Here is a 136,332-nt window from a genome sequence, read left to right on the forward strand (position 1 = left end):
TCACATTTTGCCATGTTAATGATATCTGAGTGAAAGTGACTAACAAAAGCAATGGGCCCCTGGGCATGCATCCTGCGTGACCTGTCAGTATTCTACCATGATTACTAGTTTAGCTGGCAAGAATAATTTACCAATCTAAAATAGTTAGCTGACATGGTTAATTGAGTGACTGTCAGTGACTGACATACCAAGAGAAAAATTGCTAATGCACAACCACATAATTTTTTTTGGGGGGGGGGGGGGGGGGGGGGCTAGTGGCTTGGAACCATACAGCTGGCCCTGTCCTCCAAGTTTGTGGTGTGTGTGTCTGTCTGTGTTGGAGCCACTTCTCTCTGGTCATGTCCCTACTCTCTTCACTCCACCCTCCATCCTCCCCCTCTCCTCTCACCCACTTAGAGGGTGCAGGTCCACCCTGACATTTTCCCCGGTGCTCATCATGCCGATGGTAGGATAGAACCCCCCTGCTGGCACTGCCACCTCCTTGCGGCCCACCACCTTCCCATTCCGTGTGAAGAACACCTAGCACAACACAAGGGGGCGACAGTGAGCTACTATTCACACTAGGGTTGGGGTTGATTCCATTTAAATGAATTTAGGATATGAACAAAAGTGACAAATTAGTTAGGGTTTTATATGTGATGTGTTCTGATTGGATATAGGAGTGGTAAAACAGTAGGCACAGAATTTTAAGAATAATTTAACATAACCCCTCTCCTGCCTCTCACAGAGCTGACGCTCTGGCCCTGTTTGAAGGTTTGCTGATGTAGACAAAAGTCTCTCACCACGACCTTCCTCCCCTCCAGTTCCTCCCCATCCTCCTCCTCGTCTTCATCGTTCATATAGAGGTCATTCTGGACACGCTGCTGCTTAGGCCGCAACTCTGAGTCCCCGTCGTCACGGTCATCTGAGGGAGCCACACTGAAATGCTCAGAAAGACAGACACGTGGCGAGACAGACAGATTGATAGACAGGGAGGACGAGGATAAAGTTAACTAAGTTTACCATTCAAAATACCTCCTCACATTTGCTGCTTTATAACATTTTTTATAATCTAATGACATTGTTTGTCTCATGGTTGTCTGTCTCAGATGGCAGCAGCCTAATGGTGCACTCACCTCCACTGTCCAGGATGTAGTCCTGTGGGAACATGATGCCACAGACCATGACGTCCCCCTCAAAACAGCGAGGGCCAAAGGCGTCCCCCACCCCACTACCCTGGAAGAGCTTCCCATCATCTGAGAGAGAGGGAAGGAGAAAAGAGAGTGCGTGTGTGTATATGAGAGCATGTATGCAAGTTTGAATCATTCTGTATTTCAAATCCATGCAAATTCAATCAGTTCAAGGTAAACAGAAAATTCCTATTTCAATGAATCTCCTAAATTAACTGAATTGAAAATGAGCCCAACCCAGAACTTCCAAATGAGTGAGATGACTGCTGTGTTCCCGAGCTAGAACATTAACTTAAAACTCCATTTGTCCTCAGCTCAACCTCCCTCGGCAGTGGAATAGTCAACTAGAGGTCAGGGGGAATGCGAGAGGAAAGAGCTACTTTCTCATCTTTAGGGTGGATTTTAGGAAGAAAGAAACAATGACATGGAACAGATGAAACATGAAGAGATCACTAGGTGGGGCTTCACCTAATCACCACTTTGGCAGATAAGCAGCGATAAACACACAGGCTTATGATAACAGTAACACACTGATAATGGTGTCCCACCATTCATGGGGACTTGGACAACTCTCTGCTTATCTCGCAATCTCTTGCTGAGCCCTACATGGCACCCTATTCCCTACATAGTGCACTACTTTTGACTAGAGCCCTATGGGCAGGAAGGGTGCCACAGGAGTCAGTCTGACCAATAATTAGAATCATGCATGACAAGCAGGTACAGAGATATAAACATTCAAGCAACAAAACAAACCATCTTACAGAAACACTTGCAGACGGACAGTTACATGACTCAGGACACTCACCTGCATGATAGGCTATGGAGCCCCTGCTCCAGCCAGGGTGTCTGTTTTTGGGATATCCCTGTGAAATTAAGTGATAATATGTCAATGAGGTCTCATTTGACTCATACGAGGTGTGTGTGTATCTAATGACACCTTCCTGATAATGATTAATTGTGTGTGCGCACATACAGTGGGGAGAACAAGTATTTGATACACTGCCGATTTTGAAGGTTTTCCTACTTACAAAGCATGTAGAGGTCTGTCATTTTTATCATAGGTACACTTAAACTGTGAGAGACGGAATCTAAAACAAAAATCCAGAAAATCACATTGTATGATTTTTAAGTAATTAATTTGCATTTTATTGCATGACATTAGTATTTGATCACCTACCAACCAGTAAGAATTCCGGCTCTCACAGACTGTTAGTTTTTCTTTAAGAAGCCCTCCTGTTCTCCACTCATTACCTGCATTAACTGCACCTGTTTGAACTCGTTACCTGTATAAAATAAACCTGTCCACATACTCAATCAAACAGACTCCAACCTCTCCACAATGGCCAAGACCAGAGAGCTTGTAAGGACATCAGGGTTAAATTGTAGACCTGCACAAGGCTGGGATGGGCTACAGGACAATAGGCAAGCAGCTTGGTGAGAAGGCAACAACTGTTGGCGCAATTATTAGAAAATGGAAGAAGTTCAAGATGACTGTCAATCACCCTCGGTCTGGGGCTCCATGCAAGATCTCACCTCGTGGGGCATCAATGATCATGAGGAAGGTGAGGGATCAGCCCAGAACTACACGGCAGGACATGGTCAATGACCTGAAGAGAGCTGGGACCACAGTCTCAAAGAAAACCATTAGTAACACACTACGCCATCATGGATTTAAATCCTGCAGCTCACGCAAGGTCCCCCTGCTCAAGCCAGCCCATGTCCAGGCCCGTCTGAAGTTTGCCAATGACCATCTGGATAATCCAGAGGAGGAATGGGAGAAGATCATGTGGTCTGATGAGACAAAAATAGAGGTTTTGTCTAAACTCCACTCGCTGTGTTTGGAGGAAGAACAAGGATGAGTACAACCCCAAGAACACCATCCCAACCGTGAAGCATGGAGGTGGAAACATCATTCTTTGGGGATGCTTTTCTGCAAAGGGGACAGGACGACTGCACCATATTGAGGGGAGGATGGATGGGGCCATGTATCGCGAGATCTTGGCCAACAACCTCCTTCCCTCAGTAAGAGCATTGAAGATGGGTCGTGGCTGGGTCTTCCAGCATGACAACGACCCAAAACACACAGCCAGGGCAACTAAGGAGTGGCTCCGTAAGAAGCATCTCAAGGTCCTGGAGTGGCCTAACCAGTCTCCAGACCTGAACCCAACAGAAAATCTTTGGAGAGAGCTGAAAGTCCGTATTGCCCAGCGACAGCCCTGAAACCTGAAGGATCTGGAGAAGGTCTGTAAGGAGGAGTGGGCCAAAATCCCTGCTGCAGTGTGTGCAAACCTGGTCAAGAACTACAGGAAACGTATGATCTCTGTAATTGCAAACAAAGGATTCTGTACCAAATATTAAGTTATGCTTTTCTGATGTATCAAATACTTAGGTCATGCAATAAAATGCAAATAAATTACTTAAAAATCATACAATGTGATTTTCTGGATTTTTGTTTTAGATCCTCTCTCACAGTTGAAGTGTACCTATGATAAAAACAATTACAGACCTCTACATGCTTTAAGTATGAAAACCTGAAAAATCAACAGTGTATCAAATACTTGTTATCCCCACTGTATAAACTCTAAAAACTATAAAAAATAAAAGTTCCCTTTTTGGGACCCTGTCTTTCAAAGATAATTTGTAAAATTCCAAATAACTTCCCAGATCTTCATTGTAAAGGGTTTAAACACTGTTTCCCATGCTTGTTCAATGAACCATAAACAATTAATGAACATGCACCTGTGGAACGGTCATTAAGACACTAACAGCTTACAAACGGTAGGCAATCAAGGTCACAATTATGAAAACTTAGGACACAAAAGAGGCCTTTCTACTGACTTTGAAAAACACCAAAAGAAAGATGCCCAGGGTCCCTGCTCATCTGCGTGAACGTGCCTTAGGCATGCTGCAAGGAGGCATGAGGACTGCAGATATGGGCAGGGCAATAAATTGCAATGTCCTTACTGTAAGACGCCTAAGACTGCGCTACAGGGAGACAGGACGGACAGCTGATCGTCCTCGCAGTATCAGACCACATGTAACAACTCCTGCACAGGATCGGTACATCCGAACATCACACCTGCAGGACAGGTACAGGATGGAAACAACAACTGCCCGAGTTACACCAGGAACGCACAATCCCTCCATCAGTGCTCAGACTGTCCGCAATAAGCTGAGAGAAGCTGGACTGAAGGCTTGTAGGCCTTACCAGACATCACCGGCAACAACGTCACCTACGGGCACAAACCCACCATCGCTGGACCAGACAGGACTGGCAAAAAGTGCTCTTCACTGACGAGTCGCGCTTTTGTCTCACCAGGGGTGATGGTCGGATTCGTGTTTATCGCCAAAGGAATGAGCGTTACACCAAGGCCTGTACTCTGGAGCGGGATCGATATGCAGGTGGAAGGTCCGTCATGGTCTGGGGCGGTGTGTCACAGCATCATCGGACTGAGCTAGTTGTCATTGCAGGCAATGTCAACGCTGTGCGTTACAGGGAAGACATCCTCCTTCCTCATGTGGTACCCTTCCGGCAGGCTCATCCTGACATGACCCTCCAGCATGACAATGCCACCAGCCATACGGCTCGTTCTGTGTGTGATTTCCTGCTGGTCAGGAATGTCAGTGTTCTGCCATGTCCAGCGAAGAGCTCGGATCTTAATCCCATTGAGCACGTCTGGGACATGTTGGATCGGAGGGTGAGGGCTAGGGCCATTCCCCCCCATGTCTGGGAACTTGCAGGTGCCTTGGTGGAAGAGTGGGGTAACATCTCACAGCAAGAACTGGCAAATCTGGTGCAGTCCATGAGGAGGAGATGCACTGCAGTACTTAATGCAGCTGGTGCACCAGATACTGACTGTTACTTTTGATTTTGACTCCCCCCCCCCCCCCCCCCCCCCCCCCTTAGTCTAGGGACACATGTCTGTGGAACTTGTTCAGTTTATCTCAGCTGTTGAATCTTGTTATGTTCATACAAATATTTACACATGTTAAGTTTGCTGAACATAAACGCAGTTGACAGTGAGAGGACGTTTCTATTTTTGCTGAGTTTGTTTCATTGATTTAGTTTCCTGCCAATGTGCCATTGAGCCCCCAGGTGATCCAACAGAAACCCCAACAAAGGCCCAGTGTTGTAGCTGATAAGATCTGAAGATGAGTCACATTTAATGGGGGTGCACCCTGTCCATCAGCCCATACAATGGAAGTCCTCATGAAGGAACAATAAGAGCATTTATTTTCTAGTTTTTCAGCCAGCCTCCTCTACTCCATCTCTGCAATACATTTTGACACATAAGGGTCATTAAAAGGATCTGGATTTGCAGCCATAAAACACTATGATGAGTCACTGCTACTCTGAAGACACCATTTGTTATAGGCTTTACCCACAGCAACCGCTATCCATTAATGAAACAGCTTTCCCAAAACACTCAGATGCTAATCTTTAACACACCGTGGGTAACATCAGCTGGGGATGGCATCACCGGAGCTAATAGCCCTAGCTTCTTTGCTGGTATAGAAGCTAGGGTGGCTAGGGTGGCTGTAGCGCCAACAGGTCACGACTAATGCTAACTGGTTTAGAGAAGAATGAAAAGAGAGCTGCCTTTGTGCCAATGGAAGCCCCTATGGCCACAGTGGCAAGGGCTTTATTGGTACAGATATGAAGAGATAGAGACGCAGGGAGGAGAGGACAGTGGATAAAGAGAGGGTCAGATAGTGGGAGAGGTATGGAGATGGACAGGTGAGGCAATGGAGAGATGGGAAGATGAGATTAAATGTGAGTATGTTTAGGGGATGAAAAAGTGAAGATGAAGATCATGATAGATGAGAAAGAGATGGAGAGGTAGGAGAACGAGAGATAGAGTGGCACAGGAATGTGTATCACACCATCCCACTGTTTTCCAATAAAAAAGAGGAGTCAAAGTTGTCACTGATCTGCTTTCACAAGTGGTTTTTCAACGGGGATGACGCCCGCCTTTGATTTTTCCTGTGAGAGGTAATGGTTCACAATCAACACATTAATGACAGGATGGCTCATTGGGCCTGCTAGGAGGTGAAGGGGAGCAGTGGAAGTCTGAAACCTCAGGAATGGCAGATTGCTGGATTTATGATGCCCCACCAGAACCGACGACTGCTTCAGAAAACAATTCCCGGAAAACAAATCAGTGAAATCACAGAGCTCTATTCTCTCGCCCTCATCCAGCCTTTAGTGCCAAGCAACACACACAGACAAGAGTGCAAAGGTTTAGGAGGTAGGGAGAGTGACTGTGTGTGATATGACATTAGGCAACCCCAGAGATTAACAAGGGTGTGGACTTGATCAAAGGTAGATGAATTGGGCAAACGTAACTAACTGACATCAGGATGGTTTCGCTTCAACACCCAATGGAGGACTTTCATTCATTGTCTGGGTACAACACATCCTTACAACAGCCATGGGACCACAGTGGTTAGCTATCAGGAGGTACAGGCCAAATATAGAAGACACCTATGATACCTATTAAAACCTCAATAATAGGGCTTACCCAGGAAAAACTTCCAAAAGCACAATTCATGGTAAACAGGAATTGGAGCACTAAAAAAACAGGCAGAGATCTACTTCTTACGCTCAGGCTTTGCTCCATACTCTGATGAAGCACAGGTATCCTGACGTTTCTCCTCTGAATAAGTCATTTTGGAGAGTTTTGTCCTGCCATTTGTTGTTGAGAAAACCTACTCCCCTTTGTTTGCTGAAACCGGGAGGCCTACCTGAACTGTGATTTACTTGAAACTCTCCATGATGTCACAAGAGTGGGAGCTCCAGATGCAGTCAAAAAGATCAAGAAGGATCCAGCAGTATCGAGGGGCTCTTATTTCCAGGTTCTCTTATCTGATCAAATAACTGACATATCTGAAGGAGCAGCTCTTTGATTTATATTAAACAGGATGTGCAGATTCCATGTTGATTAAATTTCTGCTGTCATAATGAGTTCAGGTGTCTCTGTATTGAGCAAACAGTCATTAGACAAGCCCTCCCACAATATGGAGATAATCACCATCATGAATTATACAGAGAGAGACACCATTGGAAGGGGTCCAAATTAATTACTTTAGGATATCAACTTGATCTTTCTAACCCAGAGAATACAAGCACTTGCTGCATACCTTTCTTTTTATGTAGTTTCTTTCTGTGTATGGTGCTACTCAGTGGTAAGCAACTCATCAGACAAAAATGCCCAGCTACCTAGCGGCTAAATAGCCATGCTTGGAAAACTGCCACACTGTGAAAGTTGTCATTCACCTGGAAATAGTGAAATAAACCATGCTTGCCATGAATAACAGAAGAAAAATAGCAGCGATAGGTGGATAATTTGAGATATAGATAGAGAGAGAGATATATATATATATATATATAAAAGTGGCTGTAATCTTGTGAGGTGGAGACCGGGTTTGATACAGCACATTTTCCACACTCCACTTCAGTCAGAGTTGCTATCATGTTAGCACGATTGGCTAGCATGTAAATGGAACAGCCTGTGTTTTCTACGGAAAACCAAATGAGGGGTTCGCTTTTCCCCTCTCCATCATTCATCACTCTGAATGGGGTGGAAATAGTGAGAGATGTGGAGGAGAAGTAGTTGAAGGAGGATAGGATAGTCATGGCTGAGCTAGCGAGATAAGTGACAGCAACATTTGACCAAAGACACTGACTGGTTAAACAACTGCCTCAGTTTCTTTTTCATTTGACCTCCTTTGTACCCCAAAATTAAGGTTTGATTGGCATCTAGACTAATTCCACCTTTTTAGATGGTGCCCATCTTTCCCAATCATTTGGCATTGAGGCCTGCATATACAGTTGAAGTTGGAAGTTTACATACACCTCAGCCAAATACATTTAGTCAGCTTTTCACAATTCCTGACATTTAATCCTAGTAACAATTCCCTGTCTTAGGTCAATTAGGATCACCACTTTATTTGAAGAATGTGAAATGTCAGAATAATAGTACAGAGAATGATTTATTTAAGCTTTTATTACTTTCATCACATTCCCAGTGGGTCAGAAGTTTACATACACTCAATTAGTATTTGGTAGCATTGCCTTTAAATTGTTTAACTTGGGTCAAACGTTTTGGGTAGCCTTCCACAAGCTTCCCACAATAAGTTGGGAGAGCTGGTGTAACTGAGTCAGGTTTGTAGGCCTCCTTGCTTGCACACGCTTTTTCCGTTTTTCCCACACGTTTTTTATTGGATTGAGGTCAGGGCTTTGTGATGGCCACTCCAATACCTTGACTTTGTTGTCCTTAAGCCATTTTGCCACAACTTTGGAAGTATGCTTGGGGTCATTGTCCATTTGGAAGACCCATTTGCGACCAAGCTTTAACTTCGTGACTGATGTCTTGAGATGTTGCTTCAATATAGCCACAAAACTTTCCATCCTCATGAAGCTATCTATTTTGTGAAGTGCACCAGTCCCTCCTGCAGCAAAGCACCCTCACAGCATGATGCTGTCAGCCCTGTGCTTCACGGTTGGGTTTGGTGTTCTTCGGCTTGAAAGCCTCTCCCTTTTTCCTCCAAACATAAACATGGTCATTACGGCCAAACAGTTCTATTTTTGTTTCATCAGATCAGAGGACATTTCTCCAAAAAGTACGATCTTTGTCCCCATGTGCAGTTGCAAACCGTAGTCTGGCTTTTTTATGGCGGTTTTGGAGCAGTGGCTTCTTCCTTGCTGAGCGGCCTTTCAGGTTATGTTAGTATAGGACTTGTTTTACTATGGTTATAGATACTTTGTACCTTGTAAATCCCAGAACCACACTGGGGGACCTAGTGAATGACCTGCAGAGAGATGGGACTAAAGTAACAAAGCCTACCATCAGTAACACACTACGCCGCCAGGGACTCAAATCCTGCAGTGCCAGACGTGTCCCCCTGCTTAAGCCAGTACATGTCTGAAGTTTGCTAAAGAGCATTTGGATGATCCAGAAGAAGATTGGGAGAATGTCATATGGTCAGATGAAACCAAAATATAACTTTTTGGTAAAAACTCAACTCGTCGTGTTTGGAGGACAAAGAATGCTGAGTTGCATCCAAAGAACACCATACCTACTGAGAAGCATGGGAAGCAAACATCATGCTTTGGGGCTGTTTTTCTGCAAAGGGACCAGGACGACTGATCCGTGTAAAGGAAAGAATGAATGGGGCCATGTATCGTGAGATTTTGAGTGAAAACCTCCTTCCATCAGCAAGGGCATTGAAGATTAAACGTGGCTGGGTCTTTCAGCATGACAATGATCCCAAACACACCGCCCGGGCAACGAAGGAGTGGCTTCGTAAGAAGCATTTCAAGGTCCTGGAGTGGCCTAGCCAGTCTCCAGATCTCAACCCCAAAGAAAATCTTTGGAGGGAGTTGAAAGTCCGTGTTGCCCAGCAACAGCCCCAAAACATCACTGCTCTAGAGGAGATCTGCATGGAGGAATGGGCCAAAATACCAGCAACAGTGTGTGAAAACCTTGTGAAGACTTACAAAAAATGAATGAAAACATTTGATGTGACAGAGTGAATTAAGAACCGTAGAATGTTATGGAAGTATAGCATGTTTCAGATGGACTCATTCTAGCCTGGATAATGAGAATGTAGAGTGATGATGAAAATCATAATAGTGACATTGATGTTCATTGTGCTGGAGATAATGACAATATTGACAATAGCAATGAATGATGATAATGATCAAGTTGATGATAATAATGTAGGAGGACATGGCATGATGTGATGTAGCGGTTAGTGCCGCTGTCTTTGGAGCACACATATACTGTATGGGGTCAGAGAAGGTGGCTGAAGGTGTCCCCAACCGATTGTGTTTTTTGTTTGTATATTTGCGTTGTTTGTAACTTATTTTTTACTTATTTTGTACATAATGTTGCAGCTACCGTCTCTTATGACCAAAAATAACTTCTGGACATCAGGACTACAATTACTCACCACGGATTGGCAGAATCGTTTTCCCCCTTTTAACAAGTCTTACCAGCCCCATGCGGATGATATACTGCTTTCTCGGGAACAGGCCCAGATCCCTGGGATTTGTGTGAAGAGGAGGCAGAGAAAAAGGGGCCAGAGGGCGGTCTGCCTTCTGAGAATTCGTAGGCAATCGAATAAACCTCCACTTCCTTCCATTCTGCTCGCAAACGTGCGATCTTTGGAGAAAGAAATCGATGACCTACGCGGAAGATTAAACTACCAATGGGACATTCAAAACTGTAATATTTTATGCTTCACGGAGTCATGGCTGAACGACGACACTATCAACATACAGCTGGCTGGTTATACACTGTACTGGCAGGATAGAACAACAGCGTCTGGTAAGACAAGGGGCGGCGGACTATGTACTTTTGTAAATAACAGCTGGTGCACGATATCCAAGGAAGTCTCATGATAAGCTGTAGACCACATTATCTACCTAGAGAGTTATCTGTACTTTTTGTAGCTGTTTTACATACCACCACAGTCAGAGGCTGGCACTAAGACAGCATTGAATGAGCTGTATTCTGATCAACCAGAGGAGGCGCTCTTAGTAGCCGGGGACTTTAATGCAGGGAAACTTAAATCTGTTTAACCAAATTTCTATCAGCATGTTAAAATGTGCAACCAGAGGGGGTGTGGGAAACTCTGGACCACCATTACTCACACACAGAGACGCATACAAAGCTCTCCCTTGTCCTCCATTTGGCAAGTCTGACCATAATTCCATCCTCCTGATTCCGACTTACAAGCAAAAATTAAAGCAGGAAGCAACATTTACTAGATAAATAAAAAAAATGGTCAGATGAAGCAGATGCTAAGCTACAGGACTGTTTTGCTAGCAGACTGGAATATGTTCCAGGATTCCTCCGATGTCATTGAGGAGTACACCACATCAGTAACTGACTTCATCAATAACTGCACCGAGGACGTCGTCCCCACAGTGACTGTACGTACATACTAGAGGTCGACCGATTAATCGGCATGGCAGATTAATTAGGGACGATTTCAAGTTTTCATAACAACCGGTAATCGGCATTTTTGGATGCCGATTATGGCCGATTACATTGCAATCCACGAGGAGACTGCATGGCAGGCTGACCACCTGTGTTACGAGAGTGCAGCAAGGAGCCAAGATAAGTTGCTAGCTAGCATAAAACTTATCTTATCTTATCAATCTTAACATAATCACTAGTTAACTACACATGGTTGATGATATTACTAGTTTAACTAGCTTGTCCTGCGTTGCATATAATCAATGCGTTTTCTGTTAATTTATCATCGAATCACAGCCTACTTCGCCAAACAGGTGCTGATTTAACAATAACATCAATGCCTTTCTTAAAATCAATTTTCAAATCAACATTTTTTTAAACCTGCATATTTAGTTAAAATAAATTCATTTTAGCAGGCAATATTAACTAGGGAAATTGTGTCACTTCTCTTGCGCTCAGTGTAAGCAGAGTCAGGGTATATGCAGCAGTTTGGGCCGCCTGGCTCGTTGCGAACTGTGTGAAGACCATTTCTTCCTAACAAAGACCGTAATTAATTTGCCAGAATTTAACAAAATGATGACATAACATTGAAGGTTGTGCAATGTAACATATTTAGACTTAGGGTTGCCACCCGTTCGATAAAATACGGGATGGTTCCGTTTTGTTTTCGAAATTATAGTTTCTGGATTTGACATATTAATGACCTAAGGCGCGTATTTCTGTGTGTTTATTATATTATAATTAAGTCTATGATTTGATATTTGATAGAGCAGTCTGACTTGAGCGGTGGTAGGAAGCAGCAGGCTCGTAAGCATTCATTCAAACAGCACTTTCCCACGTTTGCCAGCAGGACTTCGCAATGCTTGAAGCACAGCGTAGTTTATGACTTCAACCCTATAGTGCCTATAAGAACATCCAATAGTCAAAGGTATATGAAAAACAAATGGTAAAGAGAGAAACAGTCCTATGAATTCCTATAATAACTACAACCTAGCACTTCTTACCTGGGAATATTGAAGACTCATGTTAAAAGGAAACACCAGCTTTCATATGTTTTCATGTTCTGAGCAAGGAACTTAAACATTCGTTCTTTTACATTGCACATATTGCACTTTTACTTTCTTCTCCAACAATGTTTTGTATTATTTAAACCAAATTGGACATGTTTCATTACTTATTTGAGACTAAAATAAAATCTACGTATTAAGTTAAAATAAAAAAGTGTTAATTCAGAATTTTTGTAATTGTCATTACTACACAAATATATATATATACACACACACACACACACATATATATATATGTAAATATCGTCCCATTAATCGGTATCTGCTTTTTTGGTCCTCCAATAATTGGTATCGGTGTTGAAAAATCATAATCGGTCGACCTCTAGTATATACCCCAACCAGAAGCCATGGATTACAGGCAACATCCGCACTGAGCTAAAGTCTAGAGCTACCGCTTTCAAGGAGCAGGACTCGAACCCGGAAGCATATAAGAAATGCCGCTATGCCCTTCGACGAACCATCAAACAGGCAAAGCGTCAATACAGGACTAAGATCGAATCATACTACACCAGCTCAGACACTCATTGGATTTGGCAGGGCCTGAAAACCATTGCAGACTACAAAGTGAAGCACAGCCGAGAGCTGTCCAGTAACACGAGCCTACCATACGAGCTAAACTACTTCTATGCTCGCTTCGAAGCAAATAACACTGAAAGATGCATGAGAGCACCAGCTGTTCCGGACAACTGTGTGATCACAGCCTGGGACTAAACACCTCCCTCTGCAACTGGATCCTGGACTTCCTGACAGGCCGAACCCAGGTGGTAAGGGTAGGTAACAACACACCCGCCACGCTGATCCTCAACACAGGGGTACCTCAGGGGTACGTGCTCAGTCACCTCCTGTACTCCCTGTTCACTCATGACTGCACGGCCAGGCACGACTCCAACGCCATCATTAAGTTTGCCGACCACAAGACAGCCTATAGGGAGGAGGTCAGAGACCTGGCCGTGTGGTGACAGGACAACAACCTCTCCCTCAACGTGATCAAGACAAAGGAGATGATTGAGGACTACAGGAAAAAGAGGACCGAGCACGCCCCCATTCTCATCGACAGGGCTGCAGTGGAGCAGGTTCAGCGCTTCAAGTTCCTTGGTGTCCACATCACCAACAAACTAACATCGTCCAAGCACACCAAGACAGTCACGAAGAGGGCACGACAAAACCTATTCCCCCTCAAGGGACTGAGAAGATTTGGCATGGGTCCTCAGATCCTCAAAAGGTTATACAGCTGCACCATCGAGAGCATCCTGACTGGTTGCATCACTGCCTGGTATGGCAACTGCTCAGCCTCCGACCGCAAGGCACTGCAGAGGGTAGTGCGAATGGCCCAGTACATCACTGGGGCCAAGCTTCCTGCCATTCAGGACCTCTATACCAGGCGGTGTCAGAGGAAGGCCCTAAAAATTGTCAAAGACTCCAGACACCCTAGTCATAGACTGTTCTCTCTGCTCCTGCACGGCAAGCGGCACCGGAGCGCCAAGTCTAGGTCCAAGAGGCTTCAAAACAGCTTCTACCCCCAAGCCATAAGACTCCTAATCAAATGGCTACCCAGACTATTTTCATTTGCCCCCCCCCCACACACACTTTTACACTGCTGCTACTCTCTGTTATCATCTATGCATAGTCACTTTAATAACTCTACCTACATATTTAATAACGCTACCTCTACATATTACCTCAACTAACCGGTGCCCCCGCCCATTGATTCTGTACCGGTATCCCCCGTATATAGTCTCGCTATTGTTATTTAAGCTGCTCTTTAATTACTTGTTACTTTAATTCTTATCCGTATTTTTTTAAACTGCATTGCATTGCTCCAATCTTGCCCCTGCATGCCCTGCTAGCACAGCATTTCTGCTGCTTACTTTCCTATATGATAAGGACACGTACCCTGCGTGCCAGTCCCAGGGCGATGTAGCACTTCTCTCCTGCATCAGTGATCTCCAGCTCATAGTAGTGGCAGCGTGTGTTGAGGGGTAGACGGGCCTGGGCCAAACCCACATCCACGATGCTTTTCCCTTTACCCATGTACTCCAACACCTGAGGGGCAGAAGGGTGGTATCACACAACACAATAAGGCAACTATCTATAAATAAATAAATATAAATTAAACTCAATGAAAACCCAATCTTGCACTTTCAGTACAATTTAACAGCATTAAGGATACAGGGCCAGGGACGTAGAGAAGAAGCACATTCTTCTCAGCACACAACTCCCCTCAGGACAAGAACAACAGACCATTTATGATATGATTATGTCATATATTGACGATAACAACACACTGTTGGCTCAGCACAACAAAAGAAAACACGTACATTTTGGCCTGCAGTCTATTTTCATTTAACCTGAGGAAGAAAGAAAAAATAACAAGGCATAGAACTGTGCTAATTACCTTCAACTAATGAAGGCAAACCCTCAAAACTGTTTTCAGTGTGAATGTATTCAGGGGTTGGGCGGTATCCAGATTTTCATACCGTTCCTGTTCTATAATGGGTTATACATATTACCGGCAGTGCACACAAGGGCGCTATTTATTTCCAACGTTTTTTGTTGTTGACGATATTTAAAAAATGCTTACAAAAGCTAACAAATGACTAGTTAATTCCCATAGTGGATGCTAGCTAACAAGTGCAATCAAACAAAGTAATTGCAAGGACAGACAACCCAGCCCCTATCTTAAAAGGCTACTCACAGTTGCGCTGCACACACAAAACTAATTTAGGCAGCAGGGATCCTGAAATCAGGATTGATTGTCTCTGCTGTAACCAAGAAGCTTGATCATTCAAGCTAGCAACTTAGCTAGCAAGTTAGGGACAGTAAGACATTTACTGTAAGGGGGTTAGGGGGTGGCCTAAAAAAGGGGAGGGTTGTCTAACTTTGTTTTGTTGCATAGGGGAGGGTAGAGTCCACCCCCCCCCCCCCCCCCCTCCCTGGTTTGCACTCGCTCTTTTGTAGGTTTTACCATATAATTTCTTCCATAGTAGCCAAATGTTCTTACCTGTTTGCATGGCCTCTTCTATATTAAGATGCTTTGGTACTTCCCTTATGCACTATGCTTTTCCACATGCTAACTTTGACTATACCACAGGTCAATATAGTCTACCAATCTAACTGTCTATCCTGCCCTCTATCCACCATTCACAGTGACAATATCGGTAGGTGGATGTCAAGATCTGCAATAGGCTAACTACCAATCACACCACACATAAAAGCATTCAAAGCTGCATAAAAGTTCAATATAATATAAAAAAGAACAAATAGAAATAGCTGACAGGCAGTGGTGAGGCCAGGTGTATCATTGCGCATGAAAGAACTCAAAAAGCTCCTCTATTGATCTTGTCTAGGGACAATACAATTATCCTTCCTAGACTCGTCTATAACAAACACCACAATGCAATGAATAATTGAATTATTGTTTTCAAGTGAGTACAACATTCTCCTCTAGGCTGCAGTGAAAATGTCATTTGAATAACGCCACAAAAATGTTTCATTCCATTTGGATCAGTTGTGGTTCTACTCTCCACAGTTTATAAGGTCTAGAAAGTCACAGTAGCAGATCAGACTGGCTATATTCTCACTTCTGATAGTGAGATGCCTGTTGCATATTTTCATTCTCCCAAATCGTCCTATAATAATGTGGCCATATGCTCCAGGCAGGCCAGTTATTTAGGAAAGCTTAACAACAACACAGAGTTGCACATGGGATAAACAATCGTACAGTCAATAACACAATATAAAATATGTATACAGTGTGTGCAAATGAAGTAAGGAGGTAAGGCAATAAATAAGCCATAGTGGTGAAGTAATTACAATTTAACAATCAACACTGGAGTGATAGATGTGCAGATGAGGATGTGCAAGTAGAAATACCGTTGTGCAAAAGAGCAGAAAAAAAACAAAAAACAAATATGGGGATGAGGTAGGTAGTTGGTTGGATGGGCTATTTACAGATGGGTTGTGTACAGGTGCAGCGATCGGTAAGCTGCTCTGACAGCCGATGCTTGAAGTTAGTGAGGGAGATATGAGTCTCCAACTTCAGTGATTTTTGCAATTCGTTCCAGTCATTGGCAGCAGAGAAGGAAAGGCAACCAAAGGAGGTGTTGGCTTTGGGGATGACCAGTGAAATATACCTGCTGGAGCACGTGCTACGGGTGGGTGTTGCTATGGTGACCAGTGAGCTGAGATAAGGCGGAGCTTTATCTAGCAAAGACTTATAGATGACCTGGAGCCAGTGGGTTTGGCTATGAATATGTAGCGAGGACCAGGTCGCAATGGTGTATAATATATGGGGCTTTGGTGACAAAGTGATAACTGTGATAGACTGCATCCCATTTGCTGAGTAGTATGTTGGAGGCTATTTTGTAAATGACATCGCCAAAGTCAATGATCGGTAGGAGAGTCAGTTTTACGAGGGTATGTTTGGCAGCATGAGTAAAGGAGGCTTTGTTGCGAAATAGGAAGCCGATTCTAGATTTAATTTGGGATTGGAGATGCTTAATTTGAGTCTAGAAGGAGAGTTTACAGTCTAGCCAGACACCTAGGTATTTATAGTTGTCCACATATTCTAAGTCAGAACCGTCCAGAGTAGTGATGCTAGTCGGGCAGGCAGGTGTGGGCAGCGATCGGTTTAAGAGCATGCATTTAGTTTTACTAGCGTTTAAGAGCAGTCGGAGGCCACGGAAGGAGTATTGTATGGCATTGAAGCTCGTTTGGAGGTTTGTTAACACAGTGTCCAAAGAAGGGCCAGAGGTATACAGAATGGTGCCGTGACTATCCCAGTGCACATAGAACCTAACACTTTAATATAGCCTAAATATTAATAATGAAACTTTATTATGTGTCATAAACACAACCAGTCACAATGTTGTAATCTGATTAGGCTACTTCAAGTCTCCTGTAGGCATGCGCACATTCATCCAAAATTTAATTCCAGTATCCTCAAAATGGCATGACATTAACCAGGTTCCATCCAACATTTTTATGGGGGTAAAGTAAGTTGGATAAAAAATGTCACGACAAGCCTAATGGAAACAGCAAATTTGTTGGTAAACTTTCCAAATGTCGACAAATCAAAATACGCTGGACAAGGTGGGATCTTTTTGTGTCTGTAAAATAAATTGTGTGAAAAATGTGGTGGAAATGCTTTTATGCACAAATATTAATATAATAACCATCATATCGAAGTAAACTTGGAGTCACGTGATAATATGTTGTGTGGTCCTCCCACTACAACTGTTAATTAGGCTACAGATGAAATGAATGATGATGAACTGCATAGGGTGGTAAAAGTGCCAGGAGATGAGTTTGATGCTCCTTTCAATAAGTAAATAGTCTTATTCTGGTTATATGATGATAGATGCTTGGCTGCCGTTTGACAAATTCAAATAATTTTACCCCTTTGTCCATAATAATCTCATCATGTAGGCTATACATTTTCTGTAGCCTATGTGGCCAATGCAGGCACACATAATAAAGCCATGAATAGTGGTAGAATTAATCTCACCATTTGAAGCTCACCATCTCTGTTATTAACATGAAAAAGCGACCAAAAACATTTCATTTTGTGATGGAAGGATTTGTATGGAAAGCCATGTTGAAGCCAGAATTAGATGATGTTGTCACCCTCATAATTAGCGAAAATAGTTTTACCACAACAGAATAGCACAACACCCTTTAATTGAAGCTGAGGGAAAAAAACAAGTGGCCACGTCTCTCACAAAAACTGATTCAACAATATTATCACCGATATTTATTATGGAGCAGGAGAACTTATAAATTGCCTACAATAATTACAAGGACTTTTCAAGCATCAAATTGAGGAAATGTCTAATTTTCAAGGTAGGCCTATTCGAGTACTTTATTCGAGTTCAAGTAGGCTACCTCAAGGCCTTTGTGTTGTTTAAAATTGCAGGTGTAACATGGAAACCCAAATGTATTTGTCGTCATTTCATTAGTAGATCATATGGTGAAGAAGCCCACTAGGCTGTAATTTGTTGTCATAATATCCAGAATAATTCATAGGAATAGCGTTGGGTGTTGCATAATAGTCTATCCTACACGATTGCGCACAGTAGACTCTGTGTCCAATCCGAGGCATAAAAACAGGAACTCATTACCTTGACGCTTTCTCAGTTAGACCTAACGAGACTCTGCTGTAAATCAAGCAGACAACAACAGATGATCAACATCAATTCGCTAGGGACATTATAAAAAACGTGGTTCCAAGCATAACTCGCTTGCGTAACAAATGAAACACAAACATTATGGACATTCCTCGCGAACAACTTTTTTCCAGCACTTTGGCAGTTGTTGCATCGCATGCGGTATAACAGCTGTTTGTCACATGGCTGTCATTCAGAAAAGTCCTTTCTGTATCAGATGATGTGTGAAAATATCATGGCGTAATTAAACAGCTCAACACCAAATGCACATCCAACAAGTATTATGCATAATTATTGAAGAACCAAGGTAAGGTGCCTCTCAGTTTGAAGCATTCGATTTTGCAAGTTAAGAAGCATTCGATTTTTCAATCACATACATTTCGGGGGATTTGTGTGCGCATGAAAACTGTTTTCACCCCGTAACATAAGGGAGACACGAAATGTTACGTTACAGTGCATTTCTGAGTTCTTTATACAGAAAACGGTCCGACAGCTAGATCCAGGACTCTTACAGTGTTCAAGTTAAATGTCTAATTTAACTGATTAATGCTTAATATATCATATAACGAAAACTTACACTGACATAAATGCAGGGACAGAAAATTCATATTTTATGTCACACGATTTTGGACAAATCCATCAAGATACCAACCATGAGGGTTTAAACATAGATTTAAAATCAATTCGTGAATTTTATTGAATAACTATGTTCCCCCCTGATATCTTAACGTATTTATATATATTTTTAAATGGCAGATTATTATCAACAGCTGTAACAAGTTGTCCAGCGTAGGAAATCCTCACTGGTACCCTAGTTTATAGAAAGACCAATATGCATCTTCCTTTCGACCAAAACCCACCACTGGAGTGCGCAGCAAAATAGCTATATTTTCATGTCATTAGACCATAGCACCGGTTACAATCCAAGCATTTACATTTGTTCGATGACATAAAAATAAAGCTCTTTGGCCATGCACACCAGTGGTGGGTTTTGCATCGAAACAAGGATGCATATGCAGAAAATAACCCCATATCAACTGAAAAATATGGTGGTGGATCTTTGATGTTATGGGGCTATTTTGCTTCCACTGGTCCTGGGGCCCTTGTTAAGGTCAACGGCATCAGGAATTTTAGCCAGTACCAGGACATTTTAGCCAAAAACCTATTTTGCCTCTGCCAGGAGGCTGAAACTTGGCAGTAACAAGTTGATCCTCCAGCAAGAAAATAACCCCAAGCACACATCAAAATCCACAAAGAAGGTTCATTGACCATAAAATCAACATTTTGCAAGGCCATCTCAGTCTCCGGACTTGAACTCCAATTGAAAACCTGTGGTTTGAATTGATGAGGGCAGTCCATAAGTGCAGACACGGTTATCAAGTAACTGGAAAAATTCTGTATGGATGAATGGTCTAAGATCCCTTGTTCTCCAATCTCAGAAAACATTTCAGAAAAAGGCTCAGTGCCATTATCCTCGCACGGCGAGCTATTGAAAGGTGTTGAAAACAGGGATGCCAATCATTTTGACCCCCATCTTTTTGTGAAAAAAATATGACTTGTGCAACAAAATCTATTTATCTGAGCAATTGTATTAATATAAAATAACAATTTCCCCAAAACGTTGGAGCATACAATAGAGATCAAAACAGTATTTTTAATCTTTATCAAGGTTGTCAATAATTTTGGAAGTTACTTTTTTGGGGGGGATGGTATTGAAAATCATAGTGTGGGTATTTCAAAGTACCCCTGTATACGGTATATACGGTGCACCACCCAAGCCTAGAATGTACCATTTGTACCATGGACAAATTTAGGTTACAACAGATATCTCTGTGGTGCTTGTGAAACTATAGAATCAGGCAGACATGTACAGACACACACACACCCTCAGATAGGAATATTATACCAGTGGAGGTCGATGGGGCCATGGGCTCTTGAAGGCTTTTAGAGGCCAGGTCATGAGAGCGACAGACATGAGAATCGATTTGACTGTCTATTCAATTGAACAATTCCACTTGACTCCTCCTGTAGTGCTTTTTATACCCATTTATCATTGAGCCAATCCAACTGAAACAGGCCTAAGGCTACTGTGGCTCGCCAGGTAAAACTCTCTCAAACATAACAAAATCTCTCTGATTGCAACCAGACTGGTGGGCCAGGAACAATCTGGCATGACTTGATCAGAATCTGTAGAGCTGACAGGAGCACATGTTCCTGTACCATGTTCCTGTACACATGTTCCTGTACACATGTTCCTGTACACATGTTCCTGCACACATGTTCCTGTACACATGTTCCTGTACTCTCCTCTAATTATAGAGTAGAGTACTATAATTGTCAATTGAGGAAAGTGTTCTCAGGTTGGAGCTAATGTGACAAATGAAATGGTCGACAAGCAAATGTGGTGGCCAATTAGGATGTCCATAATGAACAATAACAGCTTACCAGTCCAGATGAGAAAACAGAGAAGCTAAGAGGTCAAAGGGGACTGAGGTACTCCTCTCTGCCATCTCATTGATAGAGTATAAATCAAGCAAAAAAAACATTGATGGCCCGGTCATATCAATACAACTCAATGAGGTAGTCTATCTGATTCATGACCTCATTCCTCTCATAGCTTCGTTTCCCTGGTCGTTTGCTAACTACATTCAGCATTAATAACTGATCATTAATCCAACGTGACCTTGATCTGACTCTAGACATGCTTCATCTGCCAGAGAACCATGGTTCCCATCTTAAACAAATACAAAAACAGCCGTGACATGTTCTGCTTGTCTGTTGTGAAAGGATTAACGTACATGGTGTATGTGTCAGACTGCACTGTGTGTGACCCTTTCCCTCTGCCTTGATTAGCAAAGAGAATAGACAAGTACTGTAAATAAAGCGCATGGAAAAAATTATTATTACTTTACCACAATCTGTCAATGCCACTCTATTCCTTTTCCTTTCTGTAGAGCAATTACCGGCTTACCAACCAACTCTATCAACCTTTCTATTTTGTCTTCCTATTCTTCCCTCCTTCACCTTGTCCTTCTGAACTTTGAAGAAAAAATAAAAATATAATATTGATGGATGTGAACTTGATCGTGATATTTCTTCCATGTAAATGTATTTCCTATATATCATGTCTGTGTTAGTGTTGCTTTCCGTCCCTCTCCTCACCCCAACCTGAGCTTGAACCAGGGACTCTCTGAACACATCGACACCCTCAAAGCATCGTTACCTATCGCTCCACAAAAGCCGCAGCCATTGTAGCGCAAGGGAAACAACTACTTCAAGGTCTTCGAGCAAGTGAGATCACCGATTGAAACGCTACTAGCGCACACCGCTAACTAGCTAGCCATTTCACACAGGCTACTTCTTTGACGAACAAGTAGGGCTCATAGGTCTAATGACACCTTCCTAATGCAGAGTAATGGACTGTTTGTGTCTGTGGTCACGTTTAAAGGTGCTGGCCCTCCCTGTAGCATTCAGAAGGATCCGGTGGGTGTGATGACAGATCGCTAAATCTCACTCTCTCTGATCCTCAAGGTGTGTGTGTGTGTGTGTGTGTGTGTGAGTGTAGAGGAATGTTGGCAAGGTAAAGCACTTATTTTGTTGAACCGCTCGCTGCCTCAGCAACAGGTACAGTGAGAAGGCCGTGTTAATTTATCGATCTGTGTCGTTTTGTCAGCAGAGGCAGCAGGGCTGACCTTGGTGAACTTTATGACATCGGACTCACCGCTAATAGCTGGTCTAACATTTAAGTATAATTTAAATAGTTATTCCAATGCATATTTAAATTGCACCAACCACATATATAATAAAATGAAGAAGACTATGACCCTGATGAACCATCTGTCTTGCAGGGCACGTGCACATGCATCTGACTTTCTTCTGGTAGACATTTGATAGATTACATTTCTTGAGGGAAAACAACATTCCTGTTTAAACAACGACCAAAGATAACAGCAGTTTACAATCCTTTAGATGCCCCTGAGGTCATAGGCATCATGTCAGGTAGAATCATCTCTAGCGTTATAGATTGACTAAAAGATGCTGCAAGAGTTAATGGGAAAATTGTGCAAGGCCCAGTTCAAAATTGTGACATACATGTGTTAGACAAAGTTTCAAATAGAGTCTGAGTTTACCTATGGCAATGCAGAGTGGAATCTCATTTTGCTCATCTTCCATGTTCTCATAAATATGTGAGTTCCCATAAATACTGTCTTTTAGCACGTCGTCTTGACAGATCACTCCGGTCTGTATTGAACAACCAGTCATTACCAGAGCAAATAAGGTCATTTTGAGGGCAGATGTGGGGTTGGAGGTAGGGCTGAGTCGGTGACCGTATTACTGCCACACCAGTAGTCATGACCGCAGTTAAATTAAACGTGACTGTTGAGTCACGGTTATCTCCTCTTATGCACTCTGGACATGCGTTGGCAGTATCCAACTCGCTAATGATCATCAGGTTGCTCATGGCTTGCTACTCAGGGCTCTACTGTCCCTCTAACCACACTGACATCAATGCAAATGCAATCTAAAATCACAACAAACATTTATCATCAAAACAGTCTCAAGACTTTCAATCTCACCTCACTGTAATAAATCAATTGAAGAAGGGTTGAAACTGAGTGGAAAACATGGTCGTTCTGGATGTTGTTTTAAAGCCAAACACAAGCAAATGGACAGTGCTTTGAAGGTGACGATTAATTCAAAACCCTTCACTGTCAGGACACAACTCGCCCAAGGTTCCGTTCACCCGGTCTCCAGCTGCTGACCCGGGACCTCAAACATCGCTTCACCACAGCTCCCATCCTGATTCATCCTGACCCATCTTGTCAGTTCGTGGTGGAGGCCGATGCTTCAGATGTCGGAGTGGGGGCTGTCTGGTCCCAGCGTTCTGCCCTTGACCTCAAGCTACATCCCTGCGCCTTCTCCCATCGCCTCAATGCCACGGAAAGGAACTACGACGTGGGGGAATCGTGGCTGGCTGGAGGGGGCAGAACATCCGTTCATCGTGTGGACTGACCACAAGTACCTGGAGTAAGCCAAATGGGCCCTGCTGTTCAAACGGTTCAACTTCTCCCTCTCATACCAGCCGGGATCTAAGAGTGTCAAGCCGGATGCACTGTCCCACTGCTATAGCCCCACGATTACTACCCCGGAACCCGAGACCATCCTTCCCATCCTTCCCACTTCATGGCAACGGCACTCAGCTGTGGAATCGGGAAGCAGGTCCGTGAGGCGCAGCGTTCCCAGCCGATGCAAGCCGAAGAACACCATCACAACCGCGAAGCACGGGGGTGGCAGCATCATGCTGTGGGGGTGCTTTGCTGCGGGAGGGAAAATGATGTGGCTTTATCGAAGCAACATCTCAAGACATTAGTCAGGAAATTAAAGCTTGGTCGCAAATGGGTCTTCCAAATTGACCATTTTTAATTTAAAAAAATATTTAACCTTTATTTAACCAGGTAAGCTAGTTGAGAACAAGTTCTTATTTGCAACTGCGACCTGGCCAAGATAAAGCATAGCAGTTCGACACATACAACAACACAGAGTTATACATGGAATGAACAAAACATACAATCAGTAATACAGTAGAAAAAAAGTCTATATACAGTTAGTGCAAATTAGGTCAAATAAGGGAGAACCGCTAACCTCATCCTGTGCTAACCTCAACTGGTTACCCAGAGATGGTAAACCTCAGCCCAATGGGTATCCTTCCTACACCATGGGCAAGTCAAGGCCGTGTCCATAACCATTTCTAGCAACCATCTAGCCTACCTTTTCTGGATGCCACACAGCAGCAATGTTATGTGGGAGACTGTTTCATCATCTGAGCAAAACATAACCATGCAGTTCTGTGTCGACACCTTCTTCATTCCTTGGGTATGTCACCACCTCTTAATACAATAATTGTTTTAAAACGCTCCAGGCAGGTTTTAGCCCTGACCCCAGTACTATGCTACGCTGGAACCAACACGTACACACACATATACGCAATACATATAACACATAGGCTTGATGCAAAATAGGCATCCATCCAGCCACATACCCACAGGCAAGCACTGCGCGCACACACACACACACACACACACACACACACTTTCCACATATTCCGTATGAGGAGTTCCCACCCTGGCATGAACATGGCTAGAATATTTTCCGAATTATCTAAATCATGTTCTCCACTATATTTCACGAGGTGTGACACATCAGGACATGACATTCCGCTTTAAGATCAGATGCCAGAATATATTTTTTCCTTTCCTGGCTTTGGAGTTAGCCTACCAAAAATGTAATTGGGTGCTGTCTCCACATTGTGTAAGTGGTGTGGTTGGGATTACCCCTTGTCAGGGTCAATGTGGAGTGGACACAGAGTTTGGACAGCGGTTGGACGGACGGAAAGTGGTTTTGTAATTAAAAGTAAAGGAGGTATGCAGGTTCTCCTTACCTGCCCCAGGGTCATTCAGCTGCACTCCCTAACCCTGCACTTGTCATGTTTTGTGTTTTTCGTGGACCCCAGGAAGAGTTGCTGCTGCTTCTGCAAAAGCTAATGGGGATCCTAATAAACAGTCACTATGAACCTGCTGGCCTCTGTGAATTTTACCTATAAGATAGGTCATTTGACCTATTTTTCCTACAGTGCCTTCAGAAAGTATTCAAACCCCTCGACTTATTCCACATTTTGTTGTGTTACTGCCGGAATTTTAAATGGATTCAATTTAGATTTTGTCATCACATAACACCTCAATGTCAAAGTGGAGTTGTTTTTCATATTTTTTAACATATTAATTAAAAATTAAAATCTGAAATGTCTTGGGTTAATAAGAATTCAACCCCTTTGTTATGGCAAGCCTAAATAAGTTCCGGAATAAACATGTGCTTAACAAGTCACATAATAAGTTGCATGGACTCACTCTGTGCAATAATAGTGTTTAACATGATTTTTGAATGACGACATCATCTCTGTACCCCACACATACAGATAATGGTAAGGTCCCTCAGTCGAGCAGTGAATATCAAACACAGATTCAACCACAAAGCCAGGGAGGTTTTCCAATGCCTCGAAAAGAAAGGCACCTATTGGCAGACATTGAATATCCCTTTCAGCATGGTGAAGTTATTAATTACACTTTGGATAGTGTATCAATACACTCAGTCACTACAAAGATACAGGCATCCATCCTAACACAGTTGCAGAAGAGGAAGGAAATCGCTCAGGGATATCACCATGAGGCCAATGGTGACTTTAAAACAAGAGTTTAATGGCTGTGATAAGAGAAAACTGAGGACAGATTAACAACATTGTAGTTACTCCACAATACTAACCTTATTGATGGATTAAAAAGAAGAAAGCCTGTACAGTATACAAATATTCCAAAATATGCATCCTGTTTGCAATAAGGCACTCAAGTAATACTGCAAAAAATGTGGATAAACTATTTATCCTGAATACAAAGTGTTATGTTTGTGGCAAATCCAATAGAACATTGCTTAAAAATATGGAGAGTGGTACTCAGTATAGTGGTGGCAGTATAATCTATGGCAAGACTTGAAAATGGTTGTCAGCAGGGTTGGAAATTAACACCCGCCAAATGCGGGTACATTTAGTCATTGGCGGGTAAGAATGTATATTTCTCTAGCCACGTTGGCAGGTGGTCACACAGAGCATTTGGGAACCGTAAAAAAAAAAAATCCAAAGCCAATATGTAGCGTTTGGTCAAATTGACAAGGCTACTAAAGTGTGACTTTGTCCTCATGTTTCTTGGCAAGTTACATCGTTTTGTTCACGTGCTATGTTGTTTGGCATGTGGACCAAAAAGTTAATTTCCCACTCTGATAGCTCTAAGACTTAAAGGTGCTGCATGGTCAATTCGACGTCTGCATTGGCCGTGCAGCATTTACGGTGAAGTCAGGTCAGTCATTCTTATTGTGCTTCCGGGAACAGTGCAGAGCTGTTATGAAGGAAGTTGTCAACCAATCATGCCAATGTGGGGCTATACGGAGCCCTCCGCATTGTTACAAAATTTGGGAGGCTTACGGCGATGCAGTACCGAGCTGAAATTTGGCCTCTGCATGCCTCCGGAGGCTCCGCAATTGCAGCACACCCTCCATACGGAGCCTCAGACCACATTTTCGGATCAAGCATAAATGAACACTTAGCCAGAAAGGCTCATAGCTGTAAGATACTTCTACAAAGTATTGACTTAGAAATGAAGTACATAAATATCTAATTTACATAAATATTAATTCCCCTAATACATTTACAAAAACATCACTTTTTTACTTTGTCATTATGGGGTATTGTGTGTAGAACTAAAACAGAGATGGTAATCCTCAGCCCAATGGTTATCCTTCCTACACCATGGGCAAGTCAGGGCTGTGCCCACAATCATGTCTAGCCACCATCTAGCCAACCTTTGCAGGATGCCACACAGCAGCAATGTTATGTGGGAGACGGTTTCATCATCTGAGCAAAATACAACTATGCAGTTCTGTCAACATAGCCATGCAGTTCTGTCAAAACATAACCATACAGTTCTGTCAAAACATAACCATGCAGTTCTGTCAAAACATAACCATGCAGTTCTGTCAAAACATAACCATGCAGTTCTGTCAAAACATAACCATGCAGTTCTGTCAAAACATAACCATGCAGTTCTGTCAAAACATAACCATGCAGTTCTGTCAAAACATAACCATGCAGTTCTGTCAAAACATAGCCATGCAGTTCTGTCAAAACATAGCCATGCAGTTCTGTCAAAACATAGCCATGCAGTTTTGTGTCAACACCTTCATTCCTTGGGTATGTCACCACCTCTTAATACAATAATTGTTTTAAAACGCTCCAGGCAGGTTTTAGTCCTAATGCCAGGACTATGCTAGGCTGGAACCAACACGTACACACACAATACACATAGGCTTGATGCACAATAGTTATCCATCCAGCCACAGATCCACATTCACACAGGCAAGCACTGCAGACAGACACACAGACTTTCCACATATCCCGCATGAGGAGTTCCCACCCTGGCATAAATATGGCTAGAATATTTTCAGAATAATCTAATCATGTTCTCCACTATATTTCACGAGGTGTGACATCAGGACACGACATCCTGCTTTAAGATCAGATGCCAGAATCTATTTTCCTTTCCTGGCTTTGGATTTAGCCTACCAAAAAAAGTAATGGGCTGCTGTCTCCACATTTGGGAAGCGTGTGAGTGGTGTGGCTGGGATTGCCACTTGCCAGGGTCAATGTGGAGTGGACACAAGGTTTCGGACAGCAGTTGAATGGACAGACAGTGTTTTTTGGCAGTTTTTTATTTATTTATATATATATTTTATCTTTATTTAACTAGGCAAGTCAGTTAAGAACAAATTCTTATTTTCAATGACGGCCTAGGAACAGTGGGTTAACTGCCTGTTCAGGGGCAGAACGGCAGATTCCGGTTACTAGTCCAACGCTCTAACCACTAGGCTACCCTGTTGTGGTGACGCGGTATGGGGTTGTAATTAAAAAGTGAAGGAGGTATGCAGGTTTACCTTGCCTGCCCCAGGGCCATTCAGCTGCACTCCCTAACCCTGCACAACTCTTCTACCCCCCCATGCTAACGCAGGTATGGTGTGTCTCCCCACTGAGTCAGACACCAGCCCAACAGCCTGCCTCATGACGGATACAGCCAGACAGACAACCCCCCCATCATAAATCTACATCAGAACGACAGAAAGAGAGACAGGGTGAGAGACCAAGACAGGAAAAAGAGAGCGGGACAGAGGGAGAGACAGACAGTCAGACAGGGAGATGGACACAGTGGGAGACAGACAGACAATCAAACAGACAGAAAAGGGAAAGACACACAGCTGCTGAGAGAGGTAGCCTAACAATTGGTGTGTCTGAGTGAGACATGGAAAATTACCCCAAGCAAAGTCAATATCCTGCCCCCATGGCATCCCTTCCTTCTTATACCAACAACATCCAACCACAATTGATATTCACGCCATTAATCATTGGCGCTTTTACAGTATTTCTGATACAGTCATGCATCTACTTCATTCATACCCTCCTATGCACTCAAGTACTGTACAGAGGCTGGCTACATTCTCCAACTGATACAGGAGTGTCTGTCCTTGCTATGTGACTCCTGCCATGTCTGTCTCATAGTCTACATTTCCTGCCCCATTTATTTTACCATCATTCTCACTCAGTGTGAATCGTAGCAATAAAAACAACAGCAAATCCCTATTGTTTGTCAAAAGTTAATCTCCAGATCTTTAGTCTATTAATATCTTGTGTAGAGCGAGGGCAGCTTTTCTAGCCCTGCGTTGTACCAACACACTGAATCTGCAGGGAATGGCCAATTGCCCCCCCTGTACTTACTGTACTGTATCCTTGCATGCCCTGCTCTATTGGCCGCTACACCACTACACTTCTTTAAGTGTGTCTGTGCATTTCAACACCCATCTAAAGACACACAAACAGAGCTGGGCACCACCTGTCCTACAATGGGTCTCAGATGTACTGTTCCAGGAGAAACGTCCGACACAGCAGGAAAAGAGTAAGGGAGCGAGAGTGAACGAGAGAGAGAAAAGGCTAGGGAAAGCTAATATGAAGAAACCAACCAACTGAAATACGTCAAAAAAATCTAAAAAAATGTATTGGTCACATACACATGGTTAGCAGATGTTACTGCGAGTGTAACGAAATGCTTGTGCTTCTAGTTCTGACAGTGCAACAATATCAAACAATTCCACAACAAATACCTAATACACACAAATCTAAGTAAATTAATGGAATAAAAATATTTAAATATATGGATGAGCAATGTCAGAACGCATAGGGTAAGATGCAATAGATAGTATAGAATAGAGTATATACATATGAGATGAGTAATGCAAGATACAGTGCCTTGCGAAAGTATTCGGCCCCCTTGAACTTTGCGACCTTTTGCCACATTTCAGGCTTCAAACATAAAGATATAAAACTGTATTTTTTTGTGAAGAATCAACAACAAGTGGGACACAATCATGAAGTGGAACGACATTTATTGGATATTTCAAACTTTTTTAACAAATCAAAAACTGAAAAATTGGGCGTGCAAAATTATTCAGCCCCCTTAAGTTAATACTTTGTAGCGACACCTTTTGCTGCCATTACAGCTGTAAGTCGCTTGGGGTATGTCTCTATATGTCTCTAAGCCTGAAATGTGGCAAAAGGTCGCAAAGTTCAAGGGGGCCGAATACTTTCGCAAGGCACTGTATGTAAACATTATTATAGTGACTAGTGTTCCATTTATACGTTTCACCAAATTAGAGTGGGTTACCTTAAACAAGTGATTTTCTTAACCACATTCTTTTAAAGGACTTTTTTTACATACTTATTTTGGTCACTGAACTTAATGTTAATTTTCAGACATTTTCAAATATTAAAATGTGGAGTCCACGCTGATTTTGTAGTGACCTATCACTTTACATGAGCTAAGGGAAAATACCTACGGGCAGGCACTCTGCTTTTTCTCAACAAAAAAAAGTAACCATCCCAAAAGAATCATCCCAATGATATGACAAAGTTCTAATGAGGAAATGCTGTGGTTTTACACTGCTTAAAAAAAACTTAAATCTCTAACTGTCAACCTAACCAAATATGGTTTCGTATGACGATACACTACATGCTCGTTGAACATCTCATTCCAAAATCCCGTTCTGTGAGCTCATGTGGCCTACCACTTCGCGTCTGAGCCGTTGTTGCTCCTAGTTGTTTCCACTTCACAATAACAGCACTTACAGTTGACCGGGGCAGCTCTACCATGGCAGAAATATGACAAACTGACTTGTTGGACGGTGCCACGTTGAAAGTCACTGAGCTCTTCAGTACGGGCCATTCTACTGACAATGTTTGTCTATGGAGATTGCATGGCTGTGTGCTCGATTTTATACCAGTCAGCAACGGGGGTGGCTGAAATAGCCTAATTCACTAATTTAAAGGGATGTCCACATAGTGTATGTAGTAATTGCTCCAATAGAAATCCCCGATCACGCTTGTAGGCGATGTGATGGCGACGTTGGCTAGCTAAGCTCATGCACAGAAACGCGTCACCGAGTCTAACGGTCGTCTCGCGCCGAACTGGGCATGTGCAGGTCGTCAAATCAAAGGCGCTCCTTCGATATAACGTTGTTTTTGATGAAAATGAAAACGTGTCAGTTTGTCACGATCAAGATGTTGGCGTAATAACATGTACAGCTACTTAAGACATTGGGGCGAATCTAGGTTGTGGCTGGTCTGCCAAATCTGCATCGCAAGCATTCCAGGAAGTCTCGCGATGTTGGGCCACTGGGTTTAGAAACCTAACTGCAAAACGTCTAGCCCTGCTGTTGCCAGGCAACCAAAATGAAAGGTTTATTTATTTATATTGTTTTATTTAACCTTTATTTAACTAGGGAAGTCAGTTAAGAACAAATTCCTTGTTCAGGGGCAGAACGACAGATTTTTACCTTGTCAGCTCGGGGATTCGATCTAACAACCTTCAGTTACTGGCCCAACACTCTAACCACTAGGCTACCTGCCTTCACAGGTTAACAACACTAAACACCATGAATCACTGATTAGTGATATCAATAAGAAAACTATTATGAAACAATGTGAATGATTAGGTCACACCTTGACAACCCATGACATTTTTCTTGGATCTGAAGTACATGGTAGGGGGTTCAGTCAACAAAGGAAGACTCCATGCTCTCATATCAAAATTCCTTCTGAAGCAGCAAGCATTCCAGGCCTCCCCTTCAGTTTTCCACCTTAAACAGACTTTGGTAATCTATAGGTGTGTAGAGATAATCCCAGGTGTAGCTAAAGTATGAAGGCTGTTTTCACAGAGCAAGAGTAACTGCTGCCTTCAGCAAGCATGCCATTGCCAAACACAGGCAGGTATCCACTCAGCAGTTACCAACAGACACCAACATTCAAACACACACAGACTGAAACACAGATACAAACATATAAAGACTATTTCCGATATCCACACTGGCATACTACTTGAATGAAGCAATATATTGGGCATGCATTCTAAGTGGTATGCTAGTATGGACATTGGAACTTAACCATACCCTCTCTCTTCATACAAAGGATGTTATTCATATTCATATTCTTCACTTGAAGAAGACTATGTGAATAACATTAATTATGTATGAAGTAGCCTAAAAGACAACAGGCAAAGCCAGGACCTTACTGAGCCAGTGAATCTGACGTCATGGAGACGCCCCCACTCGTCCTCGTGGCTGTCCACTATCATCAGTCCGTCTTCCTTCTCCATCCCCCACTCCACTTGCAGGTCCAGCTGCACCTCCTCCCCCAGGGAGTGCATCCCCACGGCCGGGTAGAGTGCCTCTGGAGACGCTGGGACCACCACCATGCCCACCTAAACGCAAACACAATGTTACTAATATGTCATATGGGTGACAGAGATTGAGTCTGGACCAGTCCAGGACCATTGACTAAGACCAGACCCTTGACCCTGACTACATGTACAGTATGTGGTCTCGAGAGTAAGACTACAAAATTGAGACTCCATCTCTGATATGTGGCGCAATCTGCATTCATTGTTACATATCAGAGATGGAGTCTCAATTTTGTAGTCTTACTCTCGAGAACACATACTGTACATGTAGTCAGGGTCAAGGGTCTGGTCTTAGTCTGGGTCTAGTACTCAATGGTCCTGGACTGGTCCAGACTCAATCTCTGTCACCCATATGACATATTAGTATACAACTATGCAGTTCTGTCAAAACATAGCCATGCAGTTCTGTCAAAACATAACCATGCAGTTCTGTCAAAACATAACCATGCAGTTCTGTCAAAACATAACCATGCAGTTCTGTCAAAACATAGCCATGCAGTTCTGTCAAAACATAACCATGCAGTTCTGTCAAAACATAACCATGCAGTTCTGTCAAAACATAACCATGCAGTTCTGTCAAAACATAACCATGCATATCCATTCATATCATAGAACATATGAATACCAGAGGGAGGTGCAGTAATCTTTTTCAAATGACAGCAAGAGCTTGGTTGTATGTAGTAGGCATACGTGTGTGAAAGAGACTAAAATCTTAGCTTACTTCTTTTCCATTTTTGGTGAAGAAGACCGTCGTTTGTCTGTCCTCGAATGCCTCTAGGTAGATCCCACAGCCAATACGATCGCCACAATTACACTTGGGACCAAACTGCTGTCCAATAGTGTTCCCATTGTACAGCCTGTGGATTGCCAGAGGTGAGAAGTGAGGGTGCTGGCTGAGCCACAGCTCGGGCAGCTATATACAGTCAGGTCCATAATTATTGGCACACTTGATACAAAATTAGCAAAACAGACTGTCTGAAATAAATAATACAAATACTGAGCTATGTTGCATGCGCCAGAAATATTGAAAATGATATTATTTTATACTAACACAATTGCTCAGAGAGAGATTTTGTTTAACAAGTAATAAAGAATTATTGGAAACCCTCTTTTCAGTACTCAAGCACCTTACACTTTGTATTTGTTAAGGATCCCCATTAGTTGCTGCCTTGGCAGTAGCTACTCTTCCTGCCATCCAGCAACATTAAGAAAGGTATATACAGTTTAAAATATTACATGACATTACATTTCATAACACTTTACCCAATACATTTAGTGTGTTCCCTTAGGCCACTACTCTACTATCACATATTTACAATACAACATCCATCTGTACGTGTTTGTAGAGTGCGCGTCTTATCATGTATATGTGCGTCTCTTCACAGTCCCCGGTGTTCCATAAGGTGTATTTTTATATCAGTTAGCTGATGGCTCTATGTAGTACTGTGCACCTCCTATAGTCTTATGTTGACTTGGGGATTCTGAAGAGACCTTTGGTGGCATGTCTTGTGTTGTATGCATGGGTATCCACGCTGTATTCTAGTAGTTTAAAAACAGACATTTCGATGCATTCAGCATGTCAACACTTCTTACAAAAACAAGTACTAATGAAGTCAATCTCCTATACTTTGAGCCATGAGAGACTTACATGCATATTATTAATGTTAGCTCCCCATTTACATTTAAGGGGCAGTTGTGCTGCTTTGTTCTGAGACAATTGTAATTTTCAGAGGTCCCTCTTTGTGGCACCTGACCACACAACTGGACAGTAGTCAAAAGTGGTTTGTCCTTTAAAATTTGCAACGTACTGCAGCACAGCTTGCATGGTGCCACATAATTCTATGGCACGTTATCCTCTGACACCGCCTGGTATAGAGGTCCTGGATGGCAGGAAGCAAGGCCACAGTGATGTACTGGGCCGATTGCACTACCCTCTGTAGTGCCTGGAAGTCGGAGGCTGAGCAGTTGCCATACCAGGCAGTGATGCAACTCTCGATGGTGCAGCTGTAAAACATTTTGAGGATCTGAGGACCCATGCCAAATCTTTTCAGTCTCCTGAGGGGGAATAGGTTTTGTCGTGCCCTCTTCACGACTGTCTTGGTGTGCTTGGACCATGTTAGTTTGTTGGTGATGTGGACACCAAGGAACTTGAAGCTCTCAACCTGCTCACTGCAGCCCCGTTGATGAGAATGGGGGTGTGCTCTGTCCTCTTTTTCCTGTAGTCCACAATCATCTTCTTTGCCTTCATCACATTGAGGGAGAGTTTGTTGTCCTGGCACCACATGGCCAGGTCTCTGACCTCCTCCCTATAGGCTGTCTCGTCGTTGTCGGTGATCAGGCTTACCACTGTTGTGTCATCGGCAAACTTAATGATGGTGTTGGCGTCGTGCCTGGCCGTGCAGTCATGAGTGAACTGAGCACACACCCATGAGGGGCCCCTGTGTTGAGGATCAGCGAGGCGGATGTGTAGTTACCTACCCTTACCACCTGGGGGTAGCCCGTCAGGAAGTCCAGGATCCAGTTGCAGAGGGAGGTGTTTAGTCCCAGGTTCTAGGGTTTCTGGGATAATAGGTGTTGATGTGAGCCATGACCAGCCTTTCAAAGTACTTCATGGCTACAGACATAAGTGCTACGGGTTGGTAGTCATTTAGGCAGGTTACCTTAGTGTTCTTGGGCACCGGCACTATGGTGGTCTGCTTAAAACATGTTGGTATTACAGACTCGGACAGGGAGAGGTTGAAAATGTCAGTTTAGACACTTGCGTAAAGGCACTTGGTCCCAGTGATGTACTGGGCAGTACTCACAACCCTCTGTAGCGCCTTACGGTCAGATGCCAAGCAGTTGCCAAACCAGGCGGTGATGCAACCGGCCAGGATGCTCTCGATTGTGCAGCTGTAGAATTTTGAGGATCTGGGGACCCATGGGTCTAGGATTTCTGTTTTTTTCCCCTCTGGTTTCACATGTGACATGCTGGTAGAAATTAGGTACAACGGATTTAAGTTTGTCTGCATTGAAGTCCCCGGCCACTAGGAGCGCAGCTTCTGGATAAGCATTTTCTTGTTTGCTTGTAAAGCTTGTTGAGTGTGGTCTTAGTGCCAGAATTGGTAGTAAATAAACAGCTACAAATAATATAGATGAGAACTCTCTTGGTAGATAGCAGAGTTGGTTAGGTGCATGTAAAACAGCAGCCATCCCCTCCGGCGCCATTATAGTGGAGTCATATGCATACATAGCCACACTGGCTTTACTCAAGGCCAGTGGCATGTCATTGGTAAAGATTACTTTTTTCAAAGGGCCGAGACAGCTGCCCTGGGGAATTCCTGATTCTACCTGGATTATGTTGGAGAGGCTTCCATTAAATAACACCCTCTGTGTTTTGTTAGACTGTTAACTCCTTATCCACAATATAGCAGGGGGTGTAAAGCCAGAACACATACGTTTTTCCCATCAGCAGACTATGTCAAAAGCTGCACTGAAGTCCAACAAAACAGCTCCCACAATCTTTTTATTATCAATTTCAATTTCTCTATGCATCAGTCATTTTTTTACCTTTATTTAACTAGGCAAGTCAGTTAAGAACAAATTCTTATTTTCAATGACGGCCTAGGAACAGTGGGTTAACTAGCTGTTCAGGGGCAGAACGACAGATTTGTACCTTGTCAGCTCGGGGATTTGAACTTGCAACCTTCCGGTTACTAGTCCAACGCTCTAACCACTAACTAGGCTACCCTGCCGCCCCAAGTCCTGTGCTTGTTGAATGTCCTTCCCTATTAGCGTGCTGAAAGTCTGTTGTCAATTTGTTTATTGTAAAATAACATTGTATCTGGTCAAATAAAACAAACTATTTTTTCCAAAAGGGTTGGTAACAGGCCGATTGGTTGGCTATTTGAGTTTCCTTCCAGGCCTGAGGACACACACTTCCTAGCAGGCTTAGATTGAAGAGATGGCACATAGGAGTGGCAATATCGTCTGCTATTATCCTCAGTCATTTTCCATCAAAGTTGTCAGACACCGGTGGCTTGTCATTGTTGATAGACAAAAAAAAGTAACTTCTTCCACACTCACTTTACGGAATTCAAAATGTACCTTTTTTTTGCCATTTACCTTTTTCATAGTGTAGTTTCTTCTTATTTTTATTCAGTTTAGTCTATTTGCAGTACGTTTGCTAATTGGTTATGTAGCCAGACTTATTTACCATTCCTTTTGCTTCATCCCTCTCAACAATACAATGTTTAATGACACGGAGGCCTTTTTCTAAAATGTTTTATGGAGATTGGAGAACACATTGGGAGGGATCTTAGATTCTGTATAAAGGAATGGTCTTTCTAGATCCTTGATATGCTTCGTCTGCGCTTATGGATTGCCCTTTTCAATTTAAACCACAGGTTTTCAATGGGGTTCAAGTCCGGAGACAGATGGCCATTGCAAAATGTTGATTTTGTGGTCAATTAACCATTTCTTTGTGGATTTTCATGTGTGCTTGGTGTTATTGCCTTGCTGGAAGATCCACGGCATTGGCACTTGGATTGGAACCGGTGCTATGGTCAGATGACATGAAAATAGAGCTCTTTGGCCAGACACACCAGTAGTGGGTTTGGTGTTGAAAAACAGAAGCATATGGAGAAAAGTACCTCATACCAACAGTACCTCATACCTCAAGTGGAAAATGGCGCCGACAGAGATGGTTGCCTTGTTTCGAGTCCTTAGGAAACTATGCAGTATTTAGTTTTTTTAATGTATTATTTCTTACATTGTTACACCAGGAAATCTTAAGTCTTATTACATACAGCCAGGAAGAACCATTGGATATAAGAGCGACGTCAATTTACCAACATTACGACCAGGAATACAACTTTCCCGAAGCGGGTCCTCTGTTTGGCCCACCACCCAGGACAATGGATCTAATCCCAGAAGCTGACCCAAAACAACGACGCAGCAGGAGGGGCAGACGGTGCGGCCTCCTGGTCAGGCTGCGTAGATGTGCACATCGCCCACTGCTCCCGAGTATACTACGCGCCACTGTCCAGTCTCTTGACAACAAGGTAGATGAAATTCGAGCAAGGGTTGCCTTCCAGAGAGACATCAGAGATTGTAACATTCTCTGTTTCATAGAAACATGTCTCTCTCGCGGGATATGTTGTTGGAATCCGTTCAGCCACCAGGCTTCTCCATAAACACCTCTGGGAAGAGGAAGGACGGGGGTGTATGCTTCATGATTAACGACTCATGGTGTAATCATAACAACATACAGGAACTCAAATCCTTCTGCTCACCCGTCCTAGAATTCCTTACAATCAAATTCCGGTCATAAGACAATTCTCGTCAGTTATCGTCATAGCCGTGAACATTCCCCCTCAAGCAGACACCATTACGGCCCTCAAAGAATTTCACTGGACTATGTGCAAACTGGAAATCATACATCCGGAGGCTGCATTTATTGGAGCTGGGGATTTTAACAAAGCAAATTTAAGAACAAGGCTACCTAAAATCTATCAGCATATTAATTGCAGTACTCGCGGGGGTAATACGCTCAATCACTGCTACTCTAACTTCCGCGATGCATACAAAGCCCTCCCCCGCACTCCCTTCGGCAAATCCCACCACAACGCCATCTTGCTCCTACCGTCTTATTAGGCAGAAACTCAAACAGGATGTACCAGTGACTAGAACCATTCAACGCTGGTGTGGCCAATCGGAATCCACGCTTCAGGATTGTTTTGATCATGCGTACTGGGATATGTTCCGGTCAGCCCCAACAGGTCCACATACGATGCAAACGCCATCACACTGCCCTATCACATCTGGACAATACCTATGTAAGAATGCTGTTCATTGACTACAGCTCAGCATTCAACACCATAGTGCCCTCCAAGCTCATCATCATTTGAAGGGCACCCCCCAAGTAGTGAATGTAGGAAACAACATCTCCACTTTGCTGACCCTCAACACTGGGGCCCCACAAGGGTGCGTGCTCAGCCCCCTCCTGTACTCCCTGTTCACCCACGACTGAGTGGCCATGCACGCCTCCAACTCAATCAGTTTGTAGACGACACAACAGTAGTTGATTACCAACAATGACGGGGCAGCCTACAGGGAGGAGGTGAAGGCACTCGGAGTGTGGTGTCAGGAAATCAACCTCTCACTCAACGTCAACAAAACAAAGGAGATGATCGTGGACTTCAGGAAACAGCAGAGGGAGAATCCCCCTATCCACATCGAGGGGACAGCAGTAGAGGTGAAAGGTTCCTTGGCGTAAACATCACACAAACTGAAAAGTCCACCCACACAGACAGTGTGGTGAAGGCGCAAAAACCCTGACAAACTTCTACAGATGCACAATCGAGAGCATCCTGTCGGGCTGTATCACCGCCTGGTACAGCAACTGCTCCGCCCATAACCGTAAGGCTCTCCAGAGGGTAGTGAGGTCTGCACAACGCATCACCGGGGGCAAACTACCTGCCCTCCAGGACACCTACACCACCCGATGTCACAGGAAGGCCAAAAAGATCATCAAGGACAACAACCACCCGAGCCACTGCCTGTTCACCCCGCTATCATCCAGAAGGCGAGGTCAGTACAGGTGCATCAAAGCAGGGACCAAGAGACTGAAAAACAGCTTCTATCTCAAGGCCATCAGACTGTTAAACAGCCATCACTAACATTGAGTGGCTGCTGTCAACATACGGACTCAACTCCAGCCACTTTAATAATGGAAAAATTGATGTAATAAATGTATCACTAGCCACTTTAAACAATGCCACTTCATATGTTTACATATCCTACATTACTCATCTCATATGTATATACTGTACTCTATACCATCTACTGCATCTTACCTATTCCGTTCAATACCATCACTCATTCATATATATATTTTTTTAATGTACATATTCTTATACATTCATTTACACTTGTGTGTATAAGGTAGTTGTTGTGAAATTGTTAGGTTAGATTACTCGTTGGATATTACTGCATTGTCGGAACTAGAAGCACAAGCATTTCGCAACACTCGCATTAACATCTGCTAACCATGTGTACGCGACAAATCAAATTTGATGATTTGATTTGGGCCATTGAGGGTTCTCTTCCCCCTCGCTTCTATCCTAAAAAATATCCACTACCAAAGGAATCATAGCTGTAATCCAGATCTGCATCAAGAGAAGATGCACTCGAGTGAGGAGGTGGGGTAGCCTGTCGTTGGTTGTCTCTGACGCCACTGCTCGTTTGTCTACGGCCTTGCCGGGGATTCCCTCCCCAGCTACACCTCGTTCTGTTTATAGTCATTGGAGTGTCGATCGAACTCCTTTATCTTCCTCGCTCTGATGTCCTACTCCAGGTCAGTCTTGAATTTCAGAAGTGTGCTTTCCATACTTGTGAGTTTCTCTGGGTCAGTTATTGAGGCGTGCAGTTGTAATCTCACCGCTTGTATCTTCTCACATATTCCATCCATGAATAATGAGAACCATGAACACAAATGAGCATTTGTTTGTTATTTAGCACACACCGGTCACAAAGTCTCATTGTCTCTGCAGATTGTGGGTGCCTTCTGGAATCTAAGGCCTCATGGAATCAGTTTCTTGCCCAAATAGTCATTCAAAGTGACAGAGTGGATGGAGATGCAGATGAATCCCTCTGTCATATAGGTGTTTCAGTCTCTTTTGTAGTGAATCCGTTGTTTTAACTGGATCAACATGATTGTCAAACAAAGTGTCATAATGTGGGCATAATCTTCCATTGTGAATTCAAATGTCTTATGGAGGTTAAAATCCTCTTCATTTCGATTTGTCATCTCAGATTGACACACAAATGGAGGTGCGTAATGGAGTCTTGCAGCTTGGAGTGTGAAAAGGAAATACCATCTACAGAAAAGTTTGTGGTCATACGCACTTCGTAAAAAACTTCAGTGCTGGGCTAATACAGAATACTTGTAAAGAACAGAACCGGCAACTGTAAAAACAAAAAAAAAGATTACATTGGAAACAGTTGGAATACCCGCCGATATGACCATTACGCGCAGTGGCGGTAGATAAAATGACAGTGACGTATTTCAAAAACGACTTGTGTACCTCTAATAATTTGATATCAATGAGATGGGCACATGTAGTAGCTACAGAATAACTAATATATATATATATATATATATATATATATATATATATATATATATATATATATATCACACACACACACAGATTTTCTATTGGGTTCAGGTCTGGAGACTGGCTAGGCCACTCCAGGACCTTGAGATGCTTCTTACGGAGCCACTCCTTAGTTGCCCTGGCTGTGTGTTTCGGGTCGTTGTCATGCTGGAAGACCCAGCCACGACCCATCTTCAATGCTCTTACTAAGGGAAGGAGGTTGTTGGCCAAGATCTCGCAATACATGGCCCCATCCATCCTCCCCTCAATACGGTGCAGTCGTCCTGTCCCCTTTGCAGAAAAGCATCCCATAAGAATGATGTTTCCACCTCCATGCTTCACGGTTGGGATGATATTCTTGGGGTTATACTCATCCTTCTTCTTCTTCCTCCAAACACGGCAAGTGGAGTTTAAACCAAAAAGCTCTATTTTTGTCTCATCAGACCACATGACCTTCTCCCATTCATCCTCTGGATTATCCAGATGGTCATTGGCAAACTTCAGACGGGCCTGGACATGCGCTGGCTTGAGCAGGGGGACCTTGCGTGCGCTGCAGGATTTTAACCCATGACGGCGTAGTGTGTTACTAATGGTTTCCTTTGAGACTGTGGTCCCAGGGATTTGAACTTGCAACCTTTTGGTTACTAGTCCAACACTCTAAACACTAGGCTACTTATTCCACAACTAAGTCAAATGTCAGATCTGACTTCCCCTTTCCCTCCTGAGTAACCAGTAAACATTTGCCTGCTTCAACTTTCTTTGTCACGTCCTCCGCATTCATTTAGCTGTCGACATTACTGTGTTTGGAATTTGTTATAACCAATTTATTGAGGTGATTATTAGGGATGCACGATATATCGGTGAAGATATCGGAATCTGACGATATTAGCTAAAAATGCCAACATCGCCAATGGCCCAATGTCTAGTTTAACGCCAATGTGCAAAACCGATGTCAAAGCTGACGTGCATACCTATATGACGTGCATACTAACATGACGTAATGACACCACGTAAAATGTAAAATGTCTCAGCGAGACAACTCAAAAAGGTGAAATCCAATAATGCCAAGATAATAGAATTCATTGCCCCTTCTCTGTCGTGTGTGATGTTGGCTTTCAATGAATGGTCGAGCACCAGTACACACTAAGTTACTAAGTGCGCTATTTTTCAGATGTTTCCCTACCGGAGTTACACAGTATAGCGTCACTGCTATTAGCTTCACGACTGACATTTGGACCAGCGATATCAGCCCCATGAGCATGCTGAGTCTGACAGCACAGTGGGTCGTCGGGGATATTGTACTGAGGAAGTCGTATTTCATGGTTGTCATACCGCTGCTGCCATTTCAATGGCATTTGAGAATATGTTCAAAACTTGGAAACATAAAACACACTAGCTAGCTCCATTCAAACAACTGACTTGAGAAATAAGCTCTGTTATGGCATTGAAACGCTTGCTCAACAAAACTGGCGACACAGGCTGTGAACAAGCAATTCGGTGGAATTCTCTCTTTACTGTGTCAACACCATGCTCGATGTTCCAGTTGAAGTCGGAAGTTTACATACAACTTAGCCAAATATATTTAAACTCAGTTTTTCACAATTCCTGACATTTAATCCAATTAACAATTCCCTGTTTTAGGTCAGTTAGGATTACCACTTTATTTTAAGAATGTGAAATGTCAGAATAATAGTAGAGAGAATTATTTATTTCAGCTTTTATTTCTTTCATCACATTCCCAGTGGGTCAGAAGTTTACATACACTCAATTAGTATTTGGTAGCATTGCCTTTAAATTGTTTAACTTGGGTCAAACGTTTTGGGTAGCCTTCCACAAGCTTCCCACAATAAGTTGGGTGAAGTTTGGCCCATTCCTCCTGACAGAGCTGGTGTAACTGAGTCAGGTTTGTAGGCCTCCTTACTCACACATGCTTTTTCAGTTCTGCCCACAAATTTTCTATAGGATTGAGGTTAGGGGTTTGTGATGGCCACTCCAATACCTTGACTTTGTTGTCCTTAAGCCATTTTGCCACAACTTTGGAAGTATGCTTGGGGTCATTGTCCATTCGGAAGACCCATTTGCGACCAAGCTTGAACTTGACTGATGTCTTGAGATGTTTCTTCAATATAGCCGCATCATTTTCCTCCCTCATGTTTGCTCTATTTTGTGAAGTGCACCAGTCCCTCCTGCAGCAAAGCACCCCCACAACATGATGCTGCCACCCTCGTGCTTCACGGTTGGGATGCTGTTCTTCGGCCTGCAAGCTCCCCCCTTTGTCCTCCAAACATAACAATGGTCATTATGGCCAAACAGTTCTATTTTTGTTTCATCAGGCCAGAGGACATTTCTCAAAAAAGTATGATCTTTGTCCCCATGTGCAGTTGCAAACTGTAGTCTGGCTTTTTTATGGCGGTTTTGGAGCAGTGGCTTCTTCCTTGCTGAGCGGCCTTTCAGGTTATGTCGATGTAGGACTCGTTTTACTGTGGATATAGATACTTTTGTATCTGCTGAGGAAGAGGCCACGGACAGATAGAGGAGAAACTTCACTGCTTGACATGTGTGATGAAATCCTGGTAGAGAATGAAACGACTGAACAAATGAACAATGAAACAGCACAGCAAGTAAGTGAATGAAATAGGTTTTGATTATGTTTTACTGGTAATGGAGTATACGTAAATGGCAACAAAATAACTTTTTGGTGAGTGTGTGTGTGTGTGTGTAACCTTAATTTAACTAGGAAAGTCAATTAAGAACCAATTCTTATTTACAATGACTATACACTCTTAACACTAGGCTACCAGAGTGGTTGGGTTCAATGCGGAAGACACATTTCAGTTGTACAACTGACTATGTATCCCCCTTTCCCCATATGGAAAAATTATTTTAAACATGTAGACCAAGCGATTGGTCGAAAGAACAATACAACTCTAGGTCGACCAAGATTTTTTTTAGTCAGGGACAGCCATAAAAGCAACATTTTGCAATGGCCATCTTGGTCTCCAAACCCCACTGAAAACCTGTGGATTGAATTGAAGAGGGCAGTCAATAAGAGCAGACGAATGATATCAAGGACCTGAAAAGATCATAAAACATTTTGGAAAAAGGCTCAGTGTCGTTATCCTTGCAAGGGGAGGGTGCTTGAGTATTGAAACCAGGTGTGCTCATAATTTGGACCCCTATCTTTAAAAAAAAGGAGAATTGTATTTCTTGTTATACAAAAGGTCTTTCTTTGAGCAATTGTATTATAAAATAATTGACCCATTTTTTTGGAGCATACAATATAGCGCTGTATTTGCATTATTTATTTTATTCAGTATTTCAAGGGTACCAATAATTATAGACCTGATTGTTAAGTCTTGCATGCTTCACAACACAAGGCCAAGTAGTGATCTCAACGTTGGTCAAATGTTCATAAAGTGGTGATGTGGAACGTTCAAAACAAATCTCTTATTCTTTAATGTTGAGGAACATTGGGCCTATTTCTATATTCCCTTTTAGACGATGTCATTGAAATTATCCCAAACTGATGCTGCAATGTTGAGGTATATTCAAAACTTTGTTTGAAAGAGGAGATTTTAGAATGTGGAGAAACATATTTTTAAGCTAAGAAGGGGCCCGACACATACTTGCCATCATCAGCGTGGTAGGCCACTGAGTGCGGGAGCCAGCCAGGCTGATGGTCCAGCTTGTAGTACTGAGGCACCAGGCCAACAGCAATCATCCCCCTCACCCCTGTGTCAATGATGGTCACCTGGAGGAGTATATGGAGAAGAATCCAGATGCAGCAGAGTATTTGTAAAATTATTCTTCTCAATTGTTGACAAACATGCACCTGTTAATAAACTTACCGTGAGCCCCCTGGATCAACGATTATATATACAATTATATTACTAAAACAAGATCATTGACAAACTATGGTAAAAGACTTGAGCATCTTAAATGACTTCATGGGCAGAAAACCCAATTCATCTTCATCATACATTGACTTGATGGGTCATTTATAACAAAACCTTTTGACTTAGCCAAATCATTTAAAATACTATTTCAGCTTTAAAGTGAACAAACTGAGAAAATTTAACAGTGAACCATTATATTTGTGTTTTGAAGATCTAATAAGGAAAGAGAAGTATTGCCGTTTTGAATTCTGTCAAGTTTTTGTGTAAGAGTTGGAAAAACAGTTGTTATCCATCAATAATGATAAGCCGCCAGGTATTTAAAACTTATATCGGGAACTATTGAGGATGGAAGCAGACTGTATTACCACACCTATTTGCCATGTCTGTTACTTGTGCTCACTCTCCGGCCTCTAGGTCACCAGGCTGCTCGTTATGGCGCACACCTGTCACCATCGTTACGTGCACCTGCGCGTCAGACTCAGACTCACCATTTGGTTCCTTCCCCTGGCGTCATTGTTTCTGTGTCATGTCTGTGCGTTGTTTGTGTTTCTTGTTTTGTTCATTTGTTTAATAAATTATGCACTCCCTGAACTTGCTTCCCGGCCCCCAGCGCACACATTACAATGTCTTTAACCAAAGCCTAAAGGAGTTTGTGTGTCCACAGGCATGGAAGGAAGCTAAAGTAGTTCCACTACCTAAAAATAGTAAAGAACTATTTACTAGCTCTTACAGCCAGCCAATCAGTTTTCCTTTTTTTGTAAACTGATGGGGAGAATTGCGATTGAACAAATTATGGTTGACCCAATTTAGCCGAATGGTCGATTGTTTGGCCGATAGGCTGTTGGTCGACCAAGATCTCTTTAGTCGAGCAATAGTAAAAACATATATACAGTTGAAGTCGGAAGTTTACTTACACCTTAGCCAAATACATTTAAACTCAGTTTTTCACAGCAAAGCACCCCTACAACATGATGCTGCCATCCCCATGCTTCACAGTTGGGATGGTGTTCTTCGGCTTGCAAGCATCCCCCTTTTTCCTCCAGATTTTGAAATTATGCTTTACAGCGAAAGCAATCCAAGCGTTCGTGTGAGTTTATCGATCGCATGACAAAACATTAAGTACACTTAGCATCAGGTAGCTTGGTCACGAATATCAGAAAAGCAATCAAATTAATTGTTTACCTTTGATGATCTTCGGATGTTTTCACTCACGAGACTCCCAGTTACACAACAAATGTTCCTTTTGTTCCATAAAGATTATTTTTATATCCAAAATACCTCCATTTGTTTGGCACATTATGTTCAGAAATCCACAGGAAAGAGCGGTCACGATAACGCAGACAAATTCCAAATAATATCCGTAATGTCCACAGAAACATGTTTTTATAATCAATCCTCAGGTTGTTTTTAAAATATATAATCGATAATATCAACCGCAAATGTCTTTCACAGTAGGAGAGGGAAAAGCATTACCTATCCAAACTCTGTTGCGTGAGCAAAACTCATGTGATCACTTGACGCAATGTTATCGTTCTGGCTCATTTTTTTTTTGTTTTAAGCCTGAAAATATGTCTGAAGACTGTTGACACCTTGAGGAAGCGTTATGAAGAGGAATCTGGTTGATATCCCTTTAAATGGAGCAATGGGAGGCTATGGAACATTGAGTTTTCAAAATAGAAGCCACTTCCTGGTTTGATTTTTCTCAGGGTTTCGCCTGCAATATCAGTTCTGTTATACTCACAGACAATATTTTGACAGTTTTGGAAACTTTAGAGTGTTTTCTATCCTAATCTGTCATATATGCATATTCTAGTATCTGGTCCTGAGAAATATGGCGTTTACTTTGGGAATGTTATTTTTCCAAACATAAAAATAGTGCCCCCTAGCTTCAAGAAGTTAAAACATGTTGGTATTACAGACTCGGACAGGGAGAGGTTGAAAATGTCAGTGAAGACACTTGCTAGTTGGTCAGCGCTTGCTCGCAGTACATGTCCTGGTAATCCATCTGGCCCTGCGGCCTTGTGAATGTTGACCTGTCTAAAGGTCTTACTCACATCAGCTGTAGAGTGTGTGATCACGCAGTCTTCTAGAACAGCTGGTGCTCTCATCCATGTTTCAGTGTTATTTTCCTCGAAGCGAGCATAGAAGTTTAGGTCGTCCAGAAGGCTCGTGTCACTGGGCAGCTCTCGGCTGTGCTTCCCTTTGTAGTCTGTAATGGTTTGCAGGCCCTGCCACATCCGATGAGCGTCAGAGCCGGTGTAGTACGATTCAATCCTAGTCCTGTATTGACGCTTTGCCTGTTTGATGGTATGTTGGAGGGCATAGCGGCGTTTCTTATAAGCTTCTGGGTTAGAGTCTCGCTCCTTGAATGCAGCAGCTCTAGCCTTTAGCTCAGTGTGGATGCTGCCTGTAATCCATGGCTTCTGGTTGGGGTATGTACGTATGGTCACTGTGGGGACGACGTCGTCGATGCACTTATTGATGAAGCCAATGACAGATGTGGTGTACTCCTCAATGCCATCGAGGAATCCCGGAACATATTCCAGTCTGTGCTAGCAAAACAGTCATGTATTTTATTTATTTAACCTTTATTTATCTAGGCAAGTCAGTTAATAACAAATTCTTATTTACAATAACGGCCTACCAAAAGCTAAAAGGCCTCCTGTGGGGACGGGGGCCTGTAGCCTAGCATCTGCTTCATCTGACCACTTTTTTATTGATCTAGGTCACTGGTGTTTCCTGCTTACATTTTTGCTTGTAAACATGAATCAGGAGAATGGAATTATGGTCAGATTTGCCAAATGGAGGGCGAGGGAGAGCTTTGTATGCATCTCTGTGTGTGGAGTATAGGTGTTCCAGAGTTTTTTTCCCCCTCTGGTTGCACATTTAACATGCTGATAGAAATTTGGTAAAACCGATTTAAGTTTCCCTGCATTTAAGTCCCTGGCTACTAGGAGCGCCGCCTCTGGGTGAGCGTTTTCCTGTTTGTTTATGGCGGAATACAGCTCATTCAATGCTATCTTAGTGCCAGCCTCTGACTGTGGTGGTATATAAACAACTACAAAGAATATAGATGAAAACTCTCTAGGTAGATAGTGTGGTCTACAGCTTATCTACCTCAGGCCCCCCCTCGTCTTACCAGACGCTGTTCTATCCTGCCGGTACGTCATATAACCAGCCAGCTGTATGTTGATATTGTCGTCGTTCAGCCACGACTCCGTGAAGCATAAGATGTTACCGTTGTTAATGTCCTGTTGGTAGTTTAATCTTCCCAATAACTTGTCCATTTTATTGTCCAAAGATTGCATGTTTGCTAGCAGAATTGAGGAGAGTGGGGGTTTATTCGATCGCCTCCAACTCCTCAAAAGGTCTCCGTACTCTCTTTCTCCACCTCCTCTTCACGCAGATCACTGGGGTCGGGGCCTGTTCCCGAGGGAGCCGTATATCCTTAGGCTCGTCAGAGTCGTGAAAGAAGAAAAAGGATTCTGCTAGTCCATGGTGAGTAATCGCAGTCTTGATGTCTAGAAGTTATTTTCGGTCATAAGACACGGTAGAGGCAACATTATGTACAAAAATAGTTTAAAAAATAAGTTACGAACATCACAGAAACAAACAAAAATTTGCTATTCAAAATATTACAAGGTTCTCAGAGTTGTCGAATAAAGGAACCCCCAATCCTATCCATGGTAGGGATTGTATTAACAAAATATATAGGAAAACAATAAAATACAACAATTGATAAAGAAATAAACTACAACTACACTATACCATTCAAGACAGGGCAAGTTGTAAAATAATTATATTTATAGTACTTTACTAATAGATAAGACCGCATTAGAAGAAATGTAATTAGCTAAATAATACATCTTAAAATGTAAGGACACCGAACACAAAAGTACTCCGAATGAACATGGTAGGGGTAAAAACACAGCAAACAGAGGACATAGAAGGCACAGTATGTGGGTATGTGTGGGTGTATTGTGATGGAAGGTGGGGTGTGTGTTTTGTGTTTGGAAAAGTGTGGAGTTAAGTGAAAAAATAAAATGGTTGCAAATCCCAGAGTGTCTGCGAGCATGGGTTGTGAGAGAGCTTTCAATGTTGAGCAGTTATGGGATATAGCGTCATCAAGGCAAAGGGTGGCTACTTTGAAGAATCTCAAATATAAAATATATTTATATTTGTTTAACACGTTTTCGGTTACCTCATGATTCCATGTGTGTTATTTCATAGTTTTGATGTCTCTCTATTCGACAATGTAAAAAACAGTACCAAACTTTTGACTGGTACTGTATATTATCTAGTATATGTAAAGACAAGATTAAATCAGGAATAGTCTGATGGGTGACAATATTAGCCTAATACTTGTGAATTATAGATTATCACTTGTGAATGATGTCCAGCATAAGAAACAACGCCTTTTTTTGCGACTTTTTCTAATCATAGTCGCACACCTCATTTAGCCTAGCCCATGGGCCTAGATGTTTTAATTTGTATCACAACTAAAGTGGCCAAATAACTTCTTAAAACGAAGCAAATTAATCTGCTTTACAAGGGGTGAAAAGCCTAATGGGCATACATAAACAGCGCGTGAGTTTCAAGTTTGGGGAAGATCATTTTCACCATAAACATGCACCTTTATGATAAAAGCATTACATGCATAATTGCATTTGCAGTCACTTTTGATAATGGTGTTTTCCACTAATGGAACATTCAAGCCAATCTGTAAATAGCACACCCAACTACCTCATCCCCATATTGTTATTTATCTTCTTGCTCTTTTGCACCCCAGTATCTCTACTTGCACATCATCATCTGCACATATATCACTCCAGTGTTAATGGTAAATTGTAATTATTTCACCTCTATGGCCTATTTATTGCCTTACCTCCCGACTCGTCTACATGTGGACACACTGTATATAGATTTTTTCTATTGTGTTATTGACTGTACATTTGTTTGTGTGTAACTCTGTATTGTTGTTTTTGTCACACTGCTTCGCTTTATCTTGGCCAGGTCGCAGTTGTAAATGAGAACTTCTCAACTGGCCTACCTGGTTAAATAAAAGGTGAAATAAAAATAAAAGTCTACTACGATGCGAGCATTGCTGCGCTTATAATGTGAAGAAATAGCCCAATAGTTTATGAACATTTTAAGCTAAACTTTCTGATCTGTTGCGTTCGCCACATTGCAAAAATAAGTTTTTATGCTAGTGGTTGTGTTAATTGGGATCTATCACATCCCACAAATGTCCTAGACTATGTTTGGAATATTTATTTATTGCACAGAATACGTCTACTTTTATACTATGGGGGATAGTAGATTGACATAGACTAGTGCTTTTGCTGTTCATTATGCCTACTGATCTTGTTGGCTGACGAAAGGTAAATGCGGACATTACTTCCAATATCTTCAATATGCACCTTGGAATTGGATAAGGACACACGCAGTTGCGTCCCCGATGTATCGGTCTTCACTTGTAGCCTGTGAGTAAGACCCGATTGATTACATGATGGAGCACGTAGAACTCCGGGAGAAGGGCACAGGCCACTGGCCGCAAAAGGCATGGATTATTTTAGGGTGCATTACGGCCACACACATCATGCAGCCTTACAATGTATTAAAAATTCAAATATAGCGCAACGTTTGTAGAACAACTATAGTTACATTAATAACTCTAAATTAAGCATATAGGAAGACCTGTTTTTGGTAACCGCTCAACACAGAATAGCCGCATGTGCGCACTCCCTCAAATCGTTTGGAGAATATATCCTTTCCATTTTATTCAGCTTTTGTTCAATTGTACTCTTCATACTATAAAATACTGCCACGGAATTCTAAGCAAATCTTGTGTGCTAAATCAACTAGTGTAGCCCACAGCCATTTGGCATATCCAGATCAGGGCCTAACATACCTGACAACTCAGAGTATGCTATTCTGTTCTTCAGAAATAGTCTACATTTTCTTCAAATCATGCTTCTTTAGAAGTGTCTAAAATAAAATGATGGGTTTATTGTGAATGTGTTCGGCTATATTACATGGATTTATTAGACTTTCTAAAATGGAAATGTTCCAAAGGTCAGCATCAGTGGCTTGTAGACTATGTGTGGAAGCCAGGAGATGCTAAATGTGCTTATGTTAATTAACAGTCAATTACCGTGAGCCTGACAGTTATTTACTTGACAATCACCGGCTGACAAAAATGTTATGACTGCCACAGCCCTAGACGTGATGCTTGGCATTCAGGCCAAAGAGTTCAATCTTGGTTTCATCAGACCAGATAATCTTTTTTCTCATGGTCAGTCATTTAGGTGCCTTTTGACAAACTCAAAGAAGGCTGTCATGTGCCTTTTACTGAGGAGTGGCTTCCATCTGGCCACTCTACCATAAAGGCCTGATTGGTGGAGTGCTGCAGAGATGGTTGTCCTTCTGGAAGGCTCTCCCATCTCCACAGAGAAACTCTGGAGCTCTGTCAGTTACCATTGGGTTCTTGGTCATCTACCTGACCAAGGCCCTTCTCCACCGATTGCTCAGTTAGCAAAGGGTCTGAATACTTATGTAAATGTGTAACCTTATTTAACTAGGCAAGACAGTTAAGAACAAATTATTATTAAAAATGACGGCCTACACTGGCCAAATTCGGATGACCCTGGGCCAATTGTGCGCCGCCCTATGGGTCTCCCAATCACGGCTGGTTGTGATACAGCCTGGAATTGAACCAGGATGTCTGTAGTGACGCCTCAAGCACTGAGATGCAGTGCCTTAGACCGCTGCGCCACTCTGAAGTGTATTTATGTTTTTTATTTTTAATACATTTGCAAACATTTCTAAAAACCTGTTATTGCTTTGTCATTGTTTGTTTTTTCCATTTTAGAATAAGGCTATAACATAACCTGAAACTAAACCTGAAAACATCACAGACCACTTCAACCATAACATGACCATAAAGGCATTAGCAAGTTGTCCTAACATGCTGAGGGGGAAAAAAGTCCTCATTCACGATTCCCTGTGGGGGTGTCAGTCAGACAGATGCTCACGAGCACCTGCGACTACACACTTTCCTACCGAGGGCGATTAATTATGACATCATCCCTGGGGGGGCGGCTCTAAGCGTGGATGGAGTGCAATCAGAGCACTGACGGATCCAGAGAGAAAAGGGGAAACCATTAAGTCCTTCCCCATGACCTCACTAGCATAGTCCCCAGAGTGTGAGAGAGAATATGCAGCAGTCTGTCTCAATGTTGTGTCATTGTATCATGTTCTGAATCCCATTTGGAGCTCCCTAAATCCTCAGTTAGACTAATGTGGGTTGTGTCCCAAATGGCACCTATGGGGCCGTGGTCAAAAGTAATGCCCCTTTAAAGGGAATAAGGTGCTATTTGGGACGTAAAAGACACTTCAAATGAGATGTACACAGGTGAGCTGGAGATGGGTGCTTTCCAACAGCCCACTGCTAAATGGTCTTAACCTCAAAAACCAAAAGCTTTGATACAAAATACAAGAACCATGAATTAAGTTAAACTTGCAGTTACATGATTTATTAATAAAATCAGTGGTTTGGCAATGATCGTCTTGAAAACATGGGAATATTTCAGTGGATGTGTAAAAAATAAAAATAATAATTACATGGCTTCAGTCCTCTGTTCCATACACAAGGCTGTGTTTTATTCACTTTTAAAAGGATAGGAAGCGATTTTTTACTTAAATTTAGTGTGGTCAAAGACTTAGTTGTAGTCACGATGTGGTTAACTATAACTACAAACATAGTTTGTATTAGATGTTTTAGAGTTTTTATATATTTATTAACTTATTTCCAGATATCTTCAGAACTACCCACAATGCACTATTTCTCAACATCATAGTGCTACCTAGCTAGTTCCAGCTTGCTAACATTAGCTACTAGCCATGCTAGCATGTAATTACATTCCAAACCAAGTGTTGGCGCTTGTGAGCTACTATGTACATCCACAAAGAAGAAACCATATTAATACATGCAGAAAATTGCATCTCCTCTTCTCCTGTGTGTTTGATAGTGGTAGTCTACCAGACAAAACAGAGAAGCTTGTTCTAGGTCCCAAGAAACAAAGAGATCTGAGATCTGAGATCAGAGATCTGTTGCATTTGACAATTAATCTTAATGGTTGTACAGTCGTCTCAAATAAAACTGTGAAGGACCTCGGCGTTACTCTGGACCCTGATCTCTCTTCTGACGAACATAACAAGAATGTTTCAAGGACAGCTTTTTTCCATCTACGTAACATTGCAAAAATAAGAAACTTTTTGTCCAAAAATGATGCAGAAAAATTAATCCATGCTTTTGTTACTTCTAGGTTAGACTACTGCAATGCTCTACTTTCCGGCTTCCCGGATAAAGCACTACATAAACTTCAGTTAGTGCTAAATACGGCTGCTAGAATCCTGACTAGATCCAAAAAATGTATCATATCACTCCAGTGCTAGCCTCCCTACACTGGCTTCCTGTTAAGGCAAGAGCTGATTTCAAGGTTTTACTGCTAACCTACAAAGCATGACACGGGATTGCTCCTACCTATCTCTCTGATTTGGCCCTGCTGTACATACCTACACGTACGCTACGGTCACAAGACGCAGGCCTCCTAATTGTCCCTAGAATTTCTAAGCAAACAGCTGGAGGCAGGGCTTTCTCCTATAGAGCTCCATTTTTATGGAATGGTATGCCTACCCATGTGAGAGACGCAAACTCGGTCTCAACCTTTAAGTCCTTACTGAAGACTCATCTCTTCAGTTGGTCATATGATTGAGTGTAGTCTGGCCCAGGAGTGTGAAGGTGAACGGAAAGGCTCTGGAGCAACGAACCGCCCTTGCTGTCTCTGCCTGGCCGGTTCCCCTCACTCCACTGGGATTCTCTGCCTCTAACCCTATTACAGGGGCTGAGTCACTGGCTTACTGGTGCTCTTTCATGCCGTCCCTAGGAGGGGTGCGTCACTTGAGTGGGTTGAGTCACTGATGTGATCTTCCTGTCTGGGTTGGCGCCCCCCTTGGGTTGTGCCGTGGCGGAGATCTTTGTGGGCTATACTCTGCCTTGTCTCAGGATGGTAAGTTGGTGGTTGAAGATATCCCTCTAGTGGTGTGGGGGCTGTGCTTTGGCAAAGTGGGTGGGGTTATATCCTTCCTGTTTGGCCCTGTCCGGGGGTATCATCGGATGGGGCCAGTGTCTCCTGACCTTTCCTGTCTCAGCCTCCAGTATTTATGCTGCAGTAGTTTATGTGTCAGGGGGCTAGGGTCAGTTTGTTATATCTGGAGTACTTCTCCTGTCTTATTCGGTGTCCTGTGTGAATTTAAGTATGCTCTCTCTAATTCTCTCTTTCTCTCTCTCGGAGGACCTGAGCCCTAGGACCATGCCCCAGGACTACCTGGCATGATGACTCCTTGCTGTCCCCAGTCCACCTGGCCGCGCTGCTGCTCCAGTTTCAACTGTTCTGCCTGCGGCTATGGAATCCTGACCTGCTCACCAGACGTGCTACCTGTCCCAGACCTGCTGTTTTCAACTCTCTAGAGACAGCAGGAGTGGTAGAGATACTCTTAATGATAGGAGTAAATGTCAGTTGGCTTTTCATAGCCTGAGGTGCTGACTTGCTGCACCCTCGACAACTACTGTGATTATTATTATTTGACCATGCTGGTCCTTTATGAACATTTGAACATCTTGGCCATGTTCTGTTATAATCTCCACCCGGCACAGCCAGAAGAGGACTGGCCACCCCTCCATAGCCTGGTTCCTCTCTAGGTTTCTTCCTAGGTTTTGGCCTTTCTAGGGAGTTTTTCCTAGCCACCGTGCTTCTACACCTGTATTGCTTGCTGTTTGGGGTTTTAGGCTGGGTTTCTGTACAGCACTTTGAGATCTCAGCTGATGTACGAAGGGCTATATAAATAAATTTGATTTGTCGACTGAGCGTTGTAGTAGTTTTCCGTCGTTCATAGCTAGTGTGGTAATACCCACATAGTACAGTAATACCCACAATGACAGGGTTACGACTCATTTGTGGCCCAAAAACGAGACTCTAGCTTCAAAGTGGGACCGGTTTGTCCGATTGAAAATAATGGATTGAAGTATGCGCACATCTACTGTATGCGATGCTCATTTCACCCCAGAGGACTTTGATTGCTTAGTATAGCCAGTGGAAGGCAGGATTCGGAATGAGATTATGACTGAAACCAGGTGCAGTGTCAAGCATTAATGTGAAACCTACAACTGATATTTCCTACTGGCCTACCGGTACATCGTAGGTGTCAGCAGTGGAGATAATTTGGGTAAATTCAAATGTGGATTTACCTCACTATATCGCTATTGGATTAGCTGACTCTCCTTCGGCCGGTGAAATGGCCTATCACTCTGAAGGCCTCTCCTTCGCACTTCGGTATCTAACTCAGCCGTCAATCGGAATGTCTCCGCTCTCTCTACTTTATATCTGCTGGCTTTTTTTGTTGTGTTCTGTCATATTACGTCACACCCCATAAATGTTTTTTTCCAGCATGACATATTCTGATAAATTTGATGTAATAACAAAAAAACAAAAAAAGTGAGGTGTAACTTTGCTTTGGGACTTTTTTTAATGCATATTCTAATGCAAAAAATAATATATATATATTACATGTGGTTATGTTTATGCTACCTACCCTTTAAGGTCTTCATTCCTGAAAAGAGGGAAATGTTTTCCTTCCATGAAAGTTAAAGCAGGCGCGTGCGTTCAGTCAGACACTCAATATGTCCTCCAATGTCATACTGTACATCCCAAATAGCATTCCGTTAACATATATAGTGCAATACTATTGACCAGAGTCCTATAGGCCCTGGTCAAAAGTAGTACACTTTAAAGGGAGTAGGGACGGGTGCCATTTTGGACCAACAGACACAAGCAGGACTCCCTCACAAACCACTCACTGCCCTGGCATAGCATACAGTAGGCTCAGGAAGCCAACACTACATACCAGAACCAGACCTTTCCCTATCCCAAAATGTACAGCCAAGTCCTCCTTTCCTGAGCTTTCCCAAAACCCAGGATGATTTTTAACGAGCCTGCTGCCTTCATGATTTAGCCTGGAGGGACTCTTATTAAAAAAAGGTACTGGTGAATAATTGGGGAGTTATATTACACACTGAATTATTTTACACTGGAAAAACTACCATGTTTGATCCATTTGTCAGATAATTTGTTAAAAAAGAAATGATCCAAAAATAACACGCTTTGGATTAGTCTGCAAACTATTTTTAATCAAATGTGTCAGCTAAATTTAGCAACTGTACAGTTCTCTGAGCATAGACAGCAGTTAATCTACAGGGTGTGACTGGCGATGGGCTCAGACTTACAATGCTCGACTTGAACTGTCAAAACACTAGCCTATACAACAGTAGGGAACAGTTTGAGAACAGGGTAAAACCGTGTGGGAACACAAGAGAGGCACATTTTGGACTTGAGTGACATGACTTGAAACTCAACTTAATAGAAAATGAAATAACTTGAGACTTGACTTGGAGCCTCAAGACTCGACTTTGAATTGAGACTGATGACTTGAAATGGTATGGCCATGTTTTATAACGTAATGTCACAGAGTCTGGGGATTACTCTCCACGCAGCTAGAGACAGAAGCCGCAACATCGGTCCTTGTAAAATAAATATGCTAGTGAAAATGCACTCTGCTGTCTGGTTGAATCAGCAAACTGTCAATCAACACAGGTCGGTAGAGCTAGCGTACATCTATAGAAGAATCGGGTGCAGTGCAAAGTTTAAATTGTAGGGAGAGAGGATTGAAATAAATAAATATGCAGCTCCAAAAATGGTTTGGTAATCAAAAGTATTAACTGTTTGCAAGCTTACCGGCAATTGAGCGTCAAGCAACTGTTACTAGCATATGCCTACTGGTCTTTTGGTAAAAATCCACCTTTCCAGAAACAAGTATCTCACCGTTGCCGCTTGCTATAGACCACCCTCTGCACCCAGCTGTGCCCTGGACACAAAATGTGAATTGATTGCCCCCCATCTATCTTCAGAGCTCGTGCTGCTAGGTGACCTAAACTGGGACATGCTTAACACCCCGGCCATCCTACAATCTAAGCTTGGTGCCCTCAATTTCACACAAATTATCAATGAACCCACCAGGTACAACCCCAAATCTGTAAACACGGGCACCCTCATAGATATCATCCTAAACAACTTGCCCTCCAAATACTCATCTGCTGTTTTCAACCAAGATCTCAGCAATCACTGCCTCATTGCCTGCATCCGTAATGGGTCTGCGGTCAAACGACCACCCCTCATCACTGTCAAGCGCTCTCTAAAACACTTCAGCGAGCATGCCTTTCTAATCAACCTGGCCCGGGTATCCTGGAAGGATATTGACCTCATCCCGTCAGTAGAGGATGCCTGGTTATTCTTTAAAAGTGCCTTCCTCACCATCGTAAATAAGCATGCCCCATTAAAAAAAATTAGAACCAGGAACAGATATAGCCCTTGGTTCTCTCCAGACCTGACTGCCCTTGACCAGCACAAAAACATAATGTGGCGTTCTGCATTAGCATCGAATAGCCCCCGTGATATGCAACTTTCAGGGAAGTTAGGTAACAAATATACACAGGCAGTTAGGAAAGCTAAGGCTAGCTTTTTCAAACAGAAATCTGCATCCTGTCGCACAAACTCAAAAAAAAGTCTGGGACACTATAAAGTCCATGGAGAATAAGAGCACCTCCCCCCAGCAACCCACTGCACTGAGACTAGGAAACACTGTCACCAATGATAAATCCACTATAATTGAGAATTTCAATAGCATTTCTCTACGGCTAGCCATGCTTTCCACCTGGCTACCCCTACCCCGATCAACAGCCCTCCACCTTCCACAGCAACTCGCCCAAGCCTCCCCATTTCTCCTTCACTGGTCACTATAGCAGCACCCACCCATAGCACGCGCTCCAGCAGGTATATCTCACTAGTCACCACCAAAGCCAATTCTTCCTTTGTCCGCCTCTCCTTCCAGTTCTCTGCTGCCAATGACTGGAACGAACTGCAAAAATCACTGGAGCTGGAGACATCTCCCTCACTAGCTTTAAGCACCAGCTGTCAGAGCAGCTCACATATCACTGCACATGTACATAGCCCATCTGCAAATAGCCCATCCAACTACCTCATCCCCATACTGTATTTATTTATTTATCTTGCTCCTTTGCACCGCAGTATCTCTACTTGCACATTCATCCTCTGCACATTCTACCATTCCAGTGTTTAATTGCTATATTGTAATTACTTCGCCACCATGGCCTATTTATTTCCTTACCTCCCTCATTTGCACATGCTGTATATAGACTTTTTCTACTATATTATTGATTGTATGTTGTTTATTCCATGTGTAACTCTGTTGTTGTATGTGTCAAACTGGCCACCTTCTTGTCCAGGTCGCAGTTGCAAATGAGAACTTGTTCTCAACTAGCCTACCTGGTTAAATAAAAGGTGAAAAAAATATATAATCTCAAAATTGCTTGAAATGAATAATTCACTTATGAAGTCTTAACCAAGTCGGTGGCCAAGCCCACGTGAACACAGACATGACACCGACATTATGGAATGCCCCCTTTTCCCAGAAGTGTAGAAATCCTACTTCCGTCAAAATGTACATTAGTCCAACGAGACAAGCAGCGTGAGCTGAGAGGTACATAATGGCTAGAAACTCTGAAAGTTTCAACAGAGAAGGAGAAAATATCTGCAAGTCAAGAAAACGCAGGGACTGGAGTCCCTACATTGAAATGGCTACTACGCTATAGACTAGAAAGCATACGGACGGTGTTGAACCGGACGTCACGAATGGTTAAGAAATCTACAAAACTACACAGGAACATCCAGTCTGCAGCTGTTTACGTACTTTAGTCTGGTAAACGCGACCGAGGACCACCGGGTGGTACTCTGAAAGATCTACTCTGGAGAACATTTCCCTATCAAACGGACCATTGGTATGTCTGACCTATCCATTATAACAGACACTTCCAGAACAAAGGGAACAAGCTATAACTACAAAATACTTTGATCTCTGGTGGACAAACCAGAGACTTTCTGTCGACTGACTCTCCAGCAGATGGACCGGCTTTTTCAGAGAGACAAAGGCATACACTCGTAAATATGTACATTGCGAATGAGCGGCTGTTCATGTGTATTACCATTTCCATGAGCCTAGTTATCAGCTGTGTGTATGATAGTGGAGTCCTTTGTCTTTTCTCTTGCTCTTTCTTACCTGCCTCTCCCTTTTCATTTGGTGTAACAAGCCATCATATAGGTTTAGTCCACCAGGGACTTTTCATTGTATCATGTTAGTAACCAATGTATAACCTGTGTGTGTTTGTGTACTTCTGTGTGATTATTTAGTTAGTTAGTAAATAAATAGTTAAGCCAATTGGTATATTGCTGATTCATCATTTATACTAGGGTTCGTGCAGATATCCAAGAGTTTGCGACATTTGGAATGAGACTGATAGAAGATAAACAATTAATTAATGACTGAAATGTAAGAGATATTTATATCTTAAAGAGTTAATTCGGAAAACAGTAACTCGTTAAATAAACTTTTTCCATGGTGCCCCAAGATTGCAAATTAGTTCATTGTTACGGGATTAATTTAATCATCGTAATAATTAAACATTGTTAATCAATTTGATAAAACAATCGTCATCACATTAATGATAATCAAGACACAACAGCTGCTACTCGCTGTTTATCTATACATAGTCACTTCTCCCCTACAAACATGTACATATTACCTTAACTAACCTGTACCCTCACACACTAACTTGGTACCAGTATCCCCTGTAAATAGCCTCATTATTGTTATTTTATTGTGTTACTTTTTTAAAAGTTTTTTTAACTTTAGTTTATTTGTATCTTTGTAGTGACTGGGTTTATTGACACACCATCCAAGGTGTAATTAATAACATCACCATGCTCAGAGGGATATTCAATGTCTGCTTTTTTTTAAAGCATTAGAACACCTCCCTGGTCTTTGTGGTTGAAATTCAATCTGTGTTTGAAATTCACTGCTCAACTGAGGGACCTTACAGAGAATTGTATGTGTGGGGGGGTACTGAGATTAGGTAGTCATTCAAAAATCACATTAAACACTATTATTGGACAGTCCATGCAACTTATTGTGTCTTGCCATAACAAAGGGGTCGAATACTTATTGACCAGACATTTTAGCGTTTCATTTTTGATTAATTTGTAAAAATGTCAAAAAACATAATTCCACTTTGGCATTATGGGGTATTGTGCTAGTGATACATTTTAAATTCAGGCTGAAACACAACAAAATGTGGAAAAAGTCAAGGACTGTGAATACTTCCTGAAGGCACTGTAACTAACTCTGTATTGAATCCTACCTCAAAGTAGCAGTTTCCTTTGGATAACGGCCTTGGAGCCACGTAGCAGCCAACTTCATCAGAGTTCCCTTGGTAACTGTAACAGAATTTCAGAAATGTGTTTACATTAATCGTATCGCATTTGCAAATGTACTCAACAAACATACAAGCATATGCTACACAACATACAGTTGTTATTTAACTTGTGGATGGTACAGGTCAGCCAAGTCAGTGAGAGGAGGACAGTGTGAAAGAAAGTATGAGTCTAAAGCAGGGGTCTCCAACCTTTTCTAGCATGAGAAGAGCTACATTTTTTTTTTAAAGAAACATGTTGCAAGCTACTCGTTTTTTTATAGATTTCAAATTAGGCACATACTTCTCTGCTCCTCTACCCTGCAACTCTTCACCCGGAACAAGAGACATGTTTTCTGTCAATATACCTGGTAAAATAATGGTTAAGGGGGCTAAAACATAAAATTGTTTTTGGTATTTTCCTGAATTCTGTCTGTTCTCGGTTTTATTTTTCCTGGTTTGGGATTGTTTTGGTTTTATTCTTAATATTACAATTATTCATAGTGAATGTTCATGACAATGATTAAATCAAATCAGAAGACCATTGTTGATTTTAGTGTAATTCCTCTTTAATTGCACATTTAGCAAGAGAGTAATGTGTCAGTCTAGAGATGTTTCTGCTGTTAGGCCTGCTACTGCAACATGTCATGGCACAGTTTGCAAAACAATGGCCACCCAATTGATACAAATAATCATGATATAGTTATGTCAGTTACGCCTACATGGCAGTTAACATTTAACTTAGAAGGTTTTTGGGGAAAGTCTTTCTGTATACCCACAAGACGGTTATAATTAGTATCGCTAACTGGCTACATACATAGTGAAAGACAAACGTGCGCACAGACAGAAGGACAATTGCTGGAAATGAGTTGGCAGATGTGTTACGTTTGGCTTTTTAAGCCAATAGAGGCTAACCAAGAGTGGGATAATCCTGGTCCCAGTACAAACTGATCTCGCTCACCAGCCGGCTCTCTTTCTTTAGAGATGTCTGGGTTCCGAGCTCCTCAGGACGAGACTTTTTTTTTTTGAAGGGGGTGGATCAGCTTTAATATTGCAGATAGATTGTTGCTTACATCAATGTAATTGTCTGCATCTGGACTTGACTGGAAGTCTATGGCAGTCTATGATTTTAATTGGCTAATCTCTCAGTCCATCACCATCTAGCCCAACCCTTAGAACCTCCCCTCTGAATTGTGGATTTCAAAGCACGAGCAGTGCAAGTAGGTGATTCGTTTTGCATGGCCCGGTGCCCCAGGTGGCGTGGTTTGCTGATTATCAACCATTCCATTGGTCCTAAGGAGAAATCTCCACCCAGCCGGGGAACCATGCCATGCAAGGCTCCCGAGTGGCGCAGAGGTCTTAGGCACTGCATCTCAGTGCAAGAGGCGTCACTATAGTCCCTGGTTCGATTCCAGGCTGTATCACATCTGGCTGTGATTGGGAGTCCCATAGGGCAGAGCACAATAGGCCCGGCGTCGTCCAGGTTTGGCCGGGCTAGGCCGTCATTGTAAATAAGAATTTGTTCTTAACGGACTTGCCTAGTTAAACAAAGGTGAAATAAAATGTAAAACCATTTTTAAAAACTCACCAAGGGCTTGAATAAATTGTGTTACTACTCGGCTGTTCGACATGACTGCAAAAATCACCTTGCGTAATAACTAATTATTATTTTTGTAGATCAGTCAGTCAGTCACAATTTACCCAGAATGCATCACATATTTGACGTTCTTGACCCGTTGGGTCCCCAGAACCAGGAATTTTAGTAAATTGTCCATTTGGGTCAATTGTAACTACTCAGAACCAGGGTTGAGGAACACTGGGCTGGCTAGAGTGTCATTATCTCTCATGCCTCATACTACACTTCACCAAGCAGCATTCCGGGTATGTGTAAATGTACTTGGCGAATAAAAGTAATTCTGACAGTTTTCATACACACCTGAGCACTTCTCCATCCCTCATCATCCTCTTGAACCGCTCGCGGTACCGCACGGCCCGCACCTCCCGTATCCTCCGCCTCCAGTTCATAAAGCGGTAATGGGGGTTGATTTCGTCCATCGTTTACCTGAGGACAGAGACATGAACCACGAGGTGCTCATCCCTTACGCTCATATAATTTTTTACAGAGACCGCTTCATATGAATAGCAGGCTCCACGCACGGAATATGGACTCAGAGGTGGTCGGTGTGTTGCGCCGGCATTGTTTGGGTCAGTTGGATCAAAATCAAACTGAAAATGAAATGCCCGGCAAAAGTAGCAAGCTTGGGTGAGGGTGTCTAATAATAACATATTTAATGTACGGTTTAATACCTACTTAATACACTAGCTAGCTATATACCTACCAATGCATGACACATAGCTAAATGAACGAGCTACAGTTGCCAACTGCATAGCTAACGTTAACAGCAGGGCTGTATTCATTCCGCCGATACTGTTGCAAAACGTTTCTTAAACGGAACGCAACGGGGAGGTACTTACCGAAACGTTTTGCAACTGTTTGGACTAATAATAACGCCACTGGGAAATAGCTAGCTGGCTGGCTATGATGCTAGCTATCCACATCAAGCACTTGGCGACTTCACACACAGGAAGAACATAATTCCGTACGTAGCATATCGTCTCACACGTCCGGGAACGTTTTATTTTATTTATAAAACACACACAAAAGTTGCCCACCTTGCCGTTAGACTTCTATCTTTCAAGTGGCCGCATTCGTTTTTGTTTACATATTTCCAGTACGTCGAGCTCCATCAAAACAAATTCCGCAGAGTTCAAATGGCGCCTTCTAATGACATCATTTACTTTCTAGAAAATGTACGGTTCCGGGTAAATTTCGAGCTCTTGCATCAGCAATCTAAATAAACTACTCTTTATTGTAGCTGTTTAATTAATATTATGGGTAGACTATATGACAGGGGAAAGAATATTTCCGTGGTACTAAGTTCTGATAACATGTAGTGGGCATGTTGGTAGTTTACTTTTCAAAGAGCATGATCATCAAAATTGACTAGGCTCTTGACCATGAACATTTGTATTAGCCTATACTGTGTGTGGTATGGAGGATGAGTGAGTGAGATAGAGAATTTGAGGTGACAGTAAAATAATAAATGACTAATTATGGGACAGAGGCATGTGTAAGGAGAAATTCTGAGTTCTGTGGGGGGTACTTCTAGTTAGGTGTGGAAAGGGAGGGTTTCCATAGGTAAAATCATCCATAGATTCTGGCACATTGCTTGGAACATTTTCGATTGTGAGATGTGTGAACCAAATAGAGTTCATATGGTGAACTGCCAGCAAATTGTTCTTGTCTTTACATATTTCTTGCCAGATTGGCTTTAGCATCAAACAGCATTCTTTTAAAAAACTTATTTTTTTTAAATAAGTTGTTTTTTTAGAGGTGGTCTTCCCACTCAAAGTCATTCACTAGTCCATTATCATGACACACACACAGAGGAATGTGTTTCCTGTGATGGAAGAAATAATCATGTGGGCGACTCCATGCCAGTGTAGGCTTTCTGGTACTTTGAAGGATATCACCAATTTTATACCCCAAAATTGACATTATAGGTCATTAACTAATCACAGACCTCCATTAGGATTGCACATTCAGCAAATCACCAGCAGAAGGAGTTCCTTTTGAATCAATTTCCATTCACTGTTGGTGGTGCTCATAAAATTGATCATACTTTTAGAATTAGCAGAGAACACACACTGGAAGTTTAATGCACTTGTAGAGTATATTGTTCTAACAATATGTCATAAAATGAACAAAATCTAAATCTTTAACATGATTACTGTTGGAAAATGTCCAGATTAATTATCAGGCTTCTTCATCCTACAATAGCCATCAAAGCACAGATTACAAGGGTTAGTCTCAGTTTCTATAGGCCTACACAGAAGGTGACACTCAATCCCACAAATATGTTTTCTATAAAGTTCTCTTGTCCCACCTTGTCATTTGAATAAATGGGTCAGTAATCCTTACTCGTATTACTGGTGGGAAATCATGCTGAATATGAAACTGGAAAAGTAGGACATTCATGATGGGGTTAGGTAGGGCTAACCCTATTTCACCAGCTGGCCCTGGTGAAGGAGAGGCGTGTCAGAGACAAGGGGAAGTGGGGGTGTGCTCAGCAATTTGAAAATGAGAGGGGAGACTAATATTCCTCTCTCCCTCTTTCCTTCCCCCACCCTCTCTCTCTACCTTTTGGCTCTTTAAAAGCTGCTGTCTCTGGTGTCTGTCTGCTTCATTATCGCTCTGTCATAGTTGGATGGGATTCCTATCCACTCTGCCTTGCATCTCCCAACCCATAACTGGAACTGAGCTGAATAAGAACAAACCACAGACAACAGCCTACCTGGCATTGAAACAAATAGGAACCTCCTGGACTATTACTTACTCGTTGTTGTTTGACAACGTGTATCTTGCGGGAAACATGCTTCTGTACCCTGACCTTCTGGCCCTACTGTTCCTCCAGCTTGCGCTCTCCAGCCCATGGACACTAGCCTCCCGGCTGCCTCCTCTCAGTGGAGGGAATCCCTTCAGTAAGGGCTCCCAGGTGGCCAGGGCCCCCACACAGAGGCAGCAGTCTGGAGAGCTCAGCACCACTGTCCTGGCCCTGGGGGAGCCCTGTGGGGTCTACACTCTGAGCTGTGCCCGTGGACTCCGCTGCACCCCACCACTGGGGTACCCCAGCCCCCTCCAGGCCCTGCTGCAGGGCCGGGGAGTCTGTAGCAATGCCAGTGGGCCCAGCCCTTCTGAGAGGCCCCAGCCCACAGGTAAGCACCTACTACAGCAGAGAGGGAGACACCACTTAGTTACATGTATCTGATGGGGTGGAGGAGGGGTTATGTAAACTAAAAGCAATGGTAAATTTAGCCTCTGCAGACAGTTCACACGACCTAGTTATAGCCTATAATACTAGAGCCCAGTTTTTCCTGCTCAGGACATGGACATGACACATCACTGTATATTTTAGACAAATAAAGATGTGGATGTTGTGCTGATGACTTCGTTGTGACAAGACAGGTCACGATTGTGAGATTGTATTGGACTGTGGAAGTAGAACATTAGTGAATCAGAAGTAAGCTTCAGTGAAGTACAGCTAGGATGTAATGGAGCACACAATTGACAGTAGTTTACATTGTGGAGGCAGGACCAAGTCTTAGTATGACGACTCCAAACTCAGCCATAAGACTTAAAATGTATTTAAAATAGATCTGTTCAGACTCCACAAGAAATTAATTTGTTTTGGGTATGGGAAATTATCTTCACTTAAATAATAAAAAATGATGTGATGTTAACCTCAAATCAGCAGCAGCTAGTACTTTAACTCTACAACAGGGCTCTCCAACCCTGTTCCTGGAAAGTTACTCTCCTGTACGTTTTCAATCCAACCTCAGTTGTAACTCCGTTAATACAGGATGATAGCTCTCCAAGAACAGGGTTGGAGAGCCCTGCTCTACAACCTGTTGTGCCAATCTGTGAACATGATATGCAACTCTAGCTACTGGTTTGTCTCTGTCATTGCATTCATCTCAGTAATCAATCAGTTACTGTGGTAATGTAATCCATCACTATGCTAAAGCTGCTGTCATGTATTTTCCCAGCCACACGCCCAACACCCAGTGAAGACCTGGAGAAGGTAAAATCCCTCGTATTTACTTACAGATGGATGTTAGGAGGATTGTGTTGAGCAATATAATTGAACAACAATAGAACAAGCAATGTGGTAGTGTTTAAAAAAAATCTCTCTCTCTTCTCTCTAGGCTCCATGCCGTAGGCTGCTTAACACTGTACTTAAAGGTCTGCAGCCCCTGGTCTTCCAGTCAGACTGTGCTGATATATATATGCCCAACTGTGACAAGCATGGTTTCTTCAGAAAGAAGCAGGTAGGTTTATAAGCAAACGGTATTTGTAGCAGAGGTGGTTCACTGAATCATGCTTGCTTGCATGATGAGTATAATATTGCCTAAACAGGAGCTCAGTGGGCTAACTCAATCTTGAGTTGTAAGCTGGGCTCGATAGACTATGACTTTGCCTGGTCAGTAACGTGTGTGTGTGTGTGTGTGTGTGTGTAGTTGTGTAGTTGTGTCCTATACAACAATTGACATCTCAAATATGCTTTATCACTGTGTGTGCCCTATGGCAGTGTCGGTCGTCTCGGGGCATGCATCGCGGCCACTGCTGGTGTGTGGACAAGAGTGGCATACCAACCCCATCACACACAAGCCCAGAGGGCACCCTGATCTGTGACAACGCATGAAAGGGCACTGTCCAGCCCACCCTATCCTGCAGTCTGGAATATGGGCCATAGGGTGAGGATCGAGAGGAAGAAAAGTAGAGCAAGATGAGAATAAAAGAGAGGGATAGAAAAGGAGGAAAAGTGAGGGATGGAAGAGGAAGCACTTCCCAAAGTGCTTTACACTAAATGGCTGATACAAGCCAAAGGTTGCGTACCACATGGCACCCTATTCCCTAAGTAGTGCACTATGTAGGGAATAAGGTGCCATTTGGGACACACACAAATTCACCAACAACACTACTACCTACTAGGGTTGGGCTAAATTCGAATTGAAAGCAGTCAATTCAGGAAATGATTTAATTTAAAATCCATACATTTACATATTTTTTTACATAAATAACTTCTACTTTTCAGTTTGAGAAGTCATTGAAAATGAATTCACTTTTTTTTTTAGATTATTCAATTGTAATTTTTGTTTACTTCCTGGATTGACTGCCTTAAATTCTAATTGAGCCCAACCATGCTACCTACACGCACAATCCTTCCAATTCCATTTCTCATGGTCATTCTCTTTATCCATCCTGTTAGTTTGGTCTCACAGCACCCTCTAGTGATGAGTTATGATGCAATACAGACCAGAAACAGATGATTTACCAAGTACATTTGTGAGTGTGGACTAGATGGGTATGGAATTGCTATGCACTTTGTTATCATTTCAAAATCTGTTCTCTGTGCTATGACGCAGAGTTGTGAGTTCATTTTAGAATCTAACTCAAAGTTGGTAGGCCTGTAGTAAACTACATACCCAATTCCATTTACCCACTTTTTTCCTGGCCTAGTGATGAGGCTTGTCTCTGATGATGTATCCACTGTCTCTCTTATAACTCTGAAACTATGCTCTTAAATCTGACATTATTCTGATGTTTAAACTCCAGGGTCAAGCACTACTAGAGCACCTCCAACCTTTTTACTGACATTGCAGCAGACAAATTTTAATACTATAAGATAGTCCTTTGTAAACATACAGTACCAGTCAAATGTTTGGACACACCTACTCATTCCAGGGTTTTTCTTTATTTTTACTATTTTCTACATTGTAGAATAATAGTGAAGACATGAAGACAACACTATGAAATAACACATATGGAATCATGTAGTAAACAAAAAAGTGTTAAACAAATCCAATATATTTTATATTTGAGATTCTTGGTGACAGCTTTGCACACTCTTGGCATTATTTCAACCAGCTTCATGAAGTAGTTACCTGGAATGCATTCCAATTAACAGGTGTGCCTTGTTAAAAGTTAAATAGTGGAATTTCTTTCCTTCTTAATGCGTTTGTGCCAATCCGTTGTGTTGTGGTATACAGAAGATAGCCCTATTTGGTAAAAGACTGAGTCCATATTATGGCAAGAACAGCTCAAATAAGCAAAGAGAAACGACAGTCCATTATTACTTTAAGACATGAAAGTCAGTTAATCTGGAAAATGTCAAGAACTTTGAAAGCTTCTTCAAGTGCAGTCGCAAAAAAACATCAAGCGCTATGATGAAATTGGTTCTCTCAAGATAAATTCATTAGAGTTAACTGCACCTCAGATTGCAGCCAAAATAAACGCTTCACAAGAATTCAAGTAACAGACACATCCCAACATGAACTGTTCAGAGGAGACTGCACGAACCAGGACTTCATGGTCGAATTGCTGCAAAGAAACCACTATTAAAGGACACCAATAAGTAAAAAAAGACTTGCTTGGGCCAAGAAACACGAGCAGGACATTAGACCGGTGAAAATCTGTCCTTTGGTCTGATGAGTCCAAATGTTTTGATTGTTGGTTCCAACCGCCATATCTTTGTGAGACTCAGAGTAAGTGAACAGATGATCTCCGCATGTGTGGTTCCCACCGTGAAGCATGGAGGAAGAGGTGTGATGGTGCTTTGCTGGTGACACTGTCTGTGATTTAGAATTCATGGCACACTTAACCAGCATGGCTACCAGCATTCTGCAGCAATACGCCATCCCATCTGGTTTACGCTTAGTGGGTCTATCATTTGTTTTCAACAGGACAATGACCCAATACACCCCCAGGCTGTGTAAGGGCTATTTGACCAAGAAGGAGAGTGATGTAGTGCTGCATCAGATGACCTGGCCTCCACCTCAACCCAATTGAGATCGTTTGGGATGAGTTGGACGGCAGAGTGAAGGAAAAAGCAGCCAACAAGTGCTCAGCATATATGGGAACTCCTTCAAGACTGTTGGAAAAGCATTCCAGGTGAAGCTGGTTGAGAGAATGCTAAGAGTGTGCAAAGCTGTCATCAAGGCAAAGGGTGGCTACTTTGAAGAATCTAAAATATTTTTTGATTGGTTTAACACTTTTCTGGTTACTACATGATTCCATATGTGTTATTTCATAGTTTTGATGTCTTCAATATTATTATTTAGAAAACAGTAAAAAATAAAGAAAAACCCTTGAATGAGTAGGTGTGTCCAAACTTTTGACTGGTACTGTATATATATTAAAAGCTGATGTATTATTTAATTCACAGTATGTCTTTTTTTTATAATAATTTTACATTTTATTTAAGGTTTTTGTTTTTGTATTGGGCATGACAAAACATTTTATTTTGTACTGTACCCACTGAACATGATATTTTATTGTATGTAATTATTTATGTTGACCATTTTTTTTATACATAAGTAAATGTGATATTTTATCATTGAAAGTCTCTGAGTGGAAGCACACTAAAAGCAAACTGATGTTGATGGGTAAATATGCAAGTCTCAGATGTCTGCTGAAGATGACCTGCTTTATAATATAAGTTTGAGAGGTTCCATGTGAGCCTCATAACAGCATTCGGTCTACAGTTCAACAAAAACCTGTCTGTGACTGAAAATAACCCTGCTATGGTTGTAGTGGCTGGGCTGTGTGCCCTTAATCCAGAAATATTTCTCATATGACCAGACTCTCAGAGTTGCTTCTCAGAGTTGGTATGCTCTTCAAAGTTTTTTTTTAAAAAAGGGAAAAGAATGTACCATCCAAAAACACAATCTGGGACCCTTAATAAAGACACAGAATACACAGGTTCTCCAAACAACAGACAGGAATAATACATCAATTAGTTGGCATGTACAACTTTATATACAGATGGACACAGTATACACATACACACAAACAAAGACTGTTTTGTTCCATTTCCACAAATTGAATTAGGAAGGACGACCTGAACTCATTTACAATGCATTCAGAAAGTATTCCGACCCTTTGACTTTTTTCACATTTTGTTTGGTTACAGCCTTATTCTAAAATTGATTAAGTCACTTTCCCCTCATCACTCTACACACAATTACCCATAATGACAAAGCAAAAACAGGTTTGTAGACATTTTTGCAAAACAGGATGCACCTGAGCACAATTTTGAGTCTCATAGCAAAGGGTCTGAATACTTATGTAAATGTGATATTTAAGTTTATTTTATTTTATACATTTGCAAAAATTAATTGAAAAACCTGTTTTCGCTTTGACATTATGGGGTATTGTGTGTAGATTGATGAGGAAAAAATGATTTAATACATTTTAGAATAAGGCTGTAACGTAACAAAATGTGGAAAAAGTTAAGGGGTCAGAATACTTTCCGAATGCACTGTAACTCTACTCCATTTGTCCAGAATAAGGTTAAAATTGCAATTAAATTGCAATACAAATTTGAATCTTAGAGATGTGGGAACATGTACAGTCTCATTGGTGTAATTTAAGTCCTATTCTAGCCTTTAAGATAATAATATATCCTAGGTCGGCAACAATATGGAACAATTGATAGTAATATACAAATCTAAGGGAATTTAATGAGACGTTAATTGTTTTGCTGCACTTGTTGTGGGCGGAGCGCTAGCGCATAAATTATCGCACACCTGTTGTACTAGGCTGGACACAAGACACTGGGCAAATGATGCCAGATGTTGGCGAGTTTTTTTTGATGTCATCTGAGGTTGTTTTTCTATTGGGTCAACAGAGTCAAACACTTAAATAAGGAGGCAAAGGGAGTACAGCAAACCGGTGCACCAAGGTGAATTAATGTAAACAAAATAGTGTTGCAACCCATTCAGATTATTGTTTACTTAAACGGCGCAATGACTTCTCCGGGTGCCAACTCGAGCCCTTTGAGTATCCTGTCTCCCAAAACGAAGACAAAGAAACATTTCGTACAGCAGAAAGTGGAGGTGTTCCAATCCAGGGACCCTGTCCTTATGTGGGGAGTCAATCACTCGGTACGTCGATGAAATTCATGTTTTTGTTGATATTATTATTGCGTGTGTGTGTGGTGTGGTGTGTGTGTGTTCTAACAGTGTCCACTGTCTGCAGATTAATGACCTGGTCCAGGTGCCTGTCCATGTCATGCTTCTTCCTGATGACTTCAAAGCCAATACCAAAATCAAAGTCAACAACCGTCAAAGAGTAACTCTCAAGTGGAGTGTAAATTAATCATCATGTAATCTGATTATAAATTCCCTTCTTGACTCGTTCTGTTTTATTCAAACCTGTTGTATCTCCCCACAAACCAATTTGCTACTAATTGAATATTAAAAGAAAGGTTTATCCAGGTACAGTTGAAGTCGTAAGTTTACATACACCTTAGCTAAATACATTTAAACTCAGTTTTTGTTACGGTGAGTGAATGAGGACCCAAAAGCGAATTAACTTAAACAGAGCTTCTTTAATAACCAAACATAGGTAGGCTCAGATAGACCGGCAGATTCCGACAGGACAGGACAAGGTTACAGCAAACATGACAATAGTCTGGTTCAGGCATGAAACACAACAAACAAGAATCCGACAAGGACAGGAACAGAAACAGAGAGAGATATAGGGACCTAATCAGAGGGAAAAAGGGAACAGGTGGGAAACGGGGTGAATGGGTAGTCAGAGGAGACAAGGAACAGCTGGGGGAAAGCGGGGGAGAAAAGGTAACCTAATACGACCAGCAGAGGGAGACAGGGTGAAAGGAAAGGACAGAAAGACACAACATGACAATACATGACAGTACCCCCCCACTCACCGAGCGCCTCCTGGCGCACTCGAGGAGGAAACCTGGCGGCAACGGAGGAAATCCTCGATCAGCGCACGGTCCAGCACGTCCCGAGAGGGAACCCAACTCCTCTCCTCAGGACCGTACCCCTCCCAATCTACGAGGTACTGGTGACCACGGCCCCGAGGACGCATGTCCAAAATCCTGCGGACCCTGTAGATGGGTGCGCCCTCGACAAGGATGGGGGGGGGGGGGGGAAGACGAGCGGGGGCGCGAAGAACGGGCTTGATACAGGAGACATGGAAGACCGGGTGGACGCGACGAAGGTATCGCGGAAGAAGAAGTCGAACTGCGACAGGATTAATGACCCGAGAAATACGGAACGGACCAATGAACCGCGGGGTCAACTTGCGAGAAGCCGTCTTAAGGGGAAGGTTCTGAGTGGAGAGCCAAACTCTCTGACCGCGACAATATCTAGGACTCTTAGTTCTACGCTTATTAGCAGCCCTCACAGTCTGCGTCCTATAACGGCAAAGTGCAGACCTGACCCTCTTCCAGGTGCGCTCGCAACGTTGGACAAAAGCCTGAGCGGAGGGGACGCTGGACTCGGCGAACTGAGATGAGAACAGCGGAGGCTGGTACCCGAGGCTACTCTGAAAAGGAGATAGCCCGGTCGCAGACGAAGGAAGCGAGTTGTGGGCGTATTCTGCCCAGGGGAGCTGTTCTGACCAAGACGCAGGGTTGCGAAAAGAAAGACTGCGTAAGATGCGACCAATAGTCTGATTGGCCCGTTCTGCTTGACCGTTAGACTGGGGGTGAAAGCCGGAAGAGAGACTGACGGAAGCCCCAATCAAACGGCAAAACTCCCTCCAAAATTGAGACGTGAATTGCGGACCTCTGTCCGAAATGACGTCTGACGGAAGGCCATGAATTCTGAAAACATTCTCGATGATGATTTGTGCCGTCTCTTTAGCAGAAGGAAGCTTAGCAAGGGGAATGAAATGAGCCGCCTTAGAGAACCTATCGACAACCGTAAGAATAACAGTCTTCCCCGCTGACGAAGGCAGTCCGGTGACAAAATCTAAGGCGATGTGAGACCACGGTCGAGAGGGAATGGGAAGCGGCCTGAGACGGCCGGCAGGAGGAGAGTTACCGGACTTAGTCTGCGCGCAGACCGAACAAGCAGCCACGAAACGACGCGTGTCATGCTCCCGGGTGGGCCACCAAAAACGCTGGCGAATGGAAGCAAGCGTACCCCGAACGCCAGGGTGGCTGGCTAACTTGGCAGAGTGAGCCCACTGAAGAGCGGCCAGACGAGTAGGAACGGGAACGAAAAGAAGGTTCCTAGGACAAGCGCGCGGCGACGGAGTGTGAGTGAGCGCTTGCTTTACCTGCCTCTCAATTCCCCAGACAGTCAACCCGACAACACGCCCCTCAGGGAGAATCCCCTCGGGGTCAGTGGAGGCTACTGAAGAACTGAAGAGACGAGATAAAGCATCAGGCTTGGTGTTCTTAGAGCCCGGACGATAAGAAATCACGAACTCGAAACAAGCAAAAAACAGCGCCCAACGCGCCTGACGCGCATTAAGTCGTTTGGCAGAACGGATGTACTCAAGGTTCCTATGGTCAGTCCAAACGACAAAAGGAACGGTCGCCCCCTCCAACCACTGTCGCCATTCGCCTAGGGCTAACCGGATGGCGAGCAGTTCGCGGTTTCCCACATCATAGTTACGTTCCGACGGCGACAGGCGATGAGAAAAATATGCGCATGGGTGGACCTTGTCGTCAGAGAGGGAGCGCTGAGAAAGAATGGCTCCCACGCCCACCTCTGACGCGTCAACCTCGACAACGAACTGTCTAGAGACGTCAGGTGTAACAAGGATAGGAGCGGATGTAAAACGATTCTTGAGGAGATCAAAAGCTCCCTGGGCGGAAACGGACCACTTAAAGCACGTCTTGACAGAAGTAAGGGCTGTGAGAGGAGCTGCCACCTGACCGAAATTACGGATGAAACGACGATAGAAGTTCGCGAAGCCGAGAAAGCGCTGCAGCTCGATGCGTGACTTAGGGGCGGGCCAATCAATGACAGCTTGGACCTTAGCGGGATCCATCTTAATGCCTTCAGCGGAAATAACAGAACCGAGAAATGTGACGGAGGAGGCATGAAAAGTGCACTTCTCAGCCTTCACAAAAAGACAATTCTCTAAAAGGCGCTGGAGGACACGTCGAACGTGCTGAACATGAATCTGGAGTGACGGTGAAAAAATCAGGATATCGTCAAGGTAAACGAAAACAAAGATGTTCAGCATGTCTCTCAGGACATCATTGACTAATGCCTGAAAGACAGCTGGAGCGTTAGCGAGGCCGAAAGGAAGAACCCGGTATTCAAAGTGCCCTAACGGAGTGTTAAACGCCGTCTTCCACTCGTCCCCCTCCCTGATGCGCACGAGATGGTAAGCGTTACGAAGGTCCAACTTAGTGAAAAACCTGGCTCCCTGCAGGATCTCGAAGGCTGAAGACATAAGAGGAAGCGGATAACGATTCTTCACTGTTATGTCATTCAGCCCTCGATAATCTATGCAGGGGCGCAGAGACCCGTCCTTCTTCTTGACAAAAAAAACCCCCGCTCCGGCGGGAGAGGAGGAGGGGACTATGGTACCGGCGTCAAGAGCTACAGACAAATAATCCTCGAGAGCCTTACGTTCGGGAGCCGACAGAGAGTATAGTCTACCCCGGGGGGGAGTGGTTCCCGGAAGGAGATCAATACTACAATCATACGACCGGTGTGGAGGAAGAGAGGTGGCCCTGGACCGACTGAACACCGTGCGCAGATCGTGATATTCCTCCGGCACCCCTGTCAAATCACCAGGCTCCTCCTGTGAAGAAGAGACAGAGGAAACAGGAGGGATAGCAGACATTAAACATTTCACATGACAAGAGACGTTCCAGGAGAGGATAGAATTACTAGACCAATTAATGGAAGGATTATGACAAACTAGCCAGGGATGGCCCAAAACAACAGGTGTAAAAGGTGAACGAAAAATTAAAAAAGAAATGGTTTCGCTATGATTACCAGAAACAGTGAGGGTTAAAGGTAGCGTCTCACGCTGAATCCTGGGGAGAGGACTACCATCCAGGGCGAACAAGGCCGTGGACTCCCTTAACTGTCTGAGAGGAATGTCATGTTCCCGAGCCCAGGTCTCGTCCATAAAACAGCCCTCCGCCCCAGAGTCTATTAAGGCACTGCAGGAAGCTGACGAACCGGTCCAGCGTAGATGGACCGACAAGGTAGTGCAGGATCTTGAAGGAGAGACAGGAGTAGTAGCGCTCACCAGTAGCCCTCCGCTTACTGATGAGCTCTGGCTTTTACTGGACATGAAGTGACAAAATGACCAGCAGAACCGCAATAGAGACAGAGGCGGTTGGTGATTCTCCGTTCCCTCTCCTTAGTCGAGATGCGGATACCTCCCAGCTGCATAGGCTCAGCTCCCGAGCCGGCAGAGGAAGATGGTAGTGATGCGGAGAGGGGGGCGACGGAGAGCGCGAGCTCCTTTCCACGAGCTCGGTGACGAAGATCAACCCGTCGCTCAATGCGAATAGCGAGTTCAATCAAGGAATCCACGCTGGAAGGAACCTCCCGGGAGAGAATCTCATCCTTTACCTCTGCGCGGAGACCCTCCAGAAGACGAGCGAGCAAGGCCGGCTCGTTCCAGCCACTGGAGACAGCAAGAGTGCGAAACTCAATAGAGTAGTCTGTTATGGATCGATTGCCTTGACATAGGGAAGACAGGGCCCTGGAAGCCTCCTCCCCAAAAACAGATCGATCAAAAACCCGTATCATCTCCTCCTTAAAGTCCTGATACTGGTTAGTACACTCAGCCCTTGCCTCCCAGATTGCCGTGCCCCACTCACGAGCCCGTCCAGTAAGGAGAGATATGACGTAGGCGACACGAGCAGTGCTCCTGGCGTAAGTGTTGGGCTGGAGAGAAAACACAATATCACACTGGGTGAGGAACGAGCGGCATTCAGTGGGCTCCCCAGAGTAACACGGCGGGTTATTGATTCTGGGCTCCGGAGATTCGAAAGCCCTGGAAGTGGCCGGTGGATCGAGGCGGAGATGGTGAACCTGTTCTGTGAGGTTGGAGACTTGGGTGGCCAGGGTCTCAACGGCATGTCGAGCAGCAGACAATTCCTGCTCGTGTCTGCCTAGCATCGCTCCCTGGATCCCGACGGCTGAGTGGAGAGGATCCGAAGTCGCTGGGTCCATTCTTGGTCGGATTCTTCTGTTACGGTGAGTGAATGAGGACCCAAAAGCGAATTAACTTAAACAGAGCTTCTTTAATAACCAAACATAGGTAGGCTCAGATAGACCGGCAGATTCCGACAGGACAGGACAAGGTTACAGCAAACATGACGATAGTCTGGTTCAGGCATGAAACACAACAAACAAGAATCCGACAAGGACAGGAACAGAAACAGAGAGAGATATAGGGACCTAATCAGAGGGAAAAAGGGAACAGGTGGGAAACGGGGTGAATGGGTAGTCAGAGGAGACAAGGAACAGCTGGGGGAAAGCGGGGGAGAAAAGGTAACCTAATACGACCAGCAGAGGGAGACAGGGTGAAAGGAAAGGACAGAAAGACACAACATGACAATACATGACAGTTTTTCACAATTCCTGACATTTAATCCTAGTAACAATTCCCTGTTTTAGGTCATTTAGGATTATCACTTTATTTTAAGAATGTGAAATGTCAGAATAATAGTAGAGAGATGTAACGCTCAATGAGTGAATGGGTGTGAAGTCAGGCGCAGAGAGCAAAGGATGCGGGAAAAAAACACGCTTTAATGTCCAAAAAAATCACGCTTTAATGTCCAAAAAAAATCACAGGAACAAAATAGTATACCCAACACAGGTATAACTACAAAACAAAATAGTACCCTATCGTGAAATACAAGGACAGCGAGAAACCCAACAAAACACTAACCAATCTCACACATACAGATGAACAAGCCCGCACAAACAGAAGCGGGCTAAACGAACTTAAATAACCCCACCCTAACAACCAAACAAGGAACAGGTGAAACCAATTAGACAAAACCAAACGAACACAGAACAAAGGATCGGTGGCAGCTAGTAGACCGGCGACGACGACCGCCACCCGAACAAGAAGGGGAGCCACCTTCGGTAATATTCGTGACAAGAGAATGATTTATTTCAGCTTTTATTTCTTTGATCACATTCCCAGTGGGCCAGAAGTTTACATACTCAATTAGTATTTGGTAGCATTGCCTTTAAAAATGTTTAACTTGGGTCAAACGTCTCGGGTAGCCTTCCACAAGCTTCCCACAATAAGTTGGGTGAATTTTGGCCCATTCCTCCTGATGTAACTGAGTCAGGTTTGTAAGCCTCCTTGCTCGCACACGCTTTTTCAGTTCTGCCCACAGATGTGCTATAGGATTGAGGTCAGGGCTTTGTGATGGCCACTCCAATACCTTGACTTTGTTGTCCTTAAGCCATTTTGCCACAACTTTGGAAGTATGCTTGGCATCATTGTCCATTTGGAAGACCCATTTGCCACAAAGCTTTAACTTCCTGACTGATGTCTTGAGATGTTGCTTTAATATATCCACATCATTTTCCTGCCTCATGATGCCATCTATTTTGTGAAGTGCACCAGTCCCTCTTGCAGCAAAGCACCCGCACAGCATGATGCTGCCATCCTCGTGCTTCACGGTTGTGATGGTGTTCTTCTGCTTGCAAGTCTCCCCCTTTTTCTCCAAACATAACAATGGTCAATATGGCCAAACAGTTCTATTTTTGTTTCATCAGACCAGAGGACATTTCTCCAAAACGTATGATCTTTGTCCCCATGTGCAGTTGCAAACCGTAGTCTGGCTTTTTTATGGTGGTTTTGGAGCAGTGGCTTCTTCCTTGCTGAGCGGCATTTCAGGTTATATCGATATAGGACTCATTTTACTGTTGATATAGATACTTTTGTACCCGTTTCCTCCAGAATCTTCACAAGGTCCTTTGCTGTGTTTCTGGGATTGATTTGCACTTTGTAAATTTGTAAATTGCTCCCAAGGATGAACCAGACTTGTGGAGGTCAACCATTTTTTTTCTGAGGTCTTGGCTGATTTCTTTTGATTTTCCCATAATATCAAGCAAAGAGGCACTGCGTTTGAAAGTAGGTCTTGAAATACATCCACAGGTGCACCTTCAATTGACTCAAATTATGTCAATTAGCCTGTCAGAAGCTTCTAAAGCCATGACATCATTTTCTGGAATATTCCAAGCTGTTGAAAGGCACAGTCAACTTAGTGTATGTAAACTTCTGACCATCTGGAATTGTGATACAGTGAATTATAAGTGAAATAATCTGTCTGTAAACAATTGTTGGAAAAATGAGTTGTGTCATGTACAAAGTAGATGTCCTAACTGAGTTGCCAAAACTATAGGTTGTTAACAAGAAATTTGTGGAGTGGTTGAAAAACTAGTTTTAATGACTCCAACCTAAGTGTTTGTAAACTTCCGACTTCAACTGTATACATGGGACGGGACAAGGCAAATAGACGTCCGACTGCTACACCATCTTGTAAATCAAGATGCCGTTATTGCACAAGATGAATATCACCAGGTCTGAATATCACCAGGTCTGAATATCACCACGTAACAACACTGAGTCTGCTTCTCATCTGGCACCCTTTTCCCTTTAGTGCACAACTGTGCCACCGTGAGATTGCATATCTGGTTCTGGAGACTGGAGAGCTGCAGGATGTTTAAGCTTTTGTTTGAACTAAGCATTAATACAGCGGATTCAATATGTGATACCTTGATTATTTCAAGCAAGTGTGTTAGTGCTTGAGTGGAACAAAAGCCTGCACATCCTGTACAGTAGTTGACGACAAGAAATCTCATAAAGATGCAGGATCACACTTAAATGAAATAACAGCACCCCCCCACCCCCACCCCCAGCACATGTGTCATGGCAGCAGGCTGGTGCCTCAGTTCCTGGCCATGTACCGGGTGACTGGAGAGTGAGGACACCTACCTCATTGTTATGAGAAACATGTTCAGCTGCAGACTTGACGTCCACAGAAAGTACGACCTCAAGGTATCAATCAATCGATCAATTTCATTATTTTATAAAGCCCTTTTTACATCAGTAGTTGTTACAGAGACCTATACACTCGCTCTTTGTTGTCACAAAGTCCTATACACACGATCTGACCAATCATGTTTAGGTTGTTTTGAGTGCAACCACATTTGTTTGTTTTTTCAACTCTAACTTAACGTGTTCTAGGATGTTTAAAGCTGTTGATATGAGGTCTGATAGTGGTTTGGACTCAGGATAAAGTTTGTCTACTTAAAATAATGTGGTTATATTGTGATTATGCTCTCACACAGACGGACCACTAGAGAGAACTCTAGTGTCCTTACCCATTCTGTCCACAGTTGTTTTGCTCAGTTCCACCAAAGATGGAATTACTGGCAGGTTTGTTGAAAATAGAGTCAGATTGTTTGAAGTCGTTTTGAGCCGTTGCTAACAGAATCTGTTCTTTTATCAGGGGTCCCTGGTGTCCCGTGAAGCGAGTTTCAAAGAGAAGGTAAGATCAGAGAAATCTCCAAATTATTTATTTATTTTCAAGAGTTAGTTGTGAGATTTTTCACTTTTAGTACTTCAACTTACATTTCAGACAACTTGCCATCCTGCCTGTTACTTGAGCTTGAATGACTAAAGTCTTTGATACAATGAGATAATAAAAAGCTGGCACCATGTACAGTGCCTTCAGAAAGTATTCACACCCCTTGACTTTTTCCACATTTTGTTCTGTTACAGCCTGAATTTAAAATGGATTAATTTTAGATTGTCATTAACCTACACACAATACCATAATGTCAAAGTGGATTTATGTTTAGACATTTTTACACATTCATTAAAAATGAAAAGCTGAAATGTCTCGAGTCAATAAGTATTCAACCCCTATGTTATGACAATCCTAAATAAGTTGAGTAAAAATGTGCTTAACAAGTCACATAATAAGTTGCATGGTCTGTGTGAAATAGTGTTTAAAATAATTTTTAATGACTACTTCATCATCTGAAAGGTCCCTCAGTCGAGCAGTGAATTTCAAGCACAGATTCAACCACGAAGACCAGGGAAGCTTTCCATTGCCTCGCAAAGAAGGGCACCTATTGGTAGATGAGTAAAAAAAAAAATTAAAGCAGACATTGCATACCCCTTTAGGATGGTGAAGTTATTACATTTTGGATGGTGTATCAATAGAATCAGTCACTACAAAGATACACGCATCCTTCCTAACTCAGTTGCTGGAGAGTAAGGGAACCGCTCAAGGATTTCACCAGGAAACCAATGGTTACTTTAAAACAGTGACAGAGTTCAATGACTTCGATAGGAGAAAACTGAGGATGGATCAATAACATTGTAGTTTCACAATAGTAACCTAAATGACAAAGTAAAAAGAAGGAAGCCTGTACAGAATAAAAACATCCCAAAACATGTGTCCTGTTTTAGGATAAGGAACTAAAGTAAAACTGCAAAAAATGTGGCAAAGAAATTAACTTTGTCTTGAATACGAAGTGTTATGTTTTGGGCAACTCCGACACTTCACTGAATACCACTCTTCATATTTTCAAGCACTATAAGTACACAAGGTGAGACCCAAATGCAAACACAGGAGGCAGATGGTAGAGCTCCAATATATATTTGACCTTGTTTAGGTTATTGTCCTGCTGAAAGGTGATTTTGTCATTTTAAATTGGTTCTCTTGTTCACTTGCTCCCTCTCTCATGTCAGATTAGAGTTGCCAACGTGCAAAGATGTTGACTTCAGGAATAACATGCAGAAGGTTTATATGAGTGAGGAGAAGGAGAGGATCATGGACAAGCTCAACAGAGACGTGGAGGTGAGGGTCAGAGACAGGGTACAGCATCAGTAGCACAGCAGCACATTATGCATAAGTGGTTATGCACATTATGCATAACCACTGATGTAAAAATTACTTTATAAATACATTTGATTGAATTATTAATTGATCTATTGTTTTCAAGATGTCTTCCCTATCTGAACATTTTTAATTTTCATCATTGTTGGTTTATCAGTATCTGTACATGTTTTGTTTGTGATTCCTAGTCTGGAGCAGAAATCTCCACCGTTCACCCTGAGCAGTACGGCAAGAGGTTCCATGAGTTCATTGCTGAGATCTTTGCGTAGCTCATCAGAACACAGCTACAGAACCATAGCTGGCTCAATATGAAAACACTCCTTATTTACTACCTTGTTACAATTCCTTAACTGACAAGTACTTTCGTATAGAGATAAAATATACTGTTTATAAAAGAGCTATTTATTTAATTGTATCCATCAATGAATTTAAAAACTCTTAGTACTAACTTTGTCACCTGTGGAACACAGAGAAACATGATCATCATCAGGTGCCTCGAGTTCTGGATTTCTGGAATTTTGGAGACCAATCAGTCCTATTCTCTGAAGTCTGACAACAGGGTGTGTTTTAATGGCTTCTATGATGATGGCAAGGGAGAGAGCATTGTCTTTATGGCATGCTCTTCCAGCTGATTCTCCGACCAGATGGAGGCACAAAAGGACAGTGGCTATTTTATGGACACACACTGGACTGGTATTTTAGAAAGACTGATTGATTTAAAGTCCTACTTGACTTGGACTTCCTTGCTTAAATCAAAACACATGGTGAATAAATGCCTCCCCTCCAAAAAAAATGTTATCACTGATGTATCTTAATATTTTTTTCGCAAATGTATTCAATGTTTGTTAAATCTATGTTTTAGTTGATATCTATTAAATTGTCTGTGTAACATTTTCAGAAGTTGTGGCTCTATCCCATAAATTCAGATTTCCTTGTAGGCCTACAGTAAAAGTTACAGTATTCCCAAAGTTCTCTAGAGGGAAATACAGTGCCTTGCGAAAGTATTCGGCCCCCTTGAACTTTGCGACCTTTTGCCACATTTCAGGCTTCAAACATAAAGATATAAAACTGTATTTTTTTGTGAAGAATCAACAACAAGTGGGACACAATCATGAAGTGGAATGACATTTATTGGATATTTCAAACTTTTTTAACAAATCAAAAACTGAAAAATTGGGCGTGCAAAATTATTCAGCCCCTTTACTTTCAGTGCAGCAAACTCTCCAGAAGTTCAGTGAGGTTCTCTGAATGATCCAAAGTTGACCTAAATGACTAATGATGATAAATACAATCCACCTGTGTGTAATCAAGTCTCCGTATAAATGCACCTGCACTGTGATAGTCTCAGAGGTCCGTTAAAAGCGCAGAGAGCATCATGAAGAACAAGGAACACACCAGGCAGGTCCGAGATACTGTTGTGAAGAAGTTTAAAGCCGGATTTGGATACAAAAAGATTTCCCAAGCTTTAAACATCCCAAGGAGCACTGTGCAAGCGATAATATTGAAATGGAAGGAGTATCAGACCACTGCAAATCTACCAAGACCTGGCCGTCCCTCTAAACTTTCAGCTCATACAAGGAGAAGACTGATCAGATATGCAGCCAAGAGGCCCATGATCACTCTGGATGAACTGCAGAGATCTACAGCTGAGGTGGGAGACTCTGTCCATAGGACAACAATCAGTCGTATATTGCACAAATCTGGCCTTTATGGAAGAGTGGCAAGAAGAAAGCCATTTCTTAAAGATATCCATAAAAAGTGTCGTTTAAAGTTTGCCACAAGCCACCTGGGAGACACCAAACATGTGGAAGAAGGTGCTCTGGTCAGATGAAACCAAAATTGAACTTTTTTGCAACAATGCAAAATGTTATGTTTGGCGTAAAAGCAACACAGCCCATCATTCTGAACACACCATCCCCACTGTCAAACATGGTGGTGGCAGCATCATGGTTTGGGCCTGCTTTTCTTCAGCAGGGACAGGGAAGATGGTTAAAATTGATGGGAAGATGGATGGAGCCAAATACAGGACCATTCTGGAAGAAAACCTGATGGAGTCTGCAAAAGACCTGAGACTGGGACGGAGATTTGTCTTCAACAAGACAATGATCCAAAACATAAAGCAAAATCTACAATGGAATGGTTCAAAAATAAACATATCCAGGTGTTAGAATGGCCAAGTCAAAGTCCAGACCTGAATCCAATCAAGAATCTGTGGAAAGAACTGAAAACTGCTGTTCACAAATGCTCTCCATCCAACCTCACTGAGCTCGAGCTGTTTTGCAAGGAGGAATGGGAAAAAATGTCGGTCTCTCGATGTGCAAAACTGATAGAGACATACCCCAAGCGACTTACAACTGTAATCGCAGCAAAAGGTGGCGCTACAAAGTATTAACTTAAGGGGGCTGAATCATTTTGCACGCCCAATTTTTCAGTTTTTGATTTGTTTTTGATTTTCAAAAAAGTTTGAAATATCCAATAAATGTCGTTCCACTTCATGATTGTGTCCCACTTGTTGTTGATTCTTCACAAAAAAATACAGTTTTATATCTTTGTTTGAATCCTGAAATGTGGCAAAAGGTCGCAAAGTTCAAGGGGGCCGAATACTTTCGCAAGGCACTGTAGGTGTCCTGACCATCTCTAAGGGATGTCATGAACATGTTAATGCCTTCCAGCAAACCACCAAATCCCACACAGCAGGCAGTCACAGTGCAATCTGATTAACTGAAAATATAACGTTCTGAGAACCATAGGTTTCTTAGAGCGTGGTTGACTTATGATTATTTTATTCTGGGAATGGTGCAATATACCCAGCTAGCAAAAAACATTGAGAACCATGTGTCTCTTAGGTGGGAATTTCAGTACTTAAACATGTTTCCTACAGGTTTCCTCATGGTTCTATTTAAAGTAATGTTTTCAAATTGTTCAGAGAACATTAAGAAACAACATTCTTCTGGGGAACAATGGCAATTGCTGAGTGGACACAGAGAGGTACACAGTTGTTGTAAAAGGCACTCTTTTCTAAGAAATAGCCTGAAACAAATCCAAGACAGATATGATCTGGGTCTGTGTGACCTGAGAGTGATATGGAATGGGAAGAAAATAAACTGTGCTCCTTTGTCACATTCGGCGTAAAGAGGAGACCAAAGCGCAGCGTGATATGAATACATGTTATATATTTTAATAAAGACGGACACTAAACAAACTACAAAAACAACAAAACGACCGTGACGCTATACTATAAATGTGCATACACAGGCAACTAGACATAGACAATAACCCACAAAATACCCAAAGAAGATGGCTGCCTAAATATGGTTCCCAATCAGAGACAACGATAAACACCTGCCTCTAATTGAGAACCAATCTAGGCAACCATAAATCAAATCAAATCATCAAATTTATTTTATATAGCCCTTCGTACATCAGCTGATATCTCAAAGTGCTGTACAGAAACCCAGCCTAAAACCCCAAACAGCAAGCAATGCAGGTGAAGAAGCACGGTGGCTAGGAAAAACTCCCTAGAAAGGCCAAAACCTAGGAAGAAACCTAGAGAGGAACCAGGCTATGTGGGGTGGCCAGTCCTCTTCTGGCTGTGCCGGGTGGAGATTATAACAAAACATGGTCAAGATGTTCAAATGTTCATAAATGACCAGCATGGTCGAATAATAATAAGGCAGAATAGTTGAAACTGGAGCAGCAGCACAGTCAGGTGGACTGGGGACAGCAAGGAGTCATCATGTCAGGTATTCCTGGGGCATGGTCCTAGGGCTCAGGTCCTCCGAGAGAGAGAAAGAAAGAGAGAATTAGAGAGAGCATATGTGGGATGGCCAGTCCTCTTCTGGCTGTGCCGGGTGGAGATTATAACAGAACATGGCCAAGATGTTCAAATGTTCATAAATTATCAGCATGGTCGAATAATAATAAGGCAGAACAGTTGAAACTGGAGCAGCAGCACAGCCAGGTGGACTGGGGACAGCAAGGAGTCATCATGTCAGGTAGTCCTGGGGCATGGTCCTAGGGCTCAGGTCCTCCGAGAGAGAGAAAGAGAGAAGGAGAGAATTAGAGAACGCACACTTAGATTCACACAGGACACCGAATAGGACAGGAGAAGTACTCCAGATATAACAAACTGACCCTAGCCCCCCGACACATAAACTACTGCAGCATAAATACTGGAGGCTGAGACAGGAGGGGTCAGGAGACACTGTGGCCCACTCCGAGGACACCCCCGGACAGGGCCAAACAGGAAGGATATAACCCCACCCACTTTGCCAAAGCACAGCCCCCACACCACTAGAGGGATATCTTCAACCACCAACTTACCATCCTGAGACAAGGCTGAGTATAGCCCACAAAGACCTCCGCCACGGCACAACTTAAGGGGGGGGGGGGAGCGCCAACCCAGACAGGATGACCACATCAGTGACTCAACCCACTCAGGTGACGCACCTCCTCCAGGGACGGCATGAGAGAGCCCCAGTAAAGCCAGTGACTCAGCCCCTGTAATAGGGTTAGAGGCAGAGAATCCCAGTGGAAAGAGGGGAACCGGCCAGGCAGAGACAGCAAGGGTGGTTCGTTGCTCCAGAGCCTTTCCGTTCACCCTCCCACTCCTGGGCCAGACTACACTCAATCATATGACCCACTGAAGAGATGAGTCTTCAGTAGAGACTTAAAGGTTGAGACCGAGTTTGCGTCTCTGACATGGGTAGGCAGACCGTTCCATAAAAATGGAGCTCTATAGGAGAAAGCCCTGCCTCCAGCTGTTTGCTTAAAAATTCTAGGGACAATTAGGAGGCCTGCGTCTTGTGACCGTAGCGTACGTGTAGGTATGTACGGCAGGACCAAATCAGAGAGATAGATAGGAGCAAGCCCATGTAATGCTTTGTAGGTTAGCAGTAAAACCTTGAAATCAGCCCTTGCTTTGACAGGAAGCCAGTGTAGAGAGGCTAGCACTGGAGTAATATGATCAAATTTTTTGGTTCTAGTCAGGATTCTAGCAGCCGTATTTAGCACTAACTGAAGTTTATTTAGTGCTTTATCCGGGTAGCCGGAAAGTAGAGCATTGCAGTAGTCTAACCTGGAAGTGACAAAAGCATGGATTAATTTTTCTGCATCATTTTTGGACAGAAAGTTCCTGATTTTTGCAATGTTTCGTAGATGGAAAAAAGCTGTCCTTGAAATGGTCTTGATATGTTCTTCAAAAGAGAGATCAGGGTCCAGAGTAACGCCGAGGTCCTTCACAGTTTTATTTGAGACGACTGTACAACCATTAAGATTAATTGTCAGATTCAACAGAAGATCTCTTTGTTTCTTGGGACCTAGAACAAGCATCTCTGTTTTGTCCGAGTTTAAAAGTAGAAAGTTTGCAGCCATCCACTTCCTTATGTCTGAAACACATTCTTCTAGCAAGGGCAATTTTGGGGCTTCACCATGTTTAATTGAAATGTACAGCTGTGTGTCATCTGCATAGCAGTGAAAGTTAACATTATGTTTTCGAATAACATCCCCAAGAGGTAAAATATATAGTGAAAACAAAAGTGGTCCTAAAACGGAACCTTGAGGAACACCGAAATGTACAGTTGATTTGTCAGAGGACAGACCATTCACAGAGACAAACTGATATCTTTCCGACAGATAAGATCTAAACCAGGCCAGAACTTGTCCGTGTAGACCAATTTGGGTTTCCAATCTCTCCAAAAGAATGTGGTGATCGATGGTATCAAAAGCAGCACTAAGGTCTAGGAGCACGAGGACAGATGCAGAGCCTCGGTCCGATGCCATTAAAATGTCATTTACCACCTTCACAAGTGCCGTCTCAGTGCTATGATGGGGTCTAAAACCAGACTGAAGCATTTCGTATACATTGTTTGTCTTCAGGAAGGCAGTGAGTTGTTGCGCAACAGCCTTTTCTAAAATTTTTGAGAGGAATGGAAGATTCGATATAGGCCGATAGTTTTTTATATTTTCTGGGTCAAGGTTTGGCTTTTTCAAGAGAGGCTTTATTACTGCCACTTTTAATGAGTTTGGTACACATCCGGTGGATAGAGAGCCGTTTATTATGTTCAACATAGTAGGGCCAAGCACAGGAAGCAGCTCTTTCAGTAGTTTAGTTGGAATAGGGTCCAGTATGCAGCTTGAAGGTTTAGAGGCCATGATTATTTTCATCATTGTGTCAAGAGATATAGTACTAAAACACTTGAGTGTCTCTCTTGATCCTAGGTCCTGGCAGAGTTGTGCAGACTCAGGACAACTGAGCTTTGAAGGAATACGCAGATTTAAGGAAGAGTCCGTAATTTGCTTTCTAATAATCATAATCTTTTCCTCAAAGAAGTTCATGAATTTATCACTGCTAAAGTGAAAGTCATCCTCTCTTGGGGAATGCTGCTTTTTAGTTAGCTTTGCGACAGTATCAAAAAGGAATTTCGGATTGTTCTTATTTTCCTCAATTAAGTTAGAAAAATAGGATGATCGAGCAGCAGTAAGGGCTCTTCGGTACTGCACAGTACTGTCTTTCCAAGCTAGTCGGAAGACTTCCAGTTTGGTGTGGCGCCATTTCCGTTCCAATTTTCTGGAAGCTTGCTTCAGAGCTCGGGTATTTTCTGTGTACCAGGGAGCTAGTTTCTTATGAGAAATGTTTTTAGTTTTTAGGGGTGCAACTGCATCTAGGGTATTGCGCAAGGTTAAGTTGAGTTCCTCAGTTAGGTGGTTAACTGATTTTTGTCCTCTGGCGTCCTTGGGTAGGCAGAAGGAGTCTGGAAGGACATCAAGGAATCTTTGTGTTGTCTGTGAATTTATAGCACGACTTTTGATGATCCTTGGTTGGGGTCTGAGCAGATTATTTGTTGCAATTGCAAACGTAATAAAATGGTGGTCCGATAGTCCAGGATTATGAGGAAAAACATTAAGATCCACAACATTTATTCCATGGGACAAAACTAGGTCCAGCGTATGACTGTGACAGTGAGTGGGTCCAGAGACATGTTGGACAAAACCCACTGAGTCGATGATGGCTCCGAAAGCCTTTTGGAGTGGGTCTGTGGACTTTTCCATGTGAATATTAAAGTCACCAAAGATTAGAATATTATCCGCTATGACTACAAGGTCCGATAGGAATTCAGGGAACTCAGTGAGGAACGCTGTATATGGCCCAGGAGGCCTGTAAACAGTAGCTATAAAAAGTGATTGAGTAGGCTGCATAGATTTCATGACTAGAAGCTCAAAAGACGAAAACGTCATTTTTTTTTTTGTAAATTGAAATTTGCTATCGTAAATGTTAGCAACACCTCCGCCTTTGCGGGATGCACGGGGGATATGGTCACTAGTGTAGCCAGGAGGTGAGGCCTCATTTAACACAGTAAATTCATCAGGCTTAAGCCATGTTTCAGTCAGGCCAATCACATCAAGATTATGATCAGTGATTAGTTCATTGACTATAATTGCCTTTGAAGTAAGGGATCTAACATTAAGTAGCCCTATTTTGAGATGTGAGGTATCATGATCTCTTTCAATAATGACAGGAATGGAGGTGGTCTTTATCCTAGTGAGATTTCTAAGGCGAACACCGCCATGTTTAGTTTTGCCCAACCTAGGTCGAGGCACAGACACGGTCTCAATGGTGATAGCTGAGCTGACTACACTGACTGTGCTAGTGGCAGACTCCACTATGCTGGCAGGCTGGCTAACAGCCTGCTGCCTGGCCTGCACCCTATTTCATTGTGGAGCTAGAGGAGTTAGAGCCCTGTCTATGTTGGTAGATAAAATGAGAGCACCCCTCCAGCTAGGATGGAGTCCGTCACTCCTCAGCAGGTCAGGCTTGGTCCTGTTTGTGGGCGAGTCCCAGAAAGAGGGCCAATTATCTACAAATTCTATCTTTTGGGAGGGGCAGAAAACAGTTTTCAACCAGCGATTGAGTTGTGAGACTCTGCTGTAGAGCTCATCACTCCCCCTAACTGGGAGGGGGCCAGAGACAATTACTCGATGCCGACACATCTTTCTAGCTGATTTACACGCAGAAGCTATGTTGCGCTTGGTGATCTCTGACTGTTTCATCCTAACATCGTTGGTGCCGACGTGGATAACAATATCTCTATACTCTCTACACTCGCCAGTTTTAGCTTTAGCCAGCACCATCTTCAGATTAGCCTTAACGTCGGTAGCCCTGCCCCCCGGTAAACAGTGTATGATCGCTGGATGATTCTCAAGTCTAATACTGCGGGTAATGGAGTCGCCAATGACTAGAGTTTTCAATTTGTCAGAGCTAATGGTGGGAAGCTTCGGCGTCTCAGACCCCGTAACGGGAGGAGTAGAGACCAGAGAAGACTCGGCCTCTGACTCCGACCCGCTGCTTAATGGGGAAAACCGGTTGAAAGTTTCTGTCGGCTGAATGAGCGACACCGGTTGAGCGTTCCTACAGCATTTCCTTCCAGAAACCGTGAGAAAGTTGTCCGGCTGCGGGGACTGTGCCAGGGGATTTATACTACTATCTGTACTTACTGGTGGCACAGACGCGGTCTCATCCTTTCCTACACTGAAATTACCCTTGCCTAGCGATTGCGTCTGAAGCTGGGCTTGTAGCACAGCTATCCTCGCCGTAAGGCGAGTACAGCGACTACAATTAGAAGGCATCATGTTAATGTTACTACTTAGCTTCGGCTGTTGGAGGTCCTGACGAATCGTGTCCAGATAAAGCGTCCGGAGTGAAAAAGTTGAGTAGGAAAAAACAAAAATATAAACGGTAATTAAAAAGTAAAAACCGTAAATTTGTCAGGTAGCAAAACAGGTTGGCAACAAAACGCACAGCAACTCAAAAACAAGTCTGCAAGTCGTGACCGGAAATATATAAACACCTAGATGATAAACAACCCCATAAACCTACAAAACCCCTAGACAGTACAAAAACACATACATCACCCATGTCACACCCTGACCTAACCAAAACAATAAAGAAAACAAAGAATACTCTGGTGTCTATCGTTGTGCAAGCTTTACTGTAACTTTAATGCATTCTGTAAAACTGTGACACAATTTAGTGGATATCAATGTTTAGGTGGCAACAATATTTCAGGGGTTATAGAAGACAACGATAGAAGAGAGCAGTATTTGGGTATGGCAAAATCTCAAATAGCCTACCATGTTAGTGCTTTCAGAAAGTATTCATACCCCTTGACTTATTCCATATTTTGTTTTGTTACAGCCTGAATTCAAAATGGATTACATATATATCACCTATCTACACACAACACCCCATAAAGAAATGCTTGCTAATTTATTTGAGAATGAAATACAGAAATATCTCATTTACATAACTATTCACACACCTGAATCAATACATGTTAGAACCACCTTTGGCAGCCATGACAGCTGTGAGTCTTTCTGGGTCTTGAAGAGCTTTAATAATAACTTAATTTTAGCCCCTTTAGTTACATCATAATAATGAACCCAGGGAGGCTCATTTAGGTGAATTCTTGTCTTTTTTCTTTTTGGAGGCTTCTGTCTTCTGTCTTGTGTATATCTCCCCTCTATGTTGGTCTCCTGTCCTGTCCTCTCCTCTCTTGTCTTCTCCTCTCATGCTCCAGCGTGGATACAGTTTCTTGTCCTCTCATCTAACTGGTGGGTTGGGGGAGTGGGCGTGGAGTGTACTTTAACTGTGAGACTTGTGTCTGTACCAGCACAGTGGTCATTGAGGAACATACAGAGCAAGTGCACAGAGGCTAAAAGTCTGCTCTATGCTCTGGGACAGTGCTCAGTAAGCCAGGGCTTTGATCTCTCTCAGCCGTATGTATCCTGCTCTGCTCTGCTCTCTCGCTCCTCATCTTGTCCTCTCATCGCTGCTCTCTGCTGCTCAAGGTAAGCCTCCTGATGTGTAGTCTTCTCTTCTCTTCATCAAATTGTAATTATTTTGCCTCTACGGCCTATTTATTGCCTTACCTCCCTAATCTTCTACATTTGCACACACTGTACATAGATTTTTATTTTGTGTTACTGACTGTACGTTTGTTAATGTGTCACTCTCTGTTGTTGTTTTTGTCGCACTGCTTTGCTTTATCTTAGCCAGGTCGCAGTTGTAAATGAGAACTTGTTCTCAACTGTCCTACCTGGTTAAATAAAGGTTAAATAAAAAAATAAAAAAATGCATTTATTCTTACTAGAGCCCAAGCTATGGTTAAAAGTAGTGAACTATGTAGTGAATAGAGTCCAACCTTAGCTTTTCAGTCAGTAGAACAAGGACTACTGGTACAGCAACTACACCGTCCGCAACTGTAGGGCTTTCCAGAGGGGGTTACCGGTCTGTACAACGCATCACCAGGGGCACACTGCCTGCCCTCCAGGACACCTACAGCACCCGATGTCACAGGAAGGCCATCATCAAGGACATCAACCATCCGAGCCACTGCCTGTTCACCCCGCTATCATCCCGAAGGCGAGGTCAGTACAGGTGCATCAAAGCCGGGGCCGAGAGACTGAAAAACAGCTTCTATCGCAAGGCCATCAGACTGTTAAATAGCCATCACTAGCCGGCTACCACCCGGTTACGCAACTCTGCATCTTAGTGGCTGCTGCCCTATATACATAGACATGGAATCACTGGTCACTTTAATAATGTAAACATACTGCTTTAATAATTTCATATGTATATACTGTATTCTATTCTAATGTATTTTAGTCAATGCCACTCCAGCATTGCTCGTCCTAATATTTATATATTTCTTAATTCCATTATTTTACTTTTAGATTTGTGTGTAATGTTGTGAATTGTTAGATACTACTGCACTGCTGGAGCTAGGAACACAAGCATTTCGCTACACCCGCAATAACATCTGCTAAATATGTGTATGTGACCAATAACATTTGATTTGATTACTTATTTCTCATGCAGGCCCTTTCCACATGGTCTGATAATTCTCCAGACAAATGTTTATTTGTAACTATGATATCCACAGAAATAATCTGTAACAGTCCAGAGCTCTGGTGGTACTCTGGTGGGTTGCGTGTCATAGAGATTCTTATGACATTGTATTAATTTCTCTGATTTATTTCGGTATTTTCTCATGGTCCTGTAATGGATAAACTACCGTTTTCCACCTACAGGTCATGAACGAGTACTAGCATAGCAACTCATCCTGGTACGAAGACAACTACACAGACCAGGACAACGCCTCGCAGCGCATGGCGCTCTTCCTGCTGCTCTTCGTGGCCGGCCTGACGCTCAACGCCCTGGTGGTGTGGGTGAACTGGCGCCTGGTCAGCAGCTGCAACGGCGTGCTCTTCTGTATGCTCAATGTAAGCGTGTCAGACCTGCTGATTATAGTGGTGGTGCCCTTATCCATCCTGTAGGCCATGTTGGAGAACGTGTGGTTGTGGGGACCACACGAACTTGGGGCCCCAAGCAGACAGGCTCAGGGGATTCCTCTGGGTCCTGTCCATGGTTCTAGGCCTGCTTGATAACGCAAAGAATATATATAGGACACCACTCCTTGACATGTTTTTATTGCTGCACAATCGTTTTGGGTATGAGCCCTTCTTCAGCGTGCAAGGCAATGATAATCAATGTCAACTGAACAATACCACAGAGGTGGGCATAATTATAAATTCACAGTCAGTATTGGCCCAATCAAGAGATCCCAGCAAAGAGAGCTGTGGTGGTAACATGGCAAACTAATAAAGATACTGTATATAGACACACAATGCAAATACATTACGATCTCATTACCTGCTGGAAACGCCCATGTGACGCTGCTGGAGTGGGACAAGCTGGGCTGCTACATCTATCAGCACAACTTTGTGGACTGGTATGCTGCCCACACCTTCCTCTATCTGATCTTCCAGTTCCTGGGCCCGGCGGCCATCATCATGACCTTTAACATGCAAACTCTGCAGGCGGTGTGGACCAGCCCTGAGGGGCTGGTTCAAGGGAAGGAGTAGGGGGATCTGTGGCTGGTTCATCTGTACTCCCTATTGTTTGTGCTGTGCTTGCTGCCCTTCCATATTGTCTTGCCGCTGCTACTGGTGAACTAGCTGAACCCGAGGGTGCTGAGCTACCAGACGGTGGGCCAGGCCCTGTCACTGTTCCACTGCCTGGCCAACCCCATCCTCTACAACTTCCTCAGCAGGAGTTTCTATGGCAACCTCATCACCAACTTGGCTCGCCACCTGCCAGGGGAAGAGACGAGAATTACGTCAACGCAGGGGTAAAGGGAGGACGGCGGCCAATGAGAAGGCAAAGGAGTTGAGTGACGCCTGCACCAGCCAATCAGATTTGTAGTCTTAACCCATTGTTGCGCAGTAACAAAACTAATGTGGTGGAATTTACCTTTGCCATGCTTAATGTCTCCCTCAATAAAGTGCATGATGGAATAAGCTAGCGGTTACTTTCTTTTCCTCTGTCACGCACTTCCTGTTTCTCGTTGCTGTAATGAAGGGTCCCCCAGTGGCATAACATTTCCAGGAAGGGAATATCATCCATGTCCTGTGTCCATAAACACTGATGTCGAGGAATGCAGAGACTGGCTTAAGCACAGATCAAGTGAGTGGTGACTAATTCTACATTTTGTAAAGTTTGATTTGATTGTTGTAAGAATTACCTGTAAATTAATATTATAATTAGCTAATTAGTCTTTTATTCAGAATGCTTTTTTTATACCACATAGTTTTTTCTCACGATGTTTCATTGTAAAATCTTAAAACCTACTGCTATAATCTCTTCAATAACACTATATTAACAAGCTACTAAACATTAGCAATAAACCAGATTCAGGATATGGATATATCAAATATCCAATTACTGTTCTCCTTACTCTGAAATGTTTGGTTGGTTACGGATCACAACTTTCATGTCTTCTTCATATATGAACAAACAAGTTACTAACCTCAAAATGAATGTCTTGCTGCCTGTATATTCTTGTCACATTCACAAGAAAAAACAGGTGACAACTTAAATGTCAATAGTTTTGGTACAGGCCAGGTTGTCACTACCTGGCTATGCTGACATCTTGCTGCTCTGAGGAATCAGGGGTATGTCCCCTAGTAGTAGTGCACTACATTGGAAATAGGGTGCTATTTGAGACGCAGCCTGGATTCATTAGCAGGTTTCTGTCGCCTGGCCTGAGCTGGGCTGACACTACAGAATTCTTGAATGATATCGTCTGCCTTCACATGTCTCCTCACAATCTACAGTACATGCTGCCTCCCCATGGCCGACACTGGAAATGAGTGTTTCAGGTTCATTTACCACACACACACGCACACGCACACGCACACACACACAACCTTGCATAGCAAAACACTATACATGTAGAGACAGATCCATGCCTGAGTTTTGTTTAACCCTCTGAGTCAATTCATTCTAATGACAAAATACCCAGAAACATATTATGAACATTTTATTCTGTTGCTTTGTTGTATGGTGTTGTTTTCTATTTCCTTCTTTTTTTAAGCAGATAAAAGTTTCACATTAAAATATGAAATACCCCCAAATCTATAAATAAAACACCACAGGTTGGACAGTAATTGTATTGACAGCTAACTTGAATGAGCCATGAATCATGTACATGAGTAGAAAAACACTGCAAATAAAAAAAGAGAAGCTTACACTATTTACAGACACAAAGTCATTGGCGATTTTCATTTTCAGTTCAAAAACAACTAGCGGTATGATCACACTACAGTAGATTTGTAAGTCCCAATATTCAAGCAACATGGTCCTTGTGGTGTTATTATAATAGTCTCTAATGTGGCCACTAGCAAAACATTCTCAGCACAAGGCCAATGATTTCTCTTACTAATGATCATTTTGTACAGTTGGGATGATAATCCAGAATGACGTTTGCGACTTCTGGCTTTGAAACCCTTCTTTTGGAGGTGTGGCAGTTCACCAAAACATTACCAATAATCGCAATACATTCAATCAAACTGAAGGCATTTCATTTGTTTCACACTAAAACGGCGTCTGGCAGTAACACTGTTCAGCTTAAATAGGACATAGAGCAACTGCACTAGTGGGTCTCTCTCTCTCTCTATTCTTCGATTATGACTACACAGTAAATCCATGTTTCTCATTTCTGAAACACACATTATGCACACACATTACAAGTCTCCATCTTGGAACTCAAAGTGATGTCATGGAGATACAGTCATGTGAAAAAGTAAGTACACTCCCTGGAAAGTGGTCTTTTGTTGTACATATTTGGACAGATGGATGTGTAATCTTCACTTCACCACAATTGACAGATAAAGGAAACCTAATTTAACAAATGACACTGAAAGATCATACTTTGTAATAATTTATTCATCAAAAAATGTACAGAAATGTAACTCCATAGTGCGGAAAAAAATAAGTACACCCCTAGCTTCAATAGCTGTGTTGCCCCCTTTAGATGAAATAACTTAATGTAGCCGTTTCTTGTAACTATCTATTAGTCTCTTACATCGACAGGGAGGAATTTCTGCCCACTCTTCTTTACAGTACTACTTCAACTGTCATGTTCGCAGGCTTTCTTGCAAGCACGGCCAGCTTCAAGTTCCCCCACAGCATTTCGACAGGATGCTGTGGGGAAATTCCATAACCCTTAATTTCTTATTTTTGAGCCATTCTGTTATAGCTTTGCTTGTGTGTTTTGGATCATTGTCCTGTTGCAAGATGCATGTTCGGTTCAGCTTCAGCTTTTTGGCCTCACATTCTCCTCAAGAATCATCTGGTACAATATGGAATTCGTGGTTGAATGATGGCAAGTTGGCCAGGCCCTAAGGCAGCAAAGCAGCCCAAACCATAATGCCACCGCCTCCATGCTTTACAGTTGGTATGAGGTTCTTCTGTTCAAAGGCAGTGTTCCGTTTTCCGCAAACATGGCGTCTGGCATTGCGGCCAAACAACTCCACCTTTAACTCATCTGTCCAGAGCACATTGTTCCAGTAGTTTTGGTCGTCACCCAGATGTTGTCTGGAAAATGTCAGCCGTGTCTTCATATTATTTTTTGAGAGCAGAGGCTTCTTCCTTCCTGACCTCCCATGTAGGCCAAGTTTGTGCGGTCTCTTTCTGACAGTTGACTCATGCACTTTGACATTGATTGTGGCAAGAGAGGCTTGTAGATCCCTTGATGTTACCCCGGGGTTCTTAGAGACTTCTATGAGCATCTTTCGGTCAGCTCTTGGGCTAATTTTGGTGGGACGATCTGTCCTAGGTAGATTGCCAATGGTCATTTGTAGATGAGCCGTCAGACAGTGGAATGATGTACTTCAAATTGCTTGGAAATGGATTTGTAACCCCTCCCAGACTCATGGGCATCAATAATCTTTCTTCTGAGGGCCTCAGGTAGGTCTTTTGATCTTGGCATGATGTTTTATCAAACACCCATATGGTTAAGACCAAACCAGTTTCTAATCTTTATGGAAAGCTGGACCCTCCCAATGTACTCTCTAATGATTTTCACCTATGTTGGTGCACTTGGTTCTAATTTTAGCCATTTTATGTGATGGTAAAGGTAGGGGTGTACTAACTTTTTCTGCTTAAAGAAATTGCATTTTTGTTTATATTAATTGCATAACATTTTCAAAGTAAATTTTTTTTTGGTGTGATTTGTTAAATTGGATCACCTTTATCCATGAATGTGGTTGGAATTTAGCTCCGATATCCATGTGTCCAAATATGTCAAATAACAAAAGACCACAGGGAGCGTACTTACTTTCTCACATGACTGTAGATAGCGGACTGCCAAATAAAATGAATCACCAAATCTGTCACAGTTTTGAATCTCTCAACAGCTAAGAGTAACCCATGTGTATTACAAACAAGAACCTACCATACAAACTTCAGAACATACAATAACATTCTTGAACATGAAGTACTTCTCAATATTGATAACTATGACAAGTAAAGTAATAATATCAATTTCATATATGTCTTTCTATACAATTAATATTTTGACCTAAATTCTTAAAATACAAATCCTTTATCTGTCGGACAGTATTTCTTTTGAATTTGACCTCAGCTGAGCATTGTTCAGTAACTGACCGTTTTGTTTGACTGTGGTACAGTGATGAGGTTTAACAGTGGTTATGTTCGTTCCAGCACTGGCAGTTGTTGTTGGTCTTGGCTCCACTGTTTCGTTTCTGCGTGAGTAAGTACAATGCCGTTCAGAGGATTCAATGAGCCCCCTCATACTCATTTTGTCATAATGTAGCATCTTCATTGATTTAGCTGCATTTTGAGTTAACCTGCTCCACCTAACCATCGAAGCACAGGAGAAACATTTTCTGCCATCGATAACGGAAAGCATTTTCCCGTTTTCATATTGTAGTCTGTTATCATGGGATTCCAAGCACCTAGAGGTACAGTAGGGTGAGAAAAAACTACAAATCCACTGTCTCACACTGGTAATTCAATTATTGCAGTTCTGTACCTCTGGTTCATTTTCCTCTCCCAGCCCTGTGGTTTGAGAGATGTGATTGGGCATGAACCCAAGTCAGCATACATGGGCCACCATTTTGGCCCCAGCGCTTGTCATTACATTATCCCTTTGTCTTTCTGTCTGTGTGTTACTAAGGTGCAGGGCACGGATGGTGGTGTAGCAGTAACACACAGGTCAAAGTTCCCATAGAGCGGTGGTGAGGGGAGCCTGGAAGAGTGGATCATCAGCGTCATAGTGGGGACAAGGTAGCCACTGAGTAGAGCAGTCCCTCTCTCACACACACACACACACACACACACACACACACACACACACACACACACACACACACACACACACACACACACACACACACACACAGAGCCAGGTAAGAGTGAGCTCTGCCTTCTGGCTTTACGGTGGTGACAGTATTAGCTGCTTGTCCATTCAGTCCTTTTGGTCTGTGACTACATCCTGGTGTGACTTCATGGGTTCCTTTTTAGAGGACACTGTGAGGACACAGCCTCCCCCTTCAACTAGAGCCACCCTGGCATACATATGGTTACAAACACACATGCACCACCCACACAACCTCTCACACACACACGGGCATTCTAACACACACTGACGCACACATCCACCCACACACATATCCCCACTCTCTCTTACACACACATATCCCCCCTCTCTCTTACACATACACCCTCTCTCTCTTACACACACACACACACACACACACACGTTTTCTACCCCCCTCACATTAAGACACTGCTCTTCTGGAGCTGCTGCGGCTGAGGCTGCCTGCGCTGCTCTTGCGGGAAAGGCTGGGTGTCGTGGCGACCGAGAGGCTTGGTGTTGTGGCAACAGAAAGGCTTGGTGTTGTGGCAACCGAAGGTGCGGGCTCGTTGGGGCAGCCATACTGCAGGAGGATGTCGGCACACTCCTGACTGCCAGCATAACGTGCCAACGTGACGGCCGTCTGCCCCTGGGCGTCCCGACACCTCACATCACTGCCATACTGCGACCAGGTAGAGAGAGAGAGAGAGCAAGGAGGATTAGGGAGAATGAGAGAGGGCAATAAGATTCAGTTGAAATTCGAAGTGAATAAAAAAAACACATGTATAGCTGTTTTTGTTCAAGTGTCACTTCTGTGTAATATCCACTACAGTATGTACAGTTGAAGTCGGAAGATTACATACACCTTAGCCAATTACATTTAAACTCAGTTTTTCACAATTCCTGACATTTAATCCTAGTAAAAATTCCCTGTCTTAGGTCAGTTAGGATCACCACTTTATTTTAAGAATGTGAAATGTCAGAATAATAGTAGAGAGATTGATTTATTTCAGTTTTTGTTTCTTTCATCACATTCCCAGTGGGTCAGAAGTTTACATACACTCAATTAGTATTTGGTACCATTGCATTTAAATTGTTTAACTTGGGTCAAACGTTTTGGGTAGCCTTCCACAAACTTCCCACAATTAAGTTTTTTGGTCCATTCCTCCTGACAGAGCTTGTGTAACCGAGTCAGGTTTGTATGGCATCCTTGCTCGCACACGCTTTTTCAGTTCTGCCCACAAATGTTCTATAGGATTGAGGTCAGGGCTTTGTGATGGCCACTCCAATACCTTGACTTTGTTGCCCTTTTTTTTTTTTGTCCATTTTGCCACAACTTTGGAAGTATGCTTGGGGTCATTGTCCATTTGCGATCAAGCTTTAACTTCCTGACTGATGTCTTGAGATGTTGCTTCAATATATCCACATAATTTTGCTTTCATCATGATGCCATCTATTTTGGGAAGTGCACCAGTCCCTCCTGCAGCAAAGCACCCCCACAACATGATGCTGCCACCCCCATGCTTCACGGTTGGGATGCTGTTCTTCGGCTTGCAAGCCTCCCCCTTTTTCCTCCAAACATAATGATGGTCATTATGGCCAAACAGTTCTATTTTTGTTTCATCAGGCCAGAGGACATTTCTCCAAAAAGTACGATCTTTGTCCCCATGTGCAGTTGCAAACCGTAGTCTGGCTTTTTTGTAGGACTCGTTTTACTGAGGATATAGATACTTTTGTACCTGTTTCCTCCGGCATCTTCACAAAGTCCTCTGCTGTTGTTCTGGGATTGATTTGCACTTTTCGCACCGAACTACATTCATCTCTAGGAGACAGAATGCGTCTCATTCCTGAGCGGAATAACGGCTGTGTGGTCCCATGGTGTTTATACTTGCGTACTATTGTTTGTACAGATGAACGTGGTACTTTCAGGTGTTTGGAAATTGCTCCCAAGGATGAACCAGACTTGTGGAGGTCAACAATTTTTTTTCTGAGGTCTTGGCTAATTTCTTTAGATTTTCCCATGATGTCAAGCAAAGAGGCACTGAGTTTGAAGGTAGGCCTTGAAATACTTCCACAGGTACACCTCCAATTGACTCAAATTATGTCAATTAGCCTATCAGAAGCTTCTAAAGTCATGACATCATTTTCTGGAATTTTTCAAGCTGTTTAAAGGCACAGTCAACTTAGTGTCTGTAAACTTCTGACCCACTGGAATTGTGATACAGTGAATTATAAGTGAAATAATCTGTCTGTAAACAATTGTTGGAAAAATGTATTGTGTCATGCACAAAGTAGATGTCCTCACCAACTTGCCAAAACTATAGTTTGTTAACAAGACATTTGTGGAGTGGTTGAAAAACAAGTTTCAATGACTCCAACCTAAGTGTATGTAAACTTCTGACTTCAACTGTAAGTTATTTCTGCCATTCTTTGACAGCATGATGTCATGATGCCTCAAACCGAGAATGGATGAAAGACAAAAAAATGGAAAAGCAGGATGAAGAGATTATAGGAGGGACGCTCTCTCACCCAGACCAGCAGCTGGGTCATGACCACGTCGGCGAGCTGGCAGGCGGCGTGCAGCGCAGAGCAAGGCGGCCGGAGGGAGCCCTCCAGGGGAGGGCTGGGGGAGGCAGCAGGGGGGGGTGGAGAGAGGTGACCCCCTGAGGGAAGGGGGGCATTGATGTCATCCTTGGTGCTATGGGCAAGGAGAAGGAGCAGGCGGGGGAGGTCCCTCTCCATCACGGCCGCCAGCAGACTGGCTGACAGCGTGTTGACCTCTAACCCCTGACTGGAGGAGGGCAGGGCCAGCGGAGCCACAAACAACCTCTGCTCGTACTTGGCTCGGATCCATGACTCCCGCTCCTCTCTGGGACCAGAAACAGACACACATGGTGACAGAGACACGGTTACAAAGGGAACGGAGTGTGTGAATACAGGCAGGTGTATGTAGTCAGACACCTTCACATCTCCTATTTCTACTACTAGCTCTAGCACTTCTATCAACGCAACTGCCTCCTCTTCTACAACAACTACAACTAATACTGCATCTGCAGCCCAGCAAGCTTGCCACTTATTTACACATTAAGTGTCCTATACTCTGTCCCCCAGTGTTTGTCTCCCCTGTCCCCCAGTCCTCACCGTGTGGCGTCGGGCGTGGGTTTTCTGCGGCCCAGCGTACGTCCCTCCCAGATGCTGTTGGCCAGGTGGTTGCCGATGGCACCCAACACCAGGGTGAGTTCTCTGGGCAGGTCGTCCAGGTCCAGAGAGCGGACACGGGACAGGTGGGTGCCCAGGTTCCTGTGGATTCCTGAACACTCAATGCAGATCAGAGCCCCCAGGTTCAGACTGGCCCATGTTGGGTCTGAGAGAGAAGACACAGTTAGGTCTGGGATCAGTCTATATAATAGACTAAAACGTGTACAGTTTTTAGTCCGGGTTGAAACTGCATGCATCGGATTAACAGAGAGCAAACATAGAGATGGGATTAGAGTACCGGTTTTACAGTACAGTTTTATTCTGGGTTGAAACTGCATGAGTAGGATGTATATGGGAGAAAGAGTGGAAGGATATGGAGAACGGAGGGGGTTCCACCCACACTGAAAACCAAGCTCAGTGACATCTGGAAGATGGATGAGGGACCAGGAAAGGAGAAAAAGCAGTAGAGCACGAAAGGAAAGAGAAAGAGAATAGAGAGATATTAAGAGCAGCACGGAGAGATACAACCATCCCTAATAAATGACTTACTAGGTGCTTCACAGTCCACACAGAGACTGTTGCCCTTGGCGTTACGGATAGCCTGCAGTGCCACAGCTTCACTCTGGCTGTTCTTACGAGCCTGTGGAACACACACACACAATTAGTCTCTCCTCAGTGACAGCTGGTTTCCAACACAAACACTTTGCCAGACACAGATATTTTCTTGTAGAGAGTGTGTGTGTGTGTGTGTGCATTCATGTGTGTGTGTGTGTGCGTATGTGTGCGTGAGTGTGTGTGTGTGTTCGTCTGCATTCTTGCCTTGTTCTTGCTGCTCTCACACAGCTGCAGGCTGGCCAGGATCTGGCTCTCGATGGCCGTCACCCAGGAGTCCCTCTCCTCCACACTCTGGGCCTCGAAGTGCCACGTCTGGCCCGTGCTCGACACGATCAGAAAGTCAAAGTTATCCTCGTCTGATGACAGAACACATACAGTACACAGACTTGTATTAGAGACAGTCAAATCATGACGTTTTCCCTGACCATGTAACCTGACCAGGAATACAACATTGGTTCCAATCAGGTCACACGGTCAGGATGAACTCATAACAAAGTACCACACTGTGGGTTCAGAGGGTTACGTCCTCCATCACAATGATGATTGGTGGTGGATCTCCAAACGGAACGTACCTGCTAAGTAGACATCGGCATGCATTATTGCATTGCTGTCATGGTGGACAAATGCAGAAGTATGGAGTATATGGAGAGAAGTCTTTTACCGAATGGAGATACAGTAAGTGCTTTGTCTTAGAGACAGACTCAAGAGGCTGCTCAATAAAAGCAGACACTGACAGACAAGTTGACAAACTAAAAAGCAGAGTCAGACAGGATGAAAAGCATGGCTGACAGGCAGACAGACAGAAACAGACAGACAAACAGGGCTGACAGACAGACAGACAAGAGTTCCTCATTACCTGTCTTGTTTATGTTTCTTAAGCTACCAAAGCTTTTTAGTTTCCACATTTTGCGCTTTGCTACAGGGTAAGAGATTAGCAGATCAGACATCCCAGGGAAGCAGGGAGAGAGAGAGAGAATAAAGGAACACAGGAGGAAATGAGGAGGAAGACAAAATAGATCAAAGTGATAAAGGCAGATATTTTGGAGAGAATAAGTAGAAATTCCAGCAGAAGGGCATAGACTGAGTTGAGACTAAGCTTTTTCTTTATATATCTGTTCAGTATTGACCCCTTTCTGATTCACTCCCAAAGTCTATATGGTGGCAGAATTCAATGTGCAATGTTCAGAGAGAAATGTAATGTGCAGAAAATATATGATTATCTGTTATGAGTAGGGAATCATCTGATCTCACATACATTTATATCTGCAATGTTCTGAATGTTTCACCTCACTAAACCATGAATACACTGTGTTGGAAGCTTACCATCTGCTTGGCCAATGGCTACGTCTCCTTTCTGGTTCATGCTCTTCTTCCTGCGATGCTTCTTCCTGTCAACCATTGGGGAGGCTGGGCCTGTATCTTTATAGGAGGAGGGTCTGGACACCCCCTCGATGGCAGAGTCTGCCACAGTCACACAAGCACAGGAAATAGGTTTGTGCCATATGGTATAAAAGTTTTTAAAAAACGAATATCTACAATGACTCAAATAAGATTACACTAGTAAGTAAATTCAAAAGTGACAAAACAATTCACAGAGGACCAGGGTGGCGTACGTACCCATGCTTTGGGGCTTGTTAGAGAGAGTAGAGGGGCAGCGCTGCACCCCTCTGTTCCCCCCAGGAGACAACCCTCCTCCCGCCCCCTCTTCTACGGGCAGGAGGTTACTACCACTACCAGGGACTATGGGGGAGACAGCATCATATTTCAAAGAGATATTACATAAAGACACTCATGACAATTCAGTGATCAAACCAAATAATGTATAGATATTGTAATGTAGACCACACACAAAAAATGTAAAGTGCTTATTTCTGTTCTATGACATAAGTGAGAGAGATGGATGAAAGAAAGGTGTGAAGAAGAGTAAGTTACAGGGAGAATGAAAAACAGTGAGACACCAAGACGGCTAGAGCGAGGAGGCTCTAGATTAGGTTCAGAGACAAGGAAAAATAGAAGGGGAGAGGTGATAAAGAGAGAGATTGGCTGTCCTTTGGAGCCTAGGGTGTGCCGAGTAGTCAGACAAAAACAAGTATGGACAATTTTCTGCATACGATTATGATCCGAGTATTTTTTGTAATTATCGGTGATTGGAAGAAAAAAAAACATTTGAGGGCCAGCACACATCTTTCTCATACTAGTCAGTCATGTGCAAGGTTCCACGTGGTCTGAATAACTCAACTGGCTGGTTGTAAAGAGAAGGGTGGGTTGTAAAGAGAAGGGCGGGTTGTAAAGAGAAGGGTGGGTTGTAAGGAGAAGGGTGGGTTGTAAAGAGAGGGGTGGGTTGTAAAGAGAAGGGTGGGTTGTAAGGAGAAGGGTGGGTTGTAAGGAGAAGGGTGGGTTGTAAGGAGAAGGGTGGGTTGTAAAGAGAAGGGTGGGTTGTAAAGAGAAGGGTGGGTTGTAAAGAGAAGGGTGGGTTGTAAAGAGAAGGGTGGGTTGTAAAGAGAAGGGCTGGTTGTAAAGAGAAGGGTGGGTTGTAAAGAGAAGGGTGGGTTGTAAAGAGAAGGGTGGGTTGTAAAGAGAAGGGTGGGTTGTAAAGAGAAGGGCGGGTTGTAAGGAGAAGGGCGGGTTGTAAGGAGAAGGGCGGGTTGTAAAGAGAAGGGTGGGTTGTAAGGAGAAGGGTGGGTTGTAAGGAGAAGGGTGGGTTGTAAGGAGAAGGGTGGGTTGTAAAGAGAAGGGTGGGTTGTAAAGAGAAGGGTGGGTTGTAAAGAGAAGGGTGGGTTGTAAAGAGAAGGGCTGGTTGTAAAGAGAAGGGCGGGTTGTAAAGAGAAGGGTGGGTTGTAAAGAGAAGGGCGGGTTGTAAAGAGAAGGGCGGGTTGTAAGGAGAAGGGCGGGTTGTAAAGAGAAGGGCGGGTTGTAAGGAGAAGGGCGGGTTGTAAGGAGAAGGGCGGGTTGTAAGGAGAAGGGTGGGTTGTAAAGAGAAGGGTGGGTTGTAAGGAGAAGGGTGGGTTGTAAAGAGAAGGGTGGGTTGTAAAGAGAAGGGTGGGTTGTAAAGAGAAGGGTGGGTTGTAAAGAGAAGGGTGGGTTGTAAAGAGAAGGGTGGGTTGTAAAGAGAAGGGCGGGTTGTAAAGAGAAGGGCGGGTTGTAAGGAGAAGGGCGGGTTGTAAGGAGAAGGGCGGGTTGTAAGGAGAAGGGTGGGTTGTAAAGAGAAGGGTGGGTTGTAAAGAGAAGGGTGGGTTGTACGTTGATCCTGCTGTATTTCTCTGTCCGCTCCCTTCATAATTTCACCTGATCAGATTTCCTTCCATGTTTTCGGGCTGATCATTTACAGTGCATTCGGTAAGTATTCAGACCCCTTGACTTTTTCCACATTTTGTTACGTTACAATCTTATTCTAACATGAATTAAATATATGTTTTTTCTCATCAATCTACACACAATACTCCATAATGACAAAGTGAAAACAGATTTGTAGAAATGTTTGAACATTTATATAAAAAATAAAATACCTTATTCACATTCAGTGGTAAGAAAAAGTACGTGAACCCTTCGGAATGACCTGGATTTCTGCATAAATTGGTCATCAAATGTTATCTGATCTTCATCTAAGTCACAACAATAGACAAACATAGTGTGCTTAAACTAATAACACATAAATTATTGTATTTTTCTTGTCTATATTGAAATCATAATTTAAACATTCACAGTGTAGGTTGGAAAAAGTATGTGAACCCCTAATGTGAACCCCTAATGACGCTAATGATTCCAAAAGTCTCCAAAAGCTAATTGGAGTCAGGAGGCAGCTAACCTGGAGTCCAGTTAATGAGACGAGATTGGAGATGTTGGTTAGAGCTGCCTTGCCCTATAAAAGCTCACAAAATTTGAGTTTGCTATTCACAAAAAGCATTGCCTGATGTGAACCATGCCTCGAACAAAAGAGATCTCAGAAGACCTAAGATTAAAAAATGTTGACTTGCATAAAGCTGGAAAGGATTACAAAAGTATCTCTAAAAGCCTTGATGTTCATCAGTCCACGGTAAGAAATGGTCTATAAATGGAGAAAGTTCAGCACTGTTGCTACTCTCCCTAGGAGTGGTCGTCCTGCAAAGATGACTGCAAGATCATGGTGCAGATCTCAATGAGGTTAAGAAGAATCCTAGAGTGTCAGCTAAAGACTTACAGACATCTCTGGAACATGCTAACATCTCTGTTGACGAGTCCAAGACACGTAAAACATTAAACAAGAATGGTGTTCATGGGAGGACACCACGGAAGAAGCCACTGCTGTCTAAAAACAAACATTTCTGCACGTCTGAGGTCTGCAAAAGTGCACCTGGATGTTCCACAACGTTACTGGCTAAATATTCTGTGGACATGAAATGATGAAAGTAAAGTTGAGTTTTTGGGAAGGAACACACAACACTACGTTTGGAGAAAAAAAGGCACAGCACACCAACATCAAAACCTCATCCCAACTGTAAAGTATGGTGAAGGGAGCATCATGGTTTGGGGCTGCTTTTGCTGCCTCAGGGCCTGGACAGTTTGCAATCATCGACGGGAAAATGAATTCCTAAGTTTATCAAGACATTTTGCAGGAGAATGTAAGGCTATCTGTCCGCCAATTGAAGCTCAACAGAAGTTGGGTGATGCAACAGGACAACGACCCAAAACACAAAAGTAAATCAACAACAGAATGGGTCAAACAGAAAAAAATTGTCCTTCTGGAGCGGCCCAGTCAGAGTCCCGAACTCAACCAGACTGAGATGCTATGGCCTCAAGAGAGCAGTTCACACCAGACATCCCAAGAATATTGCTGAACTGAAACAGTTTTGTAAAGAGGAATGGTCCAATATTCCTCCTGACCGCTGTGCAGGTCTGATCCGCAACTACAGAACACTTTTGGTTGAGGTTATTGCTGCCAAACCAGTTATTAAATCCAAGGATTCACATACTTTTCCCAGCCTGCACTGTGAATGTTTACACGGTGTGTTCAATAAAGACAAACTTATAATTGTTTGTGTGTCATTAGTTTAAGCAGACTGTTTGTCTAATTGTTTTGAACTAGATGAAAATCAGATAACATTTTATTACCAATTTATGAAGAAATCCAGGTTATTTCAAAGGGTCGACATACTTTTTCTTGCCACTGTAAGTATTCTGATCCTTTGCTATGAGACTCAAAGTTGAGCTCAGGTGCATCCTGTTTCCATTGATCATGACTCCAATCAAGTTTCTTCAACTTGATTGGAGTCCACCTGTGGTAAATTCAATTGATTGGACATGATTTGGAAAGGCACACACCTGTCTATATAAGGTCCTACAGTTGACAGTGCATGTCAGAGCAAATACCAAGCCATGAGGTCGATGGAATTGTCCGTAGAGCTCCTAGACAGGATTGTGTCGAGGCACAGATCTGGGGAAGGGTACCAAATAATTTCTACAGCATGAAGGTTCCCAAGAATACAGTGGCCTCCATCATTCTTAAATAGGAAAAGTTTGGAATCACCAAGACTCTTCCTAGAGCTGGCCACCCAGCCAAATTGAGCAATCGGGGGGGAAGGACCTAATGGTCACTCTGACAGGGCTCCAGAGTTCCTCTGTGGAGATGGGAGAACCTTCCAGAAGGGCAACCATCTCTGCAGATAGAGTGGCCAGACGGAAGCCACTCCTCAGTAAAAGGCACATGACAGCCCACTTGGAGTTTGCCAAAAAGGCACCTAAAGAATCTTAGACCATGAGAAACAAGATTCTCTGGTCTGATGAAACCAGGTTTGAACACTTTGGCCTGAATGCCAAGCATCAAATCTGGAGGAAACCTGGCACCATCCCTACGGTGAAGCATGGTGGTGGTAGCATCATGCTGTGGGGATGTTTTTCAGCAGCAGGGACTAGGAGACTAGTCAGGATCGAGGGAAAGATGAACAGAGCAAAGTACAGAGAGATCCTTGATGAAAACCTGCTCTTGGGCGCTCAGGACCTCAGACTGGGGCAAAGGTTCACCTTCCAACAGGACAATGGCTCTAAGCACACAGCCAAGACAACGCAGGACTGGCTTCGGGACAAGTCTCTGAATGTCCTTGTGTGGATGAGTCAAAGCCCGGACTTGAACCGAATCTAACATCTCTGGAGACCTAAAAATAGCTGTGCAGCGACGCTCCCCATCCGACCTGACAGAGCTTGAGAGTATCTGCAGAAATGAATGGGAGAAACTTCCCAAATACAAGTGTGTCAAGCTTGTAGCATCATCTCCAAGAACACTCAAGGCTGTAATCCCTGCCAAAGGTGCTTCAACAAAGTACTGAGTAAAGGGTCTGAATACTTATGTATATGTAATATTTCAGTTTTTTATTTGTAATAAATTTGCAAACATTTCTAAAAACCTGTTTTGTCTTTGTCATTATGGGTAATGTGTGTAGATTGATGAGAAAAAAAATAACAATTTAATCAATTTTAGAATAAGGCTGTAACATAACAAGATGTGGGAAAAGTCAAGGGGTCTGAATACTTTCTGAATGCACTGTAGATTGCTGTTGCATCCTACTAGAATAAATCACATGGCCAGGATGTTTACTATCAAGCTATTAATGTGCATAATATCTAACAAATGGGGCAAGGGTAGCGAAAAAGATGCCGATGCTCATTCTGACTGAGTGACAGCAAACTTGGCAGCCCACTGCAAGTTGAACACACACAAAGACACACACACCCCTTCCGCGCGCTGCTTCTAATCTGCAGTGCTTTTGCAGTGAGTATTTTGCCAACATCTACTTAAAGCATATTAAAACACGTTCTTTCCCATCATGATTATCATCCGAACAGATCCGACTCTCAACTGTCAATTTATGGATATGATTACAAATCCGAGTATGGCCATGTCGGCACACCCCTATTGGAGCCCCTCTCACCCGCGCTGGCCCCCTCAGGCCCCTGGACGTCTTTGACCAGGCCGTTGAGGCCGGGCGGAGGACCACAGGAAGGGACGGCACCAGCACGGGGCGGGCGTTTCCCTGGCACCTTCACAGTCACCCTCAGCAGGTCCATCTCTTTCCCATGGACATTCTGCATGTAGTCCTGTCAGGTCAGGGGGAAAGGCCAACCATTACAGCAGATATTTCAAACATATATAATGTTACTGTAGCATGGTCCAACCCATTCTGAGATTCAAAATGGTGTTCAGCGGCTTATACAAACTATAACAATGTAGCCAACTCAGGGATTCAATGAGATTCAATATCCAACCATATTCCAAAGTCTTTGTAATAGAGCCATGTGGAAGCTCTATCATAAATGCATGTCCCTGATCAGCTCTTTATGTGTGTCAATACAAACAGCTGAAATATAGTGTAGCACTTAGTGTCAGTGCATTGACTCACGTTGACGCTGGAGTGATAAGAGAGCATGCCGTTGTTGGACAGCGTGACGTATTTCTTCTTCCATTCCTTGTTGAGGGAGTTCCCACTGCGCTTCAGCAGGATGCTCTGGTGGAGGGAGACAGGGATGACGGACATAGGAGAGGAGACAAGGATAAGACACACATTCTTTATCTGTTCTTTATTATGCTCCTTATGCCAAAAGAGCATAGCGGGCTTCTACAAAATCTACCTCAATAAAATTCTCAAAGGTAAGTCAAATCCCTCTCCTAGCTCCATGATGTTAGTTCATTGTCTGTGATGAGCTCCTATAGACTACTGTCAGTTCCTCTCTACAGAAGGGAGCATACAGCTCCTACAGGATATACTGTCTGTTTGTCACCTACCTGTTTGATGGGGATGGAGCGTCCACTACCCAGGTCTCCTATCTTACCGTCTGTACTCCTCCTCTCCGAGTCACTGCCCCTACGGCCCTGCAGACATGGCACAAGACAAACAACAAGAATAAGCAGGTAAAGAGAAAAGAGAGAGAGAGGGAGAGAGAATGCTGTTCATCGACAACAGCTCAGCATCTAACTCCATAGTACCCTCCAAACTCGTCATTAAGCTCGAGACCCTGTGTCTCGACCCCGCCCTGTGCAACTGGGTCCTGGACTTCCTGACGAGTCGCCCCCAGGTGGTGAGGGTAGGAAACAACATCTCCAGCCGCTGACCCTCAACACTCGTACACATCACGGACAAACTGAAATGGTCCACCCACACAGACACAACCGTAAGGCTCTCCAGAGGGTAGTGAGGTCTGCACAACGCATCACCGGGGGCAAACTACCTGCCCTCCAGGACACCTACACCACCCGATGTCACAGGAGGGCCAAAAAGATCATCAAGGACAACAACCACCCGAGCCACTGCCTGTTCACCCCGTTATCATCCAGAAGGCGAGGTCAGTACAGGTGCATCAAAGCAGGGACGAAGAGACTGAAAAACAGCTTCTATCTCAAGGCCATCAGACTGTTAAACAGCCATCATTAACATTGAGTGGCTGCTGCCAACATACTGACTCATCTCTAGCCACTTAAATAATAAAAAATTGGATGAAATAAATGTATCACTTGCCACTTTAAACAATGACACTTTATATAATGTTTACATGCCCCACATTACTCATATGTACAGTATATCACAAAAGTGAGTACATCCCTCAAATTTTGTAAATATTTGAGTATATCTTAGAAGAGGCTTCCTTCTGGGACGACCGCCATGCAGACCAATTTGATGCAGTGTACGGCGTATGGTCTGAGCACTGACAGGCTGACCCCCCACTCCTTCAACCTCTGCAGCAATGCTGGCAGCACTCATACGTCTATTTCCCAAAGACAACCTCTGGATATGACGCTGAGCACGTGCACTCAACTTCTTTGGTCGACCATGGCACTCAACTTCGCCATGGCCGACCATGGCGAGGCCTGCAAGACGACCACTGCCTTGCTAAAGAAGCTGAGGGTAAAGGTGATGGACTGGCCAAGCATGTCTCCAGACCTAAACCCTATTGAGCATCTGTGGGGCATTCTCAAACGGAAGGTGGAGGAGTGCAAGGTCTCTAACATCCACCAGCTCCGTGATGTCGTCATGGAGGAGTGGAAGAGGACTCCCGTGGCAACCTGTGAAGCTCTGGTGAACTCCATGCCCAAGAGGGTTAAGGCAGTGCTGGAAAATGATGGTGGCCACACAAAATATTGACACTTTGGGCCCAATTTGGACATTTTCACTTCGGGGTGTACTGACTTTTGTTGCCAGCGGTTTAGACATTAACGGCTGTGTGTTGAGTTATTTTGAGGGGACAACAAATTTACACGGTTATACAGAGCTTGTTGCTCTACATAACCCAGAATCTCTGGTGGCACATCTAGCACTGTGATGCAGTGCCTTAGACCACTGCGCCATCCGGAAGGTCCTCATCCATATATTTCTATGTATATATTCTTATTCATTCCTTTACACTTGTGTGTATAAGGTAGTTGTCGTGAAATTGTTAGATTACTTGTTAGATATTACTGTATGGTTGGGAACTAGAAGCACAAGCATTTCGCTACACTCAAATTAACATCTGCTAACCATGTGTATGTGACAAATAAAATGTCATTTGATTTGATTTGGGGGGGAGAGAAAGAAAGAAAGAAGGAAAGAAAGAGAGAGAGATAACTATTATACAGACAGAGTGAAGGAAAAAGCACAAAATAGGGACTATAATCCATGAAGAGAGCTAACATAGGGACTATAATCCATGAAGAGAGCTAAAATAGGGACTATAATCCATGAAGAGAGCTAACATAGGGACTATAATCCATGAAGAGAGCTAACATAGGGACTATAATCCATGAAGAGAGCTAAAATAGGGACTATAATCCATGAAGAGAGCTAACATAAGGACTATAATCCATGAAGAGAGCTATAATAGGGACTTTAATCCATGAAGAGAGCTAACATAGGGACTATAATCCATGAAGAGAGCTACAATTGAGACTATAATCCATGAAGAGAGCTACAATTGAGACTATAATCCATGAAGAGAGCTAACATAAGGACTATAATCCATGAAGAGAGCTAAAATAGGGACTATAATCCATGAAGAGAGCTAACATAGGGACTATAATCCATGAAGAGAGCTAACATTGAGACTATAATCCATGAAGAGAGCTAACATTGAGACTATAATCCATGAAGAGAGCTAACATTGGGACTATAATCCATGAAGAGAGCTAACATTGGGACTATAATCCATGAAGAGAGCTAACATAGGGACTATAATCCATGAAGAGAGCTAACATAGGGACTATAATCCATGAAGAGAGCTAAAATAGGGACTATAATCCATGAAGAGAGCTAACATAAGGACTATAATCCATGAAGAGAGCTATAATAGGGACTTTAATCCATGAAGAGAGCTAACATAGGGACTATAATCCATGAAGAGAGCTACAATTGAGACTATAATCCATGAAGAGAGCTACAATTGAGACTATAATCCATGAAGAGAGCTAACATAAGGACTATAATCCATGAAGAGAGCTAAAATAGGGACTATAATCCATGAAGAGAGCTAACATAGGGACTATAATCCATGAAGAGAGCTAACATTGAGACTATAATCCATGAAGAGAGCTAACATTGAGACTATAATCCATGAAGAGAGCTAACATTGGGACTATAATCCATGAAGAGAGCTAACATTGGGACTATAATCCATGAAGAGAGCTAACATTGGGACTATAATCCATGAAGAGAGCTAACATTGGGACTATAATCCATGAAGAGAGCTAACATTGAGACTATAATCCATGAAGAGAGCTAACATTGAGACTATAATCCATGAAGAGAGCTAACATTGGGACTATAATCCATGAAGAGAGCTAACATTGGGACTATAATCCATGAAGAGAGCTAACATTGGGACTATAATCCATGAAGAGAGCTAACATTGGGACTATAATCCATGAAGAGAGCTAACATTGGGACTATAATCCATGAAGAGAGCTAACATTGGGACTATAATCCATGAAGAGAGCTAACATTGGGACTATAATCCATGAAGAGAGCTAACATTGGGACTATAATCCATGAAGAGAGCTAACATTGAGACTATAATCCATGAAGAGAGCTAACATTGGGACTATAATCCATGAAGAGAGCTAACATTGGGACTATAATCCATGAAGAGAGCTAACATTGGGACTATAATCCATGAAGAGAGCTAACATTGGGACTATAATCCATGAAGAGAGCTAACATTGAGACTATAATCCATGAAGAGAGCTAACATTGAGACTATAATCCATGAAGAGAGCTAACATTGGGACTATAATCCATGAAGAGAGCTAACATTGGGACTATAATCCATGAAGAGAGCTAACATTGAGACTATAATCCATGAAGAGAGCTAACATTGGGACTATAATCCATGAAGAGAGCTAACATTGGGACTATAATCCATGAAGAGAGCTAACATTGAGACTATAATCCATGAAGAGAGCTAACATTGGGACTATAATCCATGAAGAGAGCTAACATTGGGACTATAATCCATGAAGAGAGCTAACATTGGGACTATAATCCATGAAGAGAGCTAACATTGAGACTATAATCCATGAAGAGAGCTAACATTGGGACTATAATCCATGAAGAGAGCTAACATTGGGACTATAATCCATGAATAGAGCTAAAAAGATTACATTTCAAAGAAAGCACAGGGGACCTGAGAGAGGGTTATGGATGGGTCAATGAGGAATCTAAAACAGTAAAAGTGTGTGTTTGTGGTTGTGGTTGGTTGGTGTGTTACCGTGAAGCGGGAGCCGGTGCGTCGCCGAGGGGCACTGCGGACAGACCCTGGGGTGGCGCTGCCCAGCCTCTCCCCCCCTGCTGCCCCACCGATCTCCTTATGACTGATCACTGGGGTGGAGGGCAGAGAGGACGAGTAGTCACTGCTCTGACCACCATTACTGGCCTGAGAGAGAGAAACAAAAACAAAGAAACAGAAAGAGTGACAGACAACAAAAAAGACAAAAGAGAGAGAGATTACAGAGGGCAAAGAAAGACAGCTGAATATGTGGAAAAATCTGGAAACAAAATCCATAAATCTAAATGAACACTGATCTGTACACTCCTGTCCAACATTACCATCCTATTGATTTGGACCAGTATCTTATCTCCAGTATGAAGGACTGGAGGCCAGAGCTGCTGCTGTACCTGACCAGGGAAGACTCCTGACACTGGGGTAGAGCCTCCAGAGTGACTGGGGGAGTTGGGCAGGGATTTACAGGAGGCCAGTAGAGCTGCCTGCTTCTTCACTGCCATGATCTTCTGGGCAGCTGTGGTAAGTAGAGAGAGGACAAAAACAAACATTACCCTTCTTAGACAGTCATCTTTCTAATCTAGATGCTGATATAGATGAATGTGAAATTAATTCACATTGGTTTATTGATTCAAATTCCAGCTACATTGTACTGAAACAACAGAAAAAAGGAGCAGTGTGTGTGTGTTTGTGTGGTCCTCACCCTCGGTGAAGACGCGGTTGACATTGAGACCATAGGTAGCGCAGGTCTCGTAGTAGGTACAGCGCCTGACATCTGAACACAGCTGTCTAGCCCTGGCATCCTCTATCACCCGAGGGTTGGTGCTGGTGATTTTATCTGGAGGAAGGAGGAACTACATCAACTACATCCTATTAGAAACCCTAATAAACATTTAGAAACCCATGCAGATGCTATCTTTAGTATAATATAGAGCAGGGTTTCTTAAACTATGGGTCGGGACCCAAAGTGGGCCCTGGACATGTTAGAGGTGGGCATCAAGTTATGAGAATGCATCTTTAGGATGATTTGGGTTCCTTACCCTGGGTTCCTACCACTATGAAGGGGATCTCAGCGATGTTGCGGTGGATGCCAAGCTCGCTGTAGTTCCTGTACACTTCCTGGAAACTGGCCTCATTCTCCAGACTGAAGACCAGGATGACCCCGTCCACCCAGCTAGCCATCTGGAGAGGAGGGGAGAGGGTAGCGTAAAGGAGGTAATAGGGAACAAATGGGGAGAGAACAAGTGAAAGAGAGAGTTGTCAGAGGAGAACATATAAATAACAGGTGAGAAGAGTTAAACAGTCCAACGTGTCAGAGTGAACTCCTGTCAACTCCATGTGTTTTAAGGGGGACACTACTCATAGGTCTGCAGTCAGTAAAGCCTTCACCTACCTGTGCATCCGGGGGTCCTGTCTCCTCCCTGATCAGCAAAATGTGACTGTTGCCATCAACAAGTACCTCCTTCTTATACCTGCCCCCTGATAGAGAAAGAAAGAAAGAAAGAAAGAAAGAAAGAAAGAAAGAAAGAAAGAAAGAAAGAAAGAGAGAGAGAGAGAGAGAGAGAGAGAGAGAGAGAGAGAGAGAAGCCCTATGTGATACAGTAGTATTTTCTTTACAGGAATGCTTTAAGGCTTAAGTACAAGGTATGATGTCAAACCAGTGTTAATTTCGTCAACAAAAATAAGGACCTAAATATTAGTCAAACACCTATTTTTCAGTGGCAGTTGACGAGACTATAACTGACTAAATAGACTCAGAAAGAAATATGAATAAATATTAATAATAAAACGAGACAAAAATATCTCTGTGACTAAAATCTGACTAGTAAATGGACTGGACAAGAGTTTTTGGAGAGATTGAGAGCTTTCAGTGTTATTTGTAGGGTCCAATGAAAAGCATACATGACATAATTGTAAGGCTTTCCCATTGCAAAGTTGCAATGCTTTTAATGGAGGAAAATAAATACCATGTCCAGGTCATTCACAAGTCACCTCTCTGCCCAGCAACCGTTTTCCAATCTGGCGGCAACAAATCATTGATGCAAATAAGGCCCACGCCTTGGCGTCTCTCCCGGAGGTACATTGCTCCCGGTAGAAAAAGGGGCAATGTTTGGAGCCACTTCACTTATCGTGTTAATTCAAACAAGACCGAATGCAACGTCTTAATTTACATTTTAGTCATTTAGCAGATGCTCTTATCCAGAGCGACTTACAGTAAGTGCATTCACCTTAAGATAGCTAGGTGGAAGACAGAGTTTGCACCCACAAGCTAATGCGGAAAAATACTACCAACCTCAAGAGACATCTGAAAGTGCATCATCTCAATATATACGCTCAGATAATAACATATTAATAATGCTAGCTAGTTAGTTTGCAGCAACCTATCACACCTCTACTTATGACAGAACTTTGATTACATTATAGCTACAGTATGTCAAGGGGTGTTTGCCAATTTGCCTGTTGGGAAGAGAATTACGGGATAGGATGTTATGCCGATATGTTGGTAGGACAAGGCTAAGTATGTTTGTGCACATGGAAGTGAGTGATTTATGTTTACCAGGTTAATGAGGCAATGGAAATGTGATGTGACTAAAATAAAAAGGCATTTATACTTGACTAAAATGTCCCACTGTTTTTAGCATTTTGACAATAACCAGACTAAATCATTATTCAAATGACCAAAATTTGACTAAGACTTAATTATATTTTAGTCAAAATTATTAAGACAAGACTAAATCTAAAAAAAAAAGGAGTGCCAAAATGAAAAATGTCAAACTCACCTTCTGGGTTCTCCAGGGGCTGGTAGCTGCCGCTCATGTGTCTGTGGACCAGGGCTGACTTCCCACTGCGGAGACCTCCCAACACCCCCTGGACACATAGTCAGAAGGATATATCACCCCACTGTTTCTAATAGCGACATGTTTATCATAATCTACAACAGCTACTTCTATTTACTACAATTATCATCAAGTATTCCATTATTAGACACTGTCACTGTCGTTGTCTCTGTTGAAGCAGAAACAAGACTACACCTATTTCCTATTCCAGCGGTATGACAACAGCAATCACTCTCACCAGACGGAGCTCTTGGACGGTTCGACTGAAGGTCCATTCTTGACTGTTACCGCAAGCCGCTGTGAACACACAGAGAGAGGGAAAGAGAGAGAGAGAGGGAGACTGATTAAAACACAAGGTCAATGTTGATCACGTGTTCCCTCTCCCTTTCTGCCTCCTGTCTACGGCCTGCTTAGAACAGGGGAAACTTTCACAGTCACCGGCCGTCTCGCTCTACAGCACTCTGAAGCTGTGAGGAATGCCGTGTCGCGCCGTTCTTAGTGTGTGTGGCCCCATACGTGCCCTGTCGCAGGTCCAGATGGCATAGACTACAGAGTTAGGTGAGGGGGGGAGACGGAGAAAAGGAGCGAGGGAATGAGGTAGAGCCGCAAAGGACGAGTGCAAATTAATTGCACAGGCTCAGTAGTGAGGCTCAAGTTCATTAGCAGCTCTGTGGACGCAGCTCCGAGAGTGCCAGTGTGTGTGTGTGTGTGTGTGTGTGTGTTTGTGTACACGTGTGTGTGTGTACGTATGTGTGCCTGAGCGTGTATGTGAAATGATTACCAAACAATCTCTATGTGTTTTATTCATCCAAAATTCAAATACAAGCCTCAGTAGATTTCACCATCATTTAGATGCTGCACAGCAAGCTGAAAATGGGATGTAGAGAGAGAGAGAGAGAGAGAGAGAGAGAGAGAGAGAGAGAGAGAGAGATGAGAGAGAGAGAGAGATGAGAGATGAGAGAGAGAGATGAGAGAGAGATAGAGAGAGAGAGAGAGAGAGAGAGAGAGAGAGAGAGAGAGAGAGAGAGAGAGAGAGAGAGAGAGAGAGAACATTTCTGTGTCTACAGTGGAATGAGAATTTGGATATCCTCCAAGCATCATAATTACTGGGTACCTGTTATTTCACTGCATCGCCCAGAGGTGTTCAATAATATCTGAAAAGCACAGACAGGGGTCCTCACTACAGGTGACTGCCAATGAGTTGAGACTTTTATTGAAGTCACATAATTTTCTATCTATATACTACTGCAATAGCCATCACACAGAAAAGAGTGAGGTGGAGAACACCCTATGCTCACATGGGGGCCAACAGGATTAAGTCAAGTCACACAACTGCATAGCAGAGTGGAAGAGGACTAGTAGGTACTGTAACATCCTGTAAGTGGCTGCCAGTACCATTCCTCATTGTGACAGAGTCCATCAATAACAGTTGCATTTTAGTCATTTAGCAAGACAGTCTTATCCAAAGAGTCTTACAGTAGTGAGTGCATACATTTTCAGATTTTTTTGTACTGGTCCCCCTGTGGGAATCTAACCCACAACCCTGGCATTGCAAGCACCATGCTCTACCAACAGCCACACAAGACCTAAGAGTGCATTTGTTCAGATGTTGACCTGAAGACTAATGGACATAATATACAGTAGAGCACGCATGTAGAATGAATGTGAAATTCCTTTACAAGGTTTTGCGCATCTCAAATGGCACCCTATTCCCTATATAGTGCACTATACAGGGAATAGGGTGCCATTTGGCACTCAGACCACATGTAACCGATGTGATTAACCAGTGTTCAATGGCTAGCTAGTTAGCGGGGTGCGCGCTAATAGTGTTTCAATCGGTGACGTCACTCGCTCTGAGACCTTGAAGTAGATGTTTTCCTTGCTCTGCAAGGGCCGTGCCTTTTGTGGAGTGATAGGTAACGATACTTCGGGGGTGTCAGTTGTTGATGTGTGAAGAGGGTTCGAGCCCAGGTAGGGGAGAGGAGAGGGATGTTAGGAAAACTGTTACATTGATGCTGTAGACCCGGATCGCAGTTTGCTGCGGAAAAGGAGGAGGTCAGGGGGGTGAGTGTAACCGGTGTGAAATGGCTAGATAGTTAGCGGGGTACGCAATAATAGTGTTTCAATCGGTGACGTCACACGCTCTAAGACCTTGAAGTAGTTGTTTCCTTTGCTCTGCTGTCGAGCGATAGGTAACGATACTTCGAGGGTGTCAGTTGTTGATGTGTGCAGAGGGTCCCTTGTTCAAGCCCAGGTAGGGGCGAGGAGAGGAAAGAAAACTGTTACAAACACAACACAGGGTTAGATTGCATGGGGAGAGAGGGGGAGAAGGAAAACTCCACACTTAACTATACTTAACAAAAATCTTACAGCAACATGTAAAGTGTTGGTCACATGTTTCATGGGCTGAAATAAAATATCCCAGAAATGTTCCATACGCACAAAAAGCTTATTTCTGTCAAACTGTGTGCACAAATGTATTTACATCCCTGGTTAGTGAGCATTATTCCTTTGTCAATATAATCCATCCACTTTACAGGTGTGGTATATCAAGAAGCTGATTAAACAGCATGATCATTACACAGGTGCACCATGTGCTGGGAACAATTAAAGGCCACTCTAACATGTGCAGTTTGGTCACATAACACAATGCCACAGATGTCTCAAGTTTTGAGGAAATGTGCAAATGGCATGCTGACTACAGGAATGTCCACCAGAGCTGTTGCCAGAGAATTGAATGTTTATTTCTCTACCATAAGCCGCCTCCAACGTTGTTTTAGAGAATTTGGCAGTACGTCCAACCGGCCTCACAACCGCAGACCACTTTTAACCACGCCAGCCCAGGACCTCCACATCTGGCTTCTTCACCTGCGGGATCGTCTGAGACCAGCCACCCGGACAGCTGATTGAACTGTGGGTTTGCACAACCAAAGAATTTCTGCACAAACTGTCAGAAAGCGTCTCAGGGAAGCTCATCTGCGTGCTCGTCGTCCTCACCAGGGTCTTGACCTGACTGAGGTTCGGCGTTGTAACCAAATTCAGTTACCAAATGCTCACCTTCGATGGCCACTGGCACGCTGGAGAAGTGTGCTCTTCACGGATGAATCCCGGTTTCAACTGTACCAGGCAGATGGCAGAAAGCTTATATGGCGTCGTGTGGGCGAGCAGTTTGCTGATGTCAAGGTTGTGAATAGAGTTCCTCGCGGTGGGGTTATGGTATGGGCAGTCAGTCATAAGCTATGAACAACGAACACAATTCAGTGTAGTTTCAATGTATGGAATCACTTGGGAAATGTTGGATTTTAGGTCAACTTCCCCTTTAAATTAGACTGAAGTTATGGATGGGAAATAAAAGCTTTAAAAGCTTAACAAGCAGATTCATTCTGCAGGGTTGCAGATACACACACATATGCTTGTACATGGACACACACACAAACGTATATAAGCCTCCAATTGTGGACAAATTCTTGATTTGGGCAACAGGCAGCATCTTACACACACACGCACACACGCGCACACACACACACACACACACACGCGCGCGCAAACAGCCATATAAATGATGACACTGCCTCATTCAAAAGGGCCTTTGGAGGTCTGAGTAAAGCAGTGTTGAAGCCAACTCCAGTCAGACAGTATGATCCTTTCAGACACTGAATCCTCTCTCTGTGGGGACACACCAGAAGTGAGGGAGTCTCCACAGACACATTGTATACTGCCTGTGCTTTGCTGTGCGCACCGGCCACACCTCAGTGACAATACGGTAACACAGCCACCACTTCCTTCCACTCTTGCTCTCAGGGGAGATTACATTTAAACAAAACCCTGGTACCCTTCCCAACCCCCACCGGACAATTTCTGTCTGTCTGTATGTCTATTGGTCTCTCCCGCTCTCCACCCCCCCACTCTTTAAACCCCCCCCCCCCCTCAGCGTCATATCGCCGACCAAATAGCATCTCTTGCCGCTTGTTGTTGCCATGGCAACCCTTCTTCCAGAAACTGCCTGGCTCTCAGCACAATACATTCTCTCATTCATACAGTGGTGTGTGTGTTTGAGCACATTTACACAAATGTAAATCACACATACTAGATTTATTAATATTGATGATATGGATATAAAACAGACATGATATTTACTGAGTTAACAAAATACAATTAAAACGTTGAAAATCTCCCCAAATGTTTATTTTCATTAGTTATTACTTTACCCCAACTCTGATTGGTATTTTGCAATCAAATATTTTGCAATCACACTGAAATGCCCCCCAAAATGTAAATGGCTATTGATCTCTTGTTTACCCAATCCCAATGTGGAGTCATTGAGTTAATGGGTTTCATTTGGATGTTGATTAACTCTGCAAGCAGAGCAGGAAGGGTCCCCTTCCGTCCTCCCTTCCTCCCTCCCTTACCCCCTGCCCCCTCACTCCTTCCCTCAGAAGAACACAGCTCTGTGTACTCCCACCCTTAATTATTCATGTCCCACTTACTCCTGACAAATTATTCAGCACTTACACCAATTCTACATACTCCTTCATCACACACGTCTACAACAGCACATTCGCAAATATAGTGAAATCTGAATATTTGATTACCATGGGCTATCTCATGTTATCTTGTGACTGCTTCTAGTTGGAGAGAAATTTAGGCCAAGTAGGTTTTCATTGGCGGAAGCATTACTCTTGGGAGCAGGAGAAGCATATGCAGGTTGTCCTCTCTCGTTATTCAACCTTTTTCATGCCTAACACCCAACAGGACCTATGAGTGGATGTGCTCATTTTACTGTATCACATGAATGCATCATCATTCAAGTGATATCTTCTACATTATATCCAGTATGTGACTGTGTGAACGGATTATAATGTATAATGCAATTTCCCCATTGGAATTCCAATTCTCTCTGAGGGTCCATCGAGGCATATTGGCCATCCAATAACATATTTTATGACCAAGATGCATCACATGGCATCCTATTCCCTATGTAGTGCATTACTTTTGACCAGGCCCCATAGAGCTCTGGTCAAAGGTAGTGCACTATAAAGGGAATAGGGTGGGTGCCATATTGGACACAGCCCAAGGCTTGCCCTCTCACTTCAAGGTCTTCAACCTCCTTTTCTTCACCACATCCTTGCACAGTGCATCCTGACCTACAGTGTGTGGTTTTCCGGCCATACGGACTGATGATGGACAACCATCTAGAACGAGACCACAGTGCACGAGCACCTACTCACTGCACTAGCGTTGTGTAAACCATTGTGTAAACCATTAGAGTAAAATGGTACGGCAAAATAATAATCCAGCCTCCAGTTGTGAAAAGTCTGAAATGGAATGGGAAGGGCAGCTAGCCCTAGTGGGGGGGGGAATGTGGTTAGGTGGGTAAGGGTATCTTACCTTCCTCCTCACTAGAACCCCTCTGAATGGGCGTGTAGATAGGGGGCGCTGTGTTGGAGCAGGGAGGCGCAGGCGTACTTTTTGTGAAGATGCCGCTGATGAACTTGAGCATCTTGCGGTCACGGGCGGGGGGACGCTGGGTGTTACCCCCCTGACTCTGGCTGTCCTTCCCCTTCTTCAGGTCCTCAGAGAGGGAGTGCAGGTCACTGTTGTCCAGAGTGCGGCTCTTGCCCTTCCTCGGCGGCTTGGATATTTGAGGCGTGGGTTGGGCTGGCAGGGAGGTTGAGCCTGTCTTCAGCCTGTCCCCTCTGGGGCTTTCCCTGGTCACCACGTCTGTAAACCTCCCCCCTACAGGGGCTCCCTGGCGAAGGAGGGTGGACCTGCCATCACTGTCCGCCCAGGACGCCCGGTATGGTCCCAGAGAGGCCACAGCAGCTGTCATGGGAGACCGGTCCCCTATGCGGTTGTCTTTGCGGTCCAGACTCTTGGCGGATGGAGGCATACTCTGATTGGCTTCCCTCAATTCCCGCCGGCTTACAGCCCCGCCCCCGGCATGTGACCTCATCAGGACCTCGGGTCTCTGGGTGAGCCTGGGCGGTACGGTGATGGGCATGCTGCCCCGGGAGAGGGTGTTGCTTGCGTCGCCCATCCCTTCCTCGCACCTTGGGAACAGCATGGGTGGCTCCCTATAGAGCTCTGTTTTAGGGCGGGTTCCCTCTCTCCTCAGCCCTCCCACTGAGGGGACATCTGACACCCCTGCAAGTCCTTTCACTTGGTCTTTCACATTCTTCGGTAAGAGGGGAGACTCCTTGCTCTTAGTCTCCAACGTGACATCTTTTGAGGAGCCTGGACCACGACTCTCTCGCTCCTTTATCTCAGGCTTCTCCCGCTCCTGTACAGGTCCCCCAAAGCTAACGTACTCCTGCTCCTCTTCCTCCATCTCTGTGTTCCCCTCTCCCTTCATCTCGGCACATGCATGTCCTCCCTCATCCTCAGTGGTCCTGCTCAGCTCCTCATCCTCTGGGCCCTCCACTCCTGCTCTCCCCAGAGCAAGGGTCCGTTGTGGCTGGGGCCCGATGGAAACTCCATCACCCCCCACGGCCTCGACCTTGACCAGGGTAAGGGAGATGAGGTAGGTGGTGCGTCTCTGTAGGGTGCCCGCGTGGCTCATGGGGGCGGCAGGCTGGAAGACAGGCAGACCAACCTCAGCGGAGTGGCAGCACCCTCGCTGTGACCCAGACAGACCCACAGGGAACCGGCATAGCAACCCACAGCCGGAGGCTTCACCACGGAGACAATAGCCAGGCCAGACACCAGTCAGATGGTACTGTCAAACTGCCTGGCGTATGGATACGTCTGATGTGGGTGAATGGTAACTTTGTCAAGAGGTGGTTGGAGTCTTCCTGGATTGCTTCTTCAGGCTTCTGAACCCATGACGTGAAAACTCAAGAGTCAGCACAAGCGAGACAGAGAATCACTCTAAGGTATCTTGAAATAATGGAGCATACTTTTAACAAGGCTAAATTACTGAATTAAGTCTAGACTAGTTTTTATTTGAATCCTTCCTGTAATCGTCTCTTCAGCTCCTCTTTGCTGATCTGTAAAGACTGCTGCCACTGGACTGCTCCACGGGTTCATTCACAATCCTCCCTTTCTCGTTCCCTCCCTCTCTCCATACGCAAGATTCATCTACAGCCCAAAGCCAGGGATCTGAGATTGCTTTCCACGATCTTGATGTTTGAGACTGGGTATCCTGGAATTATGATAGAGCCAACAAATGAGCTTGGTCCATTTGCCCACCAAGACTGTACTATGTAGCTCCCCACTCCACAAAAGCACACAAGATGAACTGCCTCAAGCCAGTCTTCAGTCTGTAAGCTTCTCAGATCATTTCTTCATTTCCATTGAAGAATATCCATTGTACGCTTCAGAATCTTCATATTTTCTTATTCCCATTATATTTGATTGGTTAACAAATATGTTTCTATTTTTAATTTGCACCGTCACAGACACCAAAGGGTATGTACCGTGGTAAAGCCAAACCAGACATAGCAGGCAACACAGCAAACAACCGCTTTAGCTGACCCAGCAGAGGAAAAACATTTACGGTAAATACAAGAAAAAACATAAATATGGAAATCATTCACGTGTCACAAAAGCGTGTGGTGGGTGGGTAGTCTCCTTCCGACTGCATACGAGGCAAAGACACACTAATGTCATGCATGAATCACGTATGTACGTATTGTGGATCAATGAAAGGCAGGCTGCAAACATCTGTTTTAGTTCCCCCAGCAAAGAGAAGCAGAGATGGTGGCCAGATAGGCAGAACACAGTCCTGTTTCTGTTCCTCTGCCTGTAATACTCTTATGTACAGTAGGTTCCTTCCCTCCCTTCCCTCACTGCATCCTCTCCTCCGAGTGTCTCAGGCAATTAGCAAGTCAATAAAACGTGTCTGTGAGGCAGAGAGCGAGCCCACTGGCTCAGCTCAGCCCCTCCTCCTTTCCTCCTCCAGCTCTTCTCAGGGCCACTAGCCTCTCCGTTAGCCAACAACTAGTCCAGCTCCAGCCTCAGCTCCAGGCAGGCAGACAGACAGAGGGAAAGGCTGAGGGTGAAGCGTCATGGGAGAGATGCCTTTCCTTGGTCAAGCCCACACGTTCTGTGGCTCGTGTCGGATCAGACAAAACAAAGAGGAGAAAAACCTCTGCCTCCTCCTACCCATCACTTGCTCTCTCTCTCTCCTGCTCTCTTTTTCAGGCAATCTCCGGGCAGTTCCCACTCTCTCTCTCTCCTTCTGTCCCCTCCCATCCTGCCTCTCAGGAAAGAGGGAGAGGGCGATGATGAACTGGATGCATCAGACGTCACAGGGATGAATGAAAGGAGAGAGCGAGGGAGGAAAGAGAAAAAAAGAGTAGGAGTAGGAATAGGAATAGGAGAAAAATGAACAGGAGAGTATGTGTGGGGAAGGATATAACCGACAAATAAATAAGGTGGTTTGAAAACAAACTGAATGGGTCATAAATCTTTGGGCACAGAAAAGGGAGGGGATGCGTAGAGAGGAGAGAGAGGAACAGACAGGAGGGTAGCTAGAGGTGGATGAGAGAATAAGAATGCAGGAGATAGAGGAAGGAAAAAGGAGAGATGGAAAACGTGGAAGAGACAGGAGAGGGGAGAAGGCTCTTTCTATCCTCTCCCTCTTCTCTGTCTTTTGCAGTCACACTATCTCCTTCCAGAAAAGTTATCCTCAACCCCCTCTTAAGCAGTAAGCGTTGCGGGTAGCAACAGCCTATTCCCCCCATCTCTTTCACCTCTCATGATGGGCTCGCCTGTGACCAAGGTATTTGGAGCTCCAGGACATTACGGTAGTGAGTCACATGTGCACCACCCTGGCTGTCTCCTTCATCCCGCTCTCTCTAAACCAGAGATATTGAAACTGGGGTATGCGGAGGTACTGCTGGGGGTCAATGAAAAGTATTTCAGAGATTTAAAATATATACATTAAGGACGTAGTCACACCCCTTGATTTCTTCCACATTTTGTTATGTTACAGCCTTATTCTAAAATGGATTAAATAGTTATTTTCCCCCTCATCAATCTACACACATTACCCCATAATGTCAAAGCAAAAACAGGTTTTTATAAATGTTTGCAAATCTATTATTAAATATCTAAAACTGAAACTCAGTTTCAGACCCTTTACTAAGTACTTTGTTGAAGCACCTTTGGCAGCAATTACAGCCTCAAGTCTTCTTGGGTACGATGCTACAAGCTTTGCACACCTGTATTTGGGGAGTTTTCCCCATTCTTCTCTGCATATCCTCTCAATATCTGTCAGATTGAATGGGGAGCATCGCTGCAGAGCTATTTTCAGGTCTCTACAGAGATATTCAATCGGGTTTAAGTCCAGGCTCTGGCTGGGCCACTCAAGGACATTCAGAGACTTGTCCCGAAGCCACTCCTGTGTTGTCTTGGCTGTGTGCTTAGGGTCGTTGTCCTGTTGGAAGGTGAACCTTTGCCCCAATCTGAGGTCCTGAGCGCTCTGGAGCAGGTTTTCATCAAGGACCTCCCTGTACATTGCGCCGTTCATCTTTCCCTCGATCCTGACTAGTCTCCCAGGGACTTCAGTGTGTGTGTGTGTGTGTGTGTGTGTGTGTGTGGCTGTGTGTTACCCACCTGTGTCACTTCTTTAATTGGATGGAATCTGTCAAGGACACCCACAGAGCATGGGGATGAATCATGTCCCCTCTAAACTGAAATTATGTGTCACTCACTGTGACACTTACACAGAATGTTGAATATAGACTCTCAGAGAGAACACACACACACACACACACACACACACACACACACACACACACACACACACACACACACACACACACACACACACACAGGTGAGGTACTTGAATTGTAAAGCATGTAAAAACATATTGTGAACTAAATAGATAAAATATCCATTGAACACAACAAGTGCAAACTGCACACCAAAGTTCAAAGATCACACACGAAATAAACATTCCAGTGAGGGGTGGCGAAGCCATTGCATTGAACGTGGTGTCATGTTTGTATGTCATTGTTGTCATTGTTCTTTTAGCTGCTGTGACATTTATCAAGGCCACCACCACCTTACTGTGTAAAGAAAGATTGTGTTCCCTTTCCTCGGGGGACCACAGCCCTGTGCGTTCCAACACACCATCTGCATAACTAAAACACTGCTCTGGAGAGCCACGCCACCCCTGTCCTTATGCTAATCTGATAGTTGACACGCGCTCTGTTCTGCTTTCTGGTGTAATTGCCGGCATCAGAGTACTAACATGTCTTTCTGAGGTGTGACCTCTTTCTTAAAGGGACACATCGTAATGACAATTATTATCCTCCTTTAAGGGTGCAGGCAGTGTGTGTGTGTGTGTGTGTGTGTGGGGGGGGGGGGGGGGGGGGTGTAACGGGGGACTTAGGGGACCACCTACGCAGGCAATCAAGAAATTGGGGACACACACACAGAGCTTATGACCCTTGAATCATCTGCAATGCAAATGGTATGATGGAAAACGCACATAAATTAGTGTGTAGGTTGGAATGATGTGCGTACACGCCTTACATACAGACATTGCAGAATGAAACATGCACGTGTAGGGGGACTGGGTTCAGAAATCTAATCAGAGCTCTTGAGAGAAGATCCGGGGGGTTACGAATCGGCCTAATTGCCACATAACTGCAAAATATGAGATCTGCAATAACACAAAGAGAGCAACTGGATGAGTCTGACAAGTCTGCATCTGAGTGATAACGACTGGAGATTAGGATATCAGAAACAGAATCGTCTAACTGCCACACCAGTGGAGAGATGCCAGAGGGTGTGTTGCAGTGAGCTGTGGTCTCTCCTGTCTCTGTGTCTCTCATAGAGATGGTAGTCAAGGTGAATAGTGTCCGTGACATTTGGACAGATCCCATAACAAGGAGTGTAACCTGCTGTGAAGAAAGGCTAAATGACAACACAAGGTGGAGGGACAGAAGAGAGAAGATATGAGGTAAGACGGGGGCAGTGTGTGATGTGTGTGATGAAAGAAACAGGGAAGGTAAGGAGCATTTTTTAAATTTGTGAATTAGGGTGCAGGAGAGGGAGGAAGCTGTACCAAAACATGGTCTGCCTGTCTCCTTGAGGCAGGAAGTGGCTCTGCAGACAGACAGAGGAAATAGGGCCAACCATAGAAATAGAATCAAAGCAAACACGTGACTAGTAACACAGAGAGGAAGTAGCTTGATGTGCAATGCTGTAAGGATCAGGAAAGGCTACCATTTTTAAAGGTGCAATATGTAGAAATCGCTCCGTCATTTCCTCATTGCTAAAATTCAAATAGTTAGCCTAATTTCAGTTCATGTGACAAAACAAGAAAAACAAGTGCAGAGAATCATTATAACATCTAAACCACTGTGAAATGTCTTTTCCATAACCACTTTTTGTTTTCAGCTGTTTGAAGCTGGTGTGCAAAAGCTGGTGTGCAAAACTGAAACTTAACAGGAAGCATAGAAATAGAGCATAATAATGATGCTGGAGAAGAAGTCTGACGTTTTACCTGTCCCCAACTGATTATGTTTTTTTGTTTGTTGATTTGTGTTGTTTGTAACTTATTGTGTAACTTATTTTTTGAATTTTACCCCCTATTTCGTGGTATCCAATTGTTAGAAATTACTATCTTGTCTCATCGCTACAACTCCCGTGCGGGCTCGGGAGAGACGAAGGTCGAAAGCCATGCGTCCTCTGAAACACAACCCAACCAAGCCGCACTGCTTCTTAACACAGCGCGCATCCAACCCCGAAGCCAGCCGCACCACTGTGTCAGAGGAAACACTGTGCACCTGGCATCCTTGGTTAGCGTGCACTGCGCCCAGCCCGCCACAGGAGTCGCTGGTGCGCGATGAGACAAGGATATCCCTACCGGCCAAACCCTCCCTAACCCGGACGACGCTAGGCCAATTGTGCGTCGCCCCACGGACCTCCCGGTTGCGGCCAGCTGTGACAGAGCCTGGGCGCAAACCCAGAGTCTCTGGTGGCACAGCTAGCGCTGCGATGCAGTGCCCTAGACCACTGCGCCACCCGGGAGGCCCTTGTAACTTATTTTGTACATAATGTTGCCGCTACCATCTCTTATGACCGAAAATAACTCCTGGACATCAGGACTGCGATTACTCACCACGGACTGGCAGAATCCTTTTTTTCCTTTAATGAGTCTGACGAGCCTGACGTGAATGATATACTTCTTTTTTGGGAACAAGCCCAGATCCCCATGATTTGCGTGAAGAGAAGGTGGAGAAAAAGGGGCCAGAGAGCGTGCTGCCTTCTGAGAATTCATAGGCGATCTGAAAAAAAACTCCACTTCCTTCCGATCTGCTAGCAAACGTGCAATCTTTGGAGAATAAAATCGATGACCTACGTGGAAGATTGAACTACCAACGGGACATTCAAATCTGTAATATCTTATGCTTCAAGTCGTGGCTGAACGAAAACACTATCAACATACAGCTGGCTGTACCGGCAGGATAGAACAGCAGCGTCTGGTAAGACAAGGGGCGGCAGACTATGTATTTTTGTAAACAGCTGGTGCAGGATATCTAAGGAAGTCTAGAGCTATTGCTCGCCTGAAGTAGAGTATCTCATGATAAGCTGTAGACCACGCTATCTACCTAGAGAGTTTTCATCTGTTTTCATCTGTATTTATCATAGTCAGAGGCTGGTACTAAGACAGCATGGAATGAGCTGTACTGCGAGAGCAAGAAAAACGCTCACCCAGAGACGGCGCTCCTAGTAGCCGGGGACTTCAATGCAGGGAAACTTAAATCCATTTTACCAAATTTCTATCAGCATGTTAAATGTGCAAACAGAGGGGGAAAAAAACTCTGGACCACCTCCCTCGCCCTCCATTTGGCAAATCTGACCATAATTCTATCCTCCTGATTTCTGCTTACAAGCAAAAATTAAAGCAGGAAGCACCAGTGACTAGATCAATAAAAAAGTGGTCAGATGAAGCAGATGCTAAACTACAGGACTGTTTTGCTATCACAGAGTGGAACATGTTCCGGGATTCCTCCGATGGCATTGAGGAGTACACCACATCAATCGTTGGCTTCATCAATTAGTGCATCGATGACGTCGTCCCCACAGTGACCATACGTACATCCCCTCTGTTTGCACATTTAACATGCTGATAGAAATTTTGTAAAATGGATTTAAGTTTCCCTGCATTGAAGTCCCCGGCTACTAGGAGCGCCGTCTCTGGGTGAGCGTTTTTCTTGCTCTCGCAACACAGCTCATTCCATGCTGTCTTAGTGCCATGCCAGCCATGGATTATAGGCAACATCCGCACTGAGCTAAAGGCTAGAAATGCTGATTTCAAGGAGCGGAGCTCTAACCCGGAAGCTTTTAAGAAATCCTGCTATGCTCTCCGACGAACCATCAAACAGGCAAAGTGTCAATACAGGACTAAGATCGAATCGTACTACACCGGCTCTGACGCTCGTCGGATGTGGCAGGGCTTGCAAACCATTACGGACTACAAAGGGAAGCACAGCCGAGAGCTGCCCAGTGACACAAGCCTACCAGACGGGCTAAACTTCTTCTATGCTCGCTTCGAGGCAAATAACACTGAAACATGCATGAGAGCACCAGCTGTTCCGGATGACTGTGTGATCACGCTCTCCCCAGCCGATGTGAGTAAGACCTTTAAACAGGTCAACATTCACAAGGCTGCAGGGCCAGACGGATTACCAGGATGTGTACGCCGAGCGTGCACTGACCAACTGGCAAGTGCTTTCACTGACATTTTTAACCTCTCCCTGTCCGAGTCTGTAATACCATCATGTTTTATGCAGACCACCATAATGCCTGTGCCCAAGAACACTAAGGTAACTTACCTAAATGACTACCGACCCATAGCACTCACGTCTGCAGCCATGTACTTTGAAAGGCTGGTCATGGCTCACATCAACACCATCATCCCTAGACCCACTCCAATTTGCATACCACCCCAACAGATCCACAGATGATGCAATCTCTGTTATTATATGCTATTCATTGACTACAGCTTAGAGTTCAACACCATAGTGCCCTCAAAGCTCATCAATAAGCTAAGGACCCTGGGACTAAACACCTCCTCTGCAACCAGATCCTGGAATTCCTGACAGGTCGCCCCAAGGTGGTAAGGCTAGGTAACAACACATCCGCCATGCTGATCCTCAACACAGGGGCCCCTCAGGACCTCTATACCAGGCGGTGTCAGAGGAAGGCCCTAAAAATTGTCAAAGACTCCAGCCACCCTAGTCACAGACTGTTCTCTCTGCTACTGCACAGCAAGCTGTACTGGAGTGCCAAGTCTAGATCCAAGAGGCTTCTAAACAGCTTCTACCCTCAAGCCTTAAGACTCCTGAACATCTAATCAAATGGCTACCCAGACTATTTGCATTGCCCCCCTCCCCCTCTTTTACACTGCTGCTACTCTCTGTTATCATCTATGCATAATCACTTTAATAATTCTACCTACATGTACATATTACCTCAACTAACCGGTGCCCCCGCACATTGACTCTGTACCGGAACCCCCCTGTATATAGTCTCGCTATTGTTATTTTACAGCTGCTCTTTAATTACTTGTTACTTTTATTTCTTATTCTTATCCATATTTTTTTTAACTGCATTGTTGGTTAGGGGCACATAAGTAAGCATTTCACTGTAAGGTATGCATCTGTTGTATTCGGCACATGTGACTAATAACATTTGATTTGATTTGATTTGATCTACCGCTTCTTAGACTTGTTATAGACAAATCTATAACTCACATTTCTATGTGAAATTGGTCAGGTCGCCCAAAAAGTTACATATTGCAGCTTTAGCCAAAACAGCAGCAAAAATATCAGGCTGTATGGACAGCAATAGATGTAACAAAGACATTCTGTAAAGGAAGAGAGATATAAGGTGTCTGCATTACTTGAAGGAACATGAATTTCTGTCAACACAGCATGTTCACACTGAAACATCAGTGTCTCTCTATACCTACTGTCTGTTAGCAGTCCTGTCTCAGTTTCTACTGTGGGCTGACTGACCAATGTTATTATAGTTTTGTGGTTTTATATTCATTTTTATTTATGTTAGTTTTTCGATTTTTATTTCAAATTCAGTTTAGTCTCAATTAGTTTTCATACATGATTTACTAGTTTTTCTTTAGTTTGAGTTCTATAAAAATGTATATATTTAGTTTTTATATTATTTTGTTTCAGTTTTAGTGTTAGGGACACAAAGTAGTGGATGTCTTCCCTGTTAGCTGGTGATAACTAGTGATTGTGATACACAAGCTAGGCCTTTTTGAAACATCGACATCTCCTGTCAGAATTTACCTGGCAGATTCAGAAGCTTGAAAACACCATTTGATTTTTGCCCAAAGTTTAGAAGAAAAAACATAATTCATGATGGTTTTTATTTTACTTTTGTTCATTTTGGAGTCAAATATAACAGTTTCAAACGGGTCTGTTAATTATTTTATTTCAGTTTACATTTTTTTTTTTCATCTTTAGTTCAGTTTTAGTTTACTATAATAACCTTGGACCTGACACACACCTGGTTAGAAACTGAATCTGCATCCTATGGGCACTCTATATTTTACATAGTGCACTACTTTGGACCTAGACCCTGGTCAAAAGTGGTGCACTATAAAGGGAATAGGGTGCCATTTGGGACATAGGCCTACAAAAATACTAAAATGTGGGCTTTGGGGTGAATACTGTGGGTTCATTGATCACTCGACCTCTGCAATTAGCATTCCATCTCTAACTCTCAATCCGTTTGGTCTCAAGTTGAACACACATCATACAGATACTTTATTAGAGTCAGATAGAAGGTGAGTATGTATTTCTCTATGGATACTGGGTGTGAACAGGAGCTGAGGCAGTTACAAAACCATTTTGGGTGGAGGTCAGCTAAGTAGAGTGAGCTCTAATATAGGACTTCCACTTTCTCAGCTGAAGTGAGGAGACAATGGGATAAAAAGAGAATCAGAGTGTTCAGACAAGCCTTGGGTCGTTCGGTCTCGGAGTCAAAATAGAATCTCAGTGATGAACTATAAATAGAGAGTCTGAAGCTGCACTTCGGTGAAAACAGTCTAGACATTACTTTAATTTCAACAGATATTGATCAAGTATAACACAACAACAAATCATGACCCAGTGCCTCATATTTATAATATACATTATGTGCATCCATATAAGGGTATGAATATTGGATGTGCATTTTCACATATGCACACACACACACATTTTCTCATGTCATAGAAGCTATTAAAAATGAAAATGCTATTACCAGTAAAAAGTGAGTACAGTGGCCTATTTTAAAGAGGTTGTACAGGGTAACTTCTTTCCCTTTCTGTAATTTAGGCTCAGGCCTACATATTATGGGAAGAGTGATGCTGCAACCTCTCTCTGCCATTTGTAAATAGGTTCTCAAACACTTACTTCATGCTCAGTTATCATAAGTTCTCTGAAATTACACCACTTTCAATAGAAACTATGGAGGTTGTCGGTCATGTAAGGGACATGGGACATGACAACCCTAGCTTTCGAGAACCCATGGGGCCTGTCATGCCAAATAGTGTCCCCTCTACGTCACATTGTTATTCGATAAACTATTAGTGTCCGGTGTGACAACCTAATGATTCAAATTTTGGAGATCATTACAAACTAAATTATGTTATTTTCATCATCGCTATGCAAACAAGGCTGATTTCCGAGACAATTTTGCTGTTTAAACAAGTTTGTTTAGCTAATAAAATGGAAACATTAATTTGAACTACTTGTGGGCATCTTGTTATCATTACAACATGAAATCCCTGTCTTAAACGTTGCTATGTTGCAGAAATGGCAAAAAAAACTCTGCTTGACACATTAAAGTTACATACATTACAGATCATGAAGTCAGCTAATTTCCACTCTATTCATATGCAAATCCATTTGATTCATACACTGGCTTGTCTGGCTGTCATGTTTTTATCTTAAACTACACTGAAATAATATAATTTCAGTAGTCCTCTATTTTTCTATTATTAGTAGGTCCTAGGATACGACAATGAATAATGTGGAACAAATAAATACCATCAAAAGATACCTTACAACTTACAATAATGATGAAACTTAGATCGTTTTTGGTAGTTATGTCATTAATTTATTTTCACATATTTTTTGTACACTCACATGGCATTCATAGACTAAAATACTGAATTCTGGTGTGTGGAATTCTGCCTATCACTTGTTCTCAACAGGCAGCCAGTCTCAGAAGGGGGACTTGAAGAGGGAGACAGCAAAGTCCAGGAACTGCTGCTCTCTTTGTTCTGAGTGTTTGCAGTGCTAGTGTTTTTAGTTCATCTGTGGATCTCACATATAATGTGCCCAGAATGATAAGAGCAAGAAAACTCTTAGCAGATAATGACAACATGACAACAACAGTAGCTGTAGATGACGTAATGAAAAGTTGGAGGGTGGTTGGTAATGGAGGACATAAGGTGGATCCACGTCTGGGTGTTGGGCAGAACCCCTAGGTACTGGAGAACAGGAGCAGAGTTAAAATGAAAAGGGTAGGAGACAGAGAAGTAAACAAGCAAACACACAGGTTACACTTTACTGTGAGAAAATTTGATGGATTACTGCAGCGTTACAACATAAATTAACAGCGGGCAATCACTTTTCCTGGTCAAAAACCTCCACATCTGTCACGAATCCCGCCGAAGATGGTGCCTCTTCCTGTTCGGGCGGCGCTCGGCGGTCGTCGTCGCCAGGCCTACTAGCTGCCACAGATCCCCTTTTCTGTTTCATTTAGTTGTGTCTGATTAGTTGCACCTGTTTTGTGTTTAGGTTGTGATTGTGAGCTATTTAAACCCAGTAAGCCCGCCGGCTTTAGTGTGGGCTTGTTTCTCTGTTTGTTTTGTGGATGTGATATTTTCTGTATTTCTCCGGACTGTTTGTTTGTGTCCTGTTTTTGGGCCGGTCATTGTATGCGCCTGGTGTTTTGGCGTGACCTACTTTTCTCCGGAATAAATACAGTTGTCCTTTACCCTCTGCTCTCTGCGCCTGACTCCTAGAAGTCGTAACAACATCCTTCTCAGTCTGTGCCTGAAGGTGGTACTCGAAGGCGTTCTAATCTGGATCGACAACTTCCACCACATCAGGTGGGGTTTCAGAGATCTGAAAGTAAGTTATACAAAAATAGCAATAGACAAACAACACTAAAAGTCACTCACAAATTTGAAAGACTACAGTATATGCAATAATTCTATATACAATTGCATTGTTTACCTTAGACAACAGCTGCGGCTCCCATCCATACTTGGCCAGGATGCTGCTGTTGTGTGCAAAGAGAATTACCTTCAGGTTGTTCTCCCAGCCTTCCTGGTATCAAGGGACTTGCCCATGGCAGTGTTGAGGGTCTGGTTTGTCCATCCACCAAACCTGGTGGAGGGGGTAGAAAAGCGATATCTATTGACAACGTAAGATATTAAAATATGTCTGATTATGTACCATGGAATAACAAATTGTAAAAAACAAATAAAACAAACCATTGTTGACAGAATATAACATTTTACATCCGTACCTTGTTCATGACCTCGGTCACTCAAGATGACCTCAGGAGAACCGTGGGTGCTGAAGATAGTCCACTATCGCCTTGGAGGTGGCCTCGCTAGTCTCGTCCTTGATGGGTTTCATACAAAACAAAAATCTATTTTTGGTTCCAAGCACCCTTTTTAATGGGTTACATTAGGGAATTTAGAGTTAAGCACATACTCTTCCTTTACTGACCTTAATGGGCATTGCCTCCACCCACTTGGAAAGTGATCGGTCGCTGGAAGACACCAGCTGTTGCCATTCCTGGATTTCGTGAAGGGTCCAATGAGTTCCACCCCTAACATTTAAAAAGTGTTAGAGAGAAGATGACTTTATTCTTACCTGTATCTGTGTCATACAGTCTGCAGATTTTTGTATTTGTAAGGATACTGACACACACACACACACACACACACACACACACACACACACACACACACACACACACACACACTATAATATTGAACTATGCTGTGGTCAAAAAAAGAAACCATTCCAAAACAACTTACCAGGGCAAAATTTTAATTGGGAGACTTACCGATCATGTGCCATGGTGAAACAACTTTGATGGGCTTTATCTCCAGTGCCAGTCTTCGCCCTCTCAAGCTTCTGGCAGGCTAGACAGGGTACTGACCTTTAAGCAAAAAGTGACAAATGTAAACATTGTGTGCTCTCTGATATGACATTAATTGAAATCATAATCATTTCAGATATAATAGATACCTCTCACTCCCTCCTTTCTCTCTCATTTTCTTCCTCCCCCCCTCTGTCTGTCTAATGAAGACACCAAGTTTAAACCTATCCATTTGATTGATCAGGTTTAACTTATAGCTAGACACCTCAATATGACATACATATAACTGTATCAGTGGAGGCTGCTGAGGGGAGGATGGCTCATAATAATGTCTGGAATGGAGTCAATTGAATGGCATCAACCACATGGAAACAACGTGTTTGGTACCATTCCATTTACTCCATTCCAGACATTATTATGAGCCATCCTCCCCTCAGCAGCCTCAGCTGAACTATATGTATAGCTAACAACTACTATAGCTAACGTTAGATGGAAAATGGTTGTTGAAAAATTGTTATACATAACTTCAATTAGATAACTGGACATATTTAGCTAACTGCTTAACGTTACCCTGAATTTCTCTGAATGTTGCGCCTCTTGTCGACATCAGTGGTGTCTTCATAGTACTTCCTCAGGTTGGAAAGATAAAAGAAAATCTCCTCGAGGGTTGCCATTGAAGCGCAAGCTACATACAAACAGAAAGCTGCAACAACAGTTATAGTAGCTTGCTTGCTATCTAGCTAGCTAACGTTAGCTTAGCTAAATAAAACTGTCTGGCTAGGCATGCTGAGGTATAGAAGTACAGTATCTAGCAACGTTGATCTATAAAAACAACAAATTATGTATTCCTATTTGACAATATGTACAAATACATGGTAAAGAAAGTGTTCTCTTTCCAGTCCTCTGAGGCAGCAGGTAGTCACCGTCAAATACACCGTCCTTAGAGAGCAATTTTGAGGTAATAATTTTGCGCGGACTAAGCGAGCGTTTTAAACGGTGAACTATAACTCGAACTGCCCGCATCCCCTACGAGGTCAAATAGAGCCAAGCAACCAGCATAGCAACGGACGCTATGGTTCATTACGTATTCCGGTCAGCATTTTGCAAGTTCAAGCAATAGCCCTAGCAACAGAAGCTAGAATGTATCGAATCCTATTGTGACGTAGAGGTTGGACGCTATTTGGCATGACAGGCCCTCTTTTGGGTTCTCAGTTGAAAGTATGGACCACAGATGGTTCCAGGTAAATTACAATCCCCAGACTCTATTTGGAACTTAACTTTCATACCAGCGAGAACGAATCTTTCAAATACAGAAGATACACGTACTGTATGCAGTTTAGCAAAGTTGCATCTGGCTATAACAGTCTCCTGCCGAGATATGAGACATCTTCTCACCTTGTTGCTGGCATTTCCATTGGACCATTCTATATTTCTGGTTGCAAACACGTGTTACTCAAAACACAGCCAGGTGCAACTTTGATAAACTGTTTACAGTAAGTGTATCTTCTGTATTTATAATTCATATGAAAGTTAAGTTCCAAATGTTTCCAAAACTGTATCGCAAGGCGTATTTTAGTTTAGATCTAGCATTTTGGCAGCGTCGGGCATTTCTCTCACAAGGCTAAAGGGTACGTCCAATGACCCAATGTAATACAATGGAATTGGAGTCATGATATGAGCTAGCTAGACACCACCCTGCACACAGTCTAAAAAGTCTGACAACCAATTATTGTGTAACTGAATAATTTGAGCAAGGCTAAAGGAACAGATGCAATGCCATATCAAGCTGCCAGCACTTTTAAATTAAGTTTTAAATGGGTTCATTTTCGTTACAGGTAGGCTATAATTTAATGTCAATGTAAATGCACCCACGATTTTTGCGTGATAAAGTAGGTTGATGGGAGCCAATAGCATGCCCTGGGGCTAGGCCTATTGCATTGCTTACCTTGGATGCTGTGAAGGTACACTTTTAAACCAGAGCGAAGCTGTTGGTCGTCGACCCTCTCCAACTGATTGAACACTTTGGCAAAGTTGTTCTGTACAGTTTCATGCCGCCGTACCTCGGCCCGAATCGCATTGCAAAGCGATAACTTGTTACTGCTGTTCATCTTGACACCTGTCTCCGGAGATTACAGGCGCGTGATTGTCATTCGTTATCCAATTGAGCGCGCTTCTCCAAACACTTCAAGCAAGGCTAATCGAACCTTTGCATTTAGCTTGAGAACGTCTGTCTGTAGCCTACATCATTAATAAAAAAAAATACTTTATTAACTTCAGCAAATTTCCTGTTGCATGTTGAAATATCTCCGTTTGTGCCTTACAATGTCTACTTCCTTGTTTTAAAGCACCGCATTAATGGTGATGAGTTTTGTTTTGTCCTCGGAAAATATATGACACCATATGAAGAGAATATGTGTGTGCAGTGTGTGGCTTTGTTGCTATACATATGAAGTATATGGCATATCATATGATATGTTTCAAGTTTTAATGTCACGTGCACAAGTACAATGAAATGCCTTTCTTGCAAGCTCTAATACTAAAAATAACATAAGGTTGAACAAAAACACACGATAAATAAGATATGAGAAGAACACGAGAAAGTAAGTAAGCATACTATATCCATGGTCAGTCAGTTCCAGTACCATATTTACAATGTCCAAATCAAAGAAAATTGTAACATG

The 136,332-nt window shown here is 43.3% G+C and overlaps 3 protein-coding genes, 1 long non-coding RNA gene and 1 pseudogene across 11 annotated transcripts; 3 read left to right on the plus strand and 2 right to left on the minus strand.

Annotated features, from left to right (window-relative positions):
• Positions 1-238: 238 nt before the first annotated feature.
• Positions 239-62,065, minus strand: LOC110528215 (SPRY domain-containing protein 3). Of its 6 annotated transcripts, none has more exons than XM_021610074.2 (11): positions 61,915-62,065; positions 61,178-61,303; positions 59,191-59,266; positions 43,533-43,657; positions 32,490-32,625; positions 31,601-31,789; positions 14,116-14,265; positions 1,975-2,032; positions 1,116-1,235; positions 783-904; positions 239-519 (listed from the first exon to the last, which is right to left on the minus strand). In XM_021610074.2, exons 2-11 carry the CDS (start codon positions 61,294-61,296, stop codon positions 385-387), a joined length of 1,230 nt encoding a protein of 409 aa, XP_021465749.2. In that variant the 5' UTR covers positions 61,297-61,303; positions 61,915-62,065; the 3' UTR covers positions 239-384. The 6 variants fall into 6 exon arrangements, 4 of the variants coding, with proteins under 4 accessions (XP_021465749.2, XP_036839700.1, XP_036839701.1 ...); XM_036983805.1 differs by lacking the exon at positions 61,915-62,065 and adding an exon at positions 61,717-61,853; XR_005052634.1 differs by having other exon boundaries at positions 378-519; positions 783-918.
• Positions 62,066-63,440: 1,375 nt separating this feature from the next.
• On the plus strand, positions 63,441-66,595 carry LOC110527137 (insulin-like growth factor-binding protein 6). Its single transcript, XM_021608285.2, has 4 exons — positions 63,441-64,017; positions 64,849-64,883; positions 65,008-65,130; positions 65,391-66,595. Exons 1-4 carry the CDS (start codon positions 63,510-63,512, stop codon positions 65,502-65,504), a joined length of 780 nt encoding a protein of 259 aa, XP_021463960.2. The 5' UTR covers positions 63,441-63,509; the 3' UTR covers positions 65,505-66,595.
• Positions 66,596-75,634: 9,039 nt separating this feature from the next.
• Positions 75,635-80,384, plus strand: LOC110528995. The gene is made up of 4 exons (XR_005052714.1): positions 75,635-75,693; positions 78,078-78,116; positions 79,328-79,436; positions 79,664-80,384. It is a non-coding gene; the product is annotated as an uncharacterized LOC110528995 (long non-coding RNA).
• Positions 80,385-90,641: 10,257 nt separating this feature from the next.
• LOC110527138 lies at positions 90,642-91,667 on the plus strand (annotated as a pseudogene).
• A 1,170-nt stretch (positions 91,668-92,837) lies between these two features.
• Positions 92,838-136,073, minus strand: LOC110528216 (arf-GAP with GTPase, ANK repeat and PH domain-containing protein 1-like). 3 transcript variants are annotated; one of them, XM_021610075.2, is made up of 19 exons: positions 119,947-123,030; positions 114,797-114,855; positions 114,502-114,589; positions 113,115-113,200; positions 112,762-112,903; positions 112,425-112,559; positions 112,117-112,238; positions 111,710-111,874; positions 107,760-107,846; positions 107,377-107,481; positions 106,909-107,074; positions 101,624-101,746; positions 101,330-101,467; positions 100,863-100,922; positions 100,211-100,362; positions 99,941-100,031; positions 99,335-99,557; positions 98,723-99,062; positions 92,838-96,875 (listed from the first exon to the last, which is right to left on the minus strand). In XM_021610075.2, the coding sequence occupies exons 1-19, from the start codon at positions 121,115-121,117 to the stop codon at positions 96,618-96,620; spliced, it is 3,711 nt and encodes a 1,236-aa protein (XP_021465750.2). In that variant the 5' UTR covers positions 121,118-123,030; the 3' UTR covers positions 92,838-96,617. The 3 variants fall into 3 exon arrangements, with proteins under 3 accessions (XP_021465750.2, XP_021465752.1, XP_021465751.2); XM_021610077.2 differs by lacking the exons at positions 100,863-100,922; positions 119,947-123,030 and adding an exon at positions 135,597-136,073; XM_021610076.2 differs by lacking the exon at positions 100,863-100,922 and having other exon boundaries at positions 119,947-123,032.
• Between the last annotated feature and the right edge of the window lie 259 nt (positions 136,074-136,332).

Source organism: Oncorhynchus mykiss, chromosome 7 (genome assembly GCF_013265735.2).
Source record: "Oncorhynchus mykiss isolate Arlee chromosome 7, USDA_OmykA_1.1, whole genome shotgun sequence".
In the NCBI taxonomy this organism is placed as follows: Eukaryota; Metazoa; Chordata; class Actinopteri; order Salmoniformes; family Salmonidae; genus Oncorhynchus; species Oncorhynchus mykiss.

Excerpts from the sequence above, each read along its gene's own strand:
- LOC110528215 (XM_021610074.2), bottom strand. The coding sequence starts at position 61,296 with ATGGACGAAATCAACCCCCATTACCGCTTTATGAACTGGAGGCGGAGG. Across the intron at positions 59,267-61,177 it reads AGGGATGGAGAAGTGCTCAG|TTACCAAGGGAACTCTGATG; the intron begins GTGTGTATGAAA and ends ATTCTGTTACAG. Across the intron at positions 905-1,115 it reads CTACATCCTGGACAGTGGAG|ATGACCGTGACGACGGGGAC; the intron begins GTGAGTGCACCA and ends TGGCTCCCTCAG.
- LOC110527137 (XM_021608285.2), top strand. The coding sequence starts at position 63,510 with ATGGGATTCCTATCCACTCTGCCTTGCATCTCCCAACCCATAACTGGA. Across the intron at positions 64,018-64,848 it reads TGAGAGGCCCCAGCCCACAG|CCACACGCCCAACACCCAGT; the intron begins GTAAGCACCTAC and ends GTATTTTCCCAG. Across the intron at positions 64,884-65,007 it reads CCAGTGAAGACCTGGAGAAG|GCTCCATGCCGTAGGCTGCT; the intron begins GTAAAATCCCTC and ends TCTTCTCTCTAG.
- LOC110528216 (XM_021610075.2), bottom strand. The coding sequence starts at position 121,117 with ATGAGCCACGCGGGCACCCTACAGAGACGCACCACCTACCTCATCTCC. Across the intron at positions 111,875-112,116 it reads CAGGAGTCTTCCCTGGTCAG|GCCAGTAATGGTGGTCAGAG; the intron begins GTACAGCAGCAG and ends TCTCTCTCTCAG. Across the intron at positions 100,363-100,862 it reads AAGAAACATAAACAAGACAG|ACGAGGATAACTTTGACTTT; the intron begins GTAATGAGGAAC and ends TTCTGTCATCAG.